The sequence below is a fragment of the Corvus moneduloides genome, chromosome 27, assembly GCF_009650955.1.
Source record: "Corvus moneduloides isolate bCorMon1 chromosome 27, bCorMon1.pri, whole genome shotgun sequence".
Classification (NCBI taxonomy): Eukaryota; Metazoa; Chordata; class Aves; order Passeriformes; family Corvidae; genus Corvus; species Corvus moneduloides.
Window position 1 is genome coordinate 2,729,102 of NC_045502.1, and position 139,972 is coordinate 2,869,073.

Genomic DNA, 139,972 nt, shown 5'->3' on the forward strand with positions numbered 1-139,972 from the left:
CAAAAGCAAATCCCCAGATCAAACATCAAGGCAACTGTTTTTGGAGGGCTTTAAGACACATAGATGTGGCACTTGGGGACATGGTTTATGGGCCACAGGGCAGTGCTGGACTCTGATCTTAAAGCTCTTTTCCAACCTCAATGATTCTGTAACTCAAACAGCACTTAAGTAGTGGAGTTTCTTTCAAGCTGCTTTAGGGAATTCTTGTCTTGGGAGAAAGAGGCATAAAAATCCAACTGCTCTGGTTGCTTTCAAGCTCTATAAAAGCAGCCAAGTACATCAAGGATTTTATCCCACATCACTCATGGTAAAACCCAGGTCACAGAAGGGACTGTGCTGGACACAAAGCCATTTCCTGCACGCTGGCACTGGGATCACTCTGGGCTGGAACACCTCAGGATAACAAACGAAAGCAGCAGCAAAGCTTGGAGCAGACCACCTCCAGTGCTCACTCTTTATTCCATTGTTCCAAGCAGAAAATGCAAACAGGAAGATGACAGGGTAAGGCCTGGCCAACGGCAGCTGGAGTCAGGACACACACACAAGGCTGGGAAGGAAGCACAGCTTTCCTGGTGAGGAATGGTTCTCTCCCCTCGGCCAATTTCATTTTCCAGGTGAATTTTATACATAATAAAGATTTTAAAGCTTTTTTTTTTTGTTTAATGGCCACCCTTTACATCAGAAAATTCATGAATTCTAACACAAAGTCCTACTTGAAGGAACTCCACCTCTGCTCATGCCCAAAGTCATTCCAGAAGATGGAAGCAAGTTCCCCACTTCTTCCTCTTCCCTCTCAAGAAGTGATTCCTTTATTATTTGCAGACAATCTCTTTCTGGTGTATTTTTGCAATCTAGAGGAAAATATAGGCAGATTTCAAGAGCAGTTTACAGGGAATGGTCAAGCACATGGGAAATAAACCCTATGAGCAACTGTAGCTGGAAGGACACATCTTACACCATGGTTTAACTGCTAAAGACGAACCCACATTTATCTGGGAGAATTTTTTATTCTCTTCATTACCTGCCATAACTGTACCAGACCAGTGCTCTGAGCCAGTCTCCCACAGGTCAGATCTTCCAGCATTTCAGGCACCAAGACAAGGAAAATGAGTTCTAAGTTATCCAGAAAATGAGTAAGAAAATAAGTGAGGAATATAAGCAGGAAAGAGAAGAAAACTGCACTTGAGAACACACACAAGGCTCTAAGAGCCACCTTCACTTCAGAAAATCAGAGCTGCCGGAGACCTCTTTCAATTGTAGCTCAAGAGTTTCTGCTTCTTCCGAGTGTTTTTGGTTACTCCTGTCCTTCCCACACCCAGAATTTGTGTTTCTCCTTCTCTGGGTGGGAGCCCAGGGTGTTTTTCGAGCTGTGGCTTCAACAGAGGCTTCTCCTCCTGCCCCTCCTGCCAGGACCAGCAGCAGGAGGAGCAGAGCCCTCGTTCTCCTTCCCTGGGGCAGGGAAGCGGAGGAGGTTTTGCTCCCTGTGGTGAATATTCTCGGATCCTGCCAGGATGGATGTGCTGATGCTTCTCCTGGCTTTGGGAGCAGCAGCTGGGAGGGGAGGCTGCTTGGGAATCTCACTGAGAAGCTGAACCCATGCAAGTCCTTCACTTGCTGCATCCTTGCTCAGCCTCATGCTGCGCCTCACCCTGCCCTCAGCACCGGCACTGCTCTTCCTCCTGCAGGGCTGGGGGGATCCCTCCTTCGGCCGGGGAGCTGACAGAACTTCTTCCACACTGTAACAGGAAACTGCAACACCAGTCCCAGGTACTTCCAAGTTTCCAGCTGGAGGGAAGTAGAAGGCACTGCCGCTTCTTCTTCTTCTCCTTGCTGGATCACCTCTGACAGAATCCTTCTGAGGACACTCAGTTCTCTGGGCACCCTCCTGTACATCCTGTTGTTCCAGAATTTCCAGCCCACGTAGGAGATTTCCTTGTGATTCCTCCTTTTCTAACAAGGAACTGCTTTCTTTTGCTTCTTTTTCACGTGGAGTCTCTTCACCTGGCTGGAAATACTCAGAGGTATCCAAATCACCTTCTGCATCTGGCACAGTCTTTGAAAACTGGGGGGATAAAAAAAATAAGTCTTAAATTTTTTTAAATATAGGCAAAAGATAATCCATGAGAAGCCAGTTTCAAACAGCTGAACTGGCTACTGTTCTCCTCACCAAGTCAGTTTCCCAAATCCCAACAACTGACAGGGAATCCTGCAGGCTAGAATCCGTTTCAGTGTGAGGCCAAACTGAGGTTGCTTGGGAAGCAGAGAATCCTGGAATGGCCAGGGTTGGAAGGGACCTTAAAGATGATCCCATTCCAGCCCCTGCCATGGGCTGGGACACCTTCCACAGGCCCAGGGTGCTCAGAGGCTCAGCTGAGTTCTGAATGCTCAACACCTCCTTCCAGGGATGGAGGTTCCACGGCCTCCAGGCTGCCTGTTCCACAGTTTATTCACTCTCTGGTTTTTTCCCCCCAAACATCACTTCTGTGATCCCTAAGCCCATCAGTTACCTCAGCAGCAGTGCCAGGAGCACACTCCAGGCTCCCTGGCACCTCAGAGTCTCCAGTGCCAGAGCTGGTGGCTGCTGCCTCCTCCAGGAGCCCCGGGCCTGGGCACACAGCAGCTGCACAGAGCTCCTTCCCTCGCACCCTTCCAGCCACCGGCTCCTGGGGAGTGTCCTTGCAGGCATTCCTGGATTTGGGATCACCCAAACCTGCACCCTCTGAGTGACAGCAAACACATGGTTACTTAAATGAATATACAAATTCTTTTATGTATTACAAGAAAAGCTTCATAGTATTTTACTTGTTTTATATATTATATATATTATTTTACTTATTTACTTATATAAAAATAACCTTCCAAACAACCACCCCAGATAAACGGGGGAAAAAAACCCAACAGAAAGCTCTGCACATCCCTGAACTCCTCATGCCCAACTCACCAGCTTTAACAGTTATGAAAATATCAGTACGTGAAGTAAAGTAGGGGATTTTTTAATCAGATTTACACTGGAGTCCAACAAGAATTGAATTGATCAGCTGGACATTAATAATCTATCAGATCCTCCAGCCTCTGCTATTACAGAAGCAATTAAAGGCAGAAAAGACTTCATGGGCTCATTACCAATGCACTCAAGGTAACCACAAACAGGTTTTTTATGTAACTGTTGAAATAAAACATCAGAAGAAACAGAGAGAAAAGCAAAATAAAACTAAAACCCAAATTACCTGTAAAAAGTGCATCTGCCTTTGGTGAGTTTGGAGATGAGACAGAAGAGAAAACCTCTGGAATTTCAAGGATAGGACTGAGAAGGGGTTTCTTGGAAGCCATTTCTCTTTCCCCATATAAAGATTTCTTGACTTTTTTCTTTCTTCTTCTCCCGTAGCTTGGGTATTTTGTTTTCTGAAAAGATTGAGAAAGAGAATAAAGCACAGTGAAATTTTAATCATCCATTACAGTATTTTTCAATCAGTGACCCCATTACTGGATTTTGATGGATGACAACTGCTCCCCCTAAAAGGAAAGTTCCACTTCTTCTGCCATCTACAGAATACTCTAAAAAACTCAAAGCAAAGAAGAATGACTTTCCTAACATGGTTCTGCAAGAACTTGGTAAGAGAAGAATCACAAACTCATTTCTTGGCCCTCAAGTCTGAAAAGGGACCCACAAACACCTCCCTCCAAAAAGATCCTTTTTGCCCTACAAAAATTCAAGCCCTCAGGTCAGTAAGGAAGAGGGATGGGGCAGGAAACGCAGGGAAACAAGATGGGGATGACGAAGAAAAGTATTGGCAGCAACAGGAAGATCAAAATAATCCTGTAAAACACAAGGAGAGAGAAATAAAAATAAAAATAAAGGCAGAATTCAGCAAGTGCAGTGCTTGGCACTCACCTGGGTCTTTTTGGGAGCAGCTGTGGTTGGATTCTTCTGTCTCTGAATTTTGCTCCTTCTTGGATTTTTAGTGTCTTTGTCATTCTCAGTGTTTGTGGCTCCCAAGCTGCCACAATCAGCGTCCTCTGCCACTGCTCTGCACTGCTGAGAAACAGGATTTGGGGTGGTTGGGTGGCACCTGCTGCTCATAAAAACCCACCAGAGTCCAACAGGCACAAGAATCAAACTGGAATTAATTATATCTATCACCTCGTTAGGGGCTGACAGAACTGGAAATCAAACATTACAGACTCATTTCACACAGTACAATCCAGTCCTATCTGTGTAATAATGAAAACACTGTAAATTTTCATTGTCAGTTGTTTCTTTTAAGAAATACTTTTTTTATATTCCTCTATTTTTTGCCTTCCCCTCCCACCAGAGCTGTCCAACACTGAAACCTGAAAGCATTTCTTGTTGTACAATCAATTCTGTGCCTTGAAATTCCAGCCACCAAAACATTTTGTCAGACTGTTTGGAAAAGCTCCTGGAAAATTCAATAGAAATTGTCAATTTAAGTATCAGGCTGTATTTTTAATAACTGGAAAATCATTTCCACTGAAAAATCTCATTTCCTGAAGGCACTAACAGGAGGTATTTCCATATCCTGGATATAGATAATCCTCATACCTGAGGCTGCAAAAACACTTTTAAGCGTCAAGAGGGATAAAAGAGAACAATTCCACCTGAGGAAGTTCAAAAAAACCAAATAAATGTTACCACTAAAGAAACTCACCCTCCTTTTAGTAGAAGAAAGAGTTATCATGTCAGGTTTGTCAGTCTCTGCTACTATAAATGAAAATAAAAAAGGATTTTTAATCATTTCCAATGCAAGTTAATCCCATTTTAAGGAAATTATCTATATCATTTCTGGTATTATGCACTTCAGCCACCTTAGTCTCGAGTAGAAACTTAATCCTGAGGAGCATCAAGCATGGCAAGATAAAAAATTATACCTTGCTCTACAAAACACAGGAAAACTCAGCTTGTGAGGATTTGGTAACAATAATCAGCACAGTCACAGCTTTCATAGATAAATATGCACAGCCCACTTTCAACTCTTTTGCTGTTGGCTTGCTGTTTAAAAATCATAAAAATTACAGTATCAGAATCAAGATTCTAAAAAAAACCCCTACTTTAAGCAGTAAAATATTCATAGAAAAATACCACAAGTGTAAATAAGATCCAATTAACCTGAAGTCAGGTAAACACTGCAAAGATCTTCAGAAGAAAGCATTGAAATTTAGATGCTACCATTCAAATTTTAGCATCATTGAAATATATCTTCTGTATTTAAAAAACCAAAACAAACAGACAAAAAAATAAACCAAACCCCTCAACTCTCAATTTTCAGGTACACAAAGATTCAGATAAAAACACAAGTTGGGGTTACCTTCTGCATTTTCAACAGGTGAAGGGGTTTCTACAGCAACAGATCCTTCCAGGAATTCTTGGAGAGGCTCAACACCTTCCTTCAAACAAAAAATGACATTTTTTAGCCATAAACTCTACCAGATATATCTTGAAAAACATCTTTTCCATCAGTGTTTGGAGCAGACAAAGCGGTTTTATTTTGTTTCCTTAAAGAAAACACCTTTGCTCTGGGTGGCAAAAAGAAACAGAGCATCAAAATATAAGAAAAAGTGAAGGGAAAAACACTTCAAGGTTCAGACACCTTCTAGAACACCTCCAGGCCAAAGGGCTGCTCAGAATTCCTAAAAACTCAACTTCTCAGTGTGACTCTAGAACTCCAAGCAGACGCTACTTTAATATTTCAGCAATTTCTTTGCAAAACCAAGCAGGCTGGGGGGGAATTACACAAGAATTGACCATTCACAGGGAGCAGAGGGGGTTTTGCCACTTCGAACAACAAACTCACATCATCCCAGCCAAAATCCAGCTGGGGCAAAGGTTCTTCAGAGAGGCCTGGCCTTGCACAGGGGCTCTGCCCCTGAGGACACCCTGGGGAGGCTCCTCTGTGTAAGGGGGTGTTGGCAGGCAGGGTCTGATCAAAGATTTCAGGGCTCAGAACTTCCCCAAAAGTCACTTTTTTCTTCTTTGGTGTTTTGGAGCTCTGACTCTCAGTTCTCTCTGTTGGAATAAAATGAAATAAACAGCTGAGTGAAGGGGAAGCTGGCACAGAGCAGAGGCTTTGCAAGGGATTTTAATATTCCCCTAAAAATCCCCACCCCAACAAACAGCAAAACACAACCTTTACAGGGCCTGTGAGGCCAGCCAGGATTTTCAGCCTCGATTTATTACACTATAAAAAAATTAAGGAAGAAACAGACTAAAAGTGACCACCTGTTCCCCACGTTTCAGTTGAAAAGTGTAAAATTCCTTTAAAAATCAGGGATTCTATTCTGGTGTGCGAGGCTTTCTGAAGTTTTGGGGTGGCATTAGTTTTTTTTAATAGACATTCCTTTCCTTGGCAATCTTGTTTTTCATGTCATCAGCAGGATATGCATTCAGTGGTGATTAATGCATTCCAATAACCAGATTTAGCAAAGAGACAAAACCTTATGATCCCCCACAATACTTCACCTATTAAAAAAAAAGAAATAAAGAAGACCAAGGGTTTTTTTTTTTCTTAGAAAGGGGAATCTGACCTGCTTGCAATGTTTCAAAGGCTTTTACACAATCAGAGACTGCAGCAGATCCACCTCCTCCTCTGTCAATGGCACTGTTGGAGTATTCCTGTCAAATTTAAATGATACAGTTCAATACAATTTAATTAAAATATTGTCCTCTAAGCAGCATTTAATAATCAATTGTTTTGTTTAAACATATCTAATTGTTTGCTGCATGAATAAAACTCAAAAACGTTCATTTCAGGGAATGAACTGGGTGGGAAGGGACCTTAAAGCCCACCCAGTGCCAGCCCTGCCTTGGGCAGGGACACCTCCCGCTGTCCCAGGGTGCTCCAACCTGGCCTTGGGCACTGCCAGGGATCCAGGGGCAGCCACAGCTGCTCTGGGAATTCCATCCCAGCCCCTCCCGACCCTCACATGGAGGAATTCCTTTCCAATATCCCATCCATCCCTGCCCTGTGGCAGTGGGAAGCCATTCCCTGGGTCCTGGCACTCCAGACCTCTGTAAAGTCTCTCTCCATCTTTCCTGTCACCCCTTCAGGTCCTGGAAGGTACAATCAGGTCACCACAGATCCTCTCACAACATGAAAGCTCCAAGCAAAGCTTCCAAGATGACCAAGCAGCCTTAAATCATTTCCAAATCATTCCCAATCCCCATCAATCAGTCACCAAAGCATCTTTAAGCTCAAGCACTGAGCCAACCTCTGAGCTGTCCACCAGCTCCCTCCCGGGGGTTTTCTTCAGGATGGATCTCAGCAGGGAGCCGCTCTGGGAGAGGTCACTGCTGGGAATATTCCCTGTTCGGGGCGGTGTCACGGGGGCTTGGCTTCCATCCAGCATTCCCAGGCTCACACCTTCCACAAACCCAACCTTCCTTGTGCTGAGATCCGCCAGAGCATCGCTGCCCGTGCCACCAGCGCTGTGCCCACACCTGTGGCCTTTAGAGCAAGGAGAGAGCAGTGACACTGAAAGGCTGAAGGAAAATTGAGAGAACTTGAGTACTAAAAACATGAGTTGTAGAAGGGCACACATCTCCACAGAACCTGTGCAGAAACATCCCCCAAAAATCCATCAGTCTGTAAATTCTGGCTTTTTGTGCCACATGCACATTTGCTATTTTCAGAAATTTATAAAACATACAAAAAAAAAAGGAGCACTGCATGAAGGAAAAGTTCCATCAGGTTTCTACTGCATCCTAAATTGTAGACAAGATGACAAATACCAGCTGAAACACTTCCTGACAAATATGCCAGTATTTTTATTTCCTAATGAGAGTTTAACAAAGGTTGTAACAGTGCTGAATCCTCTTACCATGGCCTGTTTCCAGGATATCTCCAGTTACAGCAGTCTCCAAGGATTTAATAGGATTTTGCTGCTCATAAACCCATTCCTAAAGAAAAAGTTACAGGATTTTTACAACAGCACAAACTATGGAGGGTTTTAATCCCACAAAGATTTCAGAGTTTTCTCAATCATCCACTGCTTCAGTTGAATTTATTTTCCCAAAGCACCCAGGCTAAATGCTTAGAAGGATGAGACATGGCAAATGAAAAAATTGCCTATTTTAATGTCTAATTGAGAAGTTTCTCCCCAGCCCAAAGCACCTTTGCAGCAGCAGGGCCAGTGACAGTCACAGCTCGCTGTGGGGACAAGATGCTGCAGATCCTGGGGCCACTCCTGCTGCTCTTGGTCCCATTCTCACTTAAATTTTCTTTCAAAGCAGCTCCTCTGTTGCCCAATATGAACTCTTCACTCCACTGCTCCAGGTTTGGCTCTTTTTTAAAAGGTGCTTTGTTCTGAGCTGCATCAATTAAAAATAAACAGAACCCAAACAAACCACAAAGACAAACTTCAGGTTTTTCAGTGAATTCTCTTTTTGTGTTTCTTCATCAAGAGGTGCAAAAAGTCAGGTAATGTTCTAGGCAGGGAGAAGAACACATTTTTTAGATCTACTTTGGAAATAACATTACCAAACCTTCAAAACAAAGTAAGTGATTCTTTTCATATAAATGTTATTAAGACCAGCAACAGCAGAGAAGTAAAATAAAAACCATTCTCAGTTTCATGGAAAGAAATGTGAAAACATTAATGCTTAGTGAGAAATACATCAAAGAGTACAAATCCAGAAACTAAAACTAAGGAAAGAGTCCCAAAAATACAAGTTTTCTGAGAAACCACTATTCAGGATGCATTAAGACAGTTTAAACAAACAAAACAAACCCCAAGCCAAGCGCAAACACCTGTGCCAAGCCTTGTAAAGGAAGAATATTTTGTTCTATAAGAAGTGTTTTTAGTTTCATACCTTTTAGCCTAAAGGAAGAGCTGATATTTAAGATCAATCACTGACCAGAATATTTAATCAACTTACAGGAACCTCCTTCCTGGGAAGCCTCCCCCTCAGCTTCTTGCAGGGATCCAAAGGAGGTCTGAAAAGCATCGATTTTGTCCTTCAGCGACCTCACATTTGCATGTTTGAAGGGACTGATCTGCCAAAACAAAATTAACCCCATCAGGCATTTCTTCCCTCACCATTTGAGCTTTAATGTTTTGTATTGGTACTTTGAGATAAAATACAAAGAATGTTGTATTTAATCTGGCTGCAGTTGTAGCTGGATGGTAAAATAAGGAAAAAAGGAACTTCACCCAGAAATCTGTTACATTTTATTGCATTTAATCTGTTCCTCTAGTCCAGAATTTGCTTTCTGACAGCCCGGGATAGTTCAAGCTATGAACAAATCTGATTATAACCAAGTCACTTGTGCTAAGATTGACTTCACTTGGGACCAGCAACACTTTCATTACACAAAAATGAAGCGCAGCAAACACAGGAAAGTAACAGAAGTTAAAATTAGCAGCAAGCTCAACACGGAGAAGAAATCCCAACCTCTACAGAGAGTAACCAGAACCTGGAACAGCCCCTTATCCTGAAGGCAGGTGACCAAGGGACACCAGCAAATTAACGCCATGGTTATCCCTTCTGCTGGATTCTTCCCAAGACTTGCCTCCTCTTCTCCCAGCACAAGTTGGTTCCAGGAGGGAATTAAAGTCCCACCTCAGGTATTTGGGAAGGACTCTCACCTGTGTGAAAGCTTCTTTCTGCCTGCTGCTCCTGTGCTGGGCCAGGTACCGGATCAGGGTGTTGTTTTCTGGTGATCCCCTCAATCCAATGGTTGATCTTCTCCTAAATTTTAGTGAAGCTGGGGAAGTCCCTGAAAAGGGGACAACAAGAGAGGTTAAAAAGAAAAAGCACATCACCAGAAAAGTATCTTGTAATATCTAAAGCTTTAATGGTAATTTTTTATCATTTTTAAGGGTGATTAACACTACTTATTCTAAGATACAAAGTTACCTGCTCAGCCCAAGAAACCTCCCTGAACAATGAAATTAAGTGCCTAAAACCAGGTTAACATTTAACTAATCACAAACCAAGTCCGTCTTTTAGTTTTTCAATTGCTTGTTAAGGAAGTGTCTACCAATACTGGCAGAATTTGTCTTGCAATTCCCTTGTGAAACTCCGACACAACCTCCGGTGAAGAGAGGTAAACAGGGAGCATCCAACTATGTAGGATATATCCTATACAGTCAAATGGTATAATGATCCTATATATGGGATATCCTACAAGGATGTTGCAGCAACAGCCTCTCAGGGTGTGCTCCTGGGCATATTCAAACTCTGATCACCTGAACCTGCCCTAAACTGGAGCTTTTTGGCACGAGGTTGGACTAAACAACCTGGAGAAGCCCCTCTGAGAAGGGCAAAAGTCATTTGTCACCCCAGCCTCACCCGTGGGTCGTTTGGTACAACTTTCTTGAGCAATCCCAAACTCAGCAGTTGTCACAGCAGCAGAATCAACAGGTCTTTTCCTCTGTTCACATAGTCCAAAATCAGGTTCCACTTTGTCCCTCTCAGGGGTGGAGTAGAAGTAATTTCCCAAGGGAACAGCTTGGCCACAGGAAAAATCCTGCTTCGTGTCCAAAGGCAAGGGGGGTTCACTGAGCACCTCCCCCCCCGAGTGCCCCAAAACAGCTCCCAGGGGGCTGCCAGCTCACACCAACCCCCCGGGGGTGACACGAATCCTCCTCGGGGCCTTTGGGGCACTTCAGGGCACGTTTTTGTGGCCGTGTCTGGCTCCCATCAGTGAAATTCTCCTCCTTAGATGGTCTGATGACTTTGGATTTGGTCACTTTGCAGCTCTTCTGGTCTTTTGACAGAGGGAAAGAGGCCTTTTTCTTCTCTTCAGGACAACCACTCTCATTTTCTTTAACTTTCAGGGGAGTTTTAGATCCTCTGAGCATTGTTTGTGACTTCTTTTAAGGAACATTCACTCAGCCTTTGCTCCTGTAATTACAGATTCCTATTAAAAAGAAAAATAATTAGTATTTGCTAAGAGCAGAGCTCACTAGCATATTCAAGCTTCTCCCAAACCCACATTTTTCCTGGACAAGGTGTTTAACAGCGGGGTGGGAACGGAAATCTATCCCCCAAAAGCTGCAGGGAAAGGACACAAGGGGCTGGGACAGAAAGAAAAACACAGAACAATAAAAACCCACATTATAGACAGGATAAAGAGACACAAGGCTGTGATTTCCCTCTGTCAAACTTCACATTAGTATAAAATACATTCAGGAAATAATTAATCACAGTCACAGAGTGACTGTTTTGCTCTGTTACAACAAATATTAGCAGTTTAATACTATTTTTAATAACGCTAATTAGTATCAGCAGAAAGAGAAGGCAAGTCTTGGAAAGCAACCAGCACAAGAAACAACATTAGTAATGCATTTTTTTTAACACCGCTAACTTTTAACCAGGAACCTTAAAAGGCTGATACTTTTTTGCTGTTAGTCTCTTGAATTTGAAGCGAATGACGTACAACTCAATAACGTGACTCTGAAACTTCGCTTCTGCAAATACGTGCACTTTTAGAAAAAAAAAATCACCACAATTACGCTGCCTAACAACGCGTGAGCAACCTTTTCCTTTCTTTTTTTTCCTTCCTTTCTTTGTGCTTTCAGGCCTCAGCGGAGGAGGCCGATGCTCACAATTACAGCCACCAGACGAAGGAAAAACACCCAACCCGGGGCTCCCTTGGCCTGTAGCACCCCCTGGGCGCTCGCACCCCGCGTACCCCCGCAGCCTCCCGGACACCGCCGAGGGTTCCCCGCCGAGGGTTCCCCGCCCAGGGCTCCCCAGCTCAGGGCTCCCCAGCTCAGGGCTCCCCCGCCACGCCGCCCTCACCTCGGCCCCTCACCCGCCGCGCCCGGCCCGCCTCACACTTTCAAACCGCGCCACGCCCCCGCGGATCCCTCCGCGCCCCCGCCCCTTCGCCCACCCCCCGCGCCCGCCGCAGCCACCGCGGCTCCAGCGGTACCGCAGCAAGGGCGGATCGTGGGGGGCGACCCCGCCCCGCTGCTCTGCCCGGGGGTCCGCGGGGCTTGGCGGGGATAGGGGGGACTCTTTGAGCCGGCGGAGGGATCGCGAGCCGTTAGGTCACAGCACCGCTCTGGTAGGGGGGAAAAAAATAAAATAATTAAATGAATTCATTCAACGGCCCGCGCGCACGTGACGGGTGGCAGCCAATCACAGAGGGCTTATGCAAATATAGATGCCCATTCCAGCCACGATTGGCTGCCGCCCCGACTTTGCCCCGCCTCCTCGCTGCCCATTGGGCGGGCAAGGGGCGCCGCGCGGCGCTGATTGGCCGCGGGGCCTGCCCGTCAGCGCCCGCCCCTTCCGGGTGGCGGCGCGGCGGCGGGCGCAGCATGAGGCGGGTGACGCTGTTCGTCAACGGCAGCGCCCGCAACGGGAAGGTGAGGCCGGGCTGGGGGCGGCCCGCGGCCGGTCCCGCTCCTCACGGGCCCCCTGCCCGGCCCTGCCCTCTCCGCAGCCTCCCGGGGCAGCCGGGCCTGCGCCGCGCGGTGCCGGAGGGGAGCGGGGCGCGGGGTTCCCCCCCCATCACTGCCTGTGGAGGGAATCGCGAGGGAATCGCGACAGGCGGGGATTTGTCGCGGGTGGAGGCGCTTCGTGGCTTTAGGGAGTCACGCCCGGCTGCTCGTGTCAGGCACAGCCTGGGGGATGAGGGCTCTGGAGGAAGACTGACCCTGCGTGGGGGTACCCTGGGAATAATCGTGATTAATTGTTTAAAACCTCGCTAAAATCGTCTCAAGACTGAAAATAGGGATTTTTAGGCCCAACCAGTGCTTGTCCGGTAGAGGAAAAGGCCCTGGGATGCAGTTCCACACAGAGCCCGTGATCTTGTTGTTTCCATCCACATTCCGAGTGCAGAAGTTGATGTGACTGTGCTTTAATGTGTATTTCTGTTAATTCTGTCCATGATCCCGCTATTTCCACCGGGATCTCGAGGGCAAGAGTTCATGTGACCGCATTCCAACCTTGCAGTTCTGCTGAATCGTGTCCATGATCCTGATTTTCCCATCCTCATCCTGAGTGCAGACAGTTCGTGTGCCTGCCCTTTAATCCTTGTTTTTGGGGAGGGAAGTAGATTTGGAAGAGCCTTGGAACAGAACAAGTAACACTATTTCTTCAGAGAAATAAATAACGGCGTTACATTCTTACAGCACCAGCATTTATTCTCTCACTGCTGTTGCAGTGAGTTCTGTTGGGAGCTGTGCAAGTCACCCGATTTTTCTGTTCCAACACCAAAGTTGGTGTTTTCCCTTGTTTTTTGGTCAAGATCCAAATGGGTTTTGCTCCCCCTAACAGCCCTGGTAAGTCTGAAGAGGCAGAGCTTTTGGAGCACGGTTTCATGAGTTTGTTTTTATTCACAGCGTCCTCTCTCCTCTCTCTCCCAGGTCGTGGCTGTGTATGGGACTCTCTCAGATTTGCTCTCTGTGGCCAGCAACAAGCTTGGGATAAAAGCCACCAGTGTTTACAATGGGAAAGGGGGGCTCATTGATGATATTGCTTTGATTAGGTAAGGATCAGCCGGGAAAAGGCAAATCAGGGATGTGGATTAAGAGACTAACCTGTTAATCCTCCTTAATCAATAACCAGTGCTTTCCCTAAAATCAGATATGATCATTCCCAGCCAGGGTGCCCAAAGGTCCTTTCATGTCTTTTGAGCTTCAAACCTTTTATTGGTTCAGAACTTGATACAAGCTGTGTTTGAGGCCTTTTCACCTCCTCCTGTGTTGATTCCAGGGCAATGTTTGTGCCATGAAATCCCCACTATTCCAGTCAGCCCTGGAATGGGGGCGGTTCTATAAAGGAGACAAATTCTCCCATTGCTTTGGCCTCACAGAATGGTCCCAGACTGGGGAGAAAAGCAACTCTTTTGTAAGAATTAATTGAGTACACAAGTGGTCTCTACCTGGCTGCTACGGATAAAATCTCTGGTGAAGTCAGTCCATTCCAATGCACAAGAACCTGCAAAATACAGATAAAAGCCAGATATAGAAGTTCCAGCTAATGGCCACTGGTCATAATTTACCTGAAAGTAATCAGGAGAGGTTCCACTGTCAGTTAGATGAACAATAAATTATTATTAACTTTCTTTTTCTCTTCCCTCTGCCCCCTCCTCTCTCAGGGATGATGATGTTTTGTTTGTCTGTGAAGGGGAGCCCTTCATTGGTGAGCCTGTATTTCTTATCTTTAACCTTTTACTTAATAGAGTTTATTTTGCTTTCATATAATATAAAGCAAAGACTTTATTTTGTGGTGTTTTCAGAAGATACCTATTTCCATAGGGAATTCATTAAGGAATAGTCACAATTTCTCCAATTATTTCTTTGTTTCTTCTCTGCAGATCCTCAGAGTGATGGGAGAGCTCAGGAGGAGCTGACAGGGTCCCACACAGACTGGCTCACTCTCAATGTGGGAGGCAGATACTTCACCACCACCCGGTAAAAATGGTCTTCAAAAACTTCATTTCAATAAAGCAAAAGACCTTAAAAAATAACTTACTGTGAAGGAGGTGGTCTCTGACTCCTGCAGCTTTCTCTGTATTTGCCACCACAGTTTTGCAAGAAATTAATTCTTAAACATTTACAGATGAAGGGAAAATAAAATTGGGCTGCTTTTGTTTTCTAGGAGCACTTTGGTTAACAAAGAACCTGACAGTATGTTGGCACACATGTTTAAAGACAAAGGTGAGTATATTGAGATAAACTTGATTATTTTTAAGTAATTAATTAGCAAAGTGGGTAAAAGGCACTGTCAAGCTGAGACTCCTGTCCATAAACTAAAATATCCAAAGTATGTTAAAGTACCAAATCAGGACAGAGAATTATTTTTTAATAACTTTATTTCTCTGTGTTTATCATTTCACCACCTCATGTTGATCATCTCACAAACTGCAAATACACCTCCCATGCACTGTTAGTAGTTTGGGTCCTTTTTTTGTTTGTTTATTTGATTCGAAGTTTTCATCTTGTTGCATCTTCCTCAGTTTTGGCAGCAGAGCCAATGAGCAAACTCTGCACGAGGCAGCCTTGGGGAGACAATCAGGCTAAAATCTTAGTGCTGCTTTTATCTAGCCATGATTGTTTTGTATGTGATAATAAATTGAGTTATTCAGAGCAGGAACAAGTTCCTTTTAAGCTGATTTCCTCCCCCCCCACTTCTCTTTTCCTTCCTTCTCTCTCCGAACCACCCTTCCAAGTGGAATGTTTGCTATTCCAGTCCCCTTCAGTAATTAAAAACTCTGAAAACTGAAGCAAATGCTCTTCTATGACTACAGCAAAAGTAATTTTATATATATATATGTTGTGGAAACAGATGCTTGGGGGAATAAGCAAGATCCTAGAGGAGCTTTCCTCATTGACCGCAGTCCCGAGTATTTTGAGCCCATTTTGAACTATTTGCGTCACGGACAGCTCATTGTAAATGATGGCATTAATTTGCTAGGTAGGTATTACCTGTCTGACATCTCCTAAATTATTCCTCCTTGGAATTAAAGCTTTGCCCTCAAGTGCCCGTGGTGAAACCAGAGGGAGCTTTGTGTGCTCCTCCCCGTGGTTGGGAGTTTTCCTTTGGTGGATTTATTCTCGGCAGTGCAGCTCCATGTGCTTGCTTTAATGAGGACAGGCTGCTATTTCTCTTTGGAGCATTAAAAAATCCATACTGGATTAATAGCTGGAATTCTGGAGTTGATCTCTTTAACCTAATGCTGGTGTTGGAAATGTTGTGTCTGAGTTATGTTTTTCCTTTTAGCTGCAAGCAAACCTTTCCTCTCTCCCCAGTTACATCCAGTGTAATGTGTGTGGTTGTTCTCCAGTAAGGGGAGAGAAGGGTGCTGCTCTCTGGATCAGCAATTCCCTGGAATAACCAGCACTGCTTTGTTTGTAGGGGTTTTGGAAGAAGCCAGGTTTTTTGGGATCGACTCGCTCATCGAACACCTGGAAGTTGCTATTAAGGTAGCTTGCTCTCTGTAACACTGGGATGCAGGTCCTGCTCTCCCAGAATGTGTAACTGAGTGCTGTCCCTGTGAAACGCCTCTCCCCAGAACTCCCAGCCAGCTGAGGATCACTCTCCCATCTCCCGGAAGGAGTTTGTCCGATTCCTGCTGGCAACGCCCACCAAGTCCGAGCTGCGCTGTCAGGTGAGGGAACTCAGGCTTTGTCTTTCCAACAAAACTCCAGGAATTGCTTCCTGACACCTAATCCAACCCTGCCCTCTTACAGTGTAAAACCACAGCCTGTTTTAAGGACAAATCCAGATCGTGAGAGCTTTGCACTTACATTTCCCTGGTGTTATGTAATGGAATAAATCATCTTGTGAGTGAATATTTGTATGGAACCATGGAATGGTTGGGGTTGGAAGGGACCTTAAGGCTAATCTTGTTCCACTCTGCCTTGGGCAGGGACACCTCCCACTGTCCCAGGCTGCTCCAGCCTGGCCTTGGACACTTCAGGGATCCAGGGGCAGCCACAGCTTCTCTGGGAATTCTATCCCAGCCCCTCCCACCCTCACAGGGAGGAAATCCTTCCCAATATCCCATCTAAACCTGATCTCTAAATCCATTGCCCCTTCTCCTGGCACTCTCTGTCCATATTAAAAAATCTCTCCCATCTTTTTATCAGCCCCTTTCAGGTACTGGAAGTGTTTCAGTACATCTGTTTATCTGTATAGATTTATATACACAACTACCCAGACATGTTTCTTCTAACTCCTTTGTGTCCAGACCTCCCCTTTCCCTTCTGTGACCATTTTGAGGGGGTTCACTGGCTTTTCCAGGGTCTGAATTTCAGTGGAGCCGACCTTTCCCGCCTGGATCTTCGCTACATCAACTTCAAGATGGCCAATCTGAGCCGCTGCAACCTGTCCCACGCCAACCTGTGCTGTGCCAACCTGGAGAGAGCTGACCTCTCAGGATCCGTGCTGGATGTAAGGATGCTGCACCCTGGGGAGCCTGGCCTGCCCTGGAGTTGTCCCAAAAAACAGGGATTGGAACAAAAGAATCAGTTTCGCCATGTTTTCTGTGGTTGTTCCACTCCCAGTGCTTGCCCACTTCCTCACAGTAACGGGGGTTGTGCTTTGGGGGGGTTCAGTTACAATGCAGAACTCAAATCTGTGTTCTGCTGATCTTTGGTATTTCTCTTCACACCCTCGTGACTCCCATCCTGTCTCTGCCAGTGTGCAAACCTGCAGGGGGTGAAGATGCTGTGTTCCAACGCAGAGGGAGCATCCCTGAAAGGCTGCAACTTTGAAGATCCATCAGGCCTTAAAGCTAATTTGGAAGGTAAGACGTTTTTGCCTGTTAGTTATTCATGGGAACAGCCCTGTGCCTGTACATTTGTGTGGCCAAAGTTCAGCTGTGTTTGTACAATCCACGGGAAAAGCCCGCAGCTCTGGGCTGGTTCTGCCCAAATAATCATTACATTCCCAGTTCTGCCTTGACCTCTCCCAGTTTACCCAGCTCTGAGGAAGCATCATGTGGAGCTGCTGCCTTTCTGGCTGATTTTCCTCCAAACCTCCTGTGTGGGTGTGTTGCAGGTGCCAACCTGAAGGGGGTGGACATGGAGGGCAGTCAGATGACGGGGATCAACCTGCGGGTGGCCACGCTGAAAAACGCCAAACTAAAGAACTGCAACCTCAGAGGAGCCACGCTGGCAGGGACTGACTTGGAAGTGAGTTAGGATTCATTTCCTATACATATAAATATATATATGTATGCAAAAAGCTAGTAATTTGGGGGATTGCTGGCTTTTCTCCAGCTGCAAAGTTGAATGGAGTTAAGGTAAATGGAGTTAAACTTCTGAACAGAGTTCTGGGTCTATTTAATTAACATTAATTTTCCTTTCCCCCTTCAGAATTGTGATCTATCAGGTTGTGACCTACAAGAAGCAAATTTGAGGGGCTCTAACGTGAAAGGAGCCATCTTTGAGGAGATGCTGACACCCCTGCACATGTCCCAGAGTGTCAGATAGGGGCCAGAACCTGCTGGAGAGGAAGGAATCCAAACATTCATCGTGACTTTCTTCACCTCCTCCCCTTCCTGAGTTCAAGTCATGGTTGTTAGCCACCTTACATTTGCAGTAGTGCCTAGGTAAACTCTTTTTGATCACTTTTGGGGCGGGACTTCTTGTTTTCAGAGGTACCAACAGGGAGTTTGCACCTCTGTGAGCAGAGTGAAGAAGTGGGCTGGTGCTGAAACCAGAGTGTGGCTGCTTTGGAGGGGGGAAAGGTTCAATGGTTTCATTGTTTAGCATTGCCTCACTTTGGAATGCATTTTAATTTATAAAGCACAATATATGCAATTCTATTTATTGAATCTGTAGCTGCAATATGGATAGAAAATGTTACTCCTGTACAGTAGCAACCAAGTTCAGGTTTACAGGTGTAGTTGCAGTATGTGTCCGTGCCAGGGGTGGCTCAGTGTCCCCAGGGGGTGCTCAGGGCTCTGCTGGGGTGGCAGCTGGTGGGAACATCCCTGCTCAGAAATTGGATGTCTTTAATTAATCCTCTCCAGACGAGTGTGGAGGTGCACTGTCTGTCACAGCTGGTGAGAAAAATCCTCCTTTCACATGTCCTGACCACTCCCAGCTGGGGTTCCTGCAGAGTTTTCACCCTTTGTGGTGAATTCAGCGTAGAGAGGAAAGGGCAGAGCTGTCACCAAAGCAGAGAGAGGCAGAGGGGCCCCAGCTCCTGCTCTACCCTCCCCTCATGAGCTCAGCAGGTGAATCTTCCCCTCTTTCCCTTCCATTTACTATGCAAAGACCCCCTGAAAGCTTGGGCATTGTCTGTCTCCCAGCTGGATCTCCCTGTTCGTTTGGGCTGCCTCAGGTGGCTGTAGGAGCGTCCTGCCTGGGGCCAGGTGCCCCCCGTGCCCTCCCACACCTGCAGAAAGCGGGTGGAGCTGCTGGTGTGGGTGAGCTGTGCAGGGCAGAGGCCTCAGCACCCCCAGCCGTGAATAAGGAGCTGCTTCCCCGTAGGATCCATGGAGTTCTCGGCTCACACCACCTTTATTTTACACACAATCAAAAAGCACACGAAGAAACTATACCAAAAAAAAAGAGAGAAGGTGCATCAAGAACTTACCTCAGATGCTTAAACCACCCCAAAGTTAAAACTAACCTTGAATCTAAGGAAATCAAGCTGTTACTGTAGAAATACACAGGAGGAGTAAGAACCAGTGGATCCCAGCTGGAGTCCCACAGGAGCTGGAGTTCCACAGTTCTTCGGGGGTTGTCTCTCCCTTGCAGTGCAATTTTCTGTCCTCAAGTCTCGTTGTCTCAGTTGTTACAAAAATGCTGCTTTGCCACCAGTCTAGGAGGATCAGTGATGATCTGGGGTCAGCAGATGATGTGTTTGGGGGGAATTGCAGCATTCTCCCTCCTTTCCAAGTTGGTTTGACTCAGGCGTGTGATGTGACCATGCAGGGCTCAAAATCCCAGAGCTACGAGGTTCAGAACTGGGATTATTTCCTGCAGATCCCTCTGGATCAGGCTCTAGGACAACACTAGATCCTTGGAGAAATGACCTGTAGATTCCAGGGAAATGTTCCAGTGTGACTTCAGAGTCCTTTCTCCCACCTCATGGCTTTCAGTGGGAATGTTGTGTCTGTTGCAGTAGAAGATTCCTAGGGCTAGAGAAACAAATGAATTATTTTTCTTTATCATATTTTGTAGCTGGCAGAAGTAAAACTATTGTATGGAAAATATATATATATATATATCTCTATTTTCATAATCACTGTGTATAAAACCTCTTTGAACTTTCACTGGAGCACTATGGAGCAATCACAGCATGTGGCACCATCACTCACAGCTGGATTTGAGGTACCTCTTTTGCCAGGACGGAGCTGTGTAAAGAGCCCTGTGCAGAATTTGCAGGTTCCAGCCTAATTTAAGTTGCATTAATAAAAAGTGTGAAAGAGAAAAGTGGCTTGGTTGTCTTCATTTTAATAAAAACCCCAAATCTTTACCTGGCTTGTGTGAGAAGAACAAGAATTTTTTTGGTTTTAAGCATAAAATAGTGGCTGGAAAAACAAATGTGCTGTGGGGGTTCCTGCAGTGTTCTGAGCCATTAACTGGGAGAATTTGCATGGAATTTTTTTTGGTTTGTCATTTCTCTCCAAGACTTCTCAGCTTTTTTGTCTCTACCCTTCATATTAATAAAATAGCTGGAGGCAGAATAATCAGAGAATCATGGAATATCCTGAGCTGGAAGGGACCCAAAGATCAGAGAAGTCCAGATCCTGTGGCTGCACCAGAAACCTGTGGAGAAAAAGTTCAGAGCTGTTCAGGGCAGATCATTAGAGCCGGGTTAAGTGGTGGTTAATGAGGTGCAATTATTGGGCAAAGCTCTTTAAAAAATGTCTAAATCTTTCACCTTTGAATAATGCTCATCTTTGCAAGGCTCGCCAGGGAAGGAAGGAGCCCCAAACACAGGGATCCCTGTGTGAATCCTGGTGCCCACGCCAGAGGAACAGGAGCACTGCTCCCCTGAACCCAGCTGTTTTCACAGCTTGATCAGAGCTCAGTGCTGGCCGCCCTCGCCGTGAGTGGGAGGAGTGTTGGGGCAGGAGGAATGACTGCTAAGAGTCACCAAATCCTCCCGGAATTACTGACTTACTGAATTGCTTTAATCTGTTAAAGCTCCAAGAGGTCGGGGGAGCCGGAGCAGAGGATGTTTGGAGAACAGGGAACAGGGCAGAGAAGACAGAGGAGCTGCCAGGTTGGTAAAAAAGCCCCAAAACGCCATTTCTGCTGTCAAAATTACTGAATTGACCTGCTGCATGCAAATAAATCTTTATAAATCTGCAGTGCACAAACTCTCAAGATTTAAAAACAGGGAATCATGGAACGGTTTGGGTTAGAAGAGGCCTTAAAGATCATTTCCATCAATTCCATCCCCAGCACCTTCCACTGTCCCAGGGTGCTCCAAGCCCCGTCCAGCCTGGCCTTGGGCACTTCCAGGGATCCAAGGGCAGCCACAGCTGCTCTGGGAATTCCATCCCAGCCCCTCCCACCCTCACAGGGGAGGAATTATTCCTACTATAAACCCAATATTACATATTCTTTCCCAACCTAACCCTCCTCTCTGTCAGTTTAACCCATTCCCCCTTGTCCTGTCACTCCAGGCCCTTCTAAAAAGGATTTGGGAATCCCATTCACCCCAGAGACTCCATCGTGCCAGCAAAGTACATTCACAATCACAGACTTGTCCAGTTTGATCCCACCTGGCATTTTACAGAGCAAAGAACACCAAAGCACCTTGATTTAAATGAGGAGGGGGAGGGTTTCAAACTGCTCTGGGCACTTGTGCAATCACAGGCTCCTGTTTGAGCACCAAAGGCGTTTTTCCTTCACGCCTCATAAAGATGTTGCCTGGATCGTGGATTCTCCATCCCTGGAAGTGTCCAAGGCCAGGTTGGAGCAGCCTGGGATAGGGAAAGGTATCCCTGCCCGTGGCAGGGGTGGGAATAGATGAATTTGAGGTCCTTTCCCACCCAAACCATTCCAGGATTCTTAAAAACTGAGCTCAATTCCTCACCCATTTCACACCCTGAACAAATTCAAACACCCAAGAACTTTTTCTGAAGGAACCAGAAGTCACTGACAGAAAAGCTCCTGCATTTCCCAGCAGGATCAGCTGGATCCCAGTGTGGGATTTACAACCTCTTAAAAGCAAGGCTGTTACTTTTATGGCTCTTAGAGAAAACAGCTGAATTTAATTGCTGCACCGGGGTGTTCCAATTATGGGCTTTACTGGTGCTGCGTGACAGTCTCTGTAACAGGAGCGCCCAAAGTGCAGCCCGGGAGAGGGAACTGGATGGAATCTCCTGCTGGGAAAGGGGAGGCACTGGGGCTCTTGGTTATAAAGAGTGAGGTGAGAGCACATTTACAGGACATTTTCCAGAGGAGCAGAGCTGGAGTTACTGCACAACCTCTCTGAGGCAGCAGGTAACGTGCTGGAACAACATCCCACACTGCCTTTTTACTGAGCCAGGGCTTACAGATGCTCCTATTAAAAAACCCCTTGGATTAGAAGAGGCTGCAAAGGGCAGATTTTAAGGAGCAGGGACATCAGAGCAGAAACCAGCTGAACACATCTGCCAAACACCACCAGGGAATGCAACCTTTGAGGTCCTCACATGCCTGGAACTCAAAAATCCTAATTCAGATCTTCATCCAGATTTCTGAGATGTCCAACCTCCTTCTAGTGAGCTATTCCACACTTTGACAGGCTGCAAACCCAGCTGGGGCTCCCGCCCAGGAGGTGCAGATCAGAACTGGAGCAGGCTCAGGGTGGGATTTTGGGGTGTCTGTGCAGGGCCAGGAGCTGGAATTCCACAATCCTTGTGGGTCCCTTCCAGCTCAGCACATTCCACGGTTCCGGGATCCGAAAATGCCGCGTTTCCTTCCCTCTCCACGGTACCGACGGAGCTGTGATGCCTTTATGACCAGCAAGGGGCTGTTTTCTCTCTCCAGGATGGAGAAGTCCAGGAGGATCGTGGCCAGTGCCCTGCTGGGTGTGCTGTGTGTGGGGCTGTGCCTGGCTCAGCACTGGTCCTACGGCCTCCAGCCAGGGGGGAAGAGGAGCGCCGGGGACCTGCTGGGACCATTCCAAGAGGTGGGTGCTGGGAGACAACCCTGGCCTGGAAAAGATGCAGCCAAAAAGTGACAGAGGCTTCCCTCTACACCTGTCTGCGTGTCTGTCCACCAGCCAGCCCCAGATCTGGGGATAAACAATTGTTTTAAGTAGGATTTGGAAAATAAGGGGCGAGGTGCCATTTGTCAGCCTGGCACAAAGAACAGCAGCCAGAGGGTTTGGGCAGCCAGCTCCAAGGGAGAGATGCAGCTCTGAGGTCCAGGTTAAGCCTGATTCCACCCTCTCCCGAAATTCCAATATTCTGATGGGTTATTTTATGACAATTCCTCCACCTCCCTTAAAATTTTGGCAATTCACACGTGGTGGATGCTCAGCAATTAAATGACAAAGCACATGTGGAAAGTTCTGTCCACCAGTGGTTTTCCCCTCTTTCCTAATCAGTAATCCATGTCTAGTTCCTCCTCATTCCAGCATCCCGGGGTTTGTGAGGAAAAGGTGAATTTCAGTTGTGTAGGGGAAAAGTGGGGTGGAGTCACTTTTGGCAGACAAATCTCCTTTCCTGATGGGTCTATCAGTTCCTTGTGTCACTTTTCCAACACAGATTGCAAATGAGATGGCAGAATTAGGGGAGGTACAGCAGAGGGAGTGCCCAGGCTCGTACCAGAACTCCAGGATCAGGGACCTGAAGGAAGCCATGGTGAGTAATGTGGTTTTTCTGTCATCACTATTGGAAAATTTAAAGAAAATACATTTGGGGGGGGGGGAACAGTGGTGGAGGAGGAGGAAGAGGGATTGAAGCTCAGTTCACATGAGGAAATACTGGCTCTGCCCTTATCAAGGAATCCCAGGATGGTTTGGGTTGGAAGGGACCTAAAATCCACCTCATCCCATGGACAGGGACACTCCCACTGGACAACATTACCTGCACCGGTCCCTCCCTGTCACCTGCGCCATTCCCAATCCCTCCCTGGGACACTGCCAGGACAGGGATCCATCATTCCAAAGCTCCTGGTGTAGCCCTGGTGTTTCCTCTCTGAATTAACCCAAACCAAGCCCTGAGCAGGGGCAGCTGCCGAGCCGGGGCTGTCCCTGCCCGCTGCAGGACAGGGCCAGATGGAAGCTGCTGCTCCCAGGGCCCCCGGGCTGGGAAATGCATCTCCATGAGCTGCTGCAGCACAGTGACAGCAGAGACCTCACAGCTGAGTGAACTGACACGGAATGAGCCTGCTCGGGCTAAAATGGGCTTTTTCATTAACCCAGCAGCACCTTGATGGGGCCAGATGGCCCCACTTCCTGGGAAGTGTCCCTGTGCCATCCCAAAAGCTCAATCTTGACTTCAAGCTGAAGCCAAACCCCAAAGCTCTTGAGTGCCTGAAAGGCTCTCCAGCCTCTCACCGAGGAGCCAGGCCTGGAAAAGGCTCATGAACTCAGCACCAGTAAGGCAGAGCCTGAATTCCCCTGGATTTTCATGCAGAAACTACCTAAATAAATAGGATTTTAGCTCATCTTTCATCCTGCTTGTACTGAACGTGGAGTCGTGGCCCACGACTTGCAGCAGCACTGCCTGCACAGTGAAAGGCAGCAGCAGTAATTTACTGTATTTAAGTATTTTTTGTACTGCAAGAGATGATGTTAGGCAGGAAAACACACCAGAGTAATCACCAGGATATTTGAAATGAGTTCCTTCTGGCTCACAGAGGGAAACTTGGCCTGACTTTGCAGAACTGAAAGGACCAAACCCCACCAGATCCTGAGGTTTGCCCAGAAACTTCTGATTTCTTGCTGCTTAATGACACTAAAAACAACGTTTTCCACACCCAGCTTTTCCCACCTAGCACATTCCTGGAGTTGCTACAGGAATATTAAGCAGGGAAGAAAGGGGAGTGGCTGGAAATGTTCCATCCCATGGAAAAACTCCAATTATCATCATTTCCTGGGGAAGGTGGGAGGGAGCACAAAAACCCCCCTCACTGAGGCACTTCAGGGAATAAAACCCAGATTTCACCCAGATACTCACCCAGTTCATCTCCATCCAGAACACCCCAGGGCTTCAGCTCTGTGGTGTTTTAGCACCTGAAAATTCCATCCTCAAAGCCATTTCTGCTCTTTGAAACCAGCATTTGGTGTGTGGTTACAGGAGAGGCTGGTGGAGGCAGAAGGCAGAAGAAAGAAGGTTTAACCCCAAAGAAGGTTTAACCCCAAAGAAGGTTTAACCCCAAAGAAGGTTTAACCCCAGAGCCAAATGGAGCAACAGACCCAGAGTGAGGTTTCGAAACTTGTGTAAAATCAACTCCTCCTCAAATGGTCTTTGCTTGGATCAATGTGTGAATAAATACCCTGGAACTGCATTAAAATAGTGGAAAATGGTTGTGTAGATGATGGGATTTCTGTAAAAGCAGCCACATCCCAAGCTGGGGTGGGAGCAGCAGAGCAGGGCCTGCTTTGGGGCCTGCAGGGACAATCTGGATGCTACAACTTTTGTTCCACATGAACAGACAAAGCCAGGGCCTCATCCCACTCCCCTCTGGGTACAACAGCAAGAAAACTTTGATAAAAGGTAAGAATAAACTTACTTTTGGGATTATCTTCCCCCGTCCGTCAGTGGGCCATGGAAGAAAGACTTTTACTGCTCTTTTTTTCTGGTTCAGTCATAAAAACTACATTTATTTTAAAAATGTATTTACAAACTTTACAATGGTCAATACATTTTAAAAACCCACGAAAATGTGTACACCTCGCTTTACAGACTTAGTGATGCACGTGGCATCTGCCCAGAGAGCTGCAGAGCCCTTCCCAAAGCTCCTGCTCTCTCCAGAGCCACTTTAAAGCCGTATTTTTTACTGATTCGGTTGCAGAGGAGTAAAAAAAAGAGGGGGAAAATAAAATAAAATAAAAAATGTATTTGCAGTCTGCAAAGGTGGGTTTGCAATGAAACCACCAACCCACGATCCCAGAACACACAGAAAGTCCTTCCACAGCACCCAACTCCTCCTGAATTCACAAGGAACACGGCCCAGGGCTTACAGTGATGAAACCTGTGGGGTAGCACAGTGAGAAGCAATGAATGAAATGATTGGGGTGGACTCTGGAGCTGCTGAGGCGCTTCCACCCCTGCCTGAAAACACCAACCAGCAGCACAGGGACCTGAAAAACAGGTTAAGGTGTGAACCACCTTTGAGTACCCCCTTTAGTGCCCACACTGCCCTAAAGGTGCTTTAATTAATGTTTGGAGAGCAGAATCAGGTGAACCCCGTGCTTTTGAACAGCCATAAAATCGCATTATTTGTTTATTTTTCCTCCCTGCTGTAGTCCTTGGGAAAGCTCACCCTGATCCACCAGAGAATTTGGTCTGCAACAGTAAAAACAGGATAAAGTTTTTAATTAAAAATAAAAATAATCAAAAGAAGGTAGCAGAGATAAGTCAGGAATGTTTTCACTATATAAAAAATTAGTTAAATTACAGATTTAAGCTTATTATTTCCATTTACAATGATAAAAATAAATAAGGAGAGGAAAATCTGAGGTGTTGTCACTGCAGGTCCAACTGAGTGTGACTCTGGAGCAAACACTGGGCTGGCAGGGGGAGTTTCTGGGATGCAGGTTCCCAAAAACCCTCTGCACATCCATCCTGGAGCTCTCTGCAGATCACAGAGCTGCTCTCCCTGGAATCTGTGTCCTTTCCTAATCCAATAATCCACTGAAAGGCAAAGCTGCCTGCTCCCCTCTGCCTCTGATGTGGATTAGAGCCTGTCGCAGTTTTAAAGGAATTTATCACAGCATGACAAATTTTAATTAAAAGCTCCAGAAAACAAGTGTTGAGCACATTTCTCCAAAGGAGAAAAAATGAAATCCTCAAAGACTCGAAATTTCACAGCAGCTTTGAACAGCCTGGCTCTGAAATGGGATTAGGTTTTGTCTCCTCTGCAGAGTGGATGTTTTAACTCTGAGATTTTAATCAAAACCATGAATTGGGTAGAAATTGCTGCAATTTGTGGTGTGCAGAGATCATCATTACGGACTGTCCCATTCCCATTTTTAACCCTCCAGTCTGAAACAATTAGAGACATTTCCAAAAGCACCTAATTAACCTGAAGAGATGATTCTTGTTTGAAAAAGGAAACAGAGACACTTTAAATTGTCTCTGAAAATTAAATCTCACAGCTTAAGTCAGGCAGGTACCCGAGCAAAAAGCAAACACTGAAAAAATCAGGGGTGTGATTTGTCCGATGAGTGGGCACTTAATTCCACTGATTTAGCATCAGTCAAACGCCCTGTTCTTACTCCCACACTCAAATGTGTCAAATCTGACACTTGGGTGATTTTTTTCCCCTAAAACTGGCCCAAAACCCAGAGTCATCTGGGCACAGAACAGAAATTCCATCTTGCACCTCTGAGCCAGCGATGCCAACTTTTGTCAGCCAGAACAGAACCCTGCCCACGCTCAGGTGAGAGTGCTGGACACCAGTCTGGGGACACAGGAAGGGGTGGGACAAGTTTGCAAGCTTCAGGACATAAGTAATGCTGAGAAAGGGGGAAAAAAATGAACCAAATTTAGATTCCTTTGGGGCAAATCTGCCAGTGAAAATGCCCAAAATATCTTGGGAAGGAAACCTTGTTCTGAACTCTTCTGTGTCAGCTGTTCCCCAGCTCCCAGTTCAGAGGGCGCCCATCCCAGTGCCCAACTGGGCAGCACAGGGAGGGAGAGGCGAAGCCTGAGCTGGTGAGCAGCACACGCAGGGGAGGTTTAAGGGTGAGAGGAGCAGTTTCCAGGCAGAGCAGAGCTGCAGCTGCTCTCACCCCTGGCACTGGCACCGTCCAAGGAAGGGAAGGAAGCGAGGGATAATTAACCCCTGACATGCCAAGGATTCTGCTCAAAATCCTGGTCTGGAACTGCAAAAAATGCAGCCAGAGCCAAATCTCCCCGAGTTAAAGAGCAAAAAGGTGGATGAAGATCAGCTGAAAAATTCTTCCCAAGGCCAGGCCTCCTCCTGTGAGGGCTTTTTGCATGGAGTGGTTCCGTTCTCCAGGAAAAAACCTGGATGCACAAGGTCCCTCCACGTGTTAAGGTTGTTGAAGCAGAACAAAAAGGCTGGAAAAGAGAACTCCAAAGTCACTTGGAACCAGAACACCTGAACCTGGCAGCTCAGTCTGTTTGCCCTCACCAGGGAAACCATTCCTGGGATCCCTCCTCTGTTCCTGCTGATTTACGCAGGGAGTGAAACCCAACCCGCTCTGAAAAGCGCCCAGCACTGAGGCAAGAGGCGGATGGAAGGCACTGAATTAGCAATAGGTGCTGCTAAGACGCCCTTCAGACAACTCAGACCACATCCTGCTGCTCTGCCCGAAGCGGAATTCTCACCCAGACAAAAGCTGCTGTTCACCAGCAGCTCCGGGGATCTGGGCTCGGCTGAGCCGGAGGGCAGCGGAGACGCGGCCAGGAAATGCAAAGACAAAAACCCCAGCGGTTTTCAAATCAAGCGGTGTTTGTGTCCAGGAACACAACGAGGAGCTGACACATCCTACAACGCCCCAGAGAGGGGGAAGCCTGGCCAGGGTGTCCAGGAAGATTCCCAAGATTTCCCCTGAGAAGCAGCAGCCCGGAGACAGCTGGAAGTGTGTGCGGCCATCGGGCTGGGATGGATGGGATGTGACTGCAGTGCCACCTCCAAAGCGGCTCCAACCTGGAGGTGATGGGAATCTGGGATGACTCTGGGATGAGGGCAATCTGTCTCCAGAGCTGGGCAGGAAGCACAGCAGCTCCTGGAGTCACACTGGTGTCAAAAGAATAGGGAAGGACAAAAGAAAATGACAACTTCAGTCTGAACAAAACCCTCCTGGGGGTGCTTTTTGTTGGGCTGGGTTTGGCTTTCCCTGAAAAAGCCTTTGCTGAGGAAACTTCTCATTAGATTTAACAAACTTTGGGTTTTCAGTAAGGTCAGAGACCCATTTCAGTCAGGGGAGCACAATAAAGGCCTGCAACCCCCCAGCCCAACAATAACTGTATTTCCTGCTCTGAGCAACACCCTCTGCAGGGTTTCAGTGGCTCTTCCCAACTTCTACAAGATAATCAGAAGCAAAATGACAGAATTAACAGAATTATTTCCTGGAAGAGAAAGCAAAATCTTCATCAGTATTGATGATATATAAACAGGCCACAGGCTGTTTATGGAACTGGTACCAGTAAAGCCCTGGTACCAGTGCAGGGGGTACCAGTAAAGCCCTGGTACCAGTGCAGGCGGTACCAGTCCAGCCCTGGTACCAGTGCAGGCGGTACCAGTCCAGCCCTGGTACCAGTGCAGGTAGCACCAGTCCAGCCCTGGTACCAGTGCAGGTGGCACCAGTCCAGCCCTGGTACCAGTGCAGGCGGCACCAGTAAAGCCCTGGTACCAGTGCAGGTGGCACCAGTCCAGCCCTGGTACCCGTGCAGCCTCTGTCATCTCCAACATTCACAGCAGACATTTTCTCCACCCCACTAAAAAGCACAAAATGAGATCTTGCACCAAACCAGGCACGAGCTGAGCAGAGAGCCTGACCCAGGCAGGAAACCCCAGCGCCCTGGGGGGGTACCACCAGTGAGAGCGCCCCGGGATTCCCAGTTACACTGGGAAGGAGCTGCTGGGATTGCAGCAGGGAGGCGACTCGGGACAGACGAGAGCAGGACAGAGAAGAATTCCAGCAGGGAGACGTCTGGATTAGTGTGTCAGTACTGCACAGGCAGAGGGGAGGGAATCCAGCCCCAGCGAAGTTCCTTTGTGGCATTTCCCAAGACACAGCTCCATGGGAAGCGCTGGGATGGCAGAGGAGATCACCAGGCTGCAGGGTCCGTGGAAATAAAGCAGCCACTGCACGCTGGGCGTTGCTGGGACCCCAAATCCTCACTGCAGCCCCTGCTCCGAGGACACCACGCTGGATTTCCTGGTTTTTGGGGGTGGAGGGGGAGGTTTGGCCTCACGTCTGCTGGGCAGCGGCGGAGCAACCTGAGGAGATGGAAACACACAGAAAAATAAACCATTGCTGGCAAGCAGAAGGCGTTCTGCTTCACCAAATGAGAAATCCAAAAGGTCCTGATGGTTCTTTGAGGAGCAAATCTTCAAATCCAGCCTCAGCTCCATGTGATGGGGCAAACAAGGACAGATCCCCAGGAGATAACAGAAGCTGAAATGTTTTAGTTGCTAAAATATGCTTAGGATAGACTTTAATTGCTTCTGCCTGCAGCCCAACTTTAGCATTTATTCCTCTTTTTGGTGATCAGTAAAATGGCAACAAGCCCATTTCCTCCCAGGTTTCAAAATTCAGTTTTTTTTCCTCTTGCTGGCTGGATGATGCACAAAGAGGCTGTAAAATGCTTCAGAATCAGACTGGTAAAACTCAACACCCTACGATGGGAGCAAGGGCAGTTCCAGTTCAACCAGGCACGTCCTGCCTGCCTGCAGAGGGGCTTGGAGGGTGCTTCTTGTTCTTGCAGAAAACTGCACTAATGGGGTTTTTCAAGTTGTCTCTGCCTGTTTTAAGGGGCATCCTGCAAATAAATGAGATGGGAAAGGCCAGGAGAGCCAGGAGCTTGTGTGGTTCACCACTCCCCCAGCCAAAACTCAACATTTCAGGACCCCCTTCTCAGCCAAAACTCAACATTTCAGGACTGTTTTAACCAAAGGAAGACAGACCCAACTTTACAAGTGCAAGTAACAAAACCCTTCAGAAAATCCTTCCCAATCTCCCTTCACAGCCCTGTGAACCCTTTCCCTCTGCCTGCCAGCCAAGGGGATGCTGCAGGCCAGGACATGGCAGTAATTAGTTTCCTTACAGGACTCTGGGGAAGGAGGTTCTTTCATTAATCCTCTTGATCCAGTGACTCCCACAGCACCCCTGGAGCTGGGATCTCTCTGCTGGGCACAGCACCACAGCAGCCACACCGTCAATCCCAGCCAAATGAAGGGCAAAGGAGAAAAACTTCCTCCTTATCCCATAATTCAAGGCTTTACTCCAGCATCACATCACAGAATTAAGGGATGAGCTGTTTCCTCGTCTCTCTGTGCTGCTGACGTGGTTAAGTGTGATCACTCTTCAAATTCCTTTTGGACAAATCCCAGTTTATCTCACTCAGGTACTCCCCAAATCCTCTCTGGAGGCTGGGCTGGGGAGGACACCCGTCCCTTTCAGTTGCAGAAGGGGATTCCTAACAGGTTTTGGGGAGGCACCATCCCTCCCAGCCACAGAAGGATCCTTTCTTTGCTTCCCACTGCTAAGGAATTAGTCTGGCATCACCAACCCCTTCATGTCAGGGGCAGGTGAAACGATTCTGGCACACTATTTGCGTGTCAGGGATTCCAGACAACCTGGAGACACCGAAGTGTATGAGAAACATCAGTGATGCAGCACTGAAAAAGGGAAAACTCGAAATTCCTACAAGGAAATCACTTCATGGAATTGAGACGAAGGCCAGGATTTAAATACAGCCTTTTCAAAGTCACCAATGGCTGAAAAATCAGATTCTTCTGAGCTGGGGCTTAGAAGGAGATGCTGATCACCTCTGAAAATGGTGAATTTCCCCCCCCCCACTTCTTGTTCAGCCCAAATTATTGCTCTACTTTAGGCTGATCGTGTTTTTGAAACTTTTGCTGCTGGTTTATTTTCCACCTCTCTTCCCACCCCACACACCGTTTTCCTGACCAAGGACAACACAACTCCCACTTGGAAAAAACAACAATCCAGGCACTGCGCTCCACTGCCTTCTCCTGAGGCAAAACCCCCCCCTTTTTTCCTTCTTTTGTGGTTTCAGGGAGTGAAGCAGCGAAAGGATGAGAAAAGTTTCAAGCAGCAGCACCCCAAGAGCAGCTTGGAAAACTCCAGTGGTGCCTGGGAAGCTGCTGCCCAAGAACCCATCAGCTCCCAGCTCCTCACCTCCGCTGAGCTCCTGGGGGTGCTGCTCTCGTAGGGTTTGCTTTTGGGTGGAGGGGGGGGCGGCGTGGCCAGTCCGTCAGCCTGCAAGGAGGGGAAGCCTGGAAGCAACAACAACAAGGAGGGAATAAGGAAAAGTGAGGAAAAAAGAAGAAAAAAAAATAAGATGAAATGGGGCAAAGGGGAAAAAGGGGGGGGGGGGGGGGAAAGGGGGGGATAAGGGAGGAGGAATAAGGGGTGGGGGGAAAAGGGGGAGGGGGAAAAAAGGGGTGGGGGGGAAAAAAGGGGTGGGGGGGAAAAAAGGGGGAAGGGAAAGAGGGTTCTGTTATCTGACAAAAATGTCTGCAGACACCAGCAGCCCCGGGTCACTCTGGGATCTAACTCAGAGCAGCTCCTCCCTCCCTCCGTCCCTCCCCAGCGTGGTTCCCTCAGCAAACAGAGTCATTCCCACCCTATTCCAGCAGCAGGACTTACTCTGGGTCCGGGGGGTTTTGGGGGTGATGGGCGGAGGGCTGCGGGTGGGTTGCTGCAGCGAGGAGCCCTGCAGCAAGGTCAGCCTGTTGTCTCCCAGCTGCAGACTCTTGGGCCTCTGTGCCTTCCCTGCCGGGCCCTGGAGGGAGCAGAGATGGCCAAACCCTTCAGTGGTCACCCACAGCGAAGCCGAGCTGGCCCAGCACCGCAGGAACCGGGAGCGAGGAAGGGGAACAGGAGCGAAAGCCCTGCCCTGGCTCAGCCGCGTCAAAAGGCACCCCCGGACACAGCCCAGCTTCCCCTGGCACTCCCTGGGCACCACTGAACTGCTTTTAATGGCCTCGGGGTGTTAATTAGGAAGGGAAGGTGTCAGGCTGAAAAGCTGCTGCAGTTCTGTGAATAAATTCTGGAGGGGAGTGAGGGTGAAGTCATTCTGAGAACTAAAAAAAAATGAAATCCTGGGTGCAGGTCAGGGCTGCTGGTATCCTCCAGCTCCCGAGGGCTGTGGAATGAGGCTGGTTTAGGCTTTACACAGCAAATCCTTTGCACGTGGGAATTTGCATCCAGCTCCTTCCAGTGTCACATGCCCTGTGCTCTTCTCTCGAGGCCACCTCAGGGTGGCCCCAAAAGTCCAGTGCAGGAATATCGGGGTCCTTTTCAATATTAGTTTATTGCTTTCCAGAGCAGGCTGTCACTTAAACACACAATTAAACTCTTTTTTTTCAGAGGTCAATTCTCCATCCCTGAGCAGCTCAGGATTTCTCCCTGCACAGAGGGGACCACACACTGGTAGGATATAAAACACTAAAAGCTCAGACAGAAAGTCTTTGCTTCCCTCTGGCTTTCCAGCTCCCACACAGCTCAGTCCAGAGCTCCAGAAAATTCCTCTGTCCAGCTCCTGTGCTCACTGTGGAGCCATGGAGGAGAGCACCCATAAAAGCAGCTTTTCCTGGGCTTTGCAGTGTCCTGGAGCAGGACTGGAACCCCGGACTGCTCCTTCCCTTCCCAGATACTGGGGATTTCATCCAACAGCGATTCCAGAGGCAGAGGGCCAGGCCTCCTGCAGCACCAGCATCCACAACCCCAGGTTTCCTGGGCTGGAAATCCTGTCAGGACCAATGACAGCACCCTGGAGCCACAGATCCCCTTCTTAGAAATGCCCTGCAGCCTCCAAGAGCTGGCAGCATCCCTCAGACCTGATGAGAATTCCTGAAAACGGATCAGCATAACCCATCCGTGCCAGATCCAGCTGAGAACTTGGGAGAGGAAAGGGAAATACAGGAATTCACATTTTCTCGTTATTGAGAAAAATGAGCCTGTGCTAAATCAGATTAGCAGCCAAAATAAGTGAGATTAGGGGCACTGAAATATCCAGGTGCCCAGTTCTCTCAGCCTGAGGGTGTAACAGAGCTTTACACCCCTCAGGACAGTATCCTGGGGTGTGACACAGTTTTACACCCATCAGGACAGTATCCTGGGGTGTGACACAGCTCTGACACCCATCAGGACACCATCCTGGGGCGTGACACAGTTTTACACCCCTCAGGACAGTATCCTGGGGTGTGACACTGTTTTACACCCATCAGGACAGTATCCCGGGGTGAGACACAGCTCTGACACCCATCAGGACACCATCCCGGGGTGTGACACAGTTTTACACCCATCAGGACAGTATCCTGGGGTGAGACACAGTTTTACACCCCTCAGGACAGTATCCTGGGGTGTGACACAGTTTTACACCCCTCAGGACAGTATCCCGGGGTGAGACACAGTTTTACACCCCTCAGGACAGTATCCCGGGGTGAGACACAGTTTTACACCCCTCAGGACAGTATCCCGGGGTGAGACACAGTTTTACACCCCTCAGGACAGTATCCTGGGGTGAGACACAGTTTTACACCCCTCAGGACAGCATCCCGGGGTGTGACACAGTTTTACACCCATCAGGACAGTATCCCGGGGTGAGACACAGTTTTACACCCCTCAGGACAGTATCCCGGGGTGAGACACAGTTTTACACCCCTCAGGACAGTACCCCAAGGTCGTGCAGCTCTGCCTGTGGGCTGAAACTCATCCCTGTGCTTTGGGTGACCACTCTGAACCCCACTGTGAGCCTTAGAGCCCAAGAGCCTCCAGCCTATTCCTCATCCCAACCTCCTCTGGGGGTGCAGATTCTGGTTTATTCCTCAAGGAACGGCCACCCTGCCCTCACAGGGCTCTGGAGCACAGCACGGCCTGGCAGATCCACGTTCCCAGAGCTGGTGACTGAACCACCAGAGCATCTTTACCCAACTCCCTGATCCACCCAAGTGCTCTGCACCTCACAGGACACTTGGTTTGTGCTGCCTGACAGCAGCTGCTCATCTGGCTGGGCAGCTGGATCCCTGCCTGGCTGAGCAGGGCTCCTGGCTCCAACAAAAACCAGGCTTTGCCATGGCACTGAGAGCACCACAGGGCTCTGCTCCCTTCAGCACCTCCCTGAGCCACCAGGGCCTCCTGCTCCCAGCCTGGACCTCCAGCCAAGCTGCACTTGGGCCTGTGACACGGATTTTCCAAATTAAACAAAGAGAATTACTCAGATGACCGAGGCTTCTTGGTATTCGAACCCCTCCCGCAGTTTAATGAAGCTCCCCTGAGCAGCATGGCTGAGAGCAGTGGAAACACTCCCCGCTCCTGCTGAGGGTTTTATTATTGCTGTCATTGTTATGGTGACTTTTTTACCATTTTGGACGTCAGTTCTGTCTCTGGCTCCTTCTCCACAATAACCTGAGACTTGCTAATGCTCCACTCCTTCCTCTTGAGTTTGCTAATCCTGTTGTCACCCTCGTCTTTCACGGGCAGCTCCTCAGCTCTGGAAGATGTGGATATTCTCCGCTCCAAGAGAGGCTCCAGGGTGGATCTGTGGCCCGAAAGAGTGAGAAAAACATGAAACACGAGTCCATCAGACCTGGAAAGGGCTGTTTGTTAAAAAGCTGTGATCTCTCAGTTTATGTAAGGGATTATTTATTGTGAAAAAGTGAGGTAGGACCATGAATTTTCCAGTGGGATTTGTGCTGTTACCTCTGGAATTCCAAGTATTGCATGTTTTTTGTCCAAGGTAAAGTGTGATCTGCTTGCAGAGGGAGCCAGAGCTGCAATTCATGCTCAGCCATGAGTCTCACTGACCTTGAACACATCACCCAAACTCTGGTTATCCCAGCTGTAAATTCAGTGTACAGACAAGCAGCAGCAGGGAATGTCCCCAGGCATGGCAGCTCCTTCCCATGCCGTGGATGCAGCTGCAGACAGGGTGCAGCAAGTGCTGTGTGCCTTATTCACCTCTTGGCTGACCAAAATGAACCTTGTGGTGCCTCACAGCCCCGTTTTCCTGGGAAACAGAGGCAGTGGGCACCTGGGATGCACTGGGGATTACTGGGGCAGCCATGGGGGGGTTCAGTTCCCACTGTTTGTGCTCCAAAGTCCTGTCTGTAAAACGGACTAACAACACCCACCTCCATTAACATTTTTAACAGTATTTCCATGGAATCAATCTTGATTTTCAGAGTAACTGATGCTAAGGCCCATCCCCCCCCGCTGTCAATCACTGTCAATCACTGACCCGTCCGAGCCCGGCCTGGAGGAAGCGCTGTCGGACGAGGTGGATGAGGTGGAGGCCACGGACGAGGCCACGGAGGTGACCGAGAGCCTCCTGAGGGTGGAGGACATGATGTAGGGCAGCACCACCGAGCCCGACCTGCTCGGCTTCCTCTCGGTCAGCGCCGGGGGCTGCAGGGAAACACCGTGAGAAACCTCCACCATCAGCAGATCCGCAGCTGACAGCAAGGCTGGGGCAGGGCGGCTCTGCAGGGGGACCTGGGCAGGCTGGATCCAGGGGCTGGATCCAGGGATAGCAGCTTTAACAGGAGCCAGGGTCCTGCACTTTGGTCACAACCCCCAGGCTGGGGACAGAGGGGCTGGACACAAAGGGACCTGGAGGGACTGATGGACAGCAGCTGGACACGAGCCCAGGTGTGCCCACGTGGCCAGGGCAGGGATTGTCCCCTGTACTGGGCACTGGGGAAGTCACACCTCGAGTGCTGTGTCCAGTTCTGGGCCCCTTTAGGAGGGACATGGAGGGGCTGAGGTGAGGCCAGGGAAGGGAACAGAGCTGGGGAGGGGCTGGAGAACTCCTGAGGGAGCTGGGAAAGGGGCTCAGCCTGGAGCAAAGGGGGATCAGGGGGGACCTTGTGGCTCTGCACAAGTCCCTGACAGGAGGGGGCAGCCGGGGGGGTCGGGCTCTGCTCGCAGGGAACAGGGACAGGAGGAGAGGGAACGGCCTCAGGCTGGGCCAGGGGAGGCTCAGGGTGGACAGCAGCGGGAATTTCCCCATGGAAAGGGTGGCCAGGCCTTGGCAGGGGCTGCCCAGGGAGGTTTGGAGTGCCCTTCCCTGGGAGTGTCCAAGGAAGGGCTGGACACGGCACTCAGAGCTCTGGGCTGGGGACAAGGAGGTTTTAGGTCACAGCTTGGACTCAATGGTCTCAAAGGTCTTTCCCAACCTTGCTGATTCTGGGATTCTGTGAAACCACCTCACACCCACCCAAGGGTGGAAAAGGGGGAGTTGGCTTCCTTTGGGGCAAAACATGGGAAAACCAGGTTCCCTCACCAAAGTGATGACCCCGTACTGCTTCTCCACCTTCCTCCTGAGCTCCCTGAAGCAGGCTGTGAGCCTCTCGTGCAGGGGCTTCAGCTGCTCCGTCAGCTTCTCGCCGTGGATCCGGATCCCCTCTGCCAGGAGAGGCATCTGAGGGAGGGAGGGAGGAGCAGAATGAGCTGCAGGAGCACAGACCAGCCCTGCTGCTCCCCAGAGTGCAAGTTAAACAGCTCAGATAGAATGAAAGGGTTTCAATCAACGTGTTTTGGGTTTGCAGAGAGGAAAATAAACAGTGACACAGGAAGGGAGCTCAGCTGCTGACTTGGAGCTGGGGATAGCGAGGGAACTTCAGTGCTGGAGCTCCAGGTCTGGAACAAACATCAACATTTTCCCCATTTACAGCACAGCTCCAGGGCCAGGCTGGACGGGGCTTGGAGCACCCTGGGATGGGGAAGGTGTCCCTGCCCACGGCAGGGCTGGCACTGGACGGGCTGTAAGGCCCCTTCCCACCCAAACCATTCCACAACTCCATGATTCCGTCTCCTCCACTGCTTTGGAAAATGCATGTTAAATCCTGGAATAGATCCCTTCTCAGCCCCCAGAGCTGTGTGCCTGTGAGGAGGCTTTAACCAGGCTCTGCTGGCTGTGGGAACGAGCACAAACTGCTCTGCAGGGATGGAATTTGCATCCCAAGAAAACAGTGCAGTTTTTCAGCGCCATTTGGGTCCAAACAGACCAATCCTAATGGTCAGGGCTGACAAACCAGTAGCTCTGATAGTTTCAAGAAGAGGTAACAGATATTTTAATATTCATGAGGGAAAAGCCATCCCGTGTTGGCAAATATTTCAGAGCACTTGGAGTATCTCAGGCCACAATTTTAGCACACAGAAGTTTTCTTAAAATAAAAACGAACTGTCCATAAATCCAGATTGTTCTTGTGACACTGATCTGTGTTAACACCCCAGCAATGCTGAGGAAACATCTGCCCTCCCCAGTGCTTCCAGCTTTCCCCCAATTCCATACCTGAATAGCGATTTGTTGCTTGAGCAGCTCGATTTTGTCTTGATCTTCAGGATGTTCCTGGAGATATTTCTCTGTGAAGAAGGCCTGGAAGCAAAGAGAGGAGGTGACACAGGTGACACAGACACTGTTCCCTCAGGCAGCTCTGAGGGGGAGATCCTTCAAAAGTGATTTGCTGCCATTATTCCTCATATTAAAGCCAAATTTTGCTGGCACCAAGCTGAGGAACAAAGAACCAGAGTTATTTGTTGGGAAAAGGGAACAAACCCCACTTTTTTATGTTAAAAAATTTACAATTTTTTCCAGTGAAGCACATGGAGAAACAGTTACTGCATCAGAAAGGTTTTGCTCAGTCCCGATCCCCTTCTCACAAACCAGTACTGACCTGAGTAACTGAGGTTCCATCACTTCTACTTCTCACTTAAACGTGAGTGGCAGACCCAAAACCTCAAGTTCTGACTTCAAAAAGCCCCTTTGTCTTGCAGCCCACCCAAACCACCCCAGCCGCCCCAGGGAGAGCAGGACAGCTCCTGCTGCAATTCCCTTGATTTCAGCCCTTAAATCCCCCATTTCCACCTGGGGCTGGTTACAAAGGTTCAGCAGAAATAGAGACCACGCTGGGATTTGGGCTCCCAGCTTCCTCCAACAAAGCACCTTCAGTCTCCACTTCTCCTGGGTTTACCTCAAATCAGCAGGATCTGGTCTTGGTTTGAAGTTGAACGAACACAAATCCACTTTTCTGGACTGAAAACTGTGCCAATTCCCATGCTGTATCCCATTGAAATGGATCCCAATTCCTGGTCAGAATAATTTAACTTCTCTTTTTTTTCCCTAGATAAACCCCCTAATAAGTTTTTCATTGCGTCTCTGAACTATTTCAGCCTCTGAATTTATTTTTTTTTACTTCTGTAAAACTGGAGTACAAGGTTTATAGGGCTGGGGGTTTGATCCTGAAGGGATGGAGGTGAGCCTGGGAAAGGGCTGCTGGGTTGGTCCCAGAGGATTTTCCTTGAAAGTGCTTAATTATTGCAAGAGGAAAGATGTTAAAAACCCCAACTTTGGCTTTTGGCTACGATGAAACAATTAAAACTCAGATTTTAGCTGCCCACAAAAGCCAAATGTTCTGCTCTGATCTGCAGCTGAAATAGGAAAATATGAACCAGCAATGAGTACTTCCAGATGTGGCTGCAGAGACTCTGTGTTTTCTAGTTTTAACTGCTTTCCCACTTTCGTAATTCTAAACTTGATGTCAACCTTAATTCATAAAATGGGAGGATTCAGGGCCAAATTCAGCCCTGGCAAAGCTTCCAAACTCCTCTGGAATCAGCAGAGTTAGAGCCCAGATCAATCAGCCCCTCTCCCAATTAACTTGTGCACCTCATTTCATGGATGGGGACACAGCTGAGGAGAATTAAATGTGTTTTACCACATCCCACCCCATCTGGGGAAACCAGCAGCGCCTTTTGTGCTGGGAACCTCATCATGAGGTGGAGGGAATCAACAGCTTCAGTCAAACAGCACAGAAAAGAACAACCCACACTGCTCAAGTGAAGTCAGCTGAGTAAACCTGCACAGGAAATGCTGCTTTCTCCCTGAATTCTCTGCTCTGTCCAAGATTCCAAAGACAGAGATGTTGTTGTCTTTGCCTTATCATTCCCTATCAATACATGGGAGAAATGTCCGGTTTTGGCTTTTCTTTGTTCCCTGGGCTGCCCAAGCACCTCTGTGCCCCACAGGGCAGAAGCAGGTTCTTATTCCGCTGGAAAGGGGCCCAGAAGAGCTGGATCCTTCCTCCCCCTGGCCCTGCAGAGCACAGAACCTGAGCACTTCCACCTTGCAGCCAGGGCAAATCCCTGTTCTTTGCTCTTTTCTCCTCCTGTCTGAGCTCTGCACACACAGACCCCGAAAGTGCCGTGTCTGGAACCTCCCAGGGCCCAGCCTGGGCCTTCCACACTGCAGAGCTCAGGAAACCGAGCTCCAGATCAGAGTCCTGGAATGCTTTGGGCTGGAAGGGACTTTAAGGACCAGGCTGCTCCAAGACCTCTCCAGCCTGGCCTTGGGCACTGCCAGGGATCCAGGGGCAGCCACAGCTCCTCTGGGAATTCCAGCCCAGTCCCTCCCAGCCAGGAATTCCTTCCCAATATCCCATCCAGCCCTGCCCTCTGGCAGTGGGAAGCCATTCCCTGGGTCCTGTCCCTCCATCCCTGTCCCCAGTCCCTCTCCAGCTCTCCTGGAGCCCCTTTAGCCCATGCAAGGGGCTCTGAGCTCTCCCCGGAATTTCCCTTCTCCAGGTGAGCACCCCCAGCTCTCCCAGCCCTGCAGAGGGGCTCCCTGGATGTGACAGACACCTTCTCATAGTTGGTGTAGCCCCCCATGACCGCAGGGTCCACGATGCCGTTGAGCAGCATGGACAGGGGGTGCACGGGCAGGCTCCGGTCCCAGATGTGCTGCTGGACAATGTTGGTGATCTTCTCGTTGGTGAGCTCCATGGTCTCTATGGCATTCTCCAGGGGGCTGATCTCCTCCTGAGGGAGAGGAGAAACAGAATGAACCTTCATTAGTCACAGAATAAACCTTTCAAACCTTCGTTCAATTTTTAGGGAGAAATTCTCCCCTGTGAGGGTGGGGAGGGGCTGGGATGGAATTCCCAGAGGAGCTGTGGCTGCCCCTGGATCCCTGGCAGTGCCCAAGGCCAGGCTGGAGCAGCCTGGGACGGTGGGAGGTGTCCCTGCCCAGGGCAGGGGTGGCACTGGATGATTTTAAGGTCCCTCCCAACCCAAACCATCCCGGGATTCCATGGTTCTGTGATTTATTCCTCTCCACTGAGTAAGAAACAAAATAATTTGCTTTTATCCTTGCCACATCCAATAGCAGAAGGATTAACATTCCCAAGTGTTCCAAGGCTCTATTCCATGAGGGATTGGAGATCCAGCCCCCGTGGAGAACTCACCGTTGTGACCTGTTTGACCTCGAACCACTTGAGGATGCCTGGAAATGAATAAGCTGTTGTGTAGGTTGTCCTTTCTATCCACATGTTCTGCTCAGAGAAGGAAAAAAAAGACACCTGAGATACAAGGAAAATATTGGTCTTGGAGTTCAATGCTCTCCTGTGTGGGATGAGGCTTCCAGAACAAGCTGGCAGGAATTCCACAGCCATTTCCACCTTCCCTGACTGGGATGGAGCCCCTTGCTAGGCTCTGGAGGAAGCTGGGCTCACACAGCACCACATTTATGGATTCTGATGGATTTAAATGTTAGAACTCCAGCTATGGAGCCCCTTGACATCATTCCCAGCTTCACATGGAGACTGCAATGCCTTTTGTGTCTCCTACATTTTAATTCCCAACCTCCATGGCCACAGTGAGAGGGAAAAGGTGACAGTTTGGTCAAAATGCCACCACCAAAACAAACAAAAGGCAAAGGACTCACAGCAAACTCGTTGTCTGGATCTTTCTCTCCTTTTCTGACAGGCCTGGAGTGGGTGAATTGCTGCACCTCGTTGGCTCTGTAGTAGCTGGGGAGAAGCAGAGTAAAAGGTGATTTTCCTCAGCTCCCACCCTCACTCAAATGTTCAACAGTTTCCTCACAGGCTGTGGGGAGGACTTCACACAATTTACACAGGACACAAAGGCCCAAGTTAGTGGGGAAAACACAAAGAAAATGTTGAGGGAAAAGGAAAATAAATTACTTTAAGATCTGTTCAGGAACAGGTTTATCTTTGTAATTCAGTGGCAGGTTCATCACAGGCTTCACAATGAAGCACTGCACATCTGAGCAGCTCTGGTTAAGGATGAACAACCAGGAACCCTTCTGGGAAAACAGGAGAGGGAGAGAAAAACCCTTCCTGTCAGACTTCTCCACAATTCCCTGTGCTCTCGTTAAGTATTTTTTCTTCGAACCTGACTAATTCATCACCAATCACAGGCATTATGTTGCATCTTGCAGTTTGTAGGCTCCTTGTGAATTAAAAACCCAAAAAGAAAAGGACTTTATAAATAATCATCACAGAATCCCAGAACGGTTTGGGTTGGAAAGGACCTCAAAATTCCTGCAGTTCCACTGCCCACCATGGACAGGGACACTTCCACTATCCCAGGCTGGCCTTGGACACTCCCAAGTGCTGAAATTCCCTGGTGAAAATGCTTGGGAATCCTGGGCACCACTGATTTCTACTTTGGGAGACAGGAAAAAGGGAAACAAGGTTCTGCAGGAGGTTCTGTGGATGCATCTGGCTCTTCTCTCTCGCCCCACAGTTATTTACCAGAGGCTGCCCCTCCTTCTCTCCCACTTTTTAGATTGATGAAGCCAACTGAATAAAGGAATTGCTTTAATCCAGGAATAGTTGCTTCAGCCTCAGCTTTTGCACCTGTGAATAATGACAGACATTACAAAATCCTGGTACTTTTATCCCCAAGCACCACAGCTGATCACGTTCCTCCCAAGCTCTGCTTTAAGGACTGTGTGAGGCTTTACAGAAGCAAATCCTGGCTGGCAAAGCAAAGCTTAACCAACCTGACCCCCGTGAGCAGATGATTTCTGTGAATCCCCTGCCCTCTGAAGTGGCAATGTTGTAGTGGGGGGTGAAGGCAGCCCCATACGTCCTTGAACTCGCTGAGGGCAGCTCTGAAGAGCGTTTTGAGAGCCAAAGTCCCCCTGCCTGCAGCGAGGAGCCAGGTGGCCACCAGCCAGGCTGAGCCCAAACCCACAGAGCCACGTTAGATCAGGCTCTGAGCCCCAGCTGATGAATTCTTTGTCTCAGGAGAGCTCATTAGCTTGGGCTGGGTGCCCTGCTGGGCCCCTGCACAGCTCCCAGTGCTCAGCTGCTGGGGACTGGGCTGCTTTGGGGTGCAGGGAACCCCTGAGGCTCAGCACAGCTCACCTGGTACCCCCAGCACATTACCACCGAAAGAACAACGAGGTATTTTGTCATAAAAGAGCAAAAAACCCCAACTGAAGTAATAAAAAAGAGCATGAGACAAAGGAGGTTAAAAAGAGCCTGAAAGTAAAACCAACCCCAGAAGCAGCAAGGCCTGCCTAACACAACAGAGATCTGGGCACTCCTCATCTCCTCAGGAGGTGTTTGTGGGAGTCCAGGCAGGACCTGTCCCACATCCAAGCCCTGCAGCTGCTCCCCCTCATCCCGGGGCTGTGCCAGAGACCCGGAACCCAACACCCCCAAACCTTCGGGATGGTTCAGATCTGCATCCAAATTCTGCAGCTCGGGTTCATCCCGAGCCAGAAACATCAGAACAAACACAAACAGATGCAAAGGAAGCAGCTGAAACAAAGCAGCAACAGAAGAGGCGTTTTTGATACCAAGTTTGGTCTTGAATGGATTTTAATTTCCTATGTGGGTTCGGTGCTTGGCAGGAGGACTGCAAGGGAAGCATCTGCTATCACTGCTAGAGCTGGGCCTTTGTGCACAGGGTCTGAGGGGCCAAATGGACCTTCAGCTTCTCCAGCCTGGCCTGCTGAACACAGGCTGGGAGCCCAGGAACTTGGTTTGCCTGGTGTGCATCCCCCAGGAGCCACGCACTGAAGTCACCGGCAGCAATCTGGAGCACCTCCACTGGGTCACACTCACAGTTAAGAGGATCTCAAGCCTGGTGGGGAGCTTGGGACACAGCCTGCAGTCCCAGCAGCAAGGGGAAAAATAAGAATTAAAAAATAGTAAGGGCTGTGCACCCAATGACTTTCAGGGAAATAATGACTTTGCACTTTTTACCACAAGACTTTTAGGGGAAGAAGCACACAAACCCCAGCACTTCATAAATGCTAATGGCCTGCAAGGAAGAAAGGAGTGTCCTTCACTTTTTATCCCACTTTCACAGCCTGTATTCCACATCTTTCACCCAGAAACACCCAGCTGGGTCCCACCATGGCCAGAGCAGTCGGCATTACCTGAGTGAGAACTCAGGAAATCCTCCCTGACAGCAACTTGTTTAACTCTGACAGCCTCAAACTGCCTTTAAATCCACCCTTGCAACTCTGGACAGCCCCATTTCCATGCCCAGTGCCTGGAGCAGTAATCCCCTCGCTTATCATTACTGCTGTTCACCAACTGTGTTACTGTGGGGAAGAGGCAGCTCTGGGATGTGCCAAAAGGCCCTAAACCCAAAAGATACACTGTTTGGGGGAAGCCTTGATCTCTTCTGCTGGAGGGGCAGTGCTGGTCATCTTCTCAGCACTGGGGAACTGGGTCAGCAGCTTCAGGTTAAAATCCTCCCTTCGCTCGTACTCCTTGCCACGGTAGATGAAAATCTTATTCTGTGGGCAGGAGAAGAAAAAGGGAATTAAAACTCAACAAAAGCAGTGGGACAGAGCTTTCCAGACACCCCCAGAGCTGGTTTATGGGAAGGGCTGATCCCAGCTGGACAGACAGAAGGGGTGAGGGAAGGAATGTGGGCAGCAATGAGGGCACAGCAACTCCTGGGAGCCAGGTCTGGCAAGGAAACCTCAGATTTGTCTAAAAAATGCATTTCTCCACAGAGAGTCATCAAAGAGAGTTGGAAAGGAGCTTTTAAAGGCCACCTGCAATGAGCAGGGACATGATGTCCCCACAAACACATGCCAGTGTCACCGAGCTGCTCACGCCTCCTTGCACTGCACAAACTCACGGGTTCGGCACAGGGACTCTCAGCCAGGGGTGGATTTTTGGTAAGAGAATAAACGTGCCAAGAAATTCTTAAATACAGGGACCTGCCTGCTCCCTGCCAGCCCCTGGTGTGAGTTCCCTGAGGGATCTCCCTGGGCACAGATGGGAATTTCACCTCAGTCCCGTTCCTGACCATCAGTGTCCAGCCCTGGCAGTTTTGCTCCACGCACCCAACTCCAGACCATGGCCAATTATTTCTCCACCTGGCAGTGGTTTCTGGAAGGGATGGATTCCAAAACATGACCTGCAGTTGAAAGCTTTCCATGCCATCCCCCCCTCACAGTTCTAACTTAACATTTCTCTCTTTTATTAAGCTTGGCTTCCCCTGAAGGCCAGAACGTCAAACGGCTCCAGTCTGAGAAGGTAAAATGGCCCTGAATTTTAAATAACAGGAATATTTTCAGCCTTGCTGACCCTGGAGCTGAGTCATTGCTGTCCTCCACACAGGTCCAGCAGTGCTCAGCAGCTGCCTCACAGAAGAAGCACCTTTGCACTTTAATTCTTCTGCGTGGGACAAACTCTCCCTGATCACTGAAATGATCCCTGGCCTGGAAATTTGGTTGGTTGAGGCTGGAAAGCAATGGGATAAATTCTTCAGAGGCTGAACATTTCCTAACAGCAACAGTCACATTTCAGAGGGAGCACAAATACAAAAGGTAAATTCTGTTTAAATCCACAGAAGAACTCATCAGTCATCCAAAAACCCTTCTTTAACACCCTGACTCCACTCAAGCTGGTAACACACAGAATTTCATCTCTGACTTGTCTCTTTGGAGACACTGAAATGCTCCAAAACACTCCTGGGATTTGGATCTGTCAGTGCCACTGAAAGGAGAAGGAGTTTGGCACCGAATTTTCTTGGAAGCTCTGCAAAAGTTGTGACTTTTAGGGTCTCCAGCACTCCAGAAATTGGGTGTGGAAGGATCCTTACCCGCAGGAAAGAGGGAAAACCCTGTCCATAGTATCCAACAGCAAAGTACTCGGGCTGAGGTCTCATGGCCTTCATGATATTCTCATAAAAAGTAGCTCTTTTTTTCTGGAAAAGAAAAACACACCAGACTTTCACTGTGGAATAGTCCAGGACACTGCCAGCTCACATTCCCAGGGACAGTTCCTGATCTCTGAGCTCTGCCCTCAGAACACATTCCACAATTGCTGTTTTGATGAAGTCTCTCATCCTTATCCATTTACTTGATTAAATATTTGCTTTGTCTGGGCCAGAACCAACTTCATTTCCTGGTCTACAGACATGAGAACAATGCCACGGCTTTTAGGATTCCAGAAGGATACTTGAAATCCTTCACTGTGGGAAAACAAATGAAATATAAATATATTCTGAAAGTGAGCAGACACAAATGGTGACAAATGTCAGAGAACTGGCAGAAATAAAACTGGGCAGATGATTCTGCTATGAGAGAACATAAAGACCATCTGGTTCCATCCTTAACCACTAAAAAACAGAATTCAGAGCCAAGAGGATTCTATAGCCCTGTGTTCATGCCCAGCAGTTTTACCACAGAAATAACAAGGTGATGAGATTCATGGAGCCTGAAAATGCACCTTGGTTGTTACTTCACTTGGTTAAAATCAAGAATTCTAAACATCTGCACGTGGTTTTGTCATGCTAATCAGAAGGTCAAAAGAAACTATGAAAATATTTATTCTACTACTAAGCTTACAAAGCCATGGGGTTAAGTTGGTTTGTTTGTCTTTAACATACATTTATTTTAGGCTTATCCTGCTGAACAATATTAATTTAAGCAGTCAGCAGCCTGCTGGAAATGGAGAAAAAAAGCCTTACCAGGAGATTCCCAAGTCCCTCGTAGTCAAAGATCTTGTTTTCATACATGTCAGCCAGCTCCTTGCTCAGCTGAATGGCTTTTTCCCACATCTCCATGGAGGGTGAGGAGAGGCAGGAGGGGAAGAAGAGCACAAGCAACATAAAAGACTCAGTTAAAAGCCTTCATTAGCACAGCTAGGTAAACAAAAATGCAGCTGATTTTAACTCAGGCACTACTTTCATGCTCTGCCAGGTTTCTCTCAGACTCTGCTGTGCATTTTTTTTGCAGGGATTATTGCAGTCATACAGACCTTGTGATCTGGAGATCTGAAAGTGATTTACAAAGCCAGGTCTCCCTTGTGATCCTGCCAGGGCAAACTGAGCACTGGGAGGAGGAAGGACAGGTCTGAACAGCAGAGAGAGAAGCCCAGGTGGTCTCCTCCTACAGCAGCACTTGGACAGGGGTTCCTTGGGTTTGTCTCATCATGGAATCATGGAATTCGGGTGGGAAGGCACCTTAAAGCCCAGTGCCAGCCCTGCCATGCCCAGGGACACCTCCCACCATCCCAGAGTGCTCCAGCCTGGCCCTGGGCACTTCCAGGGATCCAGGGGCAGCCACAGCTGCTCTGGGAATTCCATCCCAGCCCTTCACAGGGAACAATCCCTTCCCCGTATCCCATCTGAATTTCCCTTGTTTCAGCTTAAAGCCGTTTCACCCTGGCAGAACCCTCTCTCCAAGGTGCAGCTCCCAGGGTCAGCATCAGCCAGGGGAGCCACTCTCCCTGCAATCCCCAAAACCTGACACTCCCAGGGGAAGGAAGGAAAACACCTGCAGATTCCCCACCTACCCAGACCCCTGAACAGGTTCATCTTCCAGACAGTCTTTGGCCAACACAGAATTAGGAATCAAATATCCCCAGACCAACACAGGCCCTGCTCAGGCCAGCACTGGGATCCCTGCCAAAAAGCCAGGCCTGGTGTGGAACCACGCCTGCTTTTACCCTTTTAACCAACCTCAGCCAGCCACAACCACTGAGCCAGGAGTTCACCAGTGAGGAAATACTAAACACAAACCAAAGGGAACTTCCCAAGGCAGGTCTGCTGTAGGAGCAGGGTGAGACACTCACTTTGCCCCTGTCAAAGAAGGAGATGATCTCCTGGTAGAGCTTCTCCTTGAGCTCCTGCTGGGAGTACACGTAGTAGGTGTCCCTCTGGAGCAGGTGAGGGACACAGGGCTCCTCTGACCACTGGGACAGGGAAAAAAGGCAAAGGTGAAACAACTGGAACGTTTCCAGATAAATCCTTACAGTGGGTGATTCAAAACAAATCCCTCATCAATGCAAAGGAAGTTTTGCAGGGATATAAACCTGAGACATTTCCTCCCAGCTCACTGCAGCAGCAGGAGGATGTAACAGATTGATGCTAATAATTATTTTTAATAATTCTTTTTTATCATTATTATTTAATTATATCACCTATTTAATATATTTTATAATATATCATTATTATATATTGTATGTACACCATTATTTATATACCATAATATCATTATATATAATTATATCATTTCATATATACCATTATATTATTATATATATCTCATAGTTGTAATTATTTTGCTGTGGAAACTGCAACGTTGTGAAGCCCCTTAATGACCATTGCTACCTACATGATTCAAAGTCACATTAAAAATAGAAAAATAAGTGATTTGGTTATTCTGAGCCGTTTGTGGTTCATTTAAATCCCAAACCCTGGCACACCTGGAGCAGCTCTGCATGCAGGAGCAGGGTGTAGGCGGCCTCTGTGAAGTTCTCACAGTCTGTGTGCAGGTCCCTGAGTTTGTACAGGTACCTGAGCAAAGGAAAAGCAATTCCTTGGTGTGAAGGGCTCCTGTATCCCAGGGAACACCCAGGAATAAAGGCTTTTGCCAGGCTCATGGAGGGACACAGCCTACCTGATGTAAATGTCCTCTCGCTTCTTCTCCTTGTAAAAATTCTGCCAACAACAGAAGAAGTCAAGCACTGGCAGTGTAAAGCACCACAGATTTGCAGAATCTTCTCCAGACAATTACCCTGAGCAGCAGTTTTAGGCATTTCAGGGATATTTGCTGTCATTTTGGCTGCTCAGGTGGATCCACCCCTGAGACCATCCCTTAATACCAGGGGGGCACCAGCACCTCCAAAAAAGGGCCAGATCAGGGAAATGGCTTGTCTGAAGTCATACAGGCTCTTTACAGGGGAACAGAGATCCCAACCACCAGCCAGGCATCTTTCCTGCCTGTGGTTCCAGGGTTCCAGATTAGCAGGATCAGCCAATGACTTGATTTTGGACTGCCCATCTTTCTGTGTTTACAGCTCCAGAGCCTGATTTGGGCACATCATTAAGCAAAAATGGCATGAGGAACTGATTAAAATCCTCCCCCAGCTGAAAAATAATTCCAAGGGGGCCTAGAGAAGCCCAGGGGAGGTGTCCCAAGGCCCTACCAGCACGTTGACAGTGCAGCTCATGCGGTTCTCCTTGCTCTCGTCGTGCATGATGGTCCTGTAGTCCAGCAGGTTCTCCAGGAGGCTGCTGACCAGCAGGGCAAACACCTCTCCCGAGGCTGCCAGGTACTTGTGCTTCCTGCAGTGCTCCAGGAGCCTGCAGGGACACCCAAGGGACAGAGGGGAAGGCTCAGCTGTGGCTCTGGGTGGTGGTAAATGGGATTTCGGGGTGAATTACCCCAAATTTCCAGTGCTTCCCTGGATGGACACTCAGTGCTGGACACACACACCTGAGACACCCAGCTCAGGCAGGGCAGGACAGCACTAGTTGATCTAAAAAACTGAGGTTTTGGTGCTAAAATGCTCTGATTTTGCTTTAACTTTGAGCCTGCTCTTCCACCTGCAGCGCCCTCCCCAGTTTGGCAGCTGACTCTGAATTCCATCTCCAGTTTAGGGCAGTTAAAAGTGCAGAATAAACCCCTCATTTTTGGGCAATCAGCCCCAGAACACCTGCACAGCACTGAGATCACTGCAGCTGCACCAGCTCCCTGCTCACTGGAGTAATTAATGAATTGGGGCCTCTTTGCATTAAAAAAGCAGCCCAATTAAGTGTAAAAAAAAAGATAAAAGAGCCTCCAGGTGCTTTATAAAACTCACAGTTTCTCCAGCAGGATCTTGTACTGCTCATCCCCTCGGCCCCCCTCCACCTCCTGGTCCAGCTTGGTGATCAGCTCGTTTTCAAACTGGAAAGGCAAAAACCCCCAATCAAACAGAGAACAGCCCTCAGGAGCAGGGGCTGGCACCAGAACCCCCTGGGGGTGTTCCTGACCCTCCGCACCAGCACACGCTGGGTTCACAGGCTGAGGGCAGGGTGTTCTCAGTGCTGGGGCAGAATAAAAAGGGTAAAAATCCAAAATGAGAAGACTGGAACAAGGAAATGCAAGTCCTCCCTCTCCCACCCCACAGAGTCACGCTCTGGTGTGATGCCTTAGGTTTGAGCTTTTATATTTTCAAGCCCTGCACTGCCTGCTGTGTAACTCTGGAGTTTCCTGCAGCCTGTTCACTTCTGCTCTCTGTGCTGGGCAGACACAACAAAGCCTCTCTGGGCCTGCTCTCCAAGGACACCCAGACTGTCCTAGGCCCAAAATGTGTAAACCAAAAGCCTTTGAGAAGGGGCTGAGCTTGGGGAAACTCCATCATTAACTGAAGCTTTAATTGGGGAATTAGCCCTGCTATGCAAAGAACCAAACCTATAAAAGTGTGAAGAACTCGTGACCTGGGGCCCACCTTGGGGCCCATCTGGGCAGTGGCCTCTGGCTCCCAGGGGTACCTTTGAAGGCCTTTCACATAAATACCTCCCTTTATTCCCTTATTCCTGTCCAGGCTCTGTTTTAGGTGGCCTCTCAAGGCATCAGGTGTAATTAAGCAACCACATAATCCTAATATTTGACTGCCCAGAAGTTTTCTGTGGAGTAACTGACAGCCAAAAGTCTGTCCTGGGGGGATTTATGTTGTTATTATAAAGGTAAATAAAGAGCTAAAATTACTTTTTAGACCCTCTGAGGGTCTTCAAATTGTTTCCCAATTTAGAGGTGGGCACTGACACCTCTGCAAATGCAGGGAAGGGTGAAAAAAGGGGAATTCAGGGATTATCCAAGTCATGGAAAGGCCCAGTCAGGGACAGAACTGCAAAGTCCTGACCCCTACAAACCACGGTGACTTCCCAAGGGGCTTGGCACAATTTTGGGTGGGGTTTTTTGTTTTGTTTTGTTTAAATATTCTCTTCTTTTGTCCAGTGGACAATGTGGGACATTTGTAGTGAAGATACCACTATTGTGTATCTATTGTAAATACACGTAGCATATATTCGTATAAATGTATTTTTATATATATAATTTTTATATGCATATAGAATGTAAGATTACATATAATACAGACTATATTCTATATAAAATATTGTATCTTTTTATATATTGTATATATATATTTCACATTATATTGCATTTAATATCTATACATAGTATTACAATAAATATATTGGTTATATAAGGCATTCCCTTACCTTGTGGAAGTTCCTGTTGCCACTGAAGTTGAACTCACACTGCATCATGTCAAAAAAGATGGGAATTGTTGCTTTCCTCAGCTCAGGCTCTGGGACCAGGGTCACCTCCAGGATTGGCCCCACCATTGCTGGGATGAATTTTATTTTGTGGGGACCTGCAAGAAATTTAAAGTCCAATACATCCAGTGGCAGCATTTGGGTTTCCAGTGTTTAAGCACAATAGTCACAGAACAAACTGCTCGGAATGTGGATTTTCTGTGGTTACTGCTTAAGGCAGAATTAACAGGTTACAGCTCCAAAATTCAGGAAGAGTCCAAGGAAATAATTGAGCTGAATTGTGAATCACAGAAAAGGCTCTCTGAAAAATCCCACTCATCCTTTACATGGCACAACATCCTTTAGAGGGAATCTAAGAAATTACCACAGCAGCTGATGTGAGGAAAAAATCAGCTTTTCCAAGTTATTCACCGAAAAAAGAGGTTTTGTGTGCTGAAAGAGCTGAACTTCAGGCGCATTTCCCCACATTAAACACGTGCAGCTTTTGTAAAGAAATAAAGGATTTGAAAGACAGCTTGAGAGCTGGAATAAAGATAATTCCTTAGCTGGAACTCACCCAGGTTATACCACATATCCCTGATTTTGAAGCCAATTTCTTTCCTCATGTCCCCATACCTAGAAAAAGCAGTAAAAGGAAGAGATGACAAAGGCCAAGCATTGAAATGATCCCTGGAATGTTGTTGGAGAAGTGAATGGCAAAGCCACAAATGGCTCACTCTGAGGGGACTGCAGAGTCCTGAGAGCAGAATTTCTTGAGAGCTGCAGCCCTGCTGCTTCCTGCAATTCCACCCCAGTCTGGTTGGATTTGGGTGTTTTCCCCTAAAGCTTTGACTGCTGACATCAAGGCAATGCAGAAAGATTTCACTGTCTGGCTTCTTCAAGCCACTTCTGCAGAAAAAAAAGGGACAAACCCTAACAAAAGTCTGTGTCCAGATGCTCAGAGATATCCAGGCACCGGATTCCAAGGAAATGAAGAGGTAAAAGCTGCCCAGTGACTACGAACTGCTGGTTTGGGGCTGTCAATGCCTCTGAGGTGCTCTTGCTTTCAGGAAAATACAAGGTGGGGGACTAAAAAGTTGGAGGCTTTTAGGATTCCTCTTACCTGCCTTCCATAAAGGCTGAGGAATTGCATCGGGGAATTTTGGGAATCACGACAACCTTTCCATTACAGACCTTCCAGTGGACAGAATCCTGGCAAGGAGCTAAAACAGTTCAAGATCTGCCTGACCAGACTTAAAACAGCCACAATTTAAAGCCCTGACATCTTGTCCTGGTCACCCCCTTATCACCCTGCCTTTATCAGCATTTCCATGGCACCTCCTCCCATCCTGGGGCTGCGTGGGGGTGTCTGGAACAGCCCAAACGGAGCTTCCTGACAGCAGAAAGGGCCTGGCAGGTCTGAAATGTGAACTCACTTCTTGATGATTTTGCTGCGTTTGGCCTGGGAGAAGGTCTCCAGCTGGAGGGACTTGTGAGTGAGGAAAGCCACTGCCAAGTGGAAATAGTTATTCCAGAGCTGGGGAAGAAAAAGGGGATTAAAATGGGAGGAGAAAAAGGAAAAGCAAGAACAGGCACAAAAGAAGCTGCCCAGTCCCAAATGCACAGCTCCCTCCAGGGGAGGGGAACTACAGTGAGATTTAGTTTTTCTCCCTGCATTTCAGGTCTGGGATCCCTGGATCCAGGGAAAATCCAGGAAAGAAAATCCAGCAAAAACAGGACAATCACCTGGAGTTCAAAATTTGCTTGATCCAGGAAGAAGCGGTTGAGGACGGAGGTGAATTGGTTCACTGCCCGGAGGAAAACCCTGAAGAGACAAAAACATCAAATAAAGGTGATTCCTGAAACAAAATAAACCACACTGCAGCTCTTGGTTTATGGCTCCTACGTGCAAGGTCAGGAGACAGCAAGAGATGCTCCCAGAAAAGGCAGGAATTCCTCTAAATCAGGGAACATTCCAAGTTATTCCTTGGTGTAACGGCCTCAAGTTGCATTGGGGAGGCTCAGGTTGGATTTCAGGGGAAACTTCCTCTCTGGAGGAGAGGTTAAGCATTGCCCAGTTCTAGCTTTAGGTTTTCCATGTGGTTCCCCCAGAACTGAGACCAAAAAGGCTTCTCTGGTTTAAGTTGTCCAAAAGACCCCATGGGTGGATTACATTCCTCTGGGCGGGAGAAAGGTTTCCAGTTCCACCAGTGGAAACGGACTGGAACTAAAACTGGCTGAAATCTGATTTAAATCAGCCTGAAGTGGCTGAAGAAAATAAACCTCCTTGTGTGAGCCAACCTCCTTTCAGGCCCGGGGAGGCTCCAAAGCCAGGCTTAACCCAGGCTTAACCCTGTACCTGCTCTGCATCATGTTCATGACCATCCAGTCAGCTGCATACACGTTCTTCCCAATCAGATCCTTGAACATAATGAACGTTTCCATCAGGAAGTCCTGTTGGAAGAACAAAACCCATCAGGTTGCACGTGGTGATTTTTTGTCCATGGAATTACAGGGAGATGATGCTGTGACCTCACGAAATGCAAATGTTTGCAATTGCATTGATTAACGACCACGCTGATTGGCAATCAATGCCCTGCCCCTCCTCAGAGGGGTCTCTCATTGTGTGAGCATGGCCCAATAATGAAATTACTCCTGACATCTCATCCATCCAGCTGCACAAGGAGAAATAATTGCACAGAATGTTGATCTGTTTAATTAAATCTGTCTTTGCTGTTTCGCATTAAGCTGTGCTGGAGGGAGTCCTGGATTAGAGAGCAAAACCAATATTGCAGGGTTTGTTCCCAAATCTCTGCGTGCTGACAGTGCAACAGAGTGATCTAGACAGCCTGAAACTGTAATGTATTTTCACTCACTAATTACTTAAACCTTTCCTGGTCCAGTTTAAGGACAGTTTAGGAGAGGGAGTGAATATAACATCAGAAATGTGATTTAGAATTACTCTACATTATTGTAGAAAAGACACTTTTTCCACAAACCCCCTGCAGACAAGACTTCAAACTTGGAAAAAGCAAGGCTGAATTGCAGACTGAGGGGAAAATAAAAAGGAGAAAGAACAGAGATAAGCAAGAGAAGGGAATATCAGCAATACTGATCTCCTCCTTGTGGTCTCTGCAGACACAAAAGCCACCTCTGAGCTCTTAAATCAATTCTGTTCTCTGCAGCAGCACATTAAGATTCAAAAACCAGAGGGACACAAAGAAGGTCACAGGAGGAACCATCCCCTTGAAATGATCACCAGCAAAAAAATCTGTTGAGCTGAACAGATTGGGCTGAAGAATTGGCAAGATATCGATGGAGAAATGGAGCACTTGGTGCTGCCTCAGTAAAAACCCTTTTGGCATTATTAAATCAGAGCCTGATGGAGAGGGTTGGACTTGACATGGGCACCTTGAGGATACGAATTAACTCCTAGAAGTGCAAAACCAACCGGGGAATGATGGCAAGCCAGGGCTGAAAATAGCAGCACCAACAAACCAAATAATGAACAACAAAAATAAGAGCAGTTCTTGCAGTTAAACAGAATTTTCTGTTGGTAGTAACAACTACCACACCACTACAAAGGGGGGCTTGCTCCTGTAGATTGAAGTGTGAATAAAAACTAGATTAGAAATTGTTATTTTCCATAACCCTCCTGAAAATCTTCTCACTGGATGAACACTGCCAGAATTCCTGAATCTCCCTGATTTTTTGAAGGACTTTTTTTCCTTCTTCCCTTCCTTCACAACAAATCATTTGAGCAAGATAAAGCCGGCTCTGAACCCACACGGGGTGTGACCTGTAGATGGCTGTGTTGCTCCATGCTGGAGCGACAGCTGATTTTGCAAGGGATTTCTGTGAAATTCTCTAATTCCAACTGCACAGGGAGAAAAGAGATCACCTTGGCTCCCCAAACGGGATCCCAAACCCATTTGGGATTGGGTACAGGAAGAACACAACTCCAGGTCCTTCCCAGCTGGTATTTCAATAAACAGCCACTTCCCAATTGCAGAACAAGGAACAAAGGGACAAAAAGCTCCAAAGGTTCTCGTGCTGTGCACTGGGGACTTGCTAAAATACTGGTTTGGGCCATTTGGGTGAGTTTGCGGGAAAATCTGCTGATTTTAAGCAGAAAAAACCCTCAGAAATGTAATTTTCACCTGGTTTCATACCCAAAGTCTTTGGGGACATGAATTTTTAACATTTTGGGAACTTTCTGCACTGCTGCCACTAAAGCAAGATTCAAACATTTAATCAAACTCCAGAGGAGGGGAGAGACTTAGATAAAGAGAACAGGGGCACAAAGTGAGAGCCAGAGAGGGGGAAATGCTTTTCCTTCCCATCTTCATTCCTTCTTCTGGTTCCTGACTCAAATCAAACATTTTTTTAACTCATTAAAAACGTTTTTCTTCAATGCCACAAATGCTGTTCCTGGGCTCTGCTGAGCCAGCAACCCCCCCCAGATGCCCAGCAAGGGTGACACAAATAAATTCCCAGAAACTGTGCCACAGGAGCCACTGCTGATGGTTTGATCACCCCACCCTCAGCACGGAAATGACCCTGCAGAGCAGAGCGTGGTGATGCTGGGTGGGCTGAGGTAATTCCCCAGCCAGGCTGACTTACAATGATGTCCTGCCTGGTTTTGAAAGTGTTGATGTAATGGCTGTAATGGAAATCCTCCATCTGCCTCAGGATGGCTGTCATGCAGGCCACAAAAATACCCTGGGATGGGAAAAACACAAAACATTGGGTTATTTTCCTGGGTTAAGCACTGTAAGTTCCAAGTGTGGCACGTTAGTGTGACCTAATCAAGTATCACTGATCACAATCCTGTTTATCTATGTCCTGACATCAGCCTGAGACTGTTTGGTCCTCTAAACCAGGTAAGAATTCCTAAAATTCAAGCATGAAATCTGGGGGTTGCTTTCTTTCTCCCCAGGGGATCACAAGAGAAACACATCCTTCAAACAGGGAATTTTATTTTATAAATATTGATCCACTTCATCAGATCTTAAAGCTCTTTTCCAAGCTGACTCTGATTTTCAGATTTAACATGGGAGCTGCAATTCTCATGGATGGCACACTGAAGTGACCCCAGAGTTAGCAAAAATCAGGTAAATCCCCAGCTCCCGGCTTTCCCATCCTTCAGGGATGGGAAAATACAGGGCAAATTAGAACACCCCAGCTGCTTACACCCCTCAACTGCCACACAGGAGTCAGAAATGCCCCTTGGGGGTGCCCCATCCATCAGCATTTCATCCTGTTGAGCCCAGGTGACAAAATGCAGCAAAAATCCTGTTAGGGACTGCAGTGACACCAAATTCTGTGCACAGGGGCCCAAAGGGACATGAAATCACCCCCAGTGACCCAGCTCTAACTGGAGCAGGGTAAACCTGAATCCCAATCCTCAGAAAACCACCAGGAGCCACGGCTGGGGGCACAGCAGCTCTGCAGGGGAGGGAGAGACGAGTTCATCACCCACTGCTGCCCACTGAGAGCTCCCAGGGGAAGGAATCCCACTGTAAAAGGTGCTGGGGGTGCAGGGGAGGCTCCATGGGAAGGAATCCCACTGTAAAAGGTGTTGGAGGAGCAGGGAAGGCAGGGAAGGCTCCAGGGGAAGGAATCCCACTGTAAAAGGTGCTGGAGGAGCAGGGCAGGCAGGGAAGGCTCCCAGGAGAAGGAATCCCAGTGGCAGAGGGTGCTGGGGGAGCAGGGCAGGCAGGGGAGGCTCCAGGGGAAGGAATCCCAGTGGCAGAGGGTGCTGGGGGAGCAGGGCAGGCAGGGGAGGCTCCAGGGGAAGGAATCCCAGTGGCAGAGGGTGCTGGGGGAGCAGGGCAGGCAGGGGAGGCTCCAGGGGAAGGAATCCCAGTGGCAGAGGGTGTTGGAGGAGCAGGGCAGGCAGGGGAGGCTCCAGGGGAAGGAATCCCAGTGGCAGAGGGTGCTGGGGGAGCAGGGCAGACAGGGAAGGCTCCAGGGGAAGGAATCCCACTGTAAAAGGTGCTGGGGGAGCAGGGCAGGCAGGGGAGGCTCCAGGGGAAGGAATCCCACTGTAAAAGGTGCTGGGGGAGCAGGGCAGGCAGGGGAGGCTCCAGGGGAAGGAATCCCACTGTAAAAGGTGCTGGAGGAGCAGGGCAGGCAGGGGAGGCTCCAGGGGAAGGAATCCCAGTGGCAGAGGGTGCTGGAGGAGCAGGGCAGGCAGGGAAGGCTCCAGGGGAAGGAATCCCAGTGGCAGAGGGTGCTGGGGGAGCAGGGCAGGCAGGGAAGGCTCCAGGGGAAGGAATCCCACTGTAAAAGGTGCTGGGGGAGCAGGGCAGGCAGGGGAGGCTCTCACGATGTGCGGGGACTGGCGGCTCATCCCGATCACCGTGCGGTTGATCCGGCGCAGCAGCCGCTCCATCATCAGCTGGATGTGCAGAGCAGTGGCACCCTGGGGACAGCCAGCAAGGGACATTGGAGACCATTCCTCGTGCACAGCCTTCAGGGAGAGCTCCCTGTGTGGGAGGACTGCCCTGGCAGCGCTTAATTGTCATTAGGGGAAGTAGAAAAAGGAGATTTAAACACACGAGAGATCAACTCGAACACTCAGGGATTCCCTTGGTGGAGGATTCCCTTAATGCATCTGTCCCAGCTTCATCAGCTCGTTCTGGGGCTTTGATTTGTTTTCTCTGCACAGTTCAAACCCCTCTGCTCACAGCCACTCAGACCAGTTCCCATGGCCAGAGGGGGAAGTGTGTTTTGGTGGCTGAACAGTGATCATCGTCCCTGTTTCATGAGGGGAGAACGAGCAACCTCCTCCTTTTTATATCATAAAATACTTTCCTAATACTTCTGTAATACTTCTTTGACTTGCTCCAAATTACTGAACAAGCCACCACAGCAGCTGGGATGACATTTTGGTCCCTAGAAAGGGAAGTGAATGCTTCTAGTAGTGACAACAACAAATTCAACCTTTCCTGGCTCCATTTCAGACAGAGCCACTACAAAGAACTGCACAGCAATGCACCACAATTGCTGTAAATATCACAATTCTGACTCATTAAAGTGTAAGTTGAGGATGTTTCTTTACTGTAACTTCTCAAAAGAAGAAAGGAGCTGAACTGGCACCCCTGAGAGCTCGTGCTCACCACATCTTTGCGGTCCAGGACTTCCAGGACACTGCTCAGGAGCTGGGAGCTGGCCTCGTGGTCGGGCTTGCTGGAGTTGTCATCCAGCTGCCCACTCAGCTGATCGATGAGCAGGGGCAGGAGGGCATCTCTGCACTCTGCAAAGTGACACAGGGACAGAGCAGAGCCTCAGCACGCCCTGGGCATGGGCACCACACAGGAATTTCATCTGGGACACCAGAACTTGGCTAAAGCCACTGGAGTTACAACAAACGGACTGGAGAGAGTCATAAATGATCTGTACTTTGAATCCTGGAATCCCAGAATGGGTTGGGTTGGGTATGGAGGGACCATAAAGATCATCTCATCCCACCCCTGCCAGGGCAGGGATGCCTTCCACTGTCCCAGGCTGCTCCAGCCTGGCCTTGGGCACTTCCAGGGATCCAGGGGCAGCCACAGCTGCTCTGGGAATTCCATCCCAGCCCCTCCCCACCTTCCCAGAGAGGAATCCCATCCCAATATCCCATCCATCCCTGCCCTTTCATTTATAAATTCTGTGTATTCCATCAAACAGCACACTCAGCTTCTCCCTCTTTCTAAATCACCACCCTGGATCAGGATCCCACATATTGGGCATTGCATACATCCTGAACAGCAAAAACCCTTCCAAGGCAAGGAATGTTTCTAGGGATGGGTTTAATGGTGGATGACTGCCAGGCGAACTCGTTTTTAAGGGTGTGTGGCCCCTGGCAGAACCCAGAGCCTTCCAAGTGCCACTCACCAGCCTGCTTGAACAGGTCACTCTCCACGATCTTGGTCAGGCAGTTCAGCTTCTGCCGGACCAGCTGGTTGTCAGGAATGCTCTGGATGAACTTGCTGAAGAGGACACTGGGGTACAGAGCAGAGGGAGCAGAGGGTCAGCATTCCCACCCAGCATCACCCCATCCGTCCCACACCGACACTGCCCTGCCTGGGCCAGCCATGGAATCCCAGAATCCCAGAATGGGTTGGGTTGGAAGGGACTTAAATCCCATCCAGTGCCACCCCTGCCAGGGGCAGGGACACCTCCCACTGTCCCAGGGTGCTCCAACCTGGCCTTGGGCACTTCCAGGGATGGGACAGCCACAGCTGCTCTGGGAATTCCATCCAACAGGCAAATTACTACAGAGCCCTGACTTATTTTCAAGAAGCTTAGCACAGGACTTGAAGTAAAACTGAGCAGTGTTCAGGAGCTGCAGGCTTAAACCTCTTGCAATGAAGCTTTTACCCCAGGACACACCAGGTACATCACAAACCCCATAACCAGGCAGTGCTCTGTGGCCTGCAGTGCCAGCACAGGGTAGTCACAGCAGCTGTCACACACAGAGAACACAGGAGCCTGAACAGATCATTTGGAACAGACTCAGCAGCCCACTGGTGAAACCTGGAACATCCACAGCAGTGAAAGCACATCCTCCTTCCAGACACCCCTTTCATCAGGAGAGATGACTCACTCCAACCCGAGATTCCCTTAAATTAAATTCCATGGACATTTGTTGCCTGTCTGCTGCTTCCCAGCAAATCATTTGTGTCAGGACAAGGAGACAGGGCTGGGCAGCTCTGGGCAAAGCTCTGAGCACCAAAACCAGGAATCCACAGGGCTGAGAATTTCCTGGATGAACACAACTTCTGTTTTCCCAGCCAAGGCTCTGCCTTTGCCACACTTTACAGGAGCATTCACCAAGAACTGGTGGAAACTTGCACAAGATTTCAACTTCACTGCCCTCAGATTTTGGTTTTCAGTAAAATCTCAAGGTGCCTGTAAGGATCACAGAATCCTGGAATAATTTGGATGGGAAGGGACCCTAAAATCATCCAGTGCCACCCCCTGCCGTGGGCAGGGGCATCCCCCACTATCCCAGGTTGCTCCAAGCCCCGTCCAACCTGGCCTGGGACACTTCCAGAATGGGAAATGGGGATGCACAGAATCCTCTGAACTCCACTGACTTCCTTTAAAGCCCTGCAAGCTTTGAGGATGTTTCTCAGGAGTCCATGCACAAGATCTGCACCATCAGATCATAACCAGAGCGGCCGTTTTTAGCCAAGTTTCCAAAAACCTTCCCACCAGATGAGCTGAGTTTAGAGGACCAACAAACTTAATATAGTTACCTGAGCTCAACAGGGTCAAATACCAGTTTGACATCATTTATGATGCTTGGCAAATACTTTAAAGCTGCCCCCTGAAAGAAGAAAAAAACCAAGGACATGAAATACATGTGGGAAATCCAGTTTTTGTCAAGAGTAAATATGGGAACAACTGTAGAGAACTGGTTTAAAATCAAATTTATGCATCCACAGAGCCTTCCAGCCACCCCAGAGCTGCACTGCAGAGTGGGAAAGGTGGAGGAGAAGGGATTCATGGACAATTCTCTCATTCCTTTTTCTGGCCCAGCCCCTTCCCAACTGCACCAGTTGATCTAACTGAAGATTTTTACTTTTCCCTGGAAATTCTGCTCACCTTGATCTTGACAGCCTCCTCCAGGGGCCGGTCCATGAGGACGTTGAAGGAGAGGAAGAGCTGGCGAATTGCATCATTGAATTCATTCCCATCCTCGCTTTTCCCATAAACACTGCAAAGAACAGGGCCAGTTACACACAGAAATCCAGCAGCTGAAACAGGATTTCATCCTGTGGAACAACGTCTTAATGCCATCTCCTTCCTCAAAGACATGGGAGTAAAAATGGAATTGGGGATTTTGCAGTCATTTCCTGCTGGAATCTGTCAATGGGGAAAAACTGCACTTTTTAAGCTGCCACTGCAGCAAATACTGCTTGGGTTCCAAGTATTAAACAGGAAAAAAAATCCAGAAGAGACATGAATAAAGGGTTTCAAACTCTCACTGTGAATCTCTGAAAAGATGATGTGAAGCTGCAATTAAACCACCGTCGTTGATTTTATCCCAGCTGGAAAATGGACCATCCCCACCTCACCTAACAATTTAAGTATTTGTGTATTTGTTTCTTAAAGTTTCTGAAAATGAGGAGGAAATTCCACATTTTACTTCATAAAAATAAAAATTGGGTTCCTTTTCACTCTACCATGTGCTGCTCCTTGCATGCTAAGGGGGACTGAAAGGTTTTTCTCCTTCCAATCTGATATTTTAATTTTTGCTCAATTTATTTGTTCCAGCTGCAGACAAAGGGCAGAAAGATCCTCTTAATAAGTCAGCCATAAAGGATTTGGTGAAGAGTATCCCCTTTAGTGGTGTTTACTGCAAGAAACTCCAGTGGGTTTCCCAGAGGAGGCACAGGGATGAAGGGCTGGACCCACCTCAGGTACAGCACCCGTGACTGCACAATGAACCTGAACAGGTATTTCAGGGCTTTCAGGGCTGCAAAGAGCAGCTCTGTCTTGCTGGAGTCTTCAGCATTCCCCACGTAGCAGTTCAGGACTTTGGTGAGTTTCCTTTGGAAATAGAACAAAAAATGGGAACCAATCCAGGCAGGGCTCAGTTCCTGTGCAAGCCCAGCTTCCTTAGCCCAGAGAGGAACTGCAGCCCCATGAACACCACAGGGGCTCCTCCTCGCAGCCCATTTCCTCCTGAAATCTTGGGCTGAAGTCTACAAATTCCACCCTCTTGATCTACTTTTCTTTTTCCTTAAAAGGAGCTGTCCAGGAAGCTGGAAAACCCATCCCCAGGGGGAGCGCCTGATGCCCTCTCCCCGTGTGAGCATTCCCATGTGTGGGGCAGAGGGGGGAAAGGAAATCCATGGAAGCAGATATCGTGTGGCAGGGCAGGGAAGAAACATTCCAGGAGATGGGGACTTCAAATTGTGTTTCCTTCAGGGTGACACCCAGGAATTCATGGGGATCAGTAAAAATTAAGAGGAGATTTTCAGAGAGGAAAAGCAGTTTGGTTTCTGGCTTTGCCCTCCCTCTTGGCCTCAGTTTTAACTTTTCACTTCTGTTACCACAAGGGTGATGACCTTTGGCTGAGGGGTGCTTGATCAAGGGGCTGGAAAGCCAAGAACCATGACAGAAGTGTCTGTTTTGACAGGAAAAATTCTCACAACAGAACTTTTCACAGGGCAAAAAGAGCAACAAGAAGGACTTTTTCTCTCCTGAAAGCAGAGAAGGGATGGAAGTCTGCTCTCTGCTGCCTTTATCACATTAACATCATCAAAAATTACCTAATCAAGTACATCACCAAGAGCTGATGTCATCCCCAAAGCCCTCAGTGACACTCCTGGGAGACACCAAGGTCTGGGACCAATACTCACACATAGGCCAGGGTTGCACTGAAGTGTTTGTAGATGTAAGTCTCAAGCACAGCATTGAAATGCTGGAACTTGATGTCTCCAATCAAAGAAATAATAAATACCTGCCAAAAGTCCAGAAGGAAACAGATGCACAGAGCTGCACAGTCTAACTCAAACAGAACAACCTCTAATTCCATTTGTTTTGCTGGGTTATAGCTTTTCTTTGTTTTACCAGCTGCATTAATGCTACAGAGAGTTATTCATGTTCTAACAGTCACTAAATGCTCTGTGTGTGCAATTCATTGCTGTTTTCACTGTGGTTACTAAAAAACCTGAGTGCATTTCAGTCCTGAAAAAGCCTTAAGAAGTGTTTAAATATAACTTATCTCTAGAGCAAAATACCAACTGCTCATCTAAAGGAATCACCAGGAACAGACTGGAAATGTGGCTGAAAACAAATTCTGAACCCACAGAAGATTCACTCACCAGGGCATCGAACACCAGGAAATCATAGGTTTCATTTTCTGACATTTCCATCATGATGTTGAAAAGTGCATCGAGGGTGTCTGGCAAAAACTAGAGGGGAAAAGGAGCAGTAAAAGGGTGGGGAAAGGCAGCTGCTTCTGGCATCCTGCACAAGAGCAGGAGTTGGATCATTTCTCCCCTTCCAGCCCGGCTGGACTGTAAAACCTGTCCATGAGAAAACACCTACAAAGGGATCTGAGCCCTGTGCTCATGCCATGATTGGCAGGATCACCTCTATAGCAAGGCAGATCTTTTCTGATCAGCCCTGAATGGCCCCACTTTGCTGCTCTATCGCCTTTTCATCCCCCAGGATAAAAATCCTGAACTCTCCCAGCCAGCCCCAACCCTGTCCCGAGGCAGGACCCTGCACACAGCCTGTCTGCAGGGACACTGCATTAACTGCAGTGGTTCAGCTGCTCCATAAAACCAGGACCTTGCATAATCCCAGCACATTCACTCTTGGAACCCCTCTCTGCAGGTAAAGACCTCCTCCTGACTCCTCCGCCAGACCATTTTCTGTGGGAATTCCCCCCATTTCAGGTCCATTCCCCGCAGTGTTCTATGAGATCTTTGGGCTGTCTCTGTTCCCAGATTCACAGCAAGTCCCTCCTCAATCACAAAGGAATTGAAAATTAAGTTAGGCTTTGGATGTATCTGTCATTCCATAAGGATAAAGGGGAAAATAAAGTCACCACCCTCTCCCTGATCCCCAGAATATTTAACTTCTGTAATTCTGGTGAATTCCACTAAAAAGAGGTGGAGCACAGGTTCCCAGAGGAGCTGTGGCTGCCCCATCCCTGGAAGTGTCCAAGGCCAGGTTGGAGCACCCTGGAATAGTGGAAGGTGTCCCTGCCCACAGCAGGGGGTGGAAAAAGCTGATTTTAAGGTCCCTTCCAAGCCAAACCATTCCATGCTTTGATGATTCTCCCACTGCAGCACCCAGAACTGCCCTCCCAGCCTACCCAGACACCCTTTGGGTCCAACAAAGGCTGACACACGGGAGTCTGTGCACCAAGGAGGCTCAAATCCCTATGAATACCTTCACAATTTCTCCTCCTTCCACCTCCATGAGCTTCCTGAGGTTGTGGGCAATGTTGTGGGAGTTGGAGCGCCAGTTCAGCAATCCCAGCAGGTCAACTGGCAAGGACACAAAGCAGCAGTCAGCAATCACAGCTGCCAGCTGACTGAACGGCTGCACAGCAGCCCAGAGCAAGGCTGGGGGTTATTTTTAGAGTCAGTGCACAAGGAAAAGTCACCCTGAGGTACAGAATGTTACCTTGAGGTGCTTCTTTTGTCTTGGCAAGAGAGAGAAGCTCTGCTATAAATGGAAACCTGGCTGCCATCTGATAACACATTTTTTATGGACTCAAGAGCAGGTATCTCCAGCCAGGAATTTTATTAGAGTGTATGGCTTATCCCAAGAGCCTTCCAGAGCTACTGGAAATCTCCCATCATTTACCAGCACATGCTGGGCTCATTCACAGATCACTCTTTATTTTGACCCCTTTGGCAGCAAGGCAGAGTTAATTCACATCATCACCTGGGGAGCTCAGTCCCAACTGCTGCTCTCTGAACAGGCAGAGGAAAGAAGGGAATTAACCTTCAATACTTAAAATTCTGACAAAACACTATCACTGACAGGCGACATTTCCACACGTGCCAGCAAACTTGTTGGGTTTAACAGCGGCAGTCTGGATCCAATAATTGTGTGAAATGGTTTCCAGAGGCTGCACAAACATCTTGGGAGCTTGCTCTGGCAGCCTGATGGGACAGGGCTGCCACTGACACACGAGCAGCAAAATTGAAGCTGAAGCTCTCTGCCCACACACAAAAACCTGCCTGAAGAAAATGCCCTGTGCATTTCAACTCCCAGCACAAGGCCTACCGTTCTGGGTGAGTTTGGTGGAGCAGATGACCGTGGCAATCTGGAAGCTGTCCTTTGTGCTGTCCTTGGTGGGGGTGAAGTTGGCCAGAGGGTGCAGGTTTTTCCCCAAAGGAGCCTCCTTCTCCTCCATCTCCGTTTTGGTGCAAGGAAGGGTCAAATAACTCTTGGCATCTTCCATTTTCTTGTTGTCACCCTGTTGGTTGGACACAGCAGAGAGAAGGGTCACATCCCAGTGAAAAGTGGAATGGGGTTTAAGCACTTTTTAATCTCTATCAGTGTTTGGATTTCTGATATCAGGGAATAAAGTGCCCATACCGCAGATGAACTGAGCTCTTTCCAAAGCTGCGGAGTTTAGGAGGATTTCCCACCCCCCCCCCACACCTTTTGTAGTTTTCTACTGCTTGGAAAATCAGCCAGGAGAGAGCTGTGATGAGTTAAACACGAGATAAGGCTGGAAATGCCCAGGTTACCTTGTACACAATCAAATTGTGTTTGCCATCCTGCAGTGTCGTTCCATCTGCGTTCATCAGCTTCACAAAGCCCACGCCAAAAGCCCTCTCAGACCTGTCCCTGGCTGCCAACAGGAGAAATCTTCATTAGGAATTGTCTTATTCACATCCTACAATCCAAAATGCAGCCCTCCAACCACATCAGCAGTTTTATTTAACAGCTAACTGCAGCTACACAAGCACATCCTCCCTGGAGCACGTCACACACAGTTTCAGAGGTTTTTGTGCTGATAGATGAACAGATTAATGGTTGGACGCCTTCATCTTCCAGGTCTTTTCTAACCTTAACAATTCAATGATGCTCTGATATAGAATTCTATGGATATTTTGGTTGGGATTTAGGTTTGTGAGCTGTGGATGTGGAAGGACATCACTGCCTCCATAACCAGGTGCCTTTGAGAGCCTTTCAATGGCTGAGTCTCACATTATTGATCCAGTTTCAGGGCTCTGAAGTGATCTGATGGAATTTCTGGGTCTAACTCTCTCATCAGCCTTTCATTAACCTAATTACAAATCCTCCTATAGGAAGATCATTAGGAGCCCACCAGGCCTTGCAGTGAATTTTGTGAAATAAATTGAAAGCAACACCCTACACTGAGAAGCCAAAGCAGTAACAAACATTGATAACTGTCTTTTGGGGGGCTAAAATATTACTCCTTATCAAATTTCAGTTTCAGAAGAAGACCAGCACCAAACCTCAGCTACAAACAATTTGAATGCCTTTTTTTTTTTTACTTCCCGCAAAACCAGGAATAAGTAAACTCAGAAAAAAAAAAAAAAAAAAAATCCACAACACTGGGAACAGCAATGCAAGTTCTACACTCAGTGGGAGTGGGAAGAGCACAGCCACCCTGCAGGTGTCCCTCCCTGGTACTCACACTCCTGGGACGAGCGGTGACGGAACGTGAACCTCAGGTGGCAGCGACTGACTTCCTCTATGGCAATGGCCACCTGCAGGGGAGAGCACGATGAAAACACAGCATTTTCCCTGTCCCCAGCCACTGCCCAGCACGTTCTGGTGCTGAGGCAGCTGCTGGTTCTAAAGGAGTCCTGGTTTCTACACGAAGGCAGGAGCACAGTGAATGACAGAGCCGTACCTTGACGGTCTCGTACCAGCAGGGCTGCTTGACTTGGTAATACACCACAGACTTGTACTCAGAGACTCCCTCGTAGCCAGCACCAGGGTGGATGGCTTTCTTTGGGCAAAACCACAAGGGGATGGGGGAGAAAGGTAAATATGGAGCATGTTGATGGTAAATCTTCAGAGGGTGTCAGAGGTTGTCCTACCTCCTGCAGGTTCCCGTCCTCGTCGTGCACAGACATGGTGACCTCGACGTTCTTGGGGGTTTTCTTCTTGCCTTTGTCAAACTCCCCCTGGATCAGGGTGACGTAGATGTCATTCCGAACATCACCTGCAATTCCCAGTGTTCAACGAGCTGGTTTCTCATTCCCAGTTCAACAGGTTAACATTAACATCCTTGGCTGCCACGTTTATCCTCATTTTCTTCTTAACTTTTTTGCTAATTAACGACACCCGACATAAAATTATTTCATCCCCATCTCAAATTACACAAAATCTTTTAAAAAGAACCATTTTCCTTTTTATAAACCTCTGTCCTTATGTATTTTTTTCACTTAATGAGCCCTGTAGGGTTAAATCCACTCTGAACGGGTGGGTCAAAGCCATATGCAACAAAAATCCCTTTGACTAAAGAGAATTTTCTCCCAAAAACTCCATAAACCATCACTTTACCATAAGAAAGGAAACTCATGTTTTCACTTCTTGTTACAAAAAAATAAAAAAAAATCTGGAAATTTGAAGAAAAAGAAGAAGTTTTCAGATAAAAATTAATCTTCTTTTTTTAATAAATCTTTTTGTGACAGAAATTCTAGAATTTCAGGTGGCTCTTTCACTCCCTGGAATGCGGAGGCACACGGCACCTACCAGGAAGGATGATCTCAGGGAACCCCATTTTTCGAGCCACTGCAGTGGATCTGTCTACGAGGTGGGAAAAATCCTTCTGAACCTGAGCCAGATCCCCAGGGAGCAGCTTCAGAGAAACCCAGAGACCTAAGAAAAGGGAGATAACACTTATTTACTGCAAAAAATGTTACAAGCCCATGAAATTTAAGCCTGGGCTTCCAGAAAACTGTGCTTTCATGAGAACTCCATGTCCCCAGCTGGTTCTCTCTTGCCCAGTTCTCCACCTCCCTAATGCTGAGTAAGACTTTACTGGGCAAGAAGATTCTCTGAAGTAAACCCCAAACTTTCAGAGATTAATACTGTGTGTCTTTGACCCAAGGAAGACCAGAAAAATCTGGAATAATATGATTTAACCCCAAAACCATTTGGGATACACAAATATCCAATTTTACCTATATTTCAAGCCCATAAAACGGTTTTATTTTAAAGGTGTTAAAATATATTGACCTTACACATATTACCAGCAAGCAAGAGAGGAGCTGGAGGAGCTGTTCCCATGCAAGTTTTATCTGGTTTTATCTGGACTTGAGCTCCACGTGGTGAGGTGACAAAGGGACAGCCATGGCACAGAGCACACACTGGGCTCGGGGAAGGGACTGAACTCCACTGAACCTTGATCCCTGGACTTTCACCACGCATTTATTCCCCTGGAGAGCAGGGAACCCTCCCCAGCCCGGGTCACACCTTGGCCTTTGTGGTTGACCTCCTTGGCAGCGATGACTTTGTTGAAGACAGAGGTGAGGGGCTCGTTCTCGCCGATGACGTGGGAGGTGATCAGGGGGGACATGATGAGCTGGCGCTGCCTGATGTAGGTCTCCATGGCAATCCTGGGCAGGAGGGCCACAAAAACGGGATCAGGAAGCAGGACAGACTGACACCAAGCACATACGAGGAGAGGGTTGGCCAACAGCCGGCTGTTTTCCAAACAAATGTGAGGGTTTTTAAAGGATTCCGTGGGGATTTTCATTCCTTCACCTGCGCAAAATCCACTTAACCTTCAAACTAGGAAATGCATCACAGTTTATCCCTCAAGCCTAAGGTCAGTAACACTGACCTGAGGGTTTAAGCCCTGACTTCAGGTTTGCCTCAGAGCTGTTCCTATGCAGATTAACCATTGGTAAATTAATATAAATAAATATAAATTAATGCCTGCTGTGAGATCACCTAAGTGATGAACCCATCCCTAGTCACAAACAAGACTATTGAGGTTTGGATCTTGACCCTGACTGTACCCACAGCATCAATAATGGGGGACAAACGAGGTCTCCACAGGCTGCCCATCCTGGTGTCCAGCTGGGGGTCTGAACTCAGCCTCATTAGAGCAGAAGAAAAACGAGAAAAAACCCCAAACCAACAAAACAAAAACCGAATCCAACAAACAAGCAAAAAAAAAAAAAAACCCAACAAAAAACCCAAAAAAAAACAATTAAACCAACCAAAAGACCCTAAACAAATAAAAAATAACCAAACAAACACGCAGAAAAAAAGTAGCAGACTAATATAATTCTTCAAGGGAAAAGCCATCTTTCCAGGCCCTGAAAGGGCAGAGGAAGAACCCCAAATCTCCCCTGAAAATACCTTGTAATAACAAATGGCTGCAGCCAATGCTTTGCTATATTTAGGGCTGTAACAACAAGGCTGAGTCTACCCAAACAAGCTCCATTTTCATTACTCCAACGTGCCAAAGAACGTGAGCAGTCAGAGCAGGCAGAACAAACACACGAGTCTAACTCTCAGTGCAGAAATGCAGAACTCATTGGGGCTGGAATTTGTTCCCCAAGAAGAGGGAGAAATCCCTTCCCTACTGACTGACCCTGAGAAGGAACTGTGGGAAGGGGAGGGGCAGCGCAGGGGTCCCACACAGCAGTGACAAAGAGCTGGGTCCCTCTCAGTCTCTCTGAAAATCCTGCCCTTCAACACGCCAATAATTTTGAAAGTCTCATCCCCCAGGCCCCACAGCATTATTTTGCTCTGTGCTCCTCTTCCTCACCCCACAGAGATTCCAGCTGCCCTGCCAAAGTCCCCAAGCAATCGAGTCTGTCACAGAGACCGAGGGGAACACAAGCTCCTGAGGGGTGCCAGAAACCTCCCCCTGCAAAGGGCTGACTCCTGCTATCAGCTGATCTGTTTGTAGAGCCCCTGGGGCTCTGCCAGGCTCCCACACAAATCTGCCCTTCCCCAAAGGACAACTGCTTTAGCCAGAGGTGGGGAGAGCTCTGGAGCCCAGTACTCACTGCTGGAAGGGGATAAAATGCTGCTTTTCCTCGTCGTCCACCTTGCCATGGATGATGTCAGTGATGTCCATCACTGCAACGACACCAGAGCATTGCTCAGAGCTGCCAGGAACCCACAGAAAGCTTTCCCCTCTCAGAATGGAAACAACAAGGGTTTATCTCAGGCCAGTGTCACTCAAAACAAGGGCTCTGAGCGACATGGGATAGTGGAAGGAGTTCCTGCCATGGCAGGGGTGGAACGGGATGGGATTTAAGGTTCTTTCCAACCCCCCAAAAAATCTGGGGTTCTGTGACAGCAATAGAGGGCATCACTCTCATTTTAACTTTTTGTTGATGTGCAGGTCAGCCCTCAGCAGTGAGTGTGAATAACCTGAATACACTCTGGTAAAACACACCCTCTGAGAAAAACCAGGTGGGACTGGGGCATTTCAAGGCAAAGAAATTCCACTTATATTCAAATGCTGCTTCTTTGCAAATTGATTTCCACCCTCGATTTCGAGCAAGTCCCTTCACAAGAAATCCCAGGAATAAAATAAGAATTGGGAGTCTGGGTCCTTTAGAACCTGCAGCTTTATCCCATGAGGAGCAAATCCCCCTCTGATAAGGCCCTGATAAGTCTGCTGCAGCCGTGGCAGCCTGTTATCTCTGTAGGAGGAGACAAAAGTGAGCAGTGACAGTGTTTGATCTCCGGCTACAACCTTCATTCAAGGTCCTGCAGGGGACAATTTCTCCACTCTGGAGCAGAGATGCTGCCCCTGGTAGCTCCCAGCTGTGCTGGCATTTACAGCACACAGTTCCCAGCTCCCGGCCCACTGTCCCAGTCCCTCCCTGGGTTTACTGGGCCGTGCTGGTGTCCCCCAGGCCTGAGGCCCCACCTGCCACGCCGAAGGGCCTGCGGAGCCCGCAGGTGTGCTTCTTGCCGTCCTTCAGCTCCATGTGCCCCACCCGCACGATCTGGCACACCAGGCTGATCCTGGGCCTGATCAGGTCAGAACTGCTCAAGTCCTAAAAAAGATTTCAAATCAAGTTCTATCAGTGTTCTTTATGAGTGGAAAGGAAGACACAGGGAGAGAGAGGTTTTGTTGGGTTATACACAGGTAACAATTGCGGCCTTCTGGATCTGGAGGGAGACCGTGAGGGGGATGGAGAGACCTTCATAGTGCCAGGACACAGGGAATGGTTTCCCACTGCCACAGGGCAGGGATACACAGATATTGGGAAGGAATCCTTCTCTGTGAGGGTGGGGAGGGGCTGGGATGGAATTCCCAGAGGAGCTGTGGCTGTTCCTGGATCCCTGGAAGTGTCCAAGGCCAGGCTGGAGCAGCCTGGGACAGTGGGAGGTGTCCCTGCCCAGGGGAGGGGGTGACACTGGATGGGATTTAGGTCCCTCCCAATCCAACCCATCCTGGGATTCTCTGGACTTACAGTAAACACTGCTTGGAGGTTATTCAGTTTCTCAATTTCTTTAGGCATCCCATTGCTGCCCCAACGAACCAGGTAATTTTCACTGCAACGAAAGGGAGAAAAAAGAAATTTAAATTGATCAACACCTGACACTCCCCATTTCCTGGCAAAAGCCCCAAAGTATTTTGATCTTTTAGGAATATTTGACAAATCCTTTATCCCAAAATGCCTTGGAAGTGACTCATTTACTGGAGGCAGGATGGGGTGAGCCCTGGCAGCTGCTTGCCTGGACAATTCCAGCTCCTGATAACTGCAGCGATGGACACACAAGTGTTCCTGACACGGAACTGCCTCCCTGATAAAGCTCCTCATATCTTCCCCAGCTCTTTAGATGTGAGCTGGCACTGACTGGACAGCACACACCATGTAAATCCATGATTTATTGGGAAACGGTTAATCAGATGCTTCATCAAGGTTTGTGACCCCAGCAGGGATAATTAAGAATATAAAGCCTATCTGGGATTTTGGCTGGTGTATCACAGAAATGCTCAGCTTTAAGAAGTAGGGCCTGGACTTCCTATCTCTCTGAAACTAATTCCAGAGTAATTGGAACTAATTTTCCCCCAACTGAGGCAGCAACTAACAGAACTCAGAAACATCTGCTGGATCTCCCTTTCTAACCCCTGTTGACTTCTTCAGAATGATCACCTTGACTAAATTCCTTAAGAATCTACAAAATAAAGCCCCTACCTGATGAATTTGGAGAGATCAGGGTCGTAGAGGCTCATCAGCAGCTCTGCATCTTCCCCAATGTTGCAGACAAAGTTCTTGAAGTTCACATAGAGGCTGTACGTGTGTGTGGAGTTGAATACTGGCTGCCCCCGGAGGTCCAAACTCTGCTGCAGGGACTGCAAAGATTTTCATATTTCCATTAAATTTTGTATTTCCACGATGAACAAACACAGGAGAATTTGGTTCTGCTGCCAAAGGAGCACAACATCAAGAGGAATATAAAATACAGTGGGCACAGTGACTGAAGAGGGCAAATCAGGGACACCAGAGGTACCTTCTCCTCCTGGATCCTCTCATCAATCCTCTTGGATGCAGTTTCGTGGGCCTTGAAGAGGGAGATGGTGCTGGTTTCATCTGGGTCCAGGATGTTCCCGTTGTCATCTCGGACAACCAGGTCCAGGCCCAGGATCCTGGACAGCCCCAGGAGACAAAAAAAATGCCAGAATGTGTAAGAAGCAAAGATCAAATCACTGCCCAGGGCTGCCAGTGCTCAGCAACCCCACTCCTTGTAATAACCTCACTCACTGCTGGTTTTCCTGGCTCAAAATACATCTCTCTCCCATTTTCCCAATAAAGGGAGAAGGAATTAGTTGGGTAACTCCATCCTAAAGTGACATCTCCCTTATTCCTGCTTAAATGGCTTTGTTTCAAAGGTGAATGAGTATTTACCAAGCTCATGGCCTGCATCTGATTGTTATTCTTGGACCTGCACCAAGGCTGACAGCAGATAAATGAGTCCCGGAGACTGCAAACCACCGAGGATTCCTATGGAATCCTGCCCCTCAGCTGCTGATAAAGCAGAGTATTTCCTCACCACCATCCAAATCCAGGCACAAACTGGGCTCCAAGGAAAAGGCCACCACGTGCCAGGATTTTTGCAGAATTAAGAGAGGAGAATTCCTGCCAAGGCGCAGAGATCCGTGGCATATCAAGGACCAACTGCCAGGTGGCCACGTTGTCATGGGGACTCAAAGCAGCCATTTCACCCTTTCCAAGGAAAAATTTAAGCCTAATTCAGTGCCTAGTTTTGCATTAAGAGCCTCTCGTGGGGTTTGGGACTCTCCCCTGCCTTCCAGGCACAGTTTGGAGCTCACCTGTTGCCATAGTCAATCTTGGCAGTGACTTTCTTCTTGAGCTCAGCCAGTTCATCCTTGGGCAGGGTCCCGGAGAGGATTTGGGATCTCCACTCTATCAGGCTGTAGGTGAGCTGCTGCACGTGCCTGAACTGAGTGGTCTTGTTGTTCTGCAGGCAAAAAAGAGGCAATTTTAAGCAAGGCAAACCTGGAAACCTCAGCTCAGCAACCCTTCCGAAATGTGTGCAGCTCCAGAACCACATGAGTTTTATTCAACTAAAAATACCTGGCCCTTTATGACACCACAAGATCAGGCCCATGCAGTAAATTCTGCAGCACTTGGCACTGCCAAGGTTTAAGTGCCTTTAAGATCTTTAAGTGTCTTTAAGGGCTTCACCTTTCACTGGGACATTATTTCAGAAAAACCTCACCCACTAAAAATAGGCCTCTGGTGCTTTCCAGCACTTCCAGACTGCTCCAATGGAGGTTTTTTTATAAAAGGGACAGAGAAATGATGTTAAACGATCACAACTGTGTTCTAGGACTCTGAACAAGACATCAAAACCTGCTTGGTGAAGAGTTCCCTCCGGCCATCCCTTCTGTTATCATCTCTAACCAATGAAAATACTTCCCAGGCCCTTTCCTGGTTGCACCCTCACAAAATCAGTCCCATCCACACACCTTGTTCCTGCACCTCCAAGCTCGAGGGCTGTAATCCAACGTGGATGTGAGGAAACCCACCCTGCTTGTGGCAATATGTGCTCAGGGAAGTAAATAAGCTTTTAGATGTTTCAGGTAAGTAATTTAAACCATTAAAAGGGAGCCCAGGCCTCACCCCCTCTCTGCCACCACTGTGAGGCAGTTCCTGGGAGGATTCTGACTCTTTTCACAGGGAAGTGCCACAAATTTGGCATTACTGGGACAGGATGAGGTCGTTCAGCTCTAAAATGCTGTGGGGAGGGTTTGGGGCCCATCTCCCCCCAGCCAGTGGCCCTTTGCTGGTGCTCACTGGGCTCTGGAGCTGTTAATGGTGAACTGCAAACCCCCCCTGCTCCCCCACAGCACAAAGAGAAGCCAGTTTCAGTTATTTCCCCATTCTCATCCCAACATGAATTATAGAAATCACTCCTATTTCCCCCACACTTAAAGGGATCAACAACAACCTTCCCTTTGATCTGGGTGAACACCAAGGTGCTGACAGGGGCTACTTGAGTTTTTAGCTGCATAGAAAGGATATCAGAGATGTATTTAATAAACAAAGAAAAAACATGTTCTTTCATAAAAATACCTACAAGAGAAGGCAATTTGTGTGAATTTTCAGAGCAGACCTCAATTTGACCTGAGTTATCTCCACAGCTAATTCCTATTAACTAAAGCAATTAAAAACTCTCCCCATTTTTATATTTATTTTGCAGTGGAGATAAAGCCAATGCTGCAATGAAACCCGCAGAAATTAAAGAAGTGAAATGAAATGCTGCCAAAATAAAAAATCCCCTCATGTTTCCTTTTTCTCCTCAAATGCCTCCTTCCTCCTTTAGCTTCTTTTAAAGTTCTTTTATTACGTACTGCAGGGAAAATAAAATAAACTCAAATCCATTTTAAACCACAACATTTTCCAAACCTATTTTAAGACTTATATTGGTTAAGCACAGGAACATGAAAGACTTCTGCTCATTAAAAAAACAGATTCTGAGGCTGGGATCTGAAAGTTACTCAGAAACAAAAAATGTCGGGAACAAAACTCTATTTTTACATAGTAATACCATCACGTAGAGCTTCTCATTAAATTGAGAGGGTGGAACAAATTCTTGTGGTTTCATGGCACACAAACACAACGTATTTGTGGCCTGGTGAAATTTCCAATAGGAAAATTTGCTCTGGGTGCACTGAGTGATTAGAGCTCATTTAAACTCTCTCTTCTTAATTAAAGTACTGGAGCCCATTCTACACAGGCTGAACTCATTACCGCTTGAAGAAAAATCAAGTTTGACTTTTTAATTTGCCTTAATCACCTTTAAAATAAGGCAACTCACTGTGGGCTCATTTCTTTGAGCAAGGAGCACCTACTGGAGGAAAATCCCCATATCTCTGCAGGGCCTCGGCTTGTGACACTGCTGAGGTGACTCCTGTGGTCAGGGATTTAGGACACGAGAGCTCCTTTAGGACACTGAGAGCTCCAGACATGGGAGGCCTTGGAGCAGCCAAGAAAATCCTTCTGTGAGGCAGCTCCTGCTCTGGGACAGGGACAGGACCTAGTGAAGGGCTGGAGCTGGGCCAGGGAGGGTCAGCTTGGATTTTAGGGAAAGGTTCTTCCCCCCGAGGCTGCTGGGCGCTGCCCAGGCTCCCCAGGGAATGGGCACGGCCCCGAGGCTGCCAGAGCTCCAGGAGCGTGGGGACAGCGCTGCCAGGGATGCCCAGGGTGGGGTTGTTGGGGTGTCTGTGCAGGGCCAGGGGCTGGATTGATGGTCCCAGGACATTCCATGATGTGGCTTTTGACAAGTTGCATCTCCCCCCACAACACATCCCCGATTCTCTCCCTTTGCCTGCTCCCTGTTTGGGCCCAGGACACTCCGGGTAGGGATCAGCCAGTCCATGAGATACCTACAGCATTCCTGGCACAGCAGAGCTCAGCCCTGCCTAAAGCTGGGCCCAAACTCCACAGTTCTGTGCCCAGCTGGGTTTTCCTGCCCTCACACAGGGCTAACACAGGACAGGCAAAGCCAGAGCCTGGATTTTCCAGGTGAGCTGTGACTCCCACCCCGCCCTGACATGGTGCCAGTGTGACCTGTGCCAGTCCCTGGCTGCCACCCACAGCTCTCTGAGCCCAGGGAACCCCACCTCAGTCCTGTGATCCCACACCTGCCAGCAGAACACTCTGAGCCCCTCTCAAGCCCCATTTTACCATTTGGTTCTGCACCATCCAGAGGCACAGAGTGCCCTGCACAGAGCCCGGCTCAGCTCAGCTCACCTGGGAAAAACATCAACCCCTGAGGAGAACTCACCACGTACAGCTTGTGCCAGATCACTGCCCACTCTCTCAGCGTGGAGGTGAGCTCCTGGCCAAGGGGCAGCTCACTGGGAATCACTGTTTCGTGTTGCCTGGAGAGAGAAAAAGGAGAAAATCAGAGAAAGGTTTCACACTCAGAGTTAAAACTTAACAGAAAACACCCTTTTCTTATAAATATATAAATGGAAATACCAGAGGGGTTGATTTTCACACAATTCACTCACACATGATGTCAAGACCCTTAAGTTGTTCTCAACACACACATCCACATTCATCATTCATTTTTAATGCAAAATGCTTCAAGCTCCTTTCACTCCTGTTATTCCCAGTGGATCCATCCCAAAATCAGGATAAAGAGACAGAAATTAAGTTTGGAAGAACCCCCACTAGCAACAGTAACAGTCACTTGAAAATAGAAGTTAAAAAAAGAAGTGTTTTATAAAGTTCCTTCCTTTGCAGCCGCTGTTTTGCTCTCACTTAACGAGCACAGACCCAGCTCGAGGAATCCAAGGAGGAGTCATTTCCTCCAGTGTTTTCCAAGACAGGAAGGAATCCACGCTCCTGCTGGGCCTTGGCTGCGAGCAGGAGTCTGTTATGACTTGCAGGAGACCCCAGAGGAGCTGGACTGACCCTCCCCACTACTGACTTGTCCAGCAGAGACATTTCATTCTGCAAATCATCTCCTGCTCCCCTACTCCCAACTGCTCCGGTTTGTCAGTGCTCTGAAAATGAATTTATGCAGCTCTAGTCCAGCACAGGAGGTACACCCCATGTTTGTGACAACGACAGCTACTTAAATTGGTTATTTTGGGGTTTAAATGGAATGAAATTCCCTCGGTTTTGCTGCCAAAGAAGTGCCAACCTACCCCCGGTCCTTCACGATGGCCTCTTTTAAATGGATATAAGTTTCTGGGAAAATGCCCTAAAAATACAGAGAGAAATGAAATAAATCAATCCTGCCGTGGGATAGGACGTGACAAGAATATATTTAATACAAAGCAGGGGAAAGGAGTGAGAAATGTCCCAGTATGCCAGGAAAAAAGGACAGGGAGGAGCAGCAGGTTCCATACTGCCAACTCAGAGAAGCTGATTCCTCGTTTTGCCCTAACAACCCTCATCTTCCTGCAGGAAATGCTGAAAATCCCTGAAAATTCACAGTCATTGCCACGGCGTGTTGCTGGAGTCCTCTGTCAGGCTACCCTGTGCTCCCTAGCAAAGCTCCCACCACCGGAAACTGCAGAAATGCTCAAATTTTTGTTGTTACAGAGAAACCTTCCAGGAATGCTGGAATCCTTTTCTGTTCGCTTTTCACTCCTCTCTATCCCTGAAAACAGAGGCTGTGAGGATGCTACCACAAGAGAGGAGCCAGCATTCCTAGGGAAACCTGGATTTCCAGGCAGCTTCCAGCCCAAGCAGCTTTTTGAGCAGCTTGGCTCAGGCCCAGGGATGTGTAATTCTGGAATACTTTCCAGTCAAAACTCTGATATTCCCATTAAATATAACTAATGCTGGATGTGCACAGGTCCAAGAGCATCATAATAAAGCAATAAACTCATGTATGGAAATGGGAACAGTTAATTTTGAAAGTTCCAACTGCATTCCTTGTGCTTCCAGTGGAGGAATACCCAACTCACGGCTCTGAACCTTCAGCTCAAGGCCATTTATTTCTGTCAGAGGAAAGAACACAGTGCCCAGGAGTCCTGTGTGATGTCAAGACAAGAAATACAGCAGTTGTCAGCACCAGATGGGGTCTGGAAAGGCGTGAGATTAAAATTTAGAGTCACCCAAAAGTGAGGTCGTACCTTCTTGGATTTATTTCGCAGTGTGTATCCTCGGTACCAGCCTGGCAAAGCAAACACAGATATTTTATTTAACTATTCCCTGCTGACAGCAATTAAATACAAATTGTAATTCTCACCACCTTTCTACAGCATCAATTCATTGATCTTCTCATTTGGGACCCACTCCTGTGAAGACACCTCAGTTTGCAGGAGCTGAGCTCCCTGCCCTGGCACAAATCCTGTTTATCAATATTACCTTGGCAAGAGCTAAAAACTGTAAGATAAAAGTAATAATTGTGATGCCCAGGCCTCAGGGGCAAATGTCACTGAGACAACATTTCTCCTCTCTTCGGCACCTGGGGTTTAACGAGGATTTCCATGGAATGGGTTGGGTTGGGAGGGACATTAAAGCCCCTCCAAGGAGATTATGTCCAGCTGAGTGGCAGCATCAAGAAGGCAAAGAGCTTTAAGGGAATAATCAGGCACAGAAGAGAGGAGGGGAGGCTGGTTTCTTTGGGTTTGTTTTCAAATTTTTTTTTTGTGGTTTTGTGGTCGTTCCCCCCATATTGCTGTATTTATCAAAGAAGTTTCCATAGGGAACCATGGTCTGACACTCCTCGACCATAAATCAGAGCTTAGAATGGTTTAATTTGTATTTTATTGAGGATTCTTACATGCATGTGGTCGTGTTTTGCCATTTATTTATTTTCTGGAGTGCAGTTCTGTCCCTCTTTCTCTAGAGGAACCTCAGCCACACAACCTCCAATAATCCAGTAATAAGTTCGGAGGAAAGAAGAAATTCCATTTCTCTCCACAGGAGGAAAACAAGATTACCCATTGCTCATGGAGCAATGGATGAGGTCCTGGATTAGGGATGAGCAGATTTAGGTTCTATTTTTATCCAAGTTGTCATTAATTGAACAGGAAAGCACAAATTACTCAGGGTGGGATACAGAGCTCATGGAATTTATCAGGAGTGATTCCAATCCCATTTGACACATTCAGCCCTTCGACAGCACAACTTCCTCCTGTTTCAGAGGGCCCCTTGGCATTGCCCCCATTCCTGTAAAATATTTTGCAATCATTGCATAAAAGCATGTTGGGCCTGATTATGCAAAGCTGTTCCTGCAAGCACCTCGTGCGACTTTTATCAGAATTCTGCTCCCATTTTCAATAACTTGATCCATCACTTTAACAGGAACATCAATCTTTGGGCAGTGGTCGATTAATTACATGATTTCTTCTTAAAAAAACCCCAAGTCTGCTTAAATTTTCAGAGGAACAAGAGAATGTTTAAGTATTTGAGTGGTTTCCCCAAGCAGAGATGGGCTAAAAATGGAGAAAAGGTTTTCCAGTTGATGATGACAGGGAAAATTTCAGCTGCTACAACATTCAGACTGAAATCTGAGTGAAAACACACAAAAAAGCAGACTTGCAAGGCGGTATCGAAAAATCTGGGGCTGTTGTTTTGTTGGGGTTTTTTTAACGGACCAGGTCCTCAATTTTACCTTGCATTACATGGATTTTATGCAGTATGGAAAAGGAAAATCTAAGGAAAATACTCAAACGATGATAAGTCCTCCCCGGTGACGCAAGCCCAAGGCACGTGCTGGACCACAGGGTCCTTGTTCCTCCTCCTCGGGGCCCTGTCCTGTCCCACAGCACACTCAGGGCATTGCTTCACCCTGCACAGCGATGGCTGAAAGCAGGAACCAATTCAAGGTAAACTCCTTTCCAGCAGAAGCAGACACTGCCAGGGGTCAGTGAGCACACATTCCTTCCACCCACAGCACGGCTTTTCCCACAGCTTCCCTGAAATACTACAGTTAATGATAATAATGATAAATCCTGTGGATTAGGAGAGATTCCCCTCAACAGCCAAGTGTCCTCCCAGCTCCCTGCTCAAGGACAGACTCCCTGTGCTGGAGCAGCCTCCAAAATCCTGGAGACAGCAAGTTTCCCTTCTTTTCTTGGATTCTGCAGCACATGCAGAGCGCTGAATCCTTGGCAGGCAGAGGAGCAGGCACTGCCCGTCTTGTTATCAGAGGAAGGAGAAATTTTGTACAAACACCTCGTGCCCTTCTGCGGACACAGAGAGTAAAATGTGCTCTGCAGTGTGAGACCTGAACAAACAGCCCTGGGCTCTGCAGAGGGTTTGGCTGTATTTGCTTTAAAGAGAAAGCGATCCAAGAAAAGATCTGAGAGCTCTCAGGTGTCCCTACACAGATTGTGTCTGGCACAGAGAAGCATCCCTGAAAGGTTTTCCATCCCTGGACGTGTCCAAGGCCACACTGGAGCAACCTGGGACAGGAGAAGGTGTCCCTGCCCATGGGAGGGGGTGGCACTGGATGATTTTAAAGTCCCTTCCAACCCAAACCATTCCATGATTCCATGGACATCAGCTTGTGCTGGGAATATTTGGAACCTTCAGTTCAAACTCCTCAGCCTGTGGTTTCCCTCTGTCCTTCCCTATGTCCTTTGTCCAAGCTGGAGCTGCATTTCCAGGGGTGTCACCCCCTGATGGATCCCTGGCACAGGGGAGCTGCAGGGAAGAAAAATTCATCACCCTCTGTGTTATCACCCCCTGGGTTATCACCCCCTTATCTCCTCTGGTGCACTCAGCATCCACCCCAACTGCATCAGCCCAACTGGGGCTTGGAAAACATGAGGCAAAGTGCGCTCAGAACAGGGGAAAACAGAACTTAACTGACAGAAGGGCAGTGCCAGAGCCTCACCCAAATCTGGGTGGGATTTTGGGGTGTGAGTGCAGGGCCAGGGCTTGGCCCGGAGGATCCCTGGGGGTCACTTCCCCTCAGGATATTTTGTGATCCCAGCCTTTGCAAGAGGCTGCTGTGTGGCAGCACACCCGAGCGAGGATTGTGCAACTCGGAGGGGTTTCCTGGCACTGAGAGGCAGCCCAGGAGCAGCTCCCGACTGCAGGGACTGCCCGGAGGGTTTGGGAGCCACCTCAGGAGAGGTTTGTGCAGCCCACAGCTGCCCCAAAGTGCACCCAAAATTCCCTTTATTGCCTCTGCCTCTCACCCAGCTCCTGCAGCAGCTCGGCTCTATCAGTGCCGCGTCTCCCAGCCCCGGGAGCTCGATAACATTTACTGCTAACACCACATCCCAGCAGAGCCCCGGGATTGCCACCTCCCCACAGGGAACTGTGCACTTGGATCCGTGCAGAGCCGGCAGAGCCAAATCCCCGAGCACAAAGAGCTCCACGCGTGACACCTGGCTGAGAAACCCACTGCTGCTGCTGCAAACGGGGAAAGGCAGGGATGCTCCGGAGGGCCGGGAAGGAACAGCCCTGGGGACGCTGTGGGGACTCGTGGGAGATGCTCCTGAGCACCCCGAGCTGGGGAATGACACCAAGGTGCTCCCAGGGGCTGCTACCTCCACATGAGAGCCCCCGGACAATCCTAGAACTCCCCTGAATTCCCTAAGGAATGTCACTGACAGCCTACGGAATGCCCTCAGCCAGGGATAACTGACAGTGACCCAAAAAATGGCTCCACGGGGCATCTCCCAGCCCCCCAAAAATGACTCCACAGGACACCTCCCAAACCCAAAAAATTATTTCACAGGGCGTCTTCCAGCCCCAAAAAATGACTCCACAGGGCATCTCCCAGCCCCCCAAAAAAATCACTTTATAGGGCATTTCCCAGCCCCCAAAATGACTTCATGAGGCTTCTCCCAGCCCCAGAAAATGACTCCACAGGGCATCTCCAGCCATTCCTTCCACAGAGCCACCGCCCTGGTGACATGGAAACTCTTCCTAAGTCGAGGTTTGTGTATCCAGATAAGAGCAGTGATTAGAGAACAAAACCCGTTTTTATCAGCTCTATTGGTGAGCAGGCAGCATTAGCATGAAAAGGAGCAGAAAAAGCTTCCTGTGAGAACATTTATCCTCAAAACCAGACCCACAGAGAGCTGGGAACATAGCTGAGAGCCGATCTCCGGAAAAAGAGACTGGGGAAGACGCGAGAAGTTCCTCCCAGGCAGACAGAATATCAGAGTTGGGAGGGTTTGAGGTGAATTTATGGGGAATTAGGGCAGACCCACAGCAGAGTCACCATCTGTGCATCTTCTCCTGTACACTCACAACTGTCTGGCCCGGATTTCTGGCTGCTCTTTCTGGGAAAAGAGATTTTTGGTGCCCTGCAGGAATTCCGAGGTGCCTCGGTCACAGATTTCTGTTCCCCACTGATGGCTCAGCACATGAGAACAACCACTTTCCCCCTCACGTATGAAAACATTCACGTCTTTCCCAAACTGTTCACAGGCAATTTTCTCCTGACAAAGCTCCAAACTGGGATATTTCAGGCCAAAAAAAAAAAACCTAAGGAATGCAATTTATGTACTCATTCCCTATTCCGCCTCTGCTGAGCTGATTACAAGAAATAGGGTTAAACAGTGATAAAAAAATAAAATACAGCGAGAAAGAAGCAAATCCCCCACAAATTTTGGGAAGTACAATGTGCCTCCTCTTCCCAAGGGAGTTTTCTATCCTCTCCCCTGGGTCTTTTTGCAGAACCAGGTCATAAATCAGCACTTTCCACAGTGATATTTCCCTTTTCCCCCTCTCCCCCCACCACAGGGTAAAGCCACGACAGAATCTCCCTGGACTGGGAGCTGCTGCCAGGTCCAGAGGATGCAAAGGGAACAACTGGCCAAGAACAAATTGCTGAAGCAGCAGCTCCCTGCTCCCAGCGCTGATCCTGGGCACGGAATCTTCCTTCAAATCGATGCTGCTTGTGAAAATAATTGGATTTCTACTTTAAGTTTTGGAGAGGGAAGCAGTGACCAGAACATTCCTTAAAGTGATTAAATGGCTCTGTTCCAGCCCTAAGATTGAAATCTTTGTCAAAGAGTCAAATTTGATACGGAGATTTGAAACACTCAAGTACCATTTTAATCTTTAAAATAAGAATTCTGTTTTCTTTGTGGTTTACATTAAGGTATTATGAAAAATGTCCCAGTAAAGGATCGGGAAAAAAGTCTAAAAAGGGCATGGAAGCCCCATAACTGGAGCATTTTAAGAACATTGAATGCCAGTATGTGATATTACAGCTCAAAACAACACAACTTTTGAAACAATCAGCCCTTCCCTCTCCTTTTCTGTCACCCACTTAGATCAAAAACTAACTCAGGTTAAAAGAATTTATTTTTAATTATTATTCTTATTTTCCAGTGGGATCAGTTCACCCCATGAGCACAAGTGCCTGGTGTGGCCCAAAGAGGAGCCAAAGCAAAGAGGTGTGGGCTGAAAATAGCAGTGAACAGCCAGAATCAAATGGTTCTTTCTCTTTTAGTGCTGCCTTGAGATATTGGTGAAACCTCACCTCGATAAACCCTGCCTGGAACAGCACAGAGATGAGAAATCCTCTGCATTTCTGCATTTTTAACACTATTTTAAAAATTAAGGGGCTGCAGCAACCACTATACGCCAAATTTGTGCTTTGGGGCATATCAGAAGTTGAAAATACAGATCTAAAATGTGAAAAATAAACTTGATTTGTTCCTATTTTCCTCTCAAACCCCCCTGAGAGCTGCACCTACCTTCATACATCTCCAGGATGTGAACGGTGTCCCCCACCTGCAGGGACAGCTCCACGTCCTGCGCGGCCTCGTAGTTGTAGATGGCTGAAAAATGAGGAGAAAAAGGGGAAAAACAGAGCCATGAGGGAATCAGGTTTGGGAATAGGCTCTCCAGAGGCAGGGGAGGGTTCGGGAAAAGGAATAAAGTGATTAAGTCACCCTGGGTTTGGAATACACTGGAAAAGGACATCATTTACATCTATTATTATTCCCTATTTCCAGATTTTATCATGAAGAAATATTATTAACAGACAACAAAGGTGGGTTTTTACCTTCCAGACAGGCCTGTGACACCTTCTGGAGCAGCTGCACATTCCCACTTTGCCAAAATCCTGCCCACAGAGGTCACCCCCACCTCAGGCAGATCAGTTCCACAATCACCATTTTTTTGTGTTTCACAGGAGTAACTCCAGCATCAGAAAGCATCAGAAATGGGGCGTCAAAACCCACCCAATTCCAGACTAAAACACGCTGATTTCAACCCCAAATCACACTTGTTGCTGCTAAAGGCTCTGCCCAGCCAAGAAGCAATTTTAACACCAAAACCTGGGATTCTCGGCAAATTTAATCCCTCCCAAAGACAAAGTTAAACTGGATGCTTATGGGATTTCCAGGGGGAATAGGATTAAGTGCAGGAGCTCACACTCCTGAAGTGCCTTTTCCCTGGGACTTGCTGGAGTTTCTCTGGGCAGAGCAGAGCCCTCCCCGGGGACCAGAGGAAAAAGCTGAAATTGAATTTGCTTTCAAACTGAGTAAAAAGACATAAAATCAGTGAAATGCTTGGCTGTGGTTCCAGGAATTGATCAGCAAAGCCAGAGCAGATCAAACCCAGACCAGCTGATTTATTTAAAACACTGATTTAAGAACAGATCGCATCCTAAATGCAGCAGTGAAATCTCACACACAAAATCCCCATATTTATGTATCCAAAGCTGTTGCCTGAGCAAATTTATTGGTGAATAAGCACCACGTTTGTTTTTAAGAAAGCAAAAAAATCACCCAAACATTTTCAGGGGGGAATTCTTCAGACTTCCCAAGGTTTGTGTTTGAGGAGCTCTGGACTGGAAATCAAATCAGTAAATAAATAAATAAAAACCAGAGCTCTTCTGCCAGGAAATTCCCATGAAATGCCTCCCATTTCCGTGGGGATGAGGTGCTTTGCTCCTGGCCAGGCTCCAGCACAGCCTGGGGGTTGCACCACGCCGGAAATTCACTCCCAGATCGGAGCTTTCTTCAAAACATTGTTGCTAAAAATATCCCAACAAGCAGGCCAGGGGTGAGAATCCCTGCAGGATCCCTGATCCCAGGCAGAGACATCTTCCTGTGCTGCAGGGCAGGGTTCACTCCCAGTGGCCCCAATTTATGCCGCAGACACATGGACAGTGCACTGAATCCATGATTTCCACAGGATTACAGGAATTTTACTGCATTTCTGCTCCTAAGAGCTGCTTCCACACCCGCTTTCCTCTCCCTCCCCACAAAGGGGCTGTAAATCAGGATTTTAAAGGCTGATTGCTGAGCTGGGTGTGCAGCTCAGACACCTTAAAGACCCCAGAACTGGTGCAGAAGTAAAAATTCCATTCCCATTCCAACAGAAAAATCTGGATAACGTTCCTGGCCAAAGCTGAACGTGGATGTGAAGCCTGGAATGGTCTGGGCCCACCCAGTGCCAGCCCTGCCATGCCCAGGGAACACCTCCCGCTGTCCCAGGCTGCTCCAACCCGGCATTGGGCACTGCCAGGGATCCAGGGGCAGCCACAGCTGCTCTGGGAATTCCATCCCAGCCCCTCCCCACCCTCCCAGCCAGGAATTCCTTCCCAATATCCCATCCAGCCCTGCCCTCTGGCAGTGGGAAGCCATTCCCTGGGTCCTGTCCCTCCATCCCCTGTCCCCAGTCCCTCTCCAGCTCTCCTGGAGCCCCTTTAGGCCCTGCAAGGGGCTCGGAGCTCTCCCTGGAGCCTTCCCTTCTCCAGGTGAACATTCCCAGCTCTCCCAGCCCAGCTCCAGAGAGGCTCCAGCCCTGGAGCATCCCCAAGTTCCCCTCTGGACTGGTGCCCCGGGTCCGTGTGGTGCCGCAGGGATTCCCACACGCGATTCCTGCACGCCCCGGCTTTTTCTGGGACAACCACTCATTATACAAACACCACGCTGCATTTTTCCCATAAATTGCTGCCCAGGGAAAGGTGGGTGGACACAGGCCTGGCCTTTCTGCTGGAACACAGAGTGAATTCAGCCCAAAGAGCACCAGGGAGGACCCAGCAGTTCCCTTCCCCTTCCTGCAGATCACAGCAGCTGCAAGACAGAACGAAACCCTGCCCTCCCCTTCCCTTCCCCTTCCCTGCTCCACCAGGCAGGTTTCACATCCCAACCTGCAGCATGTGCAGCCTGGAGGAACTCCCACATCAAAAAAACCAAAACCAAACAAAAAAAAACCCAACCAACCAAACAAAAAAAGGTCAATTTTGTCGTTCCTTGCCTTGCCAGACTGAACTAAGCCAGAGCAGAGGGTCACTGTCTGTGGAAGAACCTCCTCCCTGACGGTTCTGTACAAGATTAGAAAAGACAAATTGCTGGCATATTTTCCCTGGCTGCAAGTGATGCTTCCTGCTGCTGGAAGTCAGCGCTGTCCCAAACCCATCCCATCTGCAGGGATTTGTGCTGCTGAGCCCCCTCCGTGACCTCTCTCTGACTTGAAAGGAAAAGGAAGCTTCACATCACAAACATGGGCATGGAAAAATAGAACCCCTTCGCTTAAATCCTGACAGAGCAGCGAGAGAGGAAGAAGGAAAAATAATACAGAGACTTTTGTATTCAAATTTGCAGCAATATCTGAAGTTAAGTCTTTTTGCTTCGAGCTAAACTTCAGCTGTGATTTTGTCCTTTGAAATTCACTTCAGAGTGTTGATCCTGCTCCTTTTATCATCCTGGATGAAAAGCAGCGCTAAAATTGAGGAAATTTAATCCAAATAAAGAGGTAGAGGTGGAAAACACGAGCCTTGGTTTGTTAAATGATCATTTCTTCGAACACAACTGGAGGCAGTGCATCGTCGTGCTTGGTTTAGTGCTCCAGTTTGGTTCAAAGGGTGAGGAAATGTGTTTTCCACGTGCACCCAGCCTATGGAATCCATCAGGATTGGAAAGGGCAGCAGCTAATCCCATGAGCAGATGGTTTTATGGCACAGCCAGGGCCAGAAGGTGAAGATAAGCAGCAAGCAGCTCTCGTGCTCCAGGGCAGAGCGTGATTCCTCGGAAGGGACGGCGGAGGAACTGTGAGGGCATTGCACAACCATGGGGGATGCTCTGCTCCAGAGTCACCCCACAAACAGGGACTGCACGGGTGGCAAAGGAACCCTGGCAGAGCCTGGGCTCCCCAGGGCTTGGAATGGTGACCTATGGAGCAGGTTCAGTTCTGTCACTGCCCCCACAACACCAGGCCAGTCCTGCACGCATTCCAGAGCCATGGAACACTGACAGCCCCCAGGACACCAGGCCAGTCCTGCACACATTCCAGAGCCATGGAACACTGACAGCCCCCAGGACACCAGGCCAGTCCCGCACACATTCCAGAGCCATGGAACACTGACAGCCCCCAGGACACCAGGCCAGTCCCGCACACATTCCAGAGCCATGGAACACTGACAGCCCCCAGGACACCAGGCCAGTCCTGCACACATTCCAGAGCCATGGAACACTGACAGCCCCCAGGACACCAGGCCAGTCCTGCACACATTCCAGAGCCATGGAACACTGACAGCCCCCAGGACACCAGGCCAGTCCTGCACACATGCCAGAGCCATGGAACACTGACAGCCCCCAGGACACCAGGCCAGTCCTGCACACATGCCAGAGCCATGGAACACTGACAGCCCCCAGGACACCAGGCCAGTCCCGCACACATTCCAGAGCCATGGAACACTGACAGCCCCCAGGACACCAGGCCAGTCCCGCACACATTCCAGAGCCATGGAACACTGACAGCCCCCAGGACACCAGGCCAGTCCTGCACACATTCCAGAGCCATGGAACACTGACAGCCCCCAGGACACCAGGCCAGTCCTGCACACATTCCAGAGCCATGGAACACTGACAGCCCCCAGGACACCAGGCCAGTCCTGCACACATTCCAGAGCCATGGAACACTGACAGTGGCACTTACAACAGAGCCTCGACGCCAAAACAAGAAGTACAAAAAGTGCAAATAAAAAACCCCAAACACACTTTAAAAACCCACAAAGCTTCACTTTGTGCAAGAGCCCAGGAGAAGCCTCAATTTAAAAGAGGTTTGTGAGCAGCTCATGGAGCCTGAGCTGGGGTTCAGTGGAACCAGGGGCAGGTGTGGCATTTTCAGGGGGAATGGCTTCAAACTGCCACAGGGCAGGGTGAGATTGGGATATTGGGAAGGAATTCCTCCCTCTGAGGGTGGTCAGGGATGGAATTCCCAGAGGAGCTGCAGCTGCCCCATCCCTGGAAGTGTCCAAGGCCAGGCGGGAGCAGCCTGGCATAGATGAAGCGTCCCTGCCCATGGCAGGGGTGGGATGGGATGAGCTGTAAAGTCTCTTCCAACGCAACCATTCCATGATTCCATGTTTCTGTTAACTCCAAGACCCATTTTTCCCACAGGTTAACTCATTTTCAAGACTGCCCTAAAAGCCAAGCTGAGCTAAAAGGCCCCAAAATGAAAAGAGAACAAAGCAGGAACTGTCACTCACAATCTCTGTGCAACTCAAATCAGAAGGAAATGGAATCTTTTCCTCAATGAGTGCACTTGAAATGTGGATTATTGGCCCGGAAAACAGAGCCCCTGCAAGATCCATTATCTCTGACTTGGCTCAGAACCCCCCTGCCCCACCCACCACAAAGACACAACCCCGTCCAAATGCCACGTCCTGCTCCCCCTGCCACCCTCTGGGAGCAGAGGGCCGGGGCTGCTCCGGGAACAAAGGATCCCATTCAGGGCTGCTGCAGGAACCGGGCTGCAGCTCATCCCACCCCTCAGCCCCACACCAAACCCCACTGCACAGAACCAGAGGGATTTGATTGCTGCTGCAGCACCCAGGAATGGCCTTTCTGCAGGACAGCCCTGCTTGGAGGAGCCTGGGATGGTCCCCGGTGCCAAGATCCAGCCAAAAAACAGAGGCTTTATTGAAAAAACAAGGAACTGCCCAAGGAATTAATTCTTCAGAGGAACAAAGCCTTTTTGATGTTTGGAGCAAAAACATTCTGGTAACTTCCCAGGAATTTGTGTCTGACAAACTGAGAGCAGCATAATTAAGATTTAGATGGCAGGCTACTTCTTCTGCTTCACAAAAAAAAAGTAATTCATGGTTCAGCACTGGGAAATATGGACACTGAGTCACTGGTATGAAAAAGTTCCCCCTCCTGGATGGTGGACGTTGCCATTCAGATCAGCTCCAGAAGTTCTGAGTGAGTGCTGAGCATTCAGGACGTCAGTAATCCAGAATTAACAGGATTATGCAGCTGGAAACGCTTCAATTAACAGCCATCATTAGGCAGCAGAGTCCAGCCTCTGAGGAGCTGCAGGTGGACTGTTCCTGCCCATGGAATGAGAGGATCTTTAGGGTTCTTTCCAACCCTAAACTCCCTGGAATTCTGTGGGTTTATGGCTTCTAACACCTTGTGCACTCGCTGGTCCAGGCTGACCCCACACAAGGAATACACTCAACAATTTTAAACTGGGTTATCTCAAAAATGAGCATTAAATCGGCTCAGAAATGACATCACCTGCCTCTGCAGGAGGGTGTGACATGAATTTGCTATCTGGATGCTGTAACTGTTGGGTTTTCTATTCATCCCTTTTTCTGGAGAACCAGGAGAAAAGCAGGAAGAGCCTCTGCCCTCCAGAGGCTTCCAACCCTTCCAACCTCAGACCATTCCAGGAACCAAACCCCAATGAGGGTGTCCCCTGCTCACGAAGGACGAGGAATTGATGCACACTTGATCAAAGTCTGAAAGTTTTCCCTGATTTCCTCTGAAAATAGATGACCTTGGAGTGAGACAGGCAAATAATTGAAGGTTTTGCAGACTCTGTCCTGCCCAAACCAAACGGATTCCCAAACTGGGAGCAGGGAAGGGTTTCAGCCATGCCCTCATCATCTTTGGGCTAATCCTGTCTCTGTCCCCATCAGAGGCTGGATCAGATCCTGGGCTCCATGGTTTAATCTCCTAAAGCCAGGATTGCTTTAGGAAAAACAACTTCCCAAGCCCAGCCCATGGGAATGGGGAGGCTTTCTCAAGGTTACACAAGGGCTCCCATGGGATGATCCCATGGTCTCTTACAGCTTTAAACTCCCCCAAACCCACAGGCAGCCCCACAACAGTGCTCCGGACAAACGAGTCCCTGGATTTTAATTAGAGCTTCTCAGTTCCAAATCAGGCAAACTGAGATGACTCAGAACCACTGAAGCACGAGACATCCTGATTATAAGGGAAAAAAGATCATATTCGTGTTTTCATGTCTGCAGAATTCCCATCAGTCACCTTCCCCTCAAGTATTTGTTGCAAAGCGTTCATACCCCGGTATCTGTGTAAAAAGAAAGACTATTCAGTTCTCAGAGTGCACCTAAACTGCACCCAGGACACAGATACACCCTAAACACCCAGATTTGGGGACCAGCACGAATTTCAGCCCAGCACAAACTGTTTCATCTCTCTGAGTGTGCTTGGGGTGGAAGGAGCCAAACTTCAGCTGCTCCTGGGCTCTGACCCTCCCAGACACTCAGGTTTATTTTACACCAAGGAACACGCACACAAACCTTCTGCTGTGTCATTTTCTCCACTGGGCTCTCCATTTCCTTTATTATTTTCACTCCAAAGGGCCCCTGGGGGTTTTAAGCTCAGATAAGGAATTAATCTACATGAGCCGTCTCATCTTCTGTCTGGAGTACGAGGGAGTGCTGTGAGCCAGAGGAGAAATAAATCAGTGCTGCCGGTGGAGGAGCCAACCTGCTCCTGAATTTACAGCACCCAACCAGATCTAGGGCTTGATTTCAGAAAAAAAACCCAACCAAAAACCCAGACCTGCAATTCCAGTCCCCTTGGAACACCAGGAAATGCTCCCCTTTGCAGAGACACACCTGGAAAAACAGCCTGGCCTCCCTTCACACTTCTGTACATTTATCAGGTTTGATGGATCTGTTTAAGGTGCTCTTCGAGGTTTGGCCAGGAAAGGCTGGGTCCGATGATCCTGGAGGTCTCCTCCAACTTGATGTTCCCTGATCCTGCGATTCCCCAGGCTGTGGTTTGGGATAATGTCCCAGCTTTTGTTCCCAGTGAGATCAGAAACTCCCTAACGGTGTCCAAATATGAAAAGGAAACGTCATTATTCATAAATAATGAAGTTTAACCTAAGCATTAACAGTTTTTATGGCTGCAGAGTCTGGTGAACTCTGTCTGCAGAGGTCCAGGTCTGGTGATCCCTGCCAGGGATCCTGTCAGGGTTAAAGGTGCTGATGTTATTGCTCCTCCAAGCCCTGCAGCTTTGTCCTGCCTCTTTGAGATCCCAGCACCAACATCCAGCCTGAAGGATCAGTATTCTCCCAAAAACACTTTAAAACATTGTCCTGTTCCGTAAAGTAATCGCCCCGACCCCATGAAATTGTCCCAACGTGACCACAGAATAAACAAGGGGGCAGAACCTGGTTTGTGTTCAGCGCAGCCCACTGGCATCACTGCAGCTCAGCACACTTCAAATATTACAGCTTTCCTTTGTTCCTTTGGAGAAAGAGACTTGGAACACAAAGCCGTTCTTGGGGCTGTCCCCTCCACAAGAAGGGGCTTATACCCCACAGGACTGTGGCACTAACGCTGATTTAATAACCGCACACCCCTAGCAGGGCTCTGAAATCCATTTCCACAAAAGCAACCTCTGATTTCATCTCCATTTTTACGGCCAGTGAAGATGCAGATGTTTGTTTGCACCACCCACACAACTGCAACTGGATTTCACCAAGTCACTCTGTAATTACCTTTTTTCCTCCAAGCCAAACGTTCAATTTGTGCTTGGATACTTTAAGCACAAAAATAACTGTTTCAATGAAATTTTCAGGCAAATTCAAAAAAGCAAGACCCCACCACTCCATAAATTGGATACTCAGCTTGTTTCCAACTTGAAAGCGTGTGGCACTTTCAAAAGAATTAACTGAATTGCCACTGGCTTGAAATTACTGTCCCAGTTCTCACTGGGCAGAACATCAAAGAAGGAGGAGGAACACTTGGAGGTGCCACTGCACAGAGCTGGGAGCGCTCCCATCCCGAGCTCTGCGCTTCACATCATTCCAGGGCCAGGGAGGGGCAGAGCTGGGGGTGTTTAAGGAGTGAAACATTTGGGCACAGGGTCCAACTGTGCCTCTGGGCTAAACTTCCCCAGAAGGGTCCCCGGGTTAAAATCCCAGCGCTGTCCCTTGCTGGCATCACAACCATCAACCAACCAACACCAACCCCAGGCAGAAGCTGAGGAACCCCCTCTGCCAACAAAGCCCACCTGAATCACAGCTGGGAGTTTGTACCACGGGCTCCAACACCTTCCCCTTCCCAGCCAGGGGCTCGGGAGGCGACACAGCAGCTCCAGTTTGAGGAAAGAATTCATAGCATGGCTCAGCCCAAACTGCAAATTCCTGTAAACTTTGATTGAAAATCAGTATTTTTTGATCTTCAACTTGCACTCTACTTGACTCAGGACATTTCTCTCAATCCGTGCTTTTAGGGGAAAAAAGTCCAACTTCTGCCATTCCGGGCACAACCCCAGCCAAGCTTAAAACCACCTCAGCCCAAAGCCATGAACACATTTCCAGCCCTGCTGCCAGAGCTGAGGTGAAAGGGCAAAGTTTGCAGTTTGGAGAAATTTGAGGTTCAGCGCCAAGGAAGTTTTTAGCTCCGCTGGGAAACGCCTTTATGGAAACCCTGGAGCTCTCTGGAGCTGGCAGGGGTCACACAAAGAGAATTTCTAACACGCAGAGCATCGGGATGTAAATTCTGCACCTCCAGTCCTGCTCACTCAGGGTGGGCTTTGGGTCAGATTCACCCTCCCTGAATGGCCTGTGGGTCACTGATCCCTGTCTGCAGAACAGCCCCGTCACTGAACTGGCACGGCACAAACTGGTTCACAGCTTCTCATTCCCAGAGAAACGAGAATTCCAAGGCATTTTTCCCTTGCCATCTATCCCAGGTAACAAGAAATGGAATACTATTAAAATGAGGAGCAGAAATCTTGGCTGGCCGGGGGGGGGGGGGGGGGGGGGGGCCTTACACCGGAAGGAAAAAGCCAAACAAGAATATTGATCCCTTTGTTGTCATGAAGAATGAAGAACAAACAACTCCTAAATTTGCAATAAGCTTTAATTAAACTGCTTGAGATGCCAGGAGATGAAGAATTAACCACTGAAGCCTTCCCGACTTTATTCCTTCACACCAAGCTCCATCTCTCTGCAGCTTGAAGCCCCCATGGCATTGTCAGAGCAGGAGAATGGAAGTGCTGCAAGAATCAGGTCTGGAATAAGCTAAAAAAGCAGGAAAAAAATCACTTTTAATAAAAAAAAACCTGGCCACGAGTTGCTTGTGACATTCTGAGCCACTCAGAACTTTGGAGCTGAAGCCACAAATGGTTTTATTGCCATGGAGGATCAAAGTTCCAAACTTCCCAAGAGCAGGAATCGTTATCTCCACTGCACCCTAATGAACTTCTGGCTCAGGTTCAGCACTTCCCAGGACGAGGGGCACTTGGATTGCACTTTGCTCGCTGACACCCCCCAAAATTCAGTGTCAGCGAGCAAAGGATCCTCCCCACAGCACAGCCACTGCTGGGTTTAGCTACACTCTGTGATGATGTGCCAGACATCATCTGCCAGAGGAATGAATCCTTTCCTGGTGCTTCCCCCTCAGTCCCAGGGAGATCTCCCTGGGAAGAACAGCCTGTACTGCACCAAAAAGACATTTTTTATCATTTTAGCAACCGCTCCAACTGAAACTCTGCAGCGTCATCACTTTATGAAGGCAGCCACGGACTGCCAGCCCAGAAACTGTTCAGTAACTTGTATTTATGGGCTGGTTTTATTAGCACAGGTTTGCTGGCAAAGGCACCCAAATTCACTGCAGGATTTCAGGCATTCCAGGATTTCAGGCATTCCATCAGCAGTTAAATGCACTGGACCTGAAACATCCCCTCAGCTCTGGCAGCAAGGGGGTAAATGGCTTTTTAAACGGTGTTTATGGCTTTGGCCTGAGGTGGTTTTAAGCTTGGCCGTGGTTGTGTCTTTAATGGCAGAAATCGGGCTTTTTTTCCCTAAAAGCAGTAGTGGAGAGAAATGTCCTACCAGTCAAGTAAAGTGCAAGCTGAAAAGCAAAAAATGTAGATTTTCAATCAGTTTGCAGGTAGGAGGGGTGTGCATTTTTCAACATTCGAATGATAAAGAGTATTACACATTATGATAAAGAATGTTACACATTATTACACAGTCACTGTTTCTTGACCAATATATTTAAGTTTTTCTCCGTTCCTCAGTGTTTATTTTGCTTTTCCTCCCCATAACTCCCATTTTCAGTTGTGTTGGCAAATACAACCCCCATGCCAGAGGAAGAACCATCAGAATAATCAGGAATTGGTGTGAAATTCAGCCCTGGTCCCACACCCAGCTCTGGGGGAAGCTGGTTCTTACGATCTCCTGACACCTCAGAACAATTAAACCACATTTTAATCAGCAGGAGAGAGCTCAGCCCAAGCTCCAGAAGCACCCAGCAGTTCTAGATGCCCCTTCAGAGCCCCATGAAGGGATTTAATTGTTAAAAAGATGAACTGTGGGACAGCTCCTGAACACCAGGGGGATGCTGGTCATGAACTGAAGCACCCACAAGTCACAAACACTTGGGGAAATATTTCTTTTCAAAGTAAGAGCAAGATACGGAACATTTACAAGTCTCGTTCATGGCACTGATGCCTTTGAAGTCCACAGGACTAATTTCACGCAGAATGACTTAAAGAACAGAGCAGAAATCTCCAAAAATAAGAGAAGAGAGGCCCTGGCTAATATGGATTAAAAAGAAAATAGAAAGGACAGTGGAAGCAAGAAGCAGCAAGCCAAATTTCACATCAAATCAACTGCAGGCAGCAATGAAAACTGGGAAGCGAGACCAGAAATGAAGTGTCATCTGCTGCGAAGATTCCCTTTTTTGCTGTTAACAATGCCAAGGTTTTGCTTTTCCCTGTTGGGAATTTTGTTGGCATCGCCATCAGACAATTTTTAGCCCTAAATCATTATAAAGCAAAAGGCAGGGGAAATGAGCAGTGTTTGCATCGATAGGAAGGGAGGTGGTCAGTTCTGCAGCAGGAATGGGGGGAAGGGGCTTTTCCATCCTTCTGGAGCCCCTGCCAGGAGCCAGAGGCACAACAGTGGACATGATTCCAGCTCAGAACAGGAACAGCAGGGAAAAAGCAAGGAGCAAGTTGAGACAAATACAAATTTTGCCCTAATTTGACACGATTTGACTCCAGGTACTGTGGGAGTGCTTTGATCCCAGACTGGGCAGAGAGCTCTGCAGATGCCTGGAATGGGGACAGGGAGCCAGGGCTGCTGGCCCAGCACACCGGGAGTCACCACAAACCAAACCATCAGTGAGAAAACCTGGTCCTGCCGCACCTCCCTCCCTCCTGACCCCCTGCATCCCTGCTCCCATCCATCACCCAGGGGCTGGCAGGCCCCGGCTCATGTTTGAGGAATTGCTGCCATTCCTGAGCCGTGACGGAGCCGACTGGAACCCAAACACCTCGTGGGATCTGACAAAGGAAAGACTTCAATGGTTATTCCCAAAAAAGCAGCCCAGAGCTCTGTTCCTGCCAGCCAGGACGAGTGTCATGGGTGTGAGAGGCCACCAAAACCTGGCACAGGGAATTCCTGGTAATTGCAGGATATCTGCCAGGTCCCCCCCTCCAGTCCCACTACAACAAATCTGTGGAACAGCCCCACTGCCCCAAAAAATGAGGTTCATGGAATCATGGAATGTCCTGGGCTGGAAGGGACCCACAGGGATCAGAGCCCCCTCCCTGTCCCTGCCCAGACACCCCAAAATCCCACCCGGTGCATCCCTGGCAGTGGTGTCCAATCGCTCCTGGAGCTCTGGCAGCCTTGAGGAGCTCTGGCAGCCTCGGCCCGTGCCCATTTCCTGGGGGAAGAGCCTCTTCCTACAATCCAACCGAAACCCCCCTGGCACAGAGCTCCAGCCCTTCCCTCAGGGCAATGGAATCCGCCCTAGCCCTGCCAGTGCATCCAGGTGCAAGCCACCACCTTCACCAACATTCAAACTATTCTGGTTTTCACATCTCAGAGCTCTTCCAACCAAACCTGAGTTACTAATTCCTGATCCTGGAAGTTCGGATTTGTGTATTCACCAAACAATTGGTGCATTTTCCATTCAGGCTGCACAGGATGAAGAAACACTTCACATCATGTTGGTTCATAGTCAGAGGTTCCACAAGAACCTCGTGTGCCTGACCCATTGTCCTGGGTTGCAGTGTATTCTGTTACCATCCCCATCAGCAGTTAAAATCAGGTGGGGCAGTGTTTCCTTGCCTCCTCCCCCCAGACTATCTTGCTGTTAATTGCCCATCATTGTCCTGCCGCCTGACTCAGAGATAACTCCCTCCGGACTATCTTCTGTTAATGAGCCTAATCAACACTCTGCCTCATGACTTGTTACCCCATTGTGAGATGCTCCACCCAGAGGGAGGAACCAAGCATCCCATCGTGGATATAAGCTGAGGCTGAACACCAGAGACACTGGCTTCCCACTGGATTTCCAGAGGACAGGAGCTACACAGCCACCACTGGACTTCCTGAGGAAGAGCAGACTGTTTCACTACAGGATCACTGCTTCAGAGGACTGCAGCCACCATTCTACCAGACTGCTACCACCACCCTGCCTAACAGGGTGTCAGGTTGTACCTTGACTCTGTCACTTTGACAGTGTTTTCTTTTACCTTTTTTTTTTTTTCCCCTTTTCTTTAATTGCCATTAAATTGTTATTCTGACTTAGTGCCTCCCACTGGTTTGTTTTCAAACTAGTACACCCATCATCACTGCAGGCACCTGGAAACCCCCTGGACACAAACCCAGCTCTGCCACCCCTGAACTGCTCTGGAGCTGGGTCAGCTCCCTGCCCTGGCCCAGCACTCGGCCACTCCAGCAGGAAGGAGCCAGGAAAAGGGATCTGGTTGCTTGTTTAGAATGGATTTATTATAGACTAATTTAGGACTCCAGGTTCTCTCATTCCATTAACAGGCTTCAGTCCGCAGAGTGAGGAACAGCTGAGCAATGACAGAATTGCTTTTACAACCCAGGTGTAGCTCTGGAGCTAAAGTCAGTGCAAATCCACGTTACTGCCAGCAGAAAAAGAAAGTGATCACATCATTGGTTCCTTATGCTCGAAGTTAATTTTAAAACAAATAGATAATAAAAGTTAAAAATCTTGTGAAGTCATTCAGGTGTTCTGTCCCTCAGAGCACAGGGTTTTTTGACTGAAAAGAGTCTCTGTGAAAGGATTTCTGCAAATGACAACTCCTTTTTGAGAGAAGCACATGAGCAGAATAGGTTCTTTTGTTCAGTCTGGCCCAAAAACTGATCAGCTTCCCAAGAAGACGCTCCTTCAGTCCTAAATCCGAGGTGAAGCCTGTCGCAAGGGGGCTCTGTAAGACCCAGAAGCTCCTGTTGCTCAGGGAGGAGACGCTGCCCAGGAGCTGGTCCACAGCATTTCTGTCCCTTCCCAAATCCCATCTGGTGCTTGGTTGAGAATTCACTGCGAGTGAGAAGCTGCAAGAGCCGCAAGCTGCCTGTCTCTCACGTTTGCTTCCCTAAAAACAGTGCAATTCCCAGTTTTGCACTCCCTGCTGCCATTCCAAACTCAGTCCTTTGCCATCTGTGGGAAGGGAGCCCTCCCCAGCTTTAACCAGTTCAGGACAAAACTGAAACCCAGCAAACCCCATTTGAACTCACAATCCATGGATCTGTCCAATATAACCCAGGACAGAAACCCTCCTGAAGGGCAGAAATCAGACAAGTGACACTGAATCACACTGCTGACTTCCTGGAATTTCCCACTCCATTGCCGTGGCATCCAGGATAGTGTTTAAAATAAATCCAAGAAGTTCTGCAGCAGTTTCCAAAGCAGAGATCACCAAAGCCATGATTTGGGCGTCCTTTCATAGAACCCCAGAATATTTAGGGGTGGAAGGGACCTCTGGAGTTCATCCAGTCCAAGCCGCTGCCCAGGCAGGGTCACCTGGAGCAGGAATCATCCAGGTGGGTTTGGGATGTCACCACAGAGGGAGACTCCAGGCCCTCCCTGGAGCTGTTCCAGGGCTCTGCCACCTCCATGGAAAAAGTTCTTCCTCGTGGTGAGGTGGAACTTGTGTTTTGTTTTATGGCCATCACTGGGTAGGGTCTGGCACCATCCTGACACCCTCTGGAGAGGTTTATGTGGATCGAGGAGATCTCCTCTCAGTCTTTTCTCGCTGAACAGAAGTTGTGTCTTTACAGGTCCCACCTGACACCACCGTGCACAGACCGGGGCATTCCCCTCCTTGCAGCCACTTCAGCACTGGCACAGTCCCAGCCCAAGCAGCTCAAGCCTCCCTCTCAATCCTCCAAACCAGCGAGAACGGGGCCCTCAAGCACGGCACGGGACACACTTGCAGATAAGAAACTCATCAAATCTGCAAACACCAAATTGACAAAATTACCATTGCAAGTGTGTCAAACAAAGCCAGGCAGTGCCTGAATAATTCTGTCACTGCCTGTAGGTCAACCTTATCAGCCCTGGCTGCAAATGAAACCCCAGAGCTGCAGCACGACAGCCCCTGTATCACTTGGGTGTCTGTGTGCACCCAAAAAGCACCTTTTTCACCCAGCTGACCACCCGGGAGTCACAGAGCACATCCCACCACACACTTTTTGAGTGGAAACACGCAGGAAGAGGCATTTTTTCCCCTCTACCCCTCTTGCACACAAGCCAGTGCCCTTCCTGGGAGAGGAGCTGTCACAGGGAGCAGCTGGCTGAGGCCAGCACGGAAACTCACCCCGGAAGGTAATAAATAAAAGGAAGCCAGAGGAGTGCCTCTGATTCATCTGCTGCCCAAGGCCATTCTGGGCTGTGGAACAGCCTCGCTCCAAGGTGTGCTCAGAAAACACCAGCACAGCCAATGGCCCCGGCAGGATATGGGTTATCTGATTATCCACCGAAGTTTGGGAATTACGGCTGCCCGCAGCACTCTCAGCGGGCCGAGCACGCACTTCCACGGATAAACAGTGCGGGCTGCTCCCCACGAGACAAGAAACAAAGTTCAGGGTGCTCAACACTCCACACCCTGCCAGTTACCTGGAGAAACCAGATAAGGCTGTGCTGAGGGAAATGTCTCTGCAGCTCCAGCCGCAGTCCTGAGAGCAGCTGAGCTGCCTCCCTGCAAGGCCTCCCTGGGGTGGAGGGGTCACCCAGCACAAATTCGCTGTGAAAATCGAGCACGGTGAGGTTTTTTCACCTTCAACCTCGCAGGCTGAACACCCCCATGGGAGCTGGGGCAATGAACACTTTGCAAGCATGAAATCAGTAATCTTTTCTCACGTTGAGAAGTCCACTGCTGAGCACCAGCGGCACAGAAGATCACTCTCCAGTAAAATAAATTATCATGAGCTCCGTGTGTCATTAGTGGCTTCCTGACAATTGTTCCCTGCCCGATTCTCACAAGCAACCTCAAACCTGTGGGTTTTACACCCTCAAGCAAAGCAGAATTTTATCAGCAACACCACTGTTCTATTCCTGTTAGAGACAAGTAAGCCAGGCTCAGCAAAACCCTTTCAATCAGAGGGCAGGGCAGGGGGTACAAGGTGTCAGTCAAAGAATCAGGGAATGATTTGGGCTGGAAGGACCTTACAGCTCATCCAGTTTCACTTCTGACACGGGCAGGGACACCTTCCACTATCCCAGGCTGCTCCAAGCCCCGTCCAGCCTGGCCTGGGCCACGTCCAGTCAAGCTTTCCCCATCCCTCACCCTAAATCACGATTTCCAGCCCCTGACAAAGACACCCAGAGCCCTCAGTTTGCCCATGACACCCTCCTTATCCTTTCCCAACCACATCTCCTTCCATCCACAGCAGTAGACAAACCTTTTCTGCTGTGTTAGAGCTTTTTTTTCAGTGTAAAACACGCTGGAGAGGCAAAATTACAAAAGTCAGCCCTGAACTTTGAGGGATTCCTGGAAGCCAGAGCTGGACACACACCACCGCCTCCATCCACCCCGAGGGGTGCAGGGAGCGGACACTGCCGGACCTGCGAGCGGCACAGCGCGAACTGGAAATGGGAAAGAAGCCGAAAAGCGATGCCCAGACCGGGAACGAAACCGCCCGAGCGGTGCGGGGAGCGCGGGGAAGGCTCCGGGAAGGGATGGAACTGGAGGGAAAGGAAGGGAGAAGATGGGAGGGGATGGGATGGGGTGGGAGAGAAGGGAAGGCAAGGGAAGGGAAAGGGCGCACGGGTCCGGAGCATCCCGGCTGGCACTCACTCACCGACCCCGTACTTCTCGCGCTTGGTGGGGATCCAGCGGGCCATGCCGGCGGGTTCGGGGCTCCCGGGGGTCTCAGGGGGCTCGGGGGGTTCGCTCAGCGCGGCCCCTCGCCCGCCGCAGCCCCGCGCTGGAGCCGCGGGCCGGGCGCCCCGGGCAGCTCAGCCATGCTCCGGTCCTGGCTCCCAAACGCGATCCCAAACTTGCCCCAAAACTCGCTCCAAAAACTCCCCAGCACACGCCCAACTTTGCAGCCGCCCCCGGCGCGCCGAGCGCAGGAGCGGGAGGAGGAGGAGGAGGAGGAGAAGGAGGAGAAAGAGAAGGAAGAAGAGGAGGAGGAGGAGGTTGCGGCTCTCCCCGCCCCGCCGGCATCACCTGCCCCGCACGGCCCCGCCCTGGGAGCGGACACGGCCGGAGCCGCGGGTGAGGCGCGCAGGGCAGACGCGGTTCGTGGTTTCGATGTTGCTGCTTAAAAGGTTTGGGGGGTGAGCGTGCGGAAATGGCCTCGCTGTCACTGTGAGTGTAGGGTTTCACTGAGTCAGTCACAGCGTGGAGACCAGGGCAAGGCTGGAGAGCAGGGAAAGGTTCTTCCCCCAGAGGGTGCCGGGCACTGCCCAGGCTCCCCAGGGAATGGGCACGGCCCCGAGGCTGCCAGAGCTCCAGGAGCGTTGGGACAGCGCTGCCAGGGATGCCCAGGGTGGGATTGTTGGGGGGTCTGTGCAGGGCCAGGAACCCTGTGGGTCCCTTCCCACTCAGGACATTCTGTGATCCTGCAGAATCACGGGATGGTTTGGGTTGGAAGGGACCTTGGTGCCCATCTCGTCCCAACCCCTTCCACCAGCCCAGGCTGCTCCAAGGCTGCTGCGCTGTTAAAAGTAACTCATTAATAGGTAAGAAAACAAAGAGATTTCTCTGAAGCACTCCGGGCATCTGGGAAATGGTCACAGGGCTGCACTTCACGGGAGACGCGATGTTCTAGAGATTGGCTCGGCACTCGGTGACCTAAAGCTCCACTCCAGGGCCGGGAGCTGCCACTCCAGAGAGGGTTTGAGTTAAAGGACCTCGAGCTGGGGACACGGGGACCAGCTGAGCACGAACTGGGTCCTGCGGGGCCAGAACCGGGCTAGCTGCATCCTGCAGGTGTGTGGGCTGTGCTGGCAAAGTGCCCGGGACGGGGGCGCTCGGTAACACCTGAAGAGGTGTTAAATCACACTGTTCCCCCAGCCTTAGGGCCAAACAGAGCAGATCCAGGTTCTCCCCATCTCTCCAGGGCTGTAGCAGCTGGATCTGGTCTGTATTAGTGCCTGTGGAGCCCATGGAATCAGGGAATAGTGGGGCTGAAAGGGACTTTAAATCTTACCTCCTTCCACCCCCCTGCCATGGACAGGACACCTCTGTCTCTCATCAAAGAGAACAGTGATAATTCAGAATGTTTTAACACCTGACCACTTTTTTAATTGCACGAAAGTGTGAAGAGCTGGAGATATCATCACATTTTTGATCATTTTTCACTGCAAGTGAGAGGCCCCAGGGCAGAGTAATTGCCCAGCTGTCAGGGTGCCCTGGGCAGATCACTCTGGGTCTCTCTGATTCCAGCCTGGCGTGTTCAGGAGGAGTTTTCCATACTCCCTCCTCTCCCACCTGTGTTTCCAGTAAGTTCAGTTTTCCTTCCTCTTCACTGGCGCCTGTAAGGGGCAGAGCAGCATAAATAAGAATTCATTATGAGCAATTTGCTCTAACAAATAAAGCTGTCCTTTGGCAGCAGAAAGCTGCACACAGGACACTCAATGTCCCTCTTAGCCACAGTCTCACTGCCCCACGCACTGGTTTTTGTACCGATGGAGCTGATCTGTCACCTCCCGAGAATGGAGCTGGGTTCGTCACACACACAGAGCGTTACTCACCCACCATGTGCAGTTGTGTCACACCCAGGCAGCAGCAGGCAGCCAAACCCTTCCCTGAAATGATCTTTGGATCTGGATCCCGAGGGCTGCTCGTGGGAGATGCTCCTGGATCTGCTGCCTGGGTGCTCCTGGGCACGGCAGCCCAGGGGCTCAGGGTGCTCCTGCGGAACTCCAGCAGCACCTGCGGCCTCAGGACAGAGCGTGGCAGGGAGGGACAGCAGGAAAAGGAGACAAGATTGGCAAGCTGGAGCTGCTTAACTGATTTGTTATTTATAAAACACGAACTCAGCACAGCCAGCCACGCTCAGATGTTGTTCTGGCACATAAAATCATTGTTCTCACGCAGAGAAAGCTCCAGTTCTGCTGGTTAAAGATTGAGGGGTGCCACTAAACACAATCCTTGTGTTTCCCTGGAGCTGGGGGCTCACAGAGAGCTCAGGCCCTGCCAGGTCCCCTCCCTGTGGGATGGGGCATCCCAGCTGTGTGAAGAGAAAATATTTCCGTGTTTTGCAAATCCTGTTGCTCTGAAAGATTCACCCAAGATTTATAAGTGGAAACTTAATATTGCAAAGGGCTTTGAGGCCTTCGCATGAAGAGCAATGTCACTGGGATATCAAGACAATTAAATTGGATATTCTAGGTCTGATCTTGGGCCACCTGCATTCCAAAATACTCCCTGCTGCGATTGGGATGTGGCTTTTCTGTGGCCTTTTTGCAGTGTGTGGCAACAAGAGATGCAGAGGAGAATGGGTTTTTGGATCACTCTGCATCCCCTTCCATCCTGGGAACGCTCCGTCCAACACCCACCCACCCCTCCAGGGCTGCTGGAGCAGCACACGAAGGGTTAAATTGTGTAAAAGTTTCAGTGCTTTCAATTAAATATTCCTTGCTGGAATTCAAGGTGCCCTGTGTGTGCTAACACCTAAACGCAGTTAAAACACTTTTCCTCAGCAGGGCAAAACCGGCTGTTTCTTTCCTGGGAAAGGCAGCTTGCTTTCTTTTTCTGTTTTTTCTGTTTTTTCTGTTTTTTCTGTTTTTTTCTGTCTCTTTCTGTCTCCTTCTGTTTCTTTCTGTCTTTTCTGTCTTTCTGTCTTTCTTTCATTTTGCTTGGCCTGGGTGTGGATTTCTGCAGCAGCACCCCAAAAAAGAGGAGAAGCAGCTCCGTGAGAGGTGTCCTGGAGGGGACTGGGGAATGTGCTGAGATCTGGGGCCAGGTCATTAAAGAAGAAAAGTTTTCATGGAGACATTGAGTCTTTTCCGAGCCCTCCTGAATTCTGGCCGCCAATTCTCTGCTCAGGAGCGGAGCTGACAGCCCAGACCCTGATTTTACTGTAAGATCTCTGATTTTTAGATAAGCTGCCTGAGCTGTGCCAGTGTTTTTCCAGTCCAGGTGAAACAAATTCTTGGCAGCAAATGAAAACCAGAGCAAAGCATGAAAGGCAGGCAAGTAGCAACTGGAGTGGCTGGTTTTACCCCAGTGGGGGAAGCTGGGGAATGTTCCATTAAATATGAGGATTTGCAAATGTCAGGAAGCGAGCTCAGCCCTCACTGAAAGGAGGGGTTCTTTCAGAAAGCCTTTTATTTCATTTTTTATCACCAAATCCATGTTTTCCTTCTCTATTTCTCTGTTCTTTCACAGGGCTGTTGATGGGGAGCCCGTTCTGCTCTGCCCCGAGCAGGAACAGGATAAATAATTAAATCCTAATTGAGGCTACAGCAGAAATTAACTCCCAACCACAGATCAGAGCAGGGGAGAATTTGTGTGACTGAGGTTCATCCTCATTTTCAGTGCTCTGAAAAAGTCATTTTACTCCTGGGTCCTTTACAGCTGAAAGAGCAGTACATTTGCAAACGATCAGGCTGCAAAATAAAAACATTTCTCTAAATTTCTAAATGTGCCTAAGTTTCTAAATGTGAAGTTAAAGTCATTACAAAGGAGCCCCGTTCCTACAGACTTCGCTGAAATGCTCCCTGCTTTTTGTGGCTCAGCTGAAGTTTAAGGAATGGAATTCTGGTGCCCTCCTGTGTCCAGATCAAAACTACAGTGGGTAAAGTGTCACTAAAACGATGGGGGAAGAAAGGAAAATAAGTTTTTTTGCTGGGATAACGTTTGAGAACTCTCCTGGATCAGCCTGGATCCTCTCGGGCCAGGTTCTGTGCATGTACAAACAGCAAAGAGGGCCCTCGGATAAACCAGTTTGTATTAGAGCCAGAGAAAGGATGTGGAAACTGGAGAAAAAATAAAATAAAGCCAACGAAAAAGTTCAACAAAAGCCATCTGTTCATTAATTTAATAAGTCAGCCCCTCTCGAAGATGGATGATCAGGTCTGATAAGAACCGAACTGTTAATTTTCAATCCCCAGCAGAAACCATGCAGAGAAAGCAGCAGAGTAGGGCAGATAAGCAATTAAATATGCAAATACCCCACAAATAGGAGAAAGCAGAGGGTTCATCCATCTGCCTGGACATGTTTTATCATGGAACGATGTTTAAGATATTATCTGACGATCTCATTGCCCAGATTTGTACTGTCTGAATATTCCACTGCACATTTTGTTACCCCGAGTGTCTGAGTGTTTGTTCTGTCCCTTGGTTTGCAGTGCCCTCCCGGCGGTTCCTTTTGTGTTCTGTTGAGGTGACAGGGATATTTCAAAACGTTTTTTCAGCAAAGCCACTCTTTACCTGCCACCAGCTCCCCCGGGGCCAGCAGAGCTGTGAGACAGGGCAGAGATTCATTAATTAAACTGAATTTACAGGCACCACAACCCAGCTCTGATGGAGCCACGGTGTGACAAACTTGTTCCCATCTGCAGCTGGACAGGGGAGAGAAAAACTGTTGTTTCTTCCAGTGAAGAAATGATTTCTTCCCATCCCTGCCGGAAGGTGGAACACACTGACATGGGTTTGTAGGAGACAGAAACCTTGCAGCAAATGAGCTCCTGTGGGTTACGCCATCCTCTGCCTGTTCCTCGGCTGGAAATGGGATTTGTGCTTCTGAAAAAGTTGTCGCCTTTGTGTGAAACTACCAAAAATTGCAGGATGTGGACAGGAGATTTCCTGGAGACAGAGCTGTAAAGGTGCTTAGGTGCTTAATGATGCTGAAAGGTGCCGTGTAGGAATTCAAAAGTACCTCAGATTCCTGCTGAAATGAATCCGGGAACAGTAAATTTCGGGTCTGGGTTTGTTAGCGCGCATCTGAGTTAAGGATGACCTGGCTTTGCACGTCCCCAGCACTCACAGCTCCAACCCGGGAGCTGCAGAGACACTGGCACGGAATCACTGAGGCTGGGAAACACCTCTGAGGTTGGGAGAGACCTCCAAGATCATCCAGCCCAACCTTCAGCCCGTCCCACTGTGCCCAGCACATCCCCAAATCCCACCCCTCCTTTGGACACTTCGGGGCTGGAGCCTCCAGCAGCGGCTCCTCGGGGCTCGGCTCGGCACAGTCCGGACCCTGCCAGTTTTGGTGACTTCAGGATGTGCATTCCAACAATAGGCACAGACTTTTTGTGAGGTCCGGAGGGTTTTAATTCCCTTTATCAGCAGGACCTGGCCTGGAATTCTGCCCCAGTGCCACGGAGTTCCCTGGGTTCGCAGCCAGCCCGGCATTCCCTCAGCCCCAGTGGGGCAGAGCTGTTGATTCAGGACATTTTTGCCCCTGTTAAATTGGGGTTGCACGGAGCTGAGCAGGGCAATAAATTGTCAGGCAGGTTCATGGCTTTTTCTCGAGAGGAATATTCCCTGAAATGTCATCTTTGCTGGTCCGTGATTCCGTGCAAACATTTCAAAGCCATCTGACTCCTGGAACCCGACTCCCGCTCGCTTTCACGGGAGTGGGGGCTGAGCAAGCCTCGGGCAGCTGGGGAAGGCTCTGCCTTGATGTATCCGGCAGCCAGAGCAGCAGCTCCTGAGGAACCTTCACTCGGCCTTTCCATTTTAATCGCTTTGTATTTTTATGGCTGAGTTTATTAAAATTTCAAAGCGTGGCTTCCCTGCCCCTCCTCCCTTCCCTTCTTTCTAAGGAAAGGCAGAAGAACCTTCCCAGCCAGTCAGCACTTTCTCCAGATGGTGATTTCCCTTTGTCCATGCAAATCAAAGCCTCAATCACACAGATCAGCGTTTGCTTTAGGAGCAAAGCTCAGGGCAATGTTTGCAGGGTGCCCCGGCGCACGTGCAGCGCTTCAGAGCCCGTCCCGTGCTGCCAATGCCAGATAAACGCCGGAATTCCCTTATCTGCGCCAGCTCCGGGAGAGAAGGCCACCAGCAGCTACAGGAGGAAGGTGTGAAGACCCAAATCCAATATTCCTGAAGGGAAACATGCTGGGAAACGATACCCCAGGTGGTGGAGCATGCAGAGATCTCACCTGGGAATTTTCTCCGTTTATTTCTGCCCCCTGCGCTGGGGAAGAGCCTCCTGGGCAGCAGCAAAGGGCTCCTGGCTGAGCTCCTGCTGGAAGCCAGACTTTGCTCCTCAGATCAGGGGCTCACTCGGGGTGGAATCAGCACAGCTCCACTGACAGGAACTATTTTGCCTTCTCTTCACACTGCACACACCAAACCTTGGTCTCAGCAGTGCCAGGGAGGGCTGTGACATGAATTCCGCCTGACTGGTGCATTTGAAGTCGTGATGCCAGGATCGTTCCCTACAGCAGCTCGTGAGCAGCCCATAGCCAGGCTGGCAGAAGGTTGTGCTGCAGTTCCCTCTGTCTGGAAAGCTGCTGAGAGTGTGATGAGAGGTTTTGCAAGTCAGTGGCCTTGGGTAAAATCTCATCATCAAAACTCTTGGGCTGGAAGTTGTGACTATTTCTAGGAAATAAAAGAGTGAACAAGCCTGGCAGAAATGGACTTTTATTACTCCCAGCTTTTATTACGCAATGTTTGGAGATAAAGATGCTTTCCTTTTCCTTTTCCTTTTCCTTTTCCTTTTCCTTTTCCTTTTCCTTTTCCTTTTCCTTTTCCTTTTCCTTTCCCTTTCCCTTTCCCTTTCCCTTTCCTTTCCCTTTCCCTTTCCCTTTTCCTCTCCAGCTCTTGATTTCTACACAACTAAAAGGTCACAGGGTTGGGTTTGGCTCCTTGTTTCCAACCGTATAAAAAACCCCACATTCATGTGTTATCTAATATTGTTTTCTGTGCAGGGAATCCCACAGAGCAGCTCCATGGATGGTTTGGAACTGTGCAAAGGAAGCAGGGAATTCTGCTGGATTTGGAACAGCAGAAGTGTCCCTAGGGCAAGATGAGGTTTATGACACTGAGAATGTGCCTGGGCTCCCCTGTGCCCTCTGCCTCAGTAATTACTGGGGACAGAAATGTTCGGTGGGAATGTATTCCTGATAAAATCCTGAATTTCTGTGCTGAGGTTCTCTGGGGCTTCTTCTGGTCTATTGTTCCCATTTACCTTGGAACCTAAACTGGGTTTGTAATCAGAGCCACAGGACAGAGCTCAGTTCACTGCCTGATGGGAGAATAAACTCTGCTCTCGTGGTGTTTCTCACCGACCTGGGGGAGGAGTTTCCCTGGAAAAAAGGCTGAAGGATGGAGGAAAAGATGAGGGAATTCCTAATTCCTGCACAGCAAGGAGAGCTGGGGTGGGTTTGGGTTTAGCACTGAGAACAAAAAGGTGTTTCGCCAACACTTGAGGAGCTGAGATGGTCCTTGGGAGTGATGGTTGGGCCGCTAAGATGAAATTTCAGTGAAGTTTTTGGCATCTTAGGGAGAAACTCTGCTTTTTTACACCAGTGTGAATCCAGGTGGAGTTTTTCCAGTCCTCTCCTTATTCCTGCACCCCTGTACCCTCAACCAGAGCCACGGGGACACAACTGCCCCAAACCCTGGGGTGCCACGAGAATTCCAAACTCTGAATTCACATTTTACCTCCTGTGCCAGTAATTCTGCTCCTTCCTCCCTCCTTTTCCCGGACCATGGGGAAGATTAAAAAGAGGAAGTGCTGGCAGGATTTCATTAAGAAGCCCTGGCTAATTCCGAAGTGCCTGGGAGGAGGAGCCTCCTGCAGTGCCTGTGGTGTCCATCCATCACAGCTGGGACCTGGGTATCGATTATTTTATATTTAATGCAGCTCTTACATCTTTAATGCCTTGTTCCCGAAAGTGTCCTCAGCAGGGGGGTGGTGTGGTCAGATTTAATCAACATTTCCCAGGCTGGAAATGAGCTCCCAATAATTCTTGGGACTTGTCTTCATCGGATAGCAATCAATAATTCTCTTTTTTAAAAGCAGTAATCTTATATTTTATTTTATTTTATTTTTCCCTGTCCTCCTGGGAGGTTTGTGTGCAAAGTGTTGCCATTTAAAATGAAGCCTCTGATTTTGGCAGTCAGGAGGGCAGAGAGCCAAAATCACATATTTATACCGGAATTGTGCTTGGGATCATGGAATGGTCTGAAGGGACCTCAAAGACCATCCAGTGCCACCCTTGCCATGCACCCAAAGTCCCTTTCCAGCCCCTTGTGGGAGTAAAGTGTTTTTCTTAAGGAATTCCGATGCATTTTATACCAAAAAATGATTGTTCAGCCTTCGTTTAAGGGTTGTTTTTTAAAAGAAAGTCACAGGTTTTGGTTTGGGATGGGAATTGTGGATTGTGATGGACAGAGAGCAGCAGCAGGGAAGGACCTGAGCATTCTCCCAGGATTTGCTGCTTCCTGATCTCTGCTGTCACATTTAATTATTGCTTCAGTAACAAATCAATGCTGCTAAAAAGAAAAATAAAATCCACATCTTAGAGCTGATGAGCTCAGGTGGTTTTTAAACGTAATCACAGACAATAAAGGACCCAAAAAACCACACAAAACCCAGATTTTGTGGCTCAGACTGATCTCCACTTAGGATGGAGCTACGGAGCTCAGATGGGCCTGATTTTGCTGCAGATAATGAGTGGTTCTGTGCAATTCTTCAGAAGTAATAATTTACAGCTCAAGGACAGCATCTTCTTTGCATCCTCTGTAAACACAAGTTGTCTGTGTTTGCTTGCAGGGTTTGGTTTATTTGCATAAGCAGCTTAGAGATCTTTGTAAGAAATGCTCTGAAAAAGCAGAAGCACATTTTAGAATTTAAAAAAATCAAGTCTGTCTGCTTTTTATGACTCAGCTGCATTTGTGTAGGAATGAATGAGCACACCAATGATACATTCAGAGCCCCAAGAATTTCTCCATTCATCCAATGCTGGCTCCTTTTATGAGTTTCATCTTTCTATTTTTTTTAAATTTAACTTTATTTCCCTTTTGTCCCATTGAGGAAGAGGAAAGAGACACATTCTCAATGCAGAGAACCAAAACTGAGAAACAAAAGCAGCACAATAATCTCTTTTCCAGGATACTGCTGCTTGCAGTGCTGCTGATAAGAGACTTGAGAGCTTTCAATGTCCTCTATGAATCAGTTCCCTCTGGCTTGGAAAAGGCTTTAATTTTTAAAGGAAATTGATTGTAAAAGCGCAGTCAGGTTTGTTTCTCCAGAGGATGGATTCTCCTGGGAACTCCTCCATTCCCAAAATCCAGGTTTGGGTGATACTGGGTGATACTGGGTCATACTGGGTGATGTTGGTGCTCCCTGCTTGCAAAATTTTACAGCTGCACCAGGCAGGAAAAATCTCTGCTGTGAGGCCAGGGAGAGCAGAGCTGAGGGCAGTGGAGATCCCAAAGCCTCAAGGGTGAGAATCAGTGATCAAAATTTAAGAAAGGACTCACTAAATACCAAAATCAAAGGATGTAGGGAGGAGCAGAGAATTGGAAATCACAGAATCAGGGAATGGTTTGGATTGGGAGGGACCTTAAACCCCCTCCAGTGCCACCCCTGCCATGGGCAGGGACACCTCCCACTGTCCCAGGCTGCTCCAAGTCCCGTCCAGCCTGGCCTTGGGCACTTCCAGGGATCCAGGGGCAGCCACAGCTGCTCTGGGAATTCCATCCCAGCCCCTCCTCACCCTCACAGGGAAGAATTTCTCCGTAACATCCCATCTAGTCCTCCCCTCCTTCAGCTTTGGGCCATTCCCCCTTATCCTACAGCTGCTTTTAAGAGGTCTGAGCCTCCAGCCCGCGGCTGGGGCTGGATATTCTCCACACGAAGAGACCGAAAGCGCTTTATTTTAGGAATTCCTGCTGCCCCAGGGCCGGGAGGAGCCGCTATTGCCGGTGTCGAACGCCAGATGCCACCACGAGATCGGCGTGGGCAGGAGCAGCCCGGAGCCGGCGGGGCGGAGCCCAGCCTGGGGCAGAGGATGCTCCGCACAGCGGGAGCAGCCCCGAGCGGGGCTGGCACAGCCCCAGCCCGGTCTGGGATGCTGGGGAGCCATGGGCCGGTTCCCTGCCGGCAGCACCGCGAGAGGGACGGGAGCAGCTCCATAAATCCCTGGGAAATGAGCGGTTTGCGGGCAGCGAGCGGTGCTTCGGTGCCGGCAGGGATTTCTGAAGGCTCTGCTCGCCTCAGAGGTTTCTGCGGCAAACAGCAAGAGCGAGCAGAGGTTTAACGTTCTCCTGCACGAAAATCCAGCTCTTGCAGCACAGGGACCCGAGGTGGGATGGAAAATGATCCCATCCTCCCGTGCATCTGCAGAGTCACGATCCCTTAGCGCTGAGGACACCGAGTACAACCCCCACACCTTCGCTTTTCCAAGCCTTTAGCTGCCGTCTGAAGCTTTAGCAGTGACAAAGCACTGGGTTTTAACCCCCAAACTTCCCAGCCCTGTGACAAATCCCCCCGGCGCGCTCCCCTCCAGACCCGGCCCGCCTCGGTTCGAGGATGTCAGACACGAATATTAATCGGGTTTTTTTTAGTAAAATCGCCCGTTCTGAGTCACTGTGGGAGCCCAGCAGGGCAGAAGGCACTGGGAGGGGGCACTGCCAGCTGGGCGAGGCGTCGCTCACTCCACAGGTCCTACAGAACTGGGAGCGACTGGGAAGCACTGCCTGGCACGGGCTAGTGAGAGCAGCGGCTCTGCCACGCACAGGAGGGGTCATTGTGTGACCAGAAGGGACTTTCTCCTGCAGGGAAGCAGCTCTTGCTGTTCCAGCCCAGCACCAGCACCAATTAATCACCCCCATCCAGCCAGACCCAGCAGCTGTTCCCACCCCTCTGCTCCCAGGGAATGAGACCCGCGCAGTCCCTGCAGGAGCTGGATGTGGCTCTCTCCAAGGAGAATTCCTAACAAAGCTTCTGAGGCTCAGGAGTGCTGGGCTGACTCAGCTCGCTGTTGCCAGGCGTTCAGAGCTGTTCCCACTGCCTGGAACAAGGAAAAGAAAATAGAATTTCTTGCTGGTAACTTGGAACTCGCTGTAGTGGGTGAGGAAAAGCTTCTCCGTGTCTTCTGTTTGTTGGGATTTTAATTATTGAGTTTAGTGGAGATATGGAAGATGAACAGCTTGTCAATAGCCTGCCCCAGTAACTCAGCCCAAATAAGAGTTATCTCTGACACAGCAGCCTAATTTCACCAACGCTGCAGAGAAAGGCAGGAAGGCTTTATTATATCATTGCTTTATTAATCAAGGTCTCTGGTCAGTGTCAGGCAAAGTGCCCGACCCAGGAGCAGTTTTCAGAGAATCTCTGTGAGATTCCAGATCCAGGCACCTTCTTCAATAAGCCTGTGTGGTGAGAGAAGCAGAGACATGAGAGCCTCCAGCCTGGGATATTAACTCAGGCTTCAGACATGAATTAGAGACACACTGCTTAAGAAACAGGGGAAAACCCCCAAAACTGCACAAAAAGGATGGAGCCTTTTGTGCTAAGAGAAAACAAGCAGATTTCTTCCATTAAATATGCACATTTCTTCCATCAGCCCCTAATTACTGGTCCAAAGCGTGCACTGGAAAGCGAAGGAGAGTGGAGGAGCTGAGCTGCTGTAAATCAGCCCCACCCTCCGCCTGCACTGACACCTCTCCCACCTCTGAATGTTCCTCACAAGACACAAATCCATCCCTTGCAGCCCCGCTCTGACTCAGTTCAGGGCCGTGATTCAGCTCCCAGCGAGCCCCAGCTGGGGGGATGGCTCAGGCACAACAATGGATGGGTTCAGGGCAGGGAAGGCAGAGGCAGAGCAGAGCGGAGCTGTCACTTTATGATCCCCAGCCCTGTGAACATGCAAAGGTTTTGTTCAGCACTGTAGGAGCAGGCTGAGCTCCTGGGGAGGTTCGTGATCCACTCTGCCAAGTCTGAGGGACTCTGTCCTTTCTTCTACAGCAGAAAAGGAAAATTCAGAGAGCCTTATCTGTCCTGTGGGTGCTTCCAGTCTTCACTGACGTGGGAGCTGCCAGTGAAAACAGTGATTAGAAAATCCACTGTGGGGAAAAATTCTCCACTGAAGTGCCCATTCCAGCAGGGATGTGCTGCAAACACTCAGAGCTGTCTGCTAACACTGGTTTAATTTCATACAAAAGCAATCCAGTCTTATTAGCAGCACTGCTGTAGTAATATCACACCACCATGAGCCGGTATAAAGTATTCTACATTTTGTTCAAAAGGAATCAAGGGCTAAAGAAAGGCACAACTGCTGGAGATGGTGCGATCCAGCAAAGCTCTGCTGACGGGAAGGGAGCAGCAGGAGTTCATATTTATGTATTACCTGAGCTCTGAACCACAGGCATTGTTCTCTTCCCAGAGCACAGCAGAAGGAATGCAGGACAAGCCTGGATCACCTTGAGGGGTGGAGAAACAAAGCCAAGCGGCACAGAGAGTGCTGGCAGAGCCAGTCCACTTGAGACTCAGGAGTGAACACCTAAAAATGTCCCAGCTCCCTGTTGACGTCAGTCCTGGCACTCTTGCATCTGACATTACATAAGATCAGTGCATCCCCGGGATGTGGCATTGTCTCACCCACCGGTGCTTCAAAGCTGCCACGATCTAAGGCTGTACCTTCCCTCCTTTTCTGTTTCGATTTGGATTTTGGGGGCCAAGAGAATGATCCTTTCCAGCTCTTTGCCTGGATGCAAAACCCAGCCCAGCACCCCCCCCCCCCCCCCCCCCCCCCGTTGGCTCTCAGGCCACCCCTGCACATTTCTGCTGAGTAACCTGCCCAGGCTCTGGCTGGGAGGAGAAGGACACGGTCAGCAATGAAGCATTTGGCACTTTTTTGGGTCTAAACTGTGCCGCAGGATCTGCTGTGTCAACTCCTGAGTTGTTGTTTCTGCCATTTCAGTCACATTTAAGCTCAGAACGTGTCTAAATATTAATAAACGTTAATAAAAACTTATTAACAGCTGATTTGCAATCAGGTTTAAGGCTCTGGAAGAATCCATGGTGTAAATCCCCACTTCAAGCCTTCCTAGTGCTGTTTCAGGGTTATTTTAGCTCCGATCCCACACAGACCGGGAAGGATCAGCTGGGAGCGTGTGTCAGGCAGGCAGGGCTGGTTCCTGGCTGGGGAACTGGCACTTGGTGGCACCAGAGCTCGTCCGAGGGAAGGGAAGGCACGGATGAATCAGCAGCATTTATTTCACCGTGGTGCTCGCTGGGGTCCGGAACGGTTCGCTCTGTTCCACCCCGCCCCGAGCTGCCAATCCTGGCTCTGCGATCCCTTTGGAAATGTCAGTGCTGTCTAATGCTGAGTGAAACGTCTCTGCTTCCTGCAGCCCCCTCTGAAGTCTCCACGCGGCTTCAGAATTGTGAATTTTCACAGCATCACAGGGAGAGGAACAACTTCTCCCATTCCCAGTGCCAAAAGTACAGCGAGCACCTCACAGGCGGCAGGGATGGTGTCTGCCCTGCCCTAATTGCAGGGATTGATGCTGCAGTCAGCCCTTCCCGGGAGCAGGGGGGTTTGTCTGGATCCCACACATCCTGCAGGAGCTCATGCATACCCATGAGCCCCAGGCGTGAGTGTGTGAGAACGTGCAGGCTGCTATTAAAGCAGCAACTAAATTATAGTTTTATTGTGGTTAAGTATCACTTTTGGATTTAGGTTAAAAAAAACCGATCTCCAGCTTCTCAGAGGGAAGATCAAGTCTCAGATGCGTATTGTGATCAAAACCTCAATTAAAAAAGGATGAGATTTGGAGCAGCGAGTGCAGCTGGTGACATTGGGATTGTTCTGAGAGCAGCGCTGGTGTCTGAGCAGCAAGGAATTACCAGGTGTGCTGAGGAGATGTCTAAAAATACCTGCAAACGCTGTCTCCCGGGTTTAGAATAAACAAATTCCCTGGGATTTTAATATGATATTTCTGTCACAGATGGCTGCTTTTATAGAAAGAGAACGAGCCCTCAGGAGACTGAGGAAACCTTGGGGTCACCAAACCATCCCATGGAAAGCTTTGGGTCACCAAACCATCCCGTGGAAAGCTTTGGGTCACCAAACCACCCCATGGAAACCTTTGGGTCACCAAACCATCCCATGGAAACCTTTGGGTCACCAAACCACCCCATGGAAAGCTTTGGGTTACCAACCCTCGCAGCACCAGTGGCTGCCCAGCCCAGCCCAGCCCAGTCCAGTCCAGCCCAGCCCAGCCCAGCAGCCACTGCAGTTGTGAAGGCATAACACAGAATTTCAAAATAATTTCTCTCTTAATCCTCTAAAAGCTGCTTCTCAGGACTTTTAGAAGCAGCACCTTTCATGTCCACACATCAGATGAGTTCAAGGGAGTGTTAAAAACCCAAAGGAAACTCAGCAGCCCAGTAATCTCCTTGGAAGTGCCAAATCCAGCAGACTCTGCAGAAAATGTTTGATGACCGTGTGAAGTTCTAGCAGGGCGAGATGCTGCGGGTGCTGAAATCTCTGCCTGGCTCCTTTTTGTGCCCAGCAGTGCCTTTTAACCCCCTAAAGCACAGGATCAGGGACAGTTTCCCTGGGCTGGGTGTTGGCAGAGCTGGGGGATGTGCTGGGGGAGGTTTCCCACCCTTCACGGGCTAATTGTTGTTTCTCATCAACCTCCAGACAGATTCTCTGTCTGAGTGTGACATCACCTGCAATTCTCATTAACCGAAGAGCGTTAACGAGGCAGCAGAGCCCTCACTGCAGCAGAGACTGCAGCAAGTGGCTGGGCACACCCAGTTAAAGATGCAGCACATCCATCCCTGCTGCCCTTCAGCTTTGCTCATCCCCTTGCTGCAATGCTGGCGTCAAACTCAGAGCTTAACTCTTTTCGGGGCAAACTGCCTCAAAAAAAAAAAAAAAAAAAAAGCAGAAAAGCTGCAGGGTTTGAGGCAGAAACTCCAGATAGCAGTGGCCTGTGTTCTCTGTAACTGCCCCTCTCCTCCAAACAAAGTTTCAAGAGATATTTATGTGCATGTGGGCATAGAAAGGATATTTTTGTTTGTTGTTTTTGCCTCCTTGCTGCAGGCTTTGAAACGCCTGCCTGGGGAGCCGAGTTCCTGCATCCTCACTGCAAAGCTCCACTGCAAGGCAGGAATGACTCTGCAGTTTTCCCAAGCCCAGCTGCTTTACCTGGTAAACCGAGGCACAGGCTCCACACCAGCTCTCTCACAGGCCTTGCTTTTGGTGAAAAATCAGCTATTTGTAAATTCAGTTCTGCTTCAGAAAATACTTTTCACCACAAGGATGAAGGAAAAGTGGAACTTTGCTGAAGTTAGTCAGAGAAACATCTCCTAAAGGAATGTCTTTGACTTCTAATTTCACAGCTGACCTGAATTTCTTTCAGGATAAGAATCTGTGTCAGATCACCAAATAAACCCATCTATTCCACACTGGATTGCTGCTCTTCCTTGGATAAAGCCCAGTGCAAGGATCTGAGGAAACCTGGACAGGAGGTTCTGCAGCTCCCTACTCCTGATCTGTCACTGGTGTGCAAGAGCTGCCACAGGCAATAAATTAGAGCAGCCCCCGAGGTCAGAACCGATTTGGATCTGGGAAGAGCCAGAGCAGCATTATCCTCACTGCCCTGTGAAGGGCAGTCCCCGCTGAGGAAGCTCTGGGCTTGTGAACGCCTCTGCAGCAGGGACAGGAGCAGGATGCACACCCAGAGCCCTGCCAGCCCTGCTGCTCACAGCCTGGGGCTGCGGGAGGGGGGAACCAGGGGGAAATGCAGAGCAGGGTGAGGGGAGAGGTGAAACATCCCCGGCTGGAGAGGGAAGGAGCGAAGCGAATGCCCTGGGATGAGGCAGGAGCGGCACTGAGCCCTCCAGCACACGGCAGGCTGGTGCAGGAAACCGGGCTCTGTTGTGTTCACAGCAACTCCTGGAGCTCCAGCAGCACAAATAAAAACCTGTCGGGGGTTTTGGTCGGGCTTTTGGCTCCACGGGTGAGCCTGGCTGTCCCTGCTGAGTCAGGCTGGGGGGACAGTGGAGCTCAGGGGGTGGTGGGACTGGGGCTCCTGCAGGAGTGTCCCAGTCAGGGCAGAGTAATCACAGAAATATTCCCCAAATTCTGCCCCTCTGCCCCTCAGGTGAGGCCCCACCTGCAGAGCTGCCCCAGCCCTGAGCCCAGCACAGGAGCTGCTGCAGAGAGCCCAGAGGAGGCTCCAGGATGAGCAGAGGGATGGAGCAGCTCTGCTGGAAGGAAAGGCTGGGAGAGCTGGGCTTGCCCAGCCTGGAGAGGAGAAACTTTGGGGTGGCCTCACTGGGGCCTTGCGGTGCCCGAAGGAGCAAACAAGAAAAAATTGCCAAAGAAACTTCATGGCATGATGTAATTTAATTTAAAGTGGGGACTGGATGAGGTCAGGATCCTGAGGTGGCTGGAACAGGGAGTGTGGGGCACACAGGACAAGGACGGAACAGAGCGTGGTAGGGAAAGAGTGAATTTGCACTGCACAGAATAAATCATCTTTGCTGGGAGTCTTTCAGAGAGGAATAAAGGATTTAAAGAATAGTGGGGGGGAAAAGCAGGGAAAGAAAGCAGCTGTTTCCAGCAGAACAGAGTGGTTTGGTGCAGTGGCACGCGGGATACACGAGGTCAGTTTGTTTGCTGTTATCTGTGTCATGTTCTGCTGTCACTGGCGATCTCCAGGCAGCTCAGGCGCTGTCACCGTGCAGCTGTGCCAGCCAGCCTGGGCAAAAATGGTCTTGGGAAGGATAAAAGGCAAAATCCATCCTGAATGTCTCCTCACACAACACCCTTTTGGCTAAAATAGAAGCAAAATAAGCAGGATTTGGCACCTGGTAACAAAAATTTAGATCGTATGAGGGTTCTTATATTAGAAGAAATTCTTCCCTGGGAGGGTGGGGAGGGGCTGGGATGGAATTCCCAGAGGAGCTGTGGCTGCCCCTGGATCCCTGGAAGTGCCCAAGGCCAGGCTGGAGCCCCCTGGGACAGTGGGAGGTGTCCCTGCCCATGGCAGGGGTGGCACTGGGTGGGCTTTAAGGTCCCTTCCCACCCCAACCATTCCAGGATTCCATAATCCTTGATTTTTCCTGTAACATTTTATAGCTTTACTCGCAGTGTTCCTGTGGTCCTGGGTCTGATATTCCCTTCCTTTAATCCCAGGATCTATAAAAACCAGGCTGGAATTCAATGGGCACTGGAGTGGGAGGGCTCCAGGCAGTTATGGATGAGAACAGGAATTATCAGCAGCCTGGTAAGGAAAAGCCAACCCCCTCCTCCTTTTCCCTTCATGTTCGTGAAGCCCCCGTTATGAAAATAAGGATTCCTCACAGCGGCAGACTCAGGATTCTCCCCCCACCACAGTTCCTGCCACTGTTCTGCATTTCAAAAGAACAAATTTGTTATAAATGGGAAAGAGGGATCTGGAGGGAGCATCAGCTGTGGAACAGGGTGAGGCACTGGGGTTTGGAGGGAAAAGGATCCCTGAGCTGAAACATGGTGTGAAACAAACAGATTTTTAGGGTATTTTAATGTCTGTGGGGCTCAGTCATGGCTGTTACTGAATTAAAAGCACTTGGCATAAAACCCCAGAAGTTTCTCTTCATTTCTGCCCCTCCCAGAGGAGATGGGGGCGCACAGGGCTGTCCCTGTTCCACAGAAAACTCCTGCTGGCTTGAGAAATCAGGAGCAAAAATATTCTCCTGAACTGGGTGGAACTGTAAGAGACTCAGGCAGGTGTGTGGCCCTAATTAAAGTTAGGCCCCTAATTAAAAGTCCAGAGAATTCAGGAGTCCCAATTTCTTCAGGTGCTTTAGGATGTAGGGATTTACTGGGGCACGCTGTGGGTAAAGAGGGAGGGAAGCACTTGATGGGTGAGATCACAGCTGGAGTTGTTCTCCTGTATGGAATTACATGGAATTTCCTCTGTTTTTATGTGGGATTTCAGAAGGGACAGTGATTAGTGGATAACTGGGAATAACATCCACGTTCCTATTGCTCTTCCTCACTGCTTTGTGTCAGTTTGGGCAAATCTTCCATTGTTTACTTGCCTTATAAATTCCCAATATCTCAGGGGGAATCTCTGCTTGTAGAGTTCTCCTCCAAAACTCCCACAAATGTGCACATTTCATTCTCAGCTTTTTAATATCATCTTCCCACTGGGATGAGCCTCCAGAAGATGATTAATATGTCAAAATGTCACGTATGAGAATGTGCAAAAGTGACAAAAGAGCGGCTGATTGACAAAAATAAAATGCACATTTTTGCGCATCCAATGGAAGGAAATAAATCCTGGTCATGGCTGGAAAGAGATCCCCTGAACTGCTCAGCTCCATCGCAGCTGCACTTCCTCAGCACTGCTTGGTGCCTCCAGGATGGGATTCAGGGAAAATAATGGGAGTTAATTGCTTTCCCAGTGGATGTTTAGTCACTGTGTGTGTGATATTGATCAGCAAGGGCAGGGCTGGGGCAGCTTCTCCGATGGGAAATTCCTTTTGCTTTGTGCAAAGAGCAGAACAGAAGGAAAAAAACCCAATCAGATTTCAGGTTGTGCCAGAAGGGCACAAAAAGGGGTTTGAACAGACCCCTGCCAGCGAAGCGAGCGGGGCGGGGTGCAGGAGAGCCTGGCTCATCTTTAATCCCATTTCCAGCCTGCCAAATCCCAGCCTGCAGCCACATCTGCTGAGCCCACGGGAGCAGGTGCCCTTGTAACATAATCTGCAGGCTTTTAAACGCAGCCATTGATCAGCTGCAGGGCCTGATCCGATTGATTGATTGGTTGGTTGATTGATTGATTGATTGGGGCCTGCAGCTGCACACTCGATCAATGGACCAAAAGGTGGACAGGGGAGCAGCAGCAATGACCTGATCCCAAAGAGCTCCTGGGCACAAGCACTGCTGGTGGGATTGGCCTTCAGGAGTGAAATGTGACCTGAAATGGGACTCCAAATTACTGGACCACAGGCAATTATCTTCTAGACAGCTTCCTGCTTGCTTCCATACATTATTTATCCTCTGGAGGCACGCTGGGGTTTAGCCCTAAACCAGGAAAACATAATGGGAGCAACAGAACAGCTCTGAAAAGCAAAGCAAGGTCAGGGCTCTGAACAGGCCTGAAACACTCCAATAAAAAGCATTTGGAGGAAAATGCCTCATCAAATAGCTGGAAAGTGGGTGTGCTGGTAAAAAAGCCTAAATTATCTAAAAAATCTCAATCTGGATTTTACTCGTAGTTTTGGGGAGGTAAGGATTAATTAGAGGAGCCCCAAAGCAGTTTATGTTTTGCTCTCTGGGCTGGAATGTGCATCTGCTGGTAAAAAAACCCCTGAATCATCTAAAAATTCTGAATAAAATCTGATTTCATTCCCATCTTTTGGGAGGTGAGGATTAATTAGAGCAGCCTCAGAACAGTTTATGTTTTGCTCTCTGGGCAGGAAGGGCCTGTGTGGGGGAAGAGAGCTGGAAGCCAAGGACACCTGATGGGTTTTTTCCAGGTGTGGAGCCGTCACTGCAGAGCACCAGAGGCGCCTCCCTCCCTGGGGCAGTTCAGGAGCCCGGGCAGGGCTGGTGGCTCTGCCCCTCTCAGGGACAGCAGCACAACTGTGCCCTGACAGCACCCCAGTATCCAACACCGGGCCTTACCCCGCTCCTTCCCATCCCTGCCGGGGTGCAGAGGTGGCAGATGAGCCTCGTTAAATTCAGGGTGAGCCCAAGCCCAGCAGGATCCCCCTGCTCAGCCATTGTTGGGGCCGTAATCAGGAATATCCATCGCATCTCACGTCTGTCCCTCGCCCAGGCCCCATCCCCTGGTCCCCAGGAATAATGGATGTGCTGGCCCTTTCAGCCTCTTCCTTCTGGGATAACCACAAAGGGGGGATGTGTCTTTGTTCATAATTCATCTCCCCCCGTGGCCAAGGCTGAGGTCAGCAAATGGCATTTGCTAATGGTCCCTCCATCCCCCCTTCCTCATGGGCAGGTAATTTAATAGAGCTGATGTCTATATCCTTTAATAAATTGAATTAAAAACGTTGCAGCAGCTGCACGTGGAATAGACTCTCCAGGCTCCTCAGCAGCCTAATTTATTCCTTTATTCCTGGTTTTTCTAGGCAGGTGCCTCACAAAGGGCTGCACGTTTAGGGCAGCGGATGAGACAAGCCCTGCTGTGCACCACAGCCAGGTACAAACCCAGAGGAATCCCAAACCTGGGCTCTCTGGGGCTGCAGCTGGGCAGCTTTGGGCCTCTCTCATTTTTTACTGGAGTCGTTATTTCTGTGCCACGAGAACAGGGCGTTTCTGGGGTGACAGTGGGGCTGAATTCAGGTCCCTGCCCTGCTCCTGGTGCGCTCAGGAAATCACCTACGGACATCTCTGGTGCTGCTCCTAAAACTGCTCGTGCCTGGATTTTCTGGAATGGGGGAAGATTTGCTCCTGTGTCAGAGCTGTAACACTGATCAGGGAGGGCCTGATCCAGAGAAATAAATCCCCAGCGACACCAGCCTTGGGGCCAAGTTCATTCCCTTGCTCTGACACCTTGAAACTGCCAGGGATTTTATTTTAAAATAAAATAGCCCTGAGCAAGGCCCAGGTAATGACAGACAGTGTCATATCCATAATACAGAGGTGCCCTTCAATGTTAATAAATGAATGTTCTTTAACATTCTGATAGCCAGGCCCTAACTCTGTATTTCAGTCCATGCTCCCTCCTTCCCAGCGCAGTAATTAATCAATTATTCCATTAATAATCATTCCACTAATAAACTCACCATTGATAACCTGCACACAAAACACCCTGAGAATATAAAAGAGAACTATAAAGGGAAAAGAGAATATAAAGCTTTTTCTAAATTGGGCTGACAGAGGCTGGAATAAACAGGGCCTGCTCCACCTCCTGCTCCCCATGAAGGGCACTGGGAATGCTCAGGGCTTTAACTGGGACCCATCTGCAGCTCCCCAGTGCCCACTTTGGTCTGTCCATGGGAGAATTTTCCCCCCAGCCCAGCCCAGCCCAGGCTCCCAGGGTGTGCAGCAGTGGCTGCAGCAGGGGGGGCCCTGGTGGCAGATCTGCATCCCAGTGACCCAATCCCAGTGATCCCAGCATGGAAAGCGATTCTGTGCCCTGTTGTGTGAATCACTCCTGTCAGCGGCCGGGGCTGTGTGTGTGCTGTCAGCCAGAGCTGGGTTGTGCCTGGGTCACTGCAGAGGCTGGCACAGGGCAGGACACACACAGGGGTCACTGCAGAGGTTGGCACAGGGCAGGACACATGTACAGGCCACTGCAGAGGCTGGCACAGGGCAGGACACGTGCAGGGGTCACTGCAGAGGCTGGCACAGGGCAGGACACACACAGGGGTCACTGCAGAGGTTGGCACAGGGCAGGACACACACAGGGGTCACTGCAGAGGTTGGCACAGGGCAGGACACACACAGGGGTCACTGCAGAGGCTGGCACAGGGCAGGACACATGTACAGGCCACTGCAGAGGCTGGCACAGGGCAGGACACACACAGGGGTCACTGCAGAGGTTGGCACAGGGCAGGACACATGTACAGGCCACTGCAGAGGCTGGCACAGGGCAGGACACACACAGGGGTCACTGCAGAGGCTGGCACAGGGCAGGACACACACAGGGGTCACTGCAGAGGTTGGCACAGGGCAGGACACACACAGGGGTCACTGCAGAGGCTGGCACAGGGCAGGACACACACGCAGGTCACTGCAGAGGTTGGCACAGGGCAGGACACACACACGGGTCACTGCAGAGGTTGGCACAGGGCAGGACACACACGCAGGTCACTGCAGAGGTTGGCACAGGGCAGGACACACACACACGGGTCACTGCAGAGGTTGGCACAGGGCAGGACACACACGCAGGTCACTGCAGAGGCTGGCACAGGGCAGGACACACACACAGGTCACTGCAGAGGTTGGCACAGGGCAGGACACACACACAGGTCACTGCAGAGGTTGGCACAGGGCAGGACACACACAGGGGTCACTGCAGAGGTTGGCACAGGGCAGGACACACACAGGGGTCACTGCAGAGGCTGGCACAGGGCAGGACACACACAGGGGTCACTGCAGAGGCTGGCACAGGGCAGGACACACACACAGGTCACTGCAGAGGTTGGCACAGGGCAGGACACACACAGGGGTCACTGCAGAGGCTGGCACAGGGCAGGACACACACACAGGTCACTGCAGAGGCTGGCACAGGGCAGGACACACACAGGGGTCACTGCAGAGGCTGGCACAGGGCAGGACACACACACAGGTCACTGCAGAGGTTGGCACAGGGCAGGACACACAGCGTTGCCCTTCGGCAGGGCACAGCTCGGATTCTGCAGCGGGATCAATAACCAAATCCATGAACGTAAGGCACTGGGAGAAATGGCCCCATTTGGGGTTCATTTGGCAAGGGGCTAATTTTGGAGCAGCTCATGAGGAGCCACTGGGTGCCTGTGGTGTTTTTAATGAGCAAATGCAACAGGAACATCCTTGGAAACCATTGCCAGGGCCACCGGAAGGATCTTCACTCAACATTTAGCCAGGACAATCCAAACCTGCTTTGAAGCTGATTCCTATCTGGGATGCATCTTGAGATGTGCAGATGAAAAGCTCCAGAACAAGACAAGGTTTCCCTCTGTTACTGTCACACACAGAAACACCCACTGAAGTCCAATCACTGGGAAAACCTTGGGGCTTCCTCTGCTCTTCATTTTCCTCCATCCTTTAATTCGATTTCTTTGATGAACCCTTACATTTCAGGAGCCTGGGCTTTAATGCTCCTTTTGGAGCTGCACAAAGTGTGGTAGGAACGAGCTGCTCCCAGAGAAAGCTCCGAGGGCTCAGTTCCAAATGTTCCCAAGGAGTTTATGAGCCCTGCAGACTTTGCTGAGGAGTGTGGGAGGAAGGCAGAGACACAGAGAGAGGGGAGGACCTGCACCTTCCCACACACACTCCTTGGTGATTTGATCCATCCCCTGCAGGCTGCTCGGATCAAATCCTGCCGTACCTGATGTCACACAGACAATTCTGGCTGGAGAAACAGCCAGATGGAAATTACAGGGCTGGAGAAAAAGGATTTCCTAATTCCAAGCCCTCACTGCAGCTCTGAACTCCAACATTCACCCTCCACCACTGCATCCCCCCCAGCCGAGCAGCTGAGCCAAAAACAGATTTAAAAGAGGGAGCAATAACTAAGTGAGCAGATTCCAAGGAACAGGGAGAAGGTTTTTGCTGCACCTCACGAGCAGCTCGTGAAAAGCCAGAATTTCAGAGCTCAGGAACAAATTTTCAAGTTCTGTCCTTGTAGAAAATTCTGGAAGTCATGTTCCCAAAGGAGTCAGGAGTTGGGCTGGGTGAGATTTAGGGCCAAGGATAACGGGTGACATTTGGATTTGTGGCCTCCAAACTGAAATGAAAGCCAGAGTTATAAATGGCAGAGCAGGGATCAGGGTTTTTCATGTGCAGCCATGGTGCCCTGCTGCTCCCATGGATATTTTCATTTCTGTTGGGAGATTTCAGGCCAGGAATTGTTAATGAGGCAGATTTATTCTGGGACTAGCCACACCTGGCTTTGGCTGGTCCTGAAATGGAGGAGAAACTGGATTTTAATGGTTTCTCAAATAGTAAAATGTTTCTTTTTTGCATCTCTTTCACCATTTTATGCATTTTACAATTATTTACAGTGTGATCATCATGGAAAAAAACCCTAAAAACAAAAGGTGTAACATGCAGAATTTTCTCAACACTACATGGGGTTAAACACTACAGAAAGAGGATAAAATGCTAATATTTAAACTTCAGTTCACTGTATAAATCTACAAGTGCTCTGGAAAAAATTGCACATTATCACTTAATTAAAAAACTTTGTCATAAGGAAACAAGACACAACAGTGCAATAATGCTCTTCGAATTAAAAATGCACAGTTATTATAAAATTAATATTACTATTAAAATATTTATATTTGTATTAAAATGCACCTCCATTATTGCACTTCGAAATAAAATATGGGAAGGCAAAAGAGATTCTAAAGCAAAAATTGGGCTTGGTGGTTTTTTTTTTTCTTCTTTTTAAAATTCTGCATAAAAGTTCTGAACAAATGAAAGTAGGATTTTAAAAATAGAGCTGGAGGCAATGAATGATCCACAGAATCCCAGGCTGGCTTGGGTTGGAAGGGACTTGAAATCCCACCTCATTCCAGCCCTGCCACGGGCAGGATCCTTCCCCTGACCAGGCTGCTCCACCCTGCCTGGCCTCGGTGCATCTTTCCCCTTCCCATTTTCCCCAAAGCTGCACACTGGGCAATTTCGGAGTTTTACTGAGCTCTTCTGCAGCAATCCCAGAGGAAAAAGAGGTTAAAGGAGTAGCTTGTACAGCAGGCAGTGCAAAGCAGCAGCAGAGAGCTTTTTATTGCTGCCAATTTCTGCAAGAAATGAAAAAAATCAAGTTTTCCCCAGCCCAGCCCTTCTTCCAAGAAGTGCCAGTGATGGAGAATCGGTGCTGACTCACTGAGTGCCCGGGAGGGCTCCTTTAAAGACGAAAATTGCTGCAGCATTCTCTGCGTGCATCAAAGATTATTGCTGCTCTCCCGAGGAACGGGAAGATCCATTAGCAAAGGAGAAAGGATTCAGCCGCCCCTCATGGCAGCCGCAGCCGTAGATCTTTATTTTAAAGCAATGATTCCTTTTGACTGGGACTCGGGAAGGGGGAAAAAACGAGAGAGGGAGAGAGGAAAGAGAAACAAAAGTCAGGCTGGGGGAGAAGAATGAGCTGCCTCCATCCTTTTCACTGCGGGAAAGGCTGGGGAGTTCGGGCGGAGGAGCTGCGGGAGTGACTCAGCATCCATCCATCCATCCATCCATCCATCCATCCTCCTCCTGCGGCAAAACAGGGCCGTGGCACAGCCCTGCCCTGCTGCCGGCACAGCTCCTGCCCTTCTCCAGCGGCAATCCCTGCGGGAGAGACCCCCGGCCACGCCGGACCCCTGCCCCAAAATCTCCCTGCCAGAACCAGCGCCCGCCAAAGCCACCCCAAAACCACAGAGCCCCTTCCCCGGGGCCTGGCTGCAGGGAGAGCATCGGCAGGGCCGGGGTGTTCCCAGCTCCCTCTGCAATCCAGGGACACCACCACACTCCCCGGGATCCGCAGGAGCTGCTCTTCGCTCCCGCTCTGCCATTTCACCTTCCACTCCTCAGGAGCAGCCGATCCCTCCTGTCCTGCACCCCTCCAAATTCTGACAGGAGTGTAATTGGTTTAAGAGCTGGCATGGGAGCAAAAAAAGGGGGAAATGGGATGAATTCGCAGCTGCACAGGGCTGAGGCTGCTCCCCTGCAGCAGGAACAGGGGAGGTGCACACGGGACAAGCACCTGGGATTGTTTTGTCAGGGGTGTGAGGGCAGGTGGGGAACTCCATCCCACAGCGGGGAACTCCGTCCCACAGCGGGGAACCGGGCTCTTCCCACTGCCACTGCAGGACTGGGTCCAGTTCCTGCAGCCTGGTCGTGGCGTGGAGCAGCACTCGGTGTCCACAGGCTCTGCCGTGTGTGTCAGTGCTTGGGAAGGGTGTCAGGAACGAGGGAGAACAGCCCCAAGGCTGGTACAAAACCCACTCTTGATTTTCCATCTGTTCCCATCCTACCTCTCTACTCCTCACTTAACACCTTCCTCCTGAGTGTTGTTGATTTGGGCTGTAAATGGACATTTTTCTCCCCTCACCCAATTTTACCTGGCCCCTTCCCTCACTAAAAACCAAACCACCTTCCCTGGGACAAAACTGTTCTGCTCCCAGGGACGTCCCAATCCTCTCGCTGTGGCATTTTTGGTACTTGGGGGTGAGTTTTATATGGTATAAAACACAAACTGCAGCTCTCGGGGTGAGGCCTGGAGGTGCTAAAAGCCTGTTTAACCCTCTGGAAGCTGGAGCACGGCAGGAATCGCTGATGGAAAAGGGAAACAGGCTCTTTGCAGCGCTCCCCCGGCTTGCAGCAGTTCTGCTGCCGGCCAAAGGCGGCCCGGAGCTCCGGAGCTCCTCCTTTCTGCGGGACTCTCCTCCTCTCTCCCTCCCTTCTCCTCTCCCTTTCGGGCTGGTGCAGCGTTGAACTTTTGCCAGAACTGGACCTGCTGCAGCAGCAGCTTTCCAGAGGGAGCAGGGAGCAGGGAGCAGGCAGAGGGAGCAAATGCTCTCCCTGGGCTCCTCCTGACCGCAGGGCTCAGACAACCCCTTCCCCCTCTTCCTCAGGACATCCATAAATCCCTGGGTGCAGTTCAGGTCCCACCACCACGTTTGGACAAAGCAGAGGGCACTGCCAAGGGCTCCTGCAGCAGAGGTTCCCCTCCTTTTCCACTGGAAAAAGGCCAAATCCCTCTTTCCCACGTGCCATTCCTCCCTAAGGATGCAGAGACACTCGGCCCCAGGTTTGCCCTGGGGCTGCAGCTGCCTCTGGTGCTCTCCTGACACCCTGGAGCTCCTGCAGGAGGTTTCCCCCTCAAAAAGTCCAGCGAAAGGAGCTTCTGCTCCCTCTCTGCCCTCCCAAACCGCAGCTGCCCGGGGGCGAATTCCCAGAAGGAGGCGCTGGAGGAGCCCCGAATTTTTCCCAGTTTTCCCCCAGGGACCTGCAAATCCAGGATTAACCCTTACTGCACCCTTTTCCTTCCTCTCCCACAGCATCTCCCAGCTCCGTGCAGGCTGCTCCAGGCGAGACAAGCTCCCGAGGGATGATTTGGCTCAGAAGAGAGGGATGGCAACTCCACATTTGGATGCTCTTGCCCAGCCCAAATGAAATCTGCAGGAAGTTTTTGCTTGGGGTTTTTTTCCCTCCTCTGAGGCTCAGTGGCTGCCTCCTGTTTTATTCACCAGCTGCATTTCTGTCAGGAATAACTCCTCCCTTCCCTTTTGGTCATCCCCAGCTGTTCCACACACACCCCTGGGGGAAACAGCCCCAAAATGCACCCGAACTTGCCTGTGCTGGGCCTTTGCTCCCTCCTGGCTGTGCAGGAGCTGCCAAAACACCTCCCACTCCTGCAGCCAAATCTGCAGAGTCAGAGCATCCCCGGCTTTGTGGTCTTAAAACAAATACTGAGGTGTTACCAAATTAAAGGTGATTTTAGTGACAGGAACAGCCCAGGTTGTGCCACTTGTGTGCTCGGATTAGAGGGAACCAGCACTGCCACACTCCCAAATCAGCAAATCCAGCAGAAGGAGCATCCCAGCCTCGCTGAGACGTCCCTGGGGAATGGGACAGTTTCCTCTTTGCTCTCCTCATGTGCACACACAAAAGAAAAAGAGATGTGGAAAACAAGTTGCTTGTAGCCAAACTAAAAAAACAAAACAAAACAAACCACCCCAAAAGTATTCAAGAATCTGCTTTCCAGGATGTGCAACGGGCATAAAAAGCAAAGCATCTTCTCCTGAAATCTACAAATTTGGCTTGAAATCATAAAAAAGCTATTTTGAAATCTTTTCCCCAGTACCTCAAAATTGCAGCTTGTACAAAACCTTCCCTGAAACCTTTCAAAGCACATCTCCCCTCAGGAGGACGAACCTCTGTCCCAACTGGCCGTGAGGTGCCATTTCCATGGTTTATTGTTATTGCCACACATTGGAGAGCCACGTCAGCCGTGTGGGTACTGCGAGGGCGTAAATTCCGAGAGAGCCTGGGGTGGGATTAGGGAAACAAAAGCTGGGAAGGGGAAATGTTCACCAGAAATCTGAGATGCCAAAGCTGCTGCTTTCCAGAGCCGCTGTGAAGGCGTGTGAGGAGTGACTGACTCACCCAGATCCTCCAATCTGGTAACAACCATTTTTGGGGTGTTTGTGGACTTCAATCTGCTTTGTTGGGAATATGAGAGCCTCTGAACAGCCTCTGAACACCAAGGAAACCTTTCCCAAAGCCACGCAGGATTCTCCTCTAACACAGAGCCAGCTCATGACCCTTCCCCCAGCAAACCTCTCCTTCAGGCCATGAAGGAATAACACAGAGAACTTAAAGTGTTTTATCCTCTACAAACTGCAGATTTCCAGGAATTCCAGCCCAAAGCACGGAACTGGGAGAGAGAACCTTGGCTGGATCTATAATGCACACGTAGCAACACAAACCGTGGCACAGAACACTCCTGGTTGCACGGTTCAGTGAATTCCTCACTTGCAAACCCTTTGCTACCCTCTCCTCTCTCCTGGTTATTTCTTGCTCCCATCATTTTATTGCTTTGGTGCCTGTGTCCCACAAAAAGAGCTTTTTTCCAGGGTGTGGAGCCACACAGTGCTGTGCGTCAGGGAGCTCTCCCAGCTTTCCCAAAGATCATTCCAGCTGCATCAGGCACAAACCAGGGAGAATCCACCCCAAAACCCTCCCCTGCAAACCACCAGCGCTGCCCAGCTGCTTTATCCCGTGTTGAAAGGTGAAACAGGACCTTCCCCGCTTCCTTCAGCCTCTGCAATGTCCTTTCTCAGCTTCACAAACAGCCTCTCATGGACCCCATGAGGAGAAGCAGGAAAATGGGAAATAAAGGAGAAATCTGCCTCCTCCTTCCCAATCCCCTGCCTGTTCTCTGCAGCCCCGGCTCAGGTGCCTTGTCCTGCTGCAGGACAAATGGCCAGGTTGTTCTCCTGGAAAAGCAGAGTTCAAGGTTGTTCTCCTGGAAAAGCAGAGTTCAGGGTTCTTCTCCTGGAAAAGCAGAGTTAAAGCCATTTCCAGGCAGTTCTGAGGGCCCTGTTTGGGAATCAGCAGAGCCTTGAAGATTTATCTCTGATTTTTTTTTTGCTGTGGAGGCCTCAAAACCGCAGCCCTTGCACTGCTGGAGGAATTTCACCCCACTGCAATGGGCCAGTCTGGGAAGTGTCCCACAATTAATGTCCCACCTCCCTGTTGGTTAATTACTGGGGCCAAAGGACGTTGTTATTTCAATAATACCTTTCTTTTCTATAAAAGCCAAATTGATGCTGCGAGTTTCCACCAACCTGAGAGCTTTTAAAGGGTCTAAAATAGTCACAGAGCAAGTGCTGGATACTAAAAAATACTGAATATCCTTAAGGTCTTCTCCAGAAAAACAGGCTCTGAACTCCTTTTGGCATCAATTAAGTCTAGAGGAAACACACCCTGGGACTGGGATTGGACTGAGGATAAGATTGTGAGAAGAATGATAAATGTACATTTAACAAACAAGAAAAATATGATTATGATGATCAAGCCAACTGAAAAGATTTGGTAAAGATTTATTCATGTGAACATGATTAAAAGATACAAAAAAAAATCTGAAACGGAAGTTTTAATACTCAAATTTTTACCGTTTAAGGTTTTATCGAGAGTCATAGAAAGGGCTAAGAGATGGAGATGTTAAAAAAGGGAAAACCCAACTGCAGTTTAATGGCAGTGAAATATTTATCCAAAAAAATTGCACCAAAAAATACACAAAAATATTTCCCACAAAAAAATTCCAAAAATTAAAACCAGCAACTCCTTATCTTCACTTAGTGCCAATAAATGCCCTGATTCTCCCAGTAACCTCTGCTGTGAGAGCCTCTCATCCAGGCTGGGTAATTTATAACTTAATCTCTGCCTCAGAATGGTGCAAAGCCCTTTTCTCTCCAGGAGGAGAAGTGCCAGGGATGAAAGAGCTGAAATGGAGATGAGTATTTGCAGACCTCTGCAAACCTTTCAATTAAGTGATATTAAAATAAACCCGGAGTGCTGGAGGTGATTCCTATTCCATCCCACAGAAATCGTGGACTCCCATCCCTAAGGACACCACCGGGAATGTGCTGCCTGCAGGGAGCTCTGGCGTGGGAGGAGAGGTGCTCTGGCTGCAGAATTCAGGGATTTTTATTCACAGACTGCAGAGCTGAGCACATTCAGCTGCCTCGAGCTGCCTCACTGCAGCAGAGCTCTCCCAGCTCTATTGCTCCCTGGATCTGTGTTTTATGGGCAGCAGCTCGTGCCAGACTGGGAAATAAAGGGATTTTTACATCTTCCCAAGAAATGCTTTGCACTTGTACGTGTGGGGAGATGATTCACTCACTCAAAGGTGGATTTTATTGCTGCCTCTGCAGCACGGGGAAAAAAATATCCCAAAGATTGAAATAACTGAATGTTAGGGAAAGCATTCCTCAGCTGTTCATCCCTCTCTGTGACCAAAGGAAGAACATCCTGGAATTCTGTGCTTCAGCTCCCTGCAGATAAAACCACAACGGTAAAATCTCTCTGCTTTTTAATTGCCCGTGCAGCCCACAAATAAATGATCTTTTGGACCCATGTTTTATCTTTATTTTCATTCATACTGGAAAATTTGGGGAAGGAAATGGAGTCTCTGGCTGCCTTATGAGCCTCCATGTGCTCTCAGCTGTGTTGTAAATGCAGTTTTCTCTCTTTGCCCTGTCACCAACAGGACTTTCTCAAGCTGGCACAGCAAAAAAAAAGGGAAAATAGGGAAATAGTCCCACTGCTTCCCCCTGGATATTGCTGCTGCTATGAGGATTCATCTCCCAAAACCTGAGGGATGTTGAATTTCTCCTGTTATTACCAGATGCACTGGTTCAAGCACTTGTTCCTTCAGCACCCAGCCCTCAACCAGCACCCCAAAAATGGAATTGTTATTAGAGATCCCTTAAATCTTTGCAGCAGGGATGGAGCTGGTCCCCAGAGCAGCTTTTTCGAGCACAACAAAGCTCAGCTCAACTCAGATCGTCAGGTGGCCTTAAGTGGGGGGACTCCGGTGAAGCCTAAAGCCAGGGCCAGCTTAAACTCAGCTCCTGGTGTGGCCCTGGGGCTGTTGGGTCCAACCCTTGCTCCTCACATTGGAGAAGACCCAATTAAAGCAATGAAACTTTGCAAATTAAAAAGTTGTCTCATTCCAAATAGGCTGGGAGGGCTTTTTCAGGAGTTTTATTTGTCCAGAGGAGCTGCCCCATCCCTGGAAGTTCCCACGGCCAGGCTGGAGCAGCCTGGTCCAGGGGAGGGTGCCCTGCCCATGGCAGGAGGTGGCAAAAGATGCTTTTTGAGGTCCCTTTCCAGCCAAACCTGGGATTTGGCCCAAAACCCTCTCAGTTGATGTCTAATTGCTGGAACCAAAAGCAGAACATCCCTTTAATTGATTCTGGGAGATAAGAACCAACCCTGGGATCTGCCATCGGATGTTGCGGCCTAGTTTGGAGGCCTGATCCAACAAGTAAACAAAGCTAATTAATGGATCTTCTAATTAAGCTCTCCCTGATAGAGCTCAGATGAAAGAATTGGCTGCCTGCTTCCTCCAGCTCCTGTAATCAAGAGACAGAGCAAACTCAAAGTGAGCAAATTGCTGTTACTGTGAGCAGGAATTGGTGTAAGTAATAATAAAATCATGAAAGCTGCCCAGGCACTTGCTATGTCTGGCACCAACAAAGCAAACAGTGGTTCAAAGGAAAGAAATTAAACCCTTCTTTGCATTTCTTCTGAGTCTCCCAGAGACTGTAGCTCAGTCCTTGCAGACAAAATTCTGCTTTGCTTTGGAAATTCCTTTGAGTGTTGCCTTGTATTAAAAGGACTGTTTGGAATATAGGAAGAGGAATTCCTAAAATGTGAGGTTTTGCTCCAATTCATCAAAGTAGATCAGAGCATTTTCTTTTGCCTGTTTTAATTCAACTCATTCAGAGACTTTGATATAATTTTAGACAAATCCGTAAGACTTGACATCAGAGCTATTGAATGTTTTTAGCAGTGGGAGTGCCTGATTCCCCGCTCCCTCAGAGCTGGGCTTTTATGAAGTAAAAATCATTTTTTTAAAAAGGAAAACCAGTGTTTTTGCTTTTTTCTTTTACTCAGGACTGCTTGATTTCTGTGTAAATCCCAGCTAAGCAGGCACAGCTCCTTCTCTGCTTCTGCAACAAAAGCAGCAGCAGCAGCAGCCACTGCAGGCTCCGCCCTAAATGTCCCTGTCGCAGTTTCTGATGGAGAAATTCTTCGCTTAAAAAAGGAAAAAAAGGCAACCCCCCCTAGAGATCACGGGGTGCATTCAGGTAATTTCTTGGTGCTCAGTCAGGCCCCAGCACAGGGCTCAGGGCTGAGCTTTTCCTTCAGGAAATGCCAGTTGCAGGTTGGGATGTGTTAATTCTGGATGCAGCAGAGGAGAAGGAAGGAACGGGAATGTTCTGTCATGGAGTTGTTGCTTTTCCTTGGGCAGCAGTGGGATTTGGAATCATGGAATGGTTTGGGTTGGGAGGGACCATGGGCAGGGACACCTCCCACTGTCCCAGGCTGCTCCAGCCTGGCCTTGGACTCTTCCAGGGATGAGGCACCGCTGCCTTTTCATTCCTGCACCATCCCTCAGAATAATTTGCTTTATTTAGGTCACCCAGGAGAGGTCTGCAAGGGGTGAACCTGGGCTTGGGATCTTCTGCCTGAAGTGTTGATGGGCTGGGGACACTCACACCCAGTTAAACCAGTAAGGGAGCAGCTTCAGCTCCATCAGGGGGAAGGGGGACAATGCTGAGCTGCTACAGGTGAGACAAGTGGCCCAGGCCACTCCATTCTTGCCGGAACCAGCCATGCTTTATTCCCTTGCTCTGCTCACTGTATTGATTTTTCTAACAGTAACACATCCAGGGGCTTGATTATCCTCTGCATTATGGCAGAAAGCAGCAAAAGGGACACAGAGGGAATGGGGGAATCCACCAGCACTCCTCTGTGCCTGGAAATACCAGTTTTGGGAGCAGGATGCCTTCAGGAGTGGCTTTCCTTTCCAAAGCTCCATCCTCACCCCGAGTCCCGTGGAAGTTCCACACTGCAAGGCTGGCTGCAGACGCACTCCCCATCCTCCTGGCACACAGCAAAGGGTTTTCCACTCAAAGAAAAGGTGAGAAGGAATATTAACAGCCTACAGTTACACAGCCTGTTTTGCTGGGATCTGAAGCGCAGTGGTTTTTACAAGCTGAGCTACATTCCTTTATTAATACATGGCATAATAAATGATAGCATTAATAATTAAATCTTGTGCTCGGGTTGCTGTAGGGAAGATTAGCATAAATCCATTGGCATGAAACAAGGTATTTCAGTTTGCAGGAGCTGAATAGCCCAGAATATATCAGCTCACTGAATCCCCGACCAACCTGCTGGGAATCCTCCTCCCTACAATGTCTCTACTCCTCATTTCTTCCTCTTTCAAGCCCAATCTCTGCTAAACCTAAAATGGATTAGCACAGGAAGCTCTACCTGTGCTGCTCTCCTTTGCATATTCTGAATAATGAATGGCTGCTCTGAGATGCATGAATGCAGCCACGACTCGAATTTAAACAACAAATTGGGAATAAAAATCAAGGCAGAAGCCGGGCTTGCAGTGCTGGCAAATTGAGAGCAGCTCCACTGATCTCCAGGAGGACTCTGTAGATTTGCAGAATAAAGTCTCCCAGCAGCTCTGCTGGGATATGAGTGACACTTAAGCCTTTATGAGCTCTTGGTGCAGTTCATTCCATCCAGAATAAGCTCAGATGAGCAGGGACTGCAGCTTTGTACCTCTGAGAGGCCGTTGCCCTTCACAGCTCAGTGATCCTCATATTTAAATGCCCTGAAACTTCTGGAAAAGCTGCCACACAACAGGTGATGTTCTGTGTGAGGTCACTGGAAAACAGTGGGAAATGCATTAAATCCACCCTGCTCTGCCCTTCCTAGATGGCTGGTGTTAAACAAACATTCACTTGTGCCAGAAATACCCGATTACCACTGCAATTAGTGACAGGCACATTCATCCACATCACTAAGCCCTTCCCCTTTCTTTGGGAAGCATCTCAGCATTTTTGTGGTATCTGTCTAATAAATGTCCCCCAATCTGTACTGGCTTTTATTCCTTCCTTGAGAAACCTTTGAAGAGTTTGTTTCGTGTTATATTTGCCCTTCTGACTCGGGGAGGTGAATTCTCGTTGTCTTTTTGAGCCTCCCATGCAGTTTGTGCCCAATACATCTCTAATTTACCTCTGATAAATCTCTGCTATGTAAATACTGCTCTGTTTTAATCAAGCAGTGCTAATAACCTGGCCCCGAGGTAGCTGCAATGCAGATGTCCGGTTTAATCTCTGAGTTAGCCAGATTAGGCAAGGATAAATATCCTGTCCCTGTGATCGGTGTCTCAGACTGACTTTGGCTCCAGGGAGTCTCAAGGAACCAGGTATCAGGGTATTCTGCCAGGACTGAGAACCGCCCTGTGTCTGCTGCTTCTTTCGTGTAATCAAAGGACAAGTAACACTGCCAGGCTTCCCCTGAAGTGTCCAAGGCCAGGTTGGACAGGGCTTGGAGCACCCTGGGACAGTGGGAAGTGTCCCTGCCCATGGCAGGGGTGGCACTGGATGGCTTTAAGGTCCCTCCAACTCAATTCCATGATTCCATGATCCTAAGTTACCTGGTTATTAGGGACCACTTGTAACAAAGGACATGGTGAGGGTGCAAGGGCTCGCAGAGCACTCATGCCTTGTGAAAACTGCAAACTGAAGGAAAAAAAAATATCCTATTTACACGTGTCTGGGGGTTCTGAGGTGCAGCCAGGGCTGGGTGTTCCTCAACCTCACCGAGGGGACCTCAGCCACAGCCTGGGGTTTGCAGCACATCCCCGAGGCTTCTGCCAGGGCAGCTGTGGGGAAGCAGAGGGAGGTGTTCAACACAGCCTGGGCGGGTTGGGGGCTGCACCTAGACCTGAGGGGAGCTGGATCTGAAAGGGCCAGAGGTGGGCCCGGACGGACGCTGAGAGATGCCGCAGGCAGGTCCGAGGCTGTGCCCCAGGAGGGCCGAGACAGGGCTGAGACGGTGAAGCGGGGCCGAGCCGGGGCCGTTCCAGAGCGGGCCGGCCACAGCCCCCACTGCATCCCTTCACCGCTGTGATGCCCTGAGCTGTCCAGGCATCCCTTCACCGCTGTGATGCCCGGAGCTGTCCAGGCATCCCTTCATTGCTGTGATGCCCGGAGCTGTCCAGGCATCCCTTCATTGCTGTGATGCCCGGAGCTGTCCAGGCATCCCTTCACCGCTGTGATGCCCGGCACCATCGCGGTGATGTCCGGCCCGTGCCGCTCAGGCCATCACAGCAGTGAGGGAATGCCTGAACAGCTCCGGGCGCCACCTCACCGCGGCGATGCCGCCGCGCCGCGCCCCGCCCCGTCCCCGCCCGGAGGCCGCTCCGCCCGCCCTCCCCGCGCATAAATATCGGGGTGCGGGCGGCGCTCGCTGTAGAGCAGTCGCCGGAGCCCCCGCCGCCATGAGCTCGTACGGCTACGACCCGTTCTTCCCGTCCTACAAGCGGCGCTACGCGGAGAGCCCGCGCATCCATGTGTCGGTGCGCAGCGGCGGCGGCTTCGGCTCGGCGCGCTCCGCGTACTCCAGCCTGTCCGCGCCCGTGTCCTCCGTGTCCGTGCGCCGCAGCTACGCCACCTCCAGCGCCTCGGGCTCGCTGCTGCACTCGGTGGACAGCCTGGACCTGAGCCAGGTGGCCGCCATCAGCAACGACCTCAAGTCCATCCGCAGCCAGGAGCGAGCGCAGCTGCAGGACCTCAACGACCGCTTCGCCTGCTTCATCGAGCGCGTCCACGAGCTGGAGCAGCAGAACAAGGTGCTGGAGGCCGAGCTGCTGGTGCTGCGGCAGAAGCACGCCGAGCCCTCCCGCTTCCGCGCGCTGTACGAGCAGGAGATCCGCGAGCTGCGCTTGGCCGCGGAGGAGGCGACGAGCGAGAAGCAGGCGCTGCAGGGCGAGCGGGAGAGCCTGGAGGAGACGCTGCGCGGGCTCCAGGCGCGCTACGAGGAGGAGGTGCTGAGCCGCGAGGACGCGGAGGCGCGGCTGCTCGAGGTGCGCAAGGGCGCGGACGAGGCGGCGCTGGCGCGGGCGGAGCTGGAGAAGCGCGTGGACAGCCTGCTGGACGAGCTGGCCTTCCTCAAGAAGGTGCACGAGGAGGAGCTGGCCGAGCTGCAGGCGCAGATCCAGTACGCGCACCTGTCCGTGGAGATGGACGTGTCGGCCAAGCCCGACCTGTCGGCCGCGCTGCGCGACATCCGCGCGCAGTACGAGAAGCTGGCGGCGCGCAACATGCAGAACGCCGAGGAGTGGTTCCGCAGCCGCTTCACCGTGCTCAGCGAGAGCGCGGCCAAGAACACGGACGCCGTGCGCGCCGCCAAGGACGAGGTGTCCGAGAGCCGCCGCCTGCTCAAGGCCAAGACGCTGGAGATCGAGGCCACCCGCGGCATGAACGAGGCGCTGGAGAAGCAGCTGCAGGAGCTGGAAGAGAAGCAGAGCGCGGATATCTCCGCGCTGCAGGTGAGGGGGTGGGGGCTGGAAGGGTCCCTGCAGAGGAGGAGGGTGGGGGTCTCGCAGGGGAAGGGATGATGGGGTTTGCAGGGTTCCGCAGGGGAGGGGATGATGGGGTTTGCAGGGTCCCGCAGGTGAAGGGATGATGGGGTTTGAAGGGCTCTGCAGGTGCCAGGGGTCGGGGTTTGCAGGCTCCGCAGGTGAAGGGATGTTAGGGTTTGAAGAGTTCTGAAGGTGAGGGGTTTTGGGATTTGTGGGGTCCCTGCCTGTGAGGGGGATAAAGATGTGCAGGTTCCCTGGCGGTGAGGGCGTTCAGGGTTTTCTGGGCTCTGCAGTTGAAGGGATGGATGTTGGGGTTTGAGGGGTTCTGCAGGTGAGGGGATCAGGGTTTGCTGGGCTCTGCGGGTGAGGGGAGTTGGGGTCTGCAGAGCCTCACAGATGAGGGGATCAGGGTTTGCAGGGAGGGGTTGTTGGCAGCATCACTCCTGGTTTGTGCTGTGCCTGTGTTGCAGGTAAGGCATCCTAAAATGCCAGTGCAAAATAACACGGAGCTGTAAAGCAGGATGTGGTGTGGAAATACAGACCCCAATCAGGATCTGAATTACCAAAATCATCCCAGAGATGGGGACACTCTGGTATTGCTTCTCTGAAGTGTGAGGTGTTACAAAATCATAACGCAGAACGCCCCTGATAAAGCACAAATTCATGTGTCCATGTACTGATACAGCCTGAACTGTTCTGCACCAAAAAATCATGGAATCACTGAATATCCCGAGCTGGAAGGGACCTGCAAGGATCATCAGTGGATATCCCGAAGCTAAGATTAGAAAAAGCACACAGAGGCCAAATTCAAAATGAAACAACACACAAATTTCGTGGATGCTTTGGCACTTGGGTACCAGAAAATTTGGCTCTGTGTGTCAAATAGGGCTGGAATAATGTGCTGTAGAAAACCTGCCAGGGAAGGTGTTAAATGAGGCTTTTTGGCTGAGGGTGGAGTGGGAGCTGTGCAGTTTCTGTCTGCCAGAGCAAGATTAAGTGAAAAGGATTGGAGAAATTCCTTGTGATTATTGCTAGACTTGGGAGAAATGGGAGTTTTATGCTGTCAATATTGTTCCATCCAACAGGATACAATCAACAAATTGGAGAACGAGCTGAGAACCACAAAGAGTGAGATGGCTCGGTACTTGAAGGAATATCAGGACCTGCTCAATGTGAAAATGGCCCTGGACATCGAAATTGCAGCCTACAGGTATGGTGGGGGATGTTTTAATGAGCCAGAACTCAGAGCAGTTCCCATTCCCTTCAGGAGAATTCAGGTTATTGATCATTCCCCCAGCAAAAATCTTCATAGATTTGTGGCAGAGTTTAATCAGCTCCTCTCTATGTGCACACAGAATTTTTAGCGTGGCAATAAATGATCTCAGTTCTCCATCCTGACAGATAAAAATACCTGTTCTGTACTTGGGGGAGAGATTTTGTATCAGTGGAATTCCTCCATAAAAATGGTTCATTTTCAAAATGGGAAATCCCTCAAGTGCCCTCAAGAATGGGGTTTGTTTCTGACTTGCAAATCTACAAATTAAATATTTTCCAGCAGAGTTGTTGCTAAATAACTGTGGTGTTTTGTCCCAGATACTGAGAGATTCCGATGCTGGAGCAGAATTTCTGTGGAAGCCACAAGGGGGACAGCTCCAAACGTTGTCTGACATCTCAGCAGCAAATTGTTACAGCTGTGCCGGTCTGTGCGAGCTGCAGGGTGGCAAAATACACCTCTAGCTTCACCTGCTAGAGGAACCTGGTTCTAGAGGGGTTTTCCTGTTCCTTCCAACAAGGAAAATTATTAATTCACCTGCAATAGACACATCTGAAAGAGATTATTCCAAGAAAATAGGGTAGCACTGGCACATGGTGCAAAACCAGCCCTTAATTAATAACCAGATATCTCCGGGGCTTGTGATGCTGGATCCTGCTGCAGCACAACCAATTCCTTTCTCTTTGCTTTTGTTTTTCCCTGCTAGGAAACTGCTGGAAGGGGAAGAGACCCGGCTCAGCTTCACCAGTGTCGGCAGCATCACCAGTGGCTACAGCCAGAGTGCCCCCACCTTCGGCAGGTCCGCCTACAGCGGCCTCCAGTCCAGCTCCTACCTGATGACCACTCGCTCCTTCCCCACCTACTACTCCAGCCACGTCCAGGAGGAGCAGATTGAAATCGAGGAAACCATCGAGGCTGCCAAAGCAGGAGAAGCCAAGGCAGCTCCTGCAGAAGAGGGTGAGGAGGAAGAGAAAGAGGAAGGCGAGGAGGAAGCGGGAGAAGAGGCTGAAGAAGAGGAGGAAGGTACTTAGAGTTACTTCTAAATCCCTTTTTTTCGTGTTTCATGAAATATATTAGTCCCTGTTCATATGGGATAAACCCCAGAAATCCCAATGATTAAATCTAATGATTAAAACTCTTTCCTTTTCTACTTCCATGAGGCAAAGGATGGTGGGATTAAGCGCATGGAATTCAAGCAGGGAAGTCTGAATATTGAATGCAAGATCAGGTGAAATGTTCAATCAGGCTGATGATAGGTTTCCAAAACCCTCAATGATAATGTTCAGGTGGCAGCAAGCAGCATTTAGTTATGAGGGATATCCTCAAAAAGAAGGACCAAGGACATCCTGAGCTGAATATGAATTCCCAGAGAGCAGCCCCAGACAATGGGAACATCAGCTGACGTCTGGGGCTGGAATTACTGGGTTCAGTGCACGGCAGTGTCACATCTCTGCAGTGCACTGGTGGCCGTGGAACTATGAGGGGTTCGTTAGTGTAAAGTTTAATTATAGGGAAATTACAGCCAAAGAGCCAATCAGAGAGCAGTGACAGATTCTTCAAGTCTTTGCTTTAAGCAGTGAGTCCAGAATTGAGATTTTTCACAGCCACGATTTGTTTTTATCAAGTGTTTCAGTCCCCCTGAAATCCAGGATAAATCGGTTGTGCAGTTTTGCTGTAGCTGGCTGCCAGAATGTGTGGGGTTGAGGGAGGATCCCACTGAACTGGGATCAGGAATTGGATGCGGATGTGAAATACCTTTCTGTCCTTCAAAGGTGCTAAGGAGGAATCAGAAGAAGCCAAAGAGGGTGAGGAAGAGGAAGGAGAAGGAGAAGGGGAAGAAACAGCAGCAGAAGAAGGGGAGGAGTCCCAGGAAGCTGCTGAGGAAGCTGCTGAGGAGGAGAAGGAGGAGAAGGAAGAGAAGGAAGCAGCAGGAAAGGAAGAGAGCGAAGGCAAGAAGAAGGCTTGATCCAAGGGCAGCTTTCCGTCAGAACCAACGGCTGACTGAGCTCCAGCTGCAGTCTCACCTATTTAATTCAGTGACCACTGAGGTTCTAAGTTCATGATTATGATGTTTCTCCCTGTGCAGAGTCTGAGTTTGCTTGCAGAGCACCCAAGGCTTGCTCCCCGAGTGCCGCATGGTTCCACGTATGAGTTCAGGGCTTCTGTCTTCCCTGGGTGACCCAGAACCTTAACATTTAAAATGGGGGGAAAATAAGTGGTGGGAATGAAAGGTTACATTTATCTTGCATTTAAAATAATTATGGAAACGGTGGGTAGGGGAAGTGATGGAGGCTTCATTAAGTACGTGCAATAAAGCAGTCAATAAAGTTCAGAAATGCTTACACGGATTCCTCGTGCGTGTCCTGTGTCCCTGATGCCCCTAAAAGGTTGATAAAGGGGTTTATCACACTCACCCTGTGGATGAGCAGTGGGGAAAATCTCTTGGGGGTGTAAAATTTCACACATTTGACAAAAACACCCTGGGGTGTGCTGGGGGCAGGCATGGGTCTCACGGGCTCGGGGGTGCAACAAGCACGAGCTGCCTCCTAAAAAATGGGAATTTGGCCAAACCAATACAGAGGGGAAATGCAAATGTGGCTGTTCAATGGTGGCAGGAAGTTGCTCAGTGTCTGGTGGGTCAGTGATGGAAGAGCGACTGAGGGTGTAGGTGAGGCTTGGAGCAAACATCTTCAAAAATGACCTTAAAATCAGAACATGATGAGCAGTTAGAGGGATGGATGGTGTGGGGGAAGGAGCTGCCTCTCTCTCTCAGCTGCAGAACTCAACCCTCTCTGGGCTGCAGAGGCTCATCCTGAGAATTTTTCAGGGATTTTTAAAGTTTTGCCTGAGCTAAAAAAGGCACAGAAATGGAGCATCCAACAGCAGCACAGCCTGGTGCTGCCTAAGCACTGTGCTGTGCTCTGAGCCTGTTTAACTTCCACTTGCCTACAGCTGCGACATGAAATTAAACCTTGTAAGGGCAAGCACTGGGCTAATGCTGCAAATTAAACCTGTTTAAATAAACTAAAC

The 139,972-nt window shown here is 49.2% G+C and overlaps 5 protein-coding genes across 8 annotated transcripts; 3 read left to right on the top strand and 2 right to left on the bottom strand.

Moving 5' to 3' along the window:
* Positions 1–421: 421 nt before the first annotated feature.
* On the bottom strand, positions 422–11,989 carry CDCA2 (cell division cycle associated 2). The gene is given in 18 exon segments (XM_032091825.1): positions 422–1,380; positions 1,382–2,062; positions 2,508–2,719; positions 3,228–3,402; positions 3,893–4,036; positions 4,668–4,720; positions 5,325–5,403; positions 5,811–6,022; positions 6,541–6,628; positions 7,225–7,460; positions 7,834–7,912; positions 8,127–8,323; positions 8,891–9,008; positions 9,601–9,731; positions 10,307–10,532; positions 10,534–10,877; positions 11,339–11,427; positions 11,895–11,989. Coding segments are annotated over 16 exon segments (3,081 nt in total). The 5' UTR covers positions 10,819–10,877; positions 11,339–11,427; positions 11,895–11,989; the 3' UTR covers positions 422–1,215.
* A 239-nt stretch (positions 11,990–12,228) lies between these two features.
* On the top strand, positions 12,229–19,863 carry KCTD9 (potassium channel tetramerization domain containing 9). 2 transcript variants are annotated; one of them, XM_032091826.1, is made up of 12 exons: positions 12,229–12,333; positions 13,336–13,457; positions 14,070–14,113; positions 14,289–14,385; positions 14,573–14,631; positions 15,260–15,388; positions 15,830–15,897; positions 15,987–16,082; positions 16,718–16,867; positions 17,117–17,222; positions 17,477–17,610; positions 17,794–19,863. In XM_032091826.1, the coding sequence occupies exons 1-12, from the start codon at positions 12,286–12,288 to the stop codon at positions 17,908–17,910; spliced, it is 1,170 nt and encodes a 389-aa protein (XP_031947717.1). In that variant the 5' UTR covers positions 12,229–12,285; the 3' UTR covers positions 17,911–19,863. The 2 variants fall into 2 exon arrangements, with proteins under 2 accessions (XP_031947717.1, XP_031947718.1); XM_032091827.1 differs by lacking the exon at positions 15,260–15,388.
* Positions 19,864–20,121: 258 nt separating this feature from the next.
* Positions 20,122–31,597, top strand: GNRH1 (gonadotropin releasing hormone 1). Of its 3 annotated transcripts, none has more exons than XM_032091830.1 (4): positions 20,122–20,659; positions 22,417–22,558; positions 23,139–23,234; positions 31,317–31,597. In XM_032091830.1, exons 2-4 carry the CDS (start codon positions 22,418–22,420, stop codon positions 31,470–31,472), a joined length of 393 nt encoding a protein of 130 aa, XP_031947721.1. In that variant the 5' UTR covers positions 20,122–20,659; position 22,417; the 3' UTR covers positions 31,473–31,597. The 3 variants fall into 3 exon arrangements, with proteins under 3 accessions (XP_031947721.1, XP_031947720.1, XP_031947722.1); XM_032091829.1 differs by lacking the exon at positions 20,122–20,659 and adding an exon at positions 21,429–21,888; XM_032091831.1 differs by lacking the exons at positions 20,122–20,659; positions 31,317–31,597 and adding exons at positions 21,674–21,888; positions 24,675–24,742.
* On the bottom strand, positions 25,181–99,591 carry DOCK5 (dedicator of cytokinesis 5). Its single transcript, XM_032091824.1, has 52 exons — positions 99,272–99,591; positions 82,671–82,754; positions 77,130–77,170; positions 76,194–76,249; positions 75,323–75,419; positions 72,342–72,490; positions 71,522–71,657; positions 71,206–71,363; positions 70,477–70,558; positions 69,927–70,056; positions 69,052–69,124; positions 67,502–67,644; positions 66,779–66,904; positions 66,121–66,245; positions 65,931–66,029; positions 65,712–65,784; positions 64,795–64,898; positions 64,325–64,517; positions 63,479–63,576; positions 62,401–62,490; positions 61,936–62,036; positions 60,986–61,120; positions 60,173–60,284; positions 59,824–59,894; positions 58,457–58,563; positions 57,697–57,833; positions 56,904–56,999; positions 55,196–55,294; positions 52,932–53,026; positions 52,319–52,397; positions 52,009–52,109; positions 51,150–51,208; positions 50,537–50,691; positions 49,132–49,217; positions 48,475–48,631; positions 47,946–47,986; positions 47,752–47,842; positions 47,119–47,238; positions 46,013–46,102; positions 45,143–45,247; positions 43,682–43,823; positions 41,245–41,326; positions 40,986–41,070; positions 40,507–40,593; positions 39,905–40,081; positions 37,560–37,643; positions 36,549–36,686; positions 35,505–35,671; positions 34,628–34,805; positions 31,910–32,045; positions 31,439–31,536; positions 25,181–29,514 (listed from the first exon to the last, which is right to left on the bottom strand). Exons 1-52 carry the CDS (start codon positions 99,312–99,314, stop codon positions 29,413–29,415), a joined length of 5,613 nt encoding a protein of 1,870 aa, XP_031947715.1. The 5' UTR covers positions 99,315–99,591; the 3' UTR covers positions 25,181–29,412.
* A 34,956-nt stretch (positions 99,592–134,547) lies between these two features.
* On the top strand, positions 134,548–139,290 carry NEFL (neurofilament light). Its single transcript, XM_032091990.1, has 4 exons — positions 134,548–135,636; positions 136,755–136,879; positions 137,649–137,965; positions 138,715–139,290. The coding sequence occupies exons 1-4, from the start codon at positions 134,587–134,589 to the stop codon at positions 138,906–138,908; spliced, it is 1,686 nt and encodes a 561-aa protein (XP_031947881.1). The 5' UTR covers positions 134,548–134,586; the 3' UTR covers positions 138,909–139,290.
* The last annotated feature ends 682 nt before the right edge of the window (positions 139,291–139,972 follow it).

Bases quoted from the DNA above. Each gene is read 5' to 3' on its own strand.
- KCTD9 (XM_032091826.1), top strand. From the start codon at position 12,286: ATGAGGCGGGTGACGCTGTTCGTCAACGGCAGCGCCCGCAACGGGAAG. The intron at 14,632-15,259 runs GTGAGTATATTG...TTGTGGAAACAG, and splicing joins ACACATGTTTAAAGACAAAG to ATGCTTGGGGGAATAAGCAA. The intron at 16,083-16,717 runs GTGAGGGAACTC...TGGCTTTTCCAG, and splicing joins AGTCCGAGCTGCGCTGTCAG to GGTCTGAATTTCAGTGGAGC.
- GNRH1 (XM_032091830.1), top strand. From the start codon at position 22,418: ATGGAGAAGTCCAGGAGGATCGTGGCCAGTGCCCTGCTGGGTGTGCTG. The intron at 22,559-23,138 runs GTGGGTGCTGGG...TTTCCAACACAG, and splicing joins TGCTGGGACCATTCCAAGAG to ATTGCAAATGAGATGGCAGA. The intron at 23,235-31,316 runs GTGAGTAATGTG...TTGTGGTTTCAG, and splicing joins GGGACCTGAAGGAAGCCATG to GGAGTGAAGCAGCGAAAGGA.
- DOCK5 (XM_032091824.1), bottom strand. From the start codon at position 99,314: ATGGCCCGCTGGATCCCCACCAAGCGCGAGAAGTACGGGGTCG. The intron at 59,895-60,172 runs GTGAGCAGAATT...TTCTTCTTTCAG, and splicing joins AGGAGGCTGTCAAGATCAAG to GGGGCAGCTTTAAAGTATTT. The intron at 32,046-34,627 runs GTAAAAAAGTCA...TGCTCCCTCCAG, and splicing joins CAGAACTGACGTCCAAAATG to GGCCCGGCAGGGAAGGCACA.
- NEFL (XM_032091990.1), top strand. From the start codon at position 134,587: ATGAGCTCGTACGGCTACGACCCGTTCTTCCCGTCCTACAAGCGGCGC. The intron at 136,880-137,648 runs GTATGGTGGGGG...TTTCCCTGCTAG, and splicing joins ATCGAAATTGCAGCCTACAG to GAAACTGCTGGAAGGGGAAG. The intron at 137,966-138,714 runs GTACTTAGAGTT...TGTCCTTCAAAG, and splicing joins GGCTGAAGAAGAGGAGGAAG to GTGCTAAGGAGGAATCAGAA.